General features: G+C 44.9%; 2 protein-coding genes and 1 long non-coding RNA gene across 5 annotated transcripts; 1 reads left to right on the top strand and 2 right to left on the bottom strand.

Moving 5' to 3' along the window:
- Positions 1 to 17,491: 17,491 nt before the first annotated feature.
- LOC124009083 (chromodomain-helicase-DNA-binding protein 7-like) lies at positions 17,492 to 97,058 on the bottom strand. Its single transcript, XM_046320584.1, is given in 41 exon segments — positions 17,492 to 19,920; positions 19,922 to 19,971; positions 20,138 to 20,242; positions 20,352 to 20,495; positions 20,795 to 21,010; positions 23,489 to 23,722; positions 24,877 to 25,044; positions 28,059 to 28,292; positions 31,012 to 31,163; positions 31,595 to 32,491; positions 32,630 to 32,838; positions 33,170 to 33,518; positions 33,780 to 33,898; positions 34,231 to 34,360; positions 35,956 to 36,059; positions 36,728 to 36,817; positions 39,240 to 39,402; positions 40,044 to 40,243; positions 41,735 to 41,943; positions 43,938 to 44,048; positions 44,378 to 44,557; positions 44,776 to 44,943; positions 45,296 to 45,491; positions 45,766 to 45,976; positions 46,162 to 46,348; positions 46,513 to 46,755; positions 47,069 to 47,245; positions 48,150 to 48,393; positions 52,610 to 52,731; positions 52,890 to 53,027; positions 53,245 to 53,328; positions 53,564 to 53,678; positions 53,993 to 54,048; positions 55,125 to 55,190; positions 55,369 to 55,497; positions 56,375 to 56,513; positions 62,594 to 62,886; positions 62,962 to 63,105; positions 76,178 to 76,379; positions 76,466 to 78,172; positions 96,797 to 97,058. Coding segments are annotated over 40 exon segments (9,486 nt in total). The 5' UTR covers positions 78,001 to 78,172; positions 96,797 to 97,058; the 3' UTR covers positions 17,492 to 18,947.
- Positions 97,059 to 99,233: 2,175 nt separating this feature from the next.
- Positions 99,234 to 116,989, bottom strand: LOC124009354 (ras-related protein Rab-2A-like). 3 transcript variants are annotated; one of them, XM_046321071.1, is made up of 8 exons: positions 116,769 to 116,989; positions 109,801 to 109,872; positions 109,185 to 109,252; positions 105,715 to 105,797; positions 105,104 to 105,196; positions 104,538 to 104,649; positions 102,041 to 102,109; positions 99,234 to 100,856 (listed from the first exon to the last, which is right to left on the bottom strand). In XM_046321071.1, the coding sequence occupies exons 1-8, from the start codon at positions 116,812 to 116,814 to the stop codon at positions 100,761 to 100,763; spliced, it is 639 nt and encodes a 212-aa protein (XP_046177027.1). In that variant the 5' UTR covers positions 116,815 to 116,989; the 3' UTR covers positions 99,234 to 100,760. The 3 variants fall into 3 exon arrangements, with proteins under 3 accessions (XP_046177027.1, XP_046177028.1, XP_046177030.1); XM_046321072.1 differs by lacking the exon at positions 116,769 to 116,989 and adding an exon at positions 116,612 to 116,663; XM_046321074.1 differs by lacking the exon at positions 116,769 to 116,989 and adding an exon at positions 116,544 to 116,601.
- Positions 116,990 to 120,131: 3,142 nt separating this feature from the next.
- On the top strand, positions 120,132 to 126,402 carry LOC124010028. Its single transcript, XR_006834349.1, has 3 exons — positions 120,132 to 120,304; positions 122,062 to 122,130; positions 123,656 to 126,402. It is a non-coding gene; the product is annotated as an uncharacterized LOC124010028 (long non-coding RNA).
- Positions 126,403 to 127,599: the final 1,197 nt, after the last annotated feature.

Consider the following 127,599-nt stretch of genomic DNA (forward strand, 5'->3'; position numbering starts at 1 on the left):
GAGGGCTGAATGACATAACGGTTAAGAATCGTTATCCGCTTCCCCTTATGTCATCAGCCTTCGAGATTCTGCAGGGAGCCAGGTGCTTTACTAAGTTGGACCTTCGTAACGCTTACCATCTCGTGCGCATCAGAGAGGGGGACGAGTGGAAAACGGCGTTTAACACTCCGTTAGGGCATTTTGAGTACCGGGTTCTGCCGTTTGGTCTCGCCAATGCGCCAGCTGTTTTTCAGGCATTAGTTAATGATGTTCTGAGAGACATGCTGAACATCTTTGTTTTTGTCTATCTTGACGATATCCTGATTTTTTCTCCGTCACTCGAGATTCATGTTCAGCACGTTCGACGTGTTCTACAGCGCCTTTTAGAGAATTGTCTCTACGTAAAGTCTGAGAAGTGCTCTTTTCATGTCTCCTCCGTTACTTTTCTCGGTTCCGTTATTTCCGCTGAAGGCATTCAGATGGATTCCGCTAAGGTCCAAGCTGTCAGTGATTGGCCCGTTCCAAGGTCACGTGTCGAGTTGCAGCGCTTTTTAGGTTTCGCTCATTTCTATCGGCGTTTCATTCGTAATTTCGGTCAAGTTGCTGCCCCTCTCACAGCTCTTACTTCTGTCAAGACGTGTTTTAAGTGGTCCGGTTCCGCCCAGGGAGCTTTTGATCTTCTAAAAGAACGTTTTACGTCCGCTCCTATCCTCGTTACTCCTGACGTCACTAGACAATTCATTGTCGAGGTTGACGCTTCAGAGGTAGGCGTGGGAGCCATTCTATCCCAGCGCTTCCAGTCTGACGATAAGGTTCATCCTTGCGCTTATTTTTCTCATCGCCTGTCGCCATCTGAGCGCAACTATGATGTGGGTAACCGTGAACTGCTCGCCATCCGCTTAGCCCTAGGCGAATGGCGACAGTGGTTGGAGGGGGCGACCGTTCCTTTTGTCGTTTGGACAGACCATAAGAACCTTGAGTACATCCGTTCTGCCAAACGACTTAATGCCCGTCAAGCTCGTTGGGCGTTGTTTTTCGCTCGTTTCGAGTTTGTGATTTCTTACCGTCCGGGTAGCAAGAACACCAAGCCTGATGCCTTATCCCGTCTGTTTAGTTCTTCTGTGGCTTCTACTGATCCCGAGGGATTCTTCCTTATGGGCGTGTTGTCGGGTTAACAGTCTGGGGAATTGAAAGACAGGTTAAGCAAGCACTCACGCACACTGCGTCGCCGCGCGCTTGTCCTAGTAACCTCCTTTTCGTTCCTGTTTCCACTCGTCTGGCTGTTCTTCAGTGGGCTCACTCTGCCAAGTTAGCTGGTCATCCCGGTGTTCGAGGCACTCTTGCGTCTATTCGCCAGCGCTTTTGGTGGCCGACTCAGGAGCGTGACACGCGCCGTTTCGTGGCTGCTTGTTCGGACTGCGCGCAGACTAAGTCGGGTAACTCTCCTCCTGCCGGTCGTCTCAGACCGCTCCCCATTCCTTCTCGACCATGGTCTCACATCGCCCTAGACTTCATTACCGGTCTGCCTTTGTCTGCGGGGAAGACTGTGATTCTTACGGTTGTCGATAGGTTCTCTAAGGCGGCACATTTCATTCCCCTCGCTAAACTTCCTTCCGCTAAGGAGACGGCACAAATCATTATCGAGAATGTATTCAGAATTCATGGCCTCCCGTTAGACGCCGTTTCAGACAGAGGCCCGCAATTCACGTCACAGTTTTGGAGGGAGTTCTGTCGTTTGATTGGTGCGTCCGTCAGTCTCTCTTCCGGGTTTCATCCCCAATCTAACGGTCAAGCAGAGAGGGCCAATCAGACGATTGGTCGCATACTACGCAGCCTTTCTTTCAGAAACCCTGCGTCTTGGGCAGAACAGCTCCCCTGGGCAGAATACGCTCACAATTCGCTTCCTTCGTCTGCTACCGGGTTATCTCCGTTTCAGAGTAGTCTGGGTTACCAGCCTCCTCTGTTCTCATCCCAGCTTGCCGAGTCCAGCGTTCCCTCCGCTCAAGCGTTTGTCCAACGTTGTGAGCGCACCTGGAGGAGGGTGAGGTCTGCACTTTGCCGTTACAGGGCACAGACTGTGAGAGCCGCCAATAAACGCAGGATTAAGAGTCCAAGGTATTGTTGCGGCCAGAGAGTGTGGCTTTCCACTCGCAACCTTCCTCTTACGACAGCTTCTCGTAAGTTGACTCCGCGGTTCATTGGTCCGTTCCGTGTCTCCCAGGTCGTCAATCCTGTCGCTGTGCGACTGCTTCTTCCGCGACATCTTCGTCGCGTCCATCCTGTCTTCCATGTCTCCTGTGTCAAGCCCTTTCTTCGCACCCCCGTTCGTCTTCCCTCCCCCCTCCCGTCCTTGTCGAGAGCGCACCTATTTACAAGGTACATAAGATCATGGACATGCGTTCTCGGGGACGGGGTCACCAATACTTAGTGGATTGGGAGGGTTACGGTCCTGAGGAGAGGAGTTGGGTTCCGTCTCGGGACGTGCTGGACCGTTCACTCATTGATGATTTCCTCCGTTGCCGCCAGGATTCCTCCTCGAGTGCGCCAGGAGGCGCTCGGTGAGTGGGGGGTACTGTCATGTTTTGTCATGTATTATCTTGTCTTGTCCCTGTGCTTCCCATTCTATTCGTTTCCCTCTGCTGGTCTTATTAGGTTCTTTCCCTCTTTCTATCCCTCTCTCTCCCCCTCCCTCTCTCACTCTCTCGCTCTCTCTTCTCTCTATCGTTCCGTTCCTGCTCCCAGCTGTTCCTATTCCCCTAATCAATCATTTAGTCTTCCCACACCTGTTCCCGATCCTTTCCCCTGATTAGAGTCCCTATTTCTTCCTTTGTGTTCCGTTCCTGTCCTGTCGGTTCCTTGTCTAGAATTCACCGTGCTGTGTTTGTGTATCGCCCTGTCGTGTCGTGTTTTCCTCAGATGCTGCGTGGTGAGCAGGTGTCTGAGTCTGTCTGGTTCAAGTGCCTTCCCGAGGCAACCTGCTGTTCACCTGCTGTTCAAGATCGAGTCTCCAGTTTGTCCTCGTCATTTCGAGTGAAAGTTGTGTTTTTTTGTTTGTAATTACTTTACTGGATTAAAGACTCTGTTTTCGCCAAGTCGCTTTTGGGTCCTCTTTCACCTGCATGACAGATAAAGCCAGTGACTGATGTGGTGTACTCCTCAATGCCATCGGAAGAATCCCGGAACATATTCCAGTCTGTTTTAGCAAAGCAATCCTGTAGTTTAGCATTTGCTTCACCTGACCACTTTTTTTATAGGCTGTCACTGGTGCTTCCTGCTTTAATTTTTGCTTGTAAGCAGGAATCAATCAAATTCTGTTGCCAGGTTTCATGGGTGAATCAAAAGCATCTAAACGTTGTTATGCTGAGAGAATCATTCTTAAGAATGTGTGCAACTAAATTTAACTCAGTACATGTATTCAAACACTTTCTCACCTCATGGGAAGAATGTAATTTATTGACTTTCTCTATAAATACAGTTTACAGTTTTGATTGATTTGGACCCTGAGTCTCTATTGGGCCTTCAAGCTATAGGGAAGCCCTACCTTTAAATACAGTTTATTTCTCAGATTTCACAGCCGTATATCTCCCAGGGCCCCAAGGCTAATAGGGGTTCATTTCTATGAAAAATACTGTTTCTCATTCTGGCCCTCACATTATAGAGATGTTTTAACTGAGAAATACATGATCTCTTGGGCCTTGGAGCTACAGGGAAGCTTTGCTGTGAAATACGGTTTCTTTCTGATTTCACAGCTACAGGAGAGAGGGACACTTTCTCTAAAACATCACATCAATCTAGGGAACCAAGACATTAAGAGGGGTTCATTTCCCTGAGAAAGGCTGTTTTCTCACTCTGGCCCTAAAACTACAGGCATGCTGAATTTCACTGCTATAAATTCCCTCAGTGACTGTGTAGTGAAAGGCTGGTTGGTTTTTCTCTGGGTTTTCACAGTTACAGGGGCTACTAAACTTCACAGTAAAATCTGGTGTCACTGTGAAGACTTGAAGCGACAGTACTGGAGAACTACTTACTGCATGTCTCTCTCTTTCAATTCAATTCAATTTAAAGGGCTTTATTGGCATGGGAAACATAGGTATACATTGCCAAAGCAAGTAAAATAGATAATAAACAAAAGTGAAATGAACAATAAAAAGTGAACAGTAAACATTACACTCACTAAAGTTCCAAAGGAATAGAGAAATTTCAAATGTCATATCATGGCTATATACAGTGCCGTGCAAAAGTATTCATCCCCCTTGGCGTTTTTCCTGTTGTCGCATTACAACCTGTAATTTACATTTACATTTAAGTCATTTAGCAGACGCTCTTATCCAGAGCGACTTACACATTGGTGCATTCACCTTATGACATCCAGTGGAACAGCCACTTTACAATAGTGCATCTAAATCTTTTAAGGGGGGGGGGGTGAGAAGGATTACTTTATCCTATCCTAGGTATTCCTTAAAGAGGTGGGGTTTCAGGTGTCTCCGGAAGGTGGTGAATGGATTTGGATTTTATGTAATGGACTTCCCCAAAATTTTCCAAGTTGGTGAAGTGAAATATAAAAATAACTTGTTTCAAAAAATGTAAAAATGAAATAAAATGGAAAAGTGGTGCGTGCATATGTTTTCACCCCCTTTGCTATGAACCCCTTAATAAGATCTGGTGCCTTCACAAGTCACATAATTAGTTAGATTTCACACAGGTGTACTTCATTTAAGTGTCACATGATATCAGTATACAGTTGAAGTCGGAAGTTTACATACACCTTAGCCAAATACATTTAAACTCAGTTTTTCACAATTCCTGACATTTAATCCACGTAACAATTTCCTGTTATAGATCAGTTAGGTTCACCACTTTATTTTAAGAATGTAAAATGTCAGAATATTAGAAGAGAGAATGATTTATTTCAGCTTTTATCTCTTTCATCACATTCCCAGTGGGTCAGAAGTTTACGTACACTCAATTAGTATTTGGTAGCATTGCCTTTAAATTGTTTAACTTGAGTCAAATGTTTCGGGTAACCTTCCACAAGCTTCCCACAATAAATTGGGTGAATTTTGGCCCATTCCTCCTAACAGAGCTGATGTGACTGAGTCTGGTTTGTAAGGCCTCCTTGCTCACACACACTTTTTCAGTTCTGCCCACAAATCTTCTATAGGATTGAGGTCAGGACTTTGTGATGGCTACTCCAATACCTTGCCTTTGTTGTCCTTAAGCCATTTTGCCAAAACTTTGGAAGTATGCTTTGGGTCCTTGTCCATTTGAACAATGTCTTGAGATTCTTCAATATATCCACATAATTTCCTCCTTATGATGCCATCTATTTTGTGAAGTGCACCAGTCCCTCCTGCAGCAAAGCACGGTTGGGATGGTGTTCTTCGGCTTGCAAGCCTCCCCCTTTTTCCTCAAAACATAACGATGGTTATTATGGCCAAACAGTTCTATTTTTGTTTCATCAGACCAGAGGACATTTCTCCAAAGTACAATCTTTGTCCCCATGGGCAGTTTCAAACCATAGTCTGGCTTTTTTATGGCGGTTTTGGAGCAGTGGCTTCTTCCTTGCTGAGTGGCCTTTCAGGTTATGTCGATATAGGACATGTTTTACTGTGGATATAGATACTTTTGTACCTGTTTCCTCCAGCATCTTCACAAGGTTCTTTGCTGTTGTTCTGGGATTGATTTGCACTTTTCACACCAAAGTACGTTCATCTCTAGGAGACAGAATGTTATTTTACAGCCTCATTCATAACGACAAAGAGTTATTTACATAACTATTCAGACCCTTTGCAATGAGACTCGAAACTGTGCTTAGGTGCATCCTGTTTGCATTGATCATCCTTGAGATGTTTCTACAACTTGATTGGAGTCCACCTGTGGTATATTCAATTGTTTGGACATGATTTGGAAAGGCATACACCTGTCTATATAAGGTCCCACAGTTCACAGTGCATGTCAGAGCAAAAACCAAGCCATGAGGTCGAAGAAATTGTCTGTAGAGCTCTGAGACAGGATTGTTCTGGGGAAGGGTTCTGGGGAAGGGTACCAAAAACATGTCTGCAGGAATGAAGGTCCCCAAGAACACAGTGGCCTCCATCATTCTACCTGGAAGAAGTCTAGAACCACCAAGACACTTCCTAGAGCTGGTCTCCCGGCCAAACTGAGCAATCGGGGGAGAAGGGCCTTGGTCAGGGAGGTGACCAAGAACCCGATGGTCACTCTGACAGAGCTCCAGAGTTCCTCTGTGGAAATGGGAGAAACTTTCAGAAGGACAACCATCTCTGTAGCACTCCACCAATCAGGCCTTTATGGTAGAGTGGTCAGACAGAAGCCACTCCTCAGTAAAAGGCACATGACAGCATGCTTGAAGTTTGCCAAAAGGCACCGAAAGGAATGAGAAACAAGATTCTCTGGTCTGATGAAACCAAGATTGAACTCTTTGGCCGGAATTGGCCTGAATGCCAAGTGTCACATCTGGGGGAAAACTGGCACTATCCCTACAGTGAAGCATGGGGGTGGCAGCATCATGCTGTGGGAAGGACTGGGAAACTAGTCAAGATCGAGGGAAACATGAACGGAGCAAAGTACAGAGAGATCCTTGATGAAAACCTGCTCCAGAGTGCTCAGGACCTCAGACTGGCACAAGGTTCACCTTCCAACAGGACAACGACCCTAAGCACACAACCAAGACAACGCAGGAACGGCTTCGGGACAAGTCTCTGAATGTCCTTGAGTGGCCCAGCCAGAGCCCAGACTTGAACCCGTTCTAACATCTCTGGAGACCTAAAAATAGCTGTACAGCAACACTCCCCATCCAACCTGAAAAACTCCCCAGATACAGGTTTTCCAAGCTTGTAGCATACCCAAGAAGACTCAAGGTTGTAATCGCTGCCAAAAGTGCTTCAACCAAGTACTGAGTAAAGGGTCTGAATACTTAAGTAAATGTGCTATTTCAACTGTTTATTTTTTTTACATTTGCAAAAGTTTCAAAAAAACGTGTTTTTGCTTTGTGATTAAGGGTGTTGTTTGTAAATTGATGAGGGGGAAAAAACAATGTAATCCATTTTAGAATAAGGCTGTAAAATAACAAAATGTGGGAAAAGTCAAGAGGTCTGAATACTTTCTGAATGCACTGTAATGGTGGCTGTTGTGCTGTTGCTCTCTCTGCAGGACCCATATAGAGCAGCCAGGTTCTGATGGTTGGTTCTCTGAGTGAGAGAGTGTCTGTATTATTGTTAATGTGTAAGTGTAGGGGTGGTCTTATGTGTGTGAGTGTTTAACTGCACACAAGTGGTGTGTGTGTTTGCACATCAGTGGGTTTATGAATGTATGTGTGTGGTGTGAGTTTAAATTAGTCTATGTGTGTGTGTATCACTGCGTCTGAGTGTTAGTCCCAGAGTGTGTGTGTGCGAGTGTGTGTATTAGTGTGTCGCTGTGTGTGTGTGTGTGTGCAGTGACAGGAGCAGGGCTCTCTCTGTGACACTCATCATGCAGCCCGCGATTGATGCTCTGCCTCTCGCCCTCAATGTCACGCGCCACACATCCGTCTCCCGGGGAACCGGGTGGTGTGAGAGCATGTGACACTTTTAAATCCCCTCAGGTGGAGAGAAGGACATCTGCCCCCCCCCATTCCCCTCCTCTTTTCTCTCCTTCCCCCCTACCAACCGGTGTCTCCAGCACAGGTTACCGCGATCAATCACGCTGCCGTGACGGTCAGGCTCTGGGTCGTCACGGCGACCGCAGATGGCTCTTTATCTGCAAGGAGCAGAGCCCCCGCCACCATGGAGACCAAAGCAGGAAGTGACACATCCAGTGGGCTGAATGAGGGTTCATCCGGCAGGTCTGCACTGTCAACAAACAGCCGTCTGGACTGATTGGGACTGCAGCCTGCAGCAGTGTCTGGTGAGAGGTGGGCCTCTGGGCAGCTCTAGGCCTCGAATAGCTATTTAGCCTGCCAAAAGACTGGACTGAACAGATCAGTGTTGGGTAGTAGTGAACTACATGTATTTTAACTAGTGCTTTAACTACATTTTGAAGTAGCTTGGTGCTAGTTGAACTCAATTAAAATATTGGTAGTGTTTTCAGTAGTTAATTACTTGTTTGCCAAGTAGCGATGTTGCTAACTACTGGAATTAATGGAACACACTACTATTTTGCTAAAATTAAGTATGGGTGAAGTAGGCAATAATTTATTTTTCACCATCCGACCTGCCTAATTCTCACTGCCTTTTTCTTACCCATTCTGACTCCAGAGTGATCTGTACTTGCAATTTTCCACAAAGTAGTTTTGATGTAGTGAATTACTTTTTCAAAGTAACTTTAGTTTAGTAAACTATATATTTTTAAAGTGTAGCTTAACTTCTTCCAGTGTGAAGTAATTGGTAGCTTGGTAAACTCTATATTCAGAGTAGCTTCCCCAACAGTGGCAGATCTAGTCCTGGGGTATCTGTTTTATTTTGTCTAGATGGGCTGGCTGGATCTAGTCCTGGAATGTCTACAGGTCTATCAGGCAGAAAGGTATATACAGTGTCTTCATGAAGTACATGTTGTTGTGTTACAGGTTGAATTTAAATGGGATAAAATTACATTGTGTGCCACTGATCTACATACAATTCCATACAATGTAAAAGTGGAATAATTGTTTTAGAAATGTTTACAAATTAATATAAACCAAAAAGTTGACATTTCTTGAGTCTAAGTATTCAACCCTTTTGTTATGACCTAAATACGTTCAGGAGTAAAAATGTGCCACATGTCACATAAGTTGTATGGACTCACTCTGTGTGCAATAATAGTGTTTAAAATGATTTTTAAATGACTACCTCATCTCTGTACCCCACAATTAACTGTAAGGTTCCTCAGTCGAGCAGTGCATTTCAAGCACAGATTCAACCACAAAGACCAGGGAGGTTTTCCAATGGTTCGCAATGGGAGGCAGCTGGGTAAAAATTAAAGAAGCAGACATTGAATATCCCTTTGAGCGTGGTGCAGTTATTAATAACATTTTGGATGGTGTATCAATTCACCTAGTCACTAGAAAAATACAGGTGCCCTTCCTAACTCAGTTGTGGGAGAGGAAGGAAACCACTCAGGGATTTCACCATGAGGTCAATGGTGATTTTAAAGCAGTTACAGAGTTTCATGGCTGTGATAGGAGATACACTGTGTACAAAACATTAAGCACACCTTCCTAATATTGAGTTGCACCCTCCCCTTTTCCCTCAGAACAGCCTCAATTCATCGGGGGATGTACTCTACACGGTGTCAAAAGTGTTCCACAGGGATGCTGGCCCATGTTGACTCCAATGCTTCCCACAGTTGTGTCAAGCTGGCTGGAGGTCCTTTGGGTGGTGGACCATTCTTGATACACACGGGAAATTGTTGAGCATGAAGAAGTTCTTGACACAAACCGGTGTGCCTACTACCATACCCTGTTCAAAGGCATTTACATCTTTTCTCTTGCCCATTCACCCTCTGACTGGCGCACACACACAATCCATGTCTCCATTGTTTCAATGCTTGAAAATCCTACTTTATTTAATTTTTACCTCGTTTTCTCCACAATTTCGTGATATCCAATTGATAGTTACAGTCTTGTCCCATCACTGCAATGATGGGACAACTACAAAACACAACCCTGCTAAGCCGCACTTCTTCTTGACACACTGCTCACTAAACCTGGAAGCCAGCCGCACAATTGTGTCGGAGGAAACACCATACAGCTTGCAACCAAAGCCAGCTTGCAGGTGCCTGGCCCGCCACAAGGAGTCGCTAGAGGGTGATGGGACAAGGAAATCCCGGCTGACCAAACCCTCTCCTAACATGGGCGATGCTGGGCTAATTGTGCACCGCCTTATGGGTCTCCCTGTCCGGCTGCGGTGCAGTGCCTTAGACCACTGCACCACTCGGGAGGCTAAACAGCCTACTACCTGTCTTCTCCCCTTCATCTACACTGATTGAAGTGAATTTAACAAGAGACATCAATAAGGGATCATAGCTTTCACCTGGAGTCACCTGGTCAGTCTATAGACATGGAAAGAGCAAGTATCCTTTGTATACTGAGTATAGTTACTCCACAATACTAACATAAAGGACAGAGTGAAAAGAAGGAATTCTGCACAGAATAAAAAATATTCCAAAACATGCATCCTGTTTGCAATAAGGCAATAAGTAATACTGCATAAAATGTGACAAAAAAAACAACTTTTTGTCCTGCATAAAAAGCGTTATGTTTGGGGTAAATCCAACACATCACTGAGTACCACTCTTCATACACTGCTCAAAAAAATAAGGGAACACTAAGATAACACATCCTACATCTGAATGAATGAAATATTCTTATTAAATACTTCATTCTTTACATAGTTGAATGTGCTGACAACAAAATCACACAAAAATTATCAATGGAAATCAAATTTATCAACCCGTGGAGGTCTGGATTTGGAGTCACACTCAAAATCAAAGTGGAAAACCACACTACAGGCTGATCCAACTTTGATGTAATGTCCTTAAAACAAGTCAAAATTAGGCTCAGTAGTGTGTGTGGCCTACATGTGCCTTTATGACCTCCCTACAACACCTGGGCATGCTCCTGATGAGGTGGCGGATGGTCTCCTGAGGGATCTCCTCCCAGACCTGGACTAAAGCATCCGCCAACTCCTGGACAGTCTGTGGTGCAACGTGGCGTTGGTGGATGGAGCGAGACATGATGTCCCAGATGTGCTCAATTGGATTCAGGTCTGGGGAACGGGCTGGCCAGTCCATAGCATCAATGCCTTCCTCTTGCAGGAACTGCTGACACACTCCAGCCACATGAGGTCTTGCATTGTCTTGCAGTAGGAGGAACCCAGGGCCAACCACACCAGCATATGGTCTCACAAGGGGTCTGAGGATCTCATCTCGGTACCTAATGGCAGTCAGGCTACCTCTGGCAAGCACATGGAGGGCTGTGCGGCCCCCCAAAGAAATGCCACCCCACACCATGACTGACCCACCGCCAAACCGGTCATGCTGGAGGATGTTGCAGGCAGCAGAACGTTCTCCACGGCGTTTCCAGACTGTCACATCTGTCACGTGCTCAGTGTGAACCTGATTTCATCTGTGAAGAGCACAGGGCGCCAGTGGCGAATTTGCCAATCTTGGTGTTCTCTGGCAAATGCCAAACGTCCTGCACGGTGTTGGACTGTAAGCACAACCCCCACCTGTGGATGTCGGACCCTCATACCACCCTCATGTAGTCTGTTTCTGACCGTTTGAGCAGACACATGCACATTTGTGGCCTGCTGGAGGTCATTTTGCAGGGCTCTGGCAGTGCTCCTCCTTGCACAAAGGCGGAGGTAGCAGTCCTGCTGCTGGGTTGATGCCCTCCTACGGCCAACTCCACGTCTCCTGATGTACTGGCCTGTCTCCTGGTAGCGCCTCCATGCTCTGGACACTACGCTGACAGACACCGCAAACCTTCTTGCCACAGCTCGCATTGATGTGCCATCCTGGATGAGCTGCACTACCTGAACCACTTGCGTGGGTTGTAGACTCCATCTCATGCTACCACTAGAGTGAAAGCACCACCAGCATTCAAAAGTGACCAAAACATCAGCCAGGAAGCATAGGAGCTGAGAAGTGGCCTTTGGTCCCCACCTGCAGAACCACTCCTTTATTGGGGGTGTCTTGCTAAATGCCTGTAATTTCCACCTGTTGTCTATTCCATTTGCACAACAGCATGTGAAATGTATCGTCAATCAGTGTTGCTTCCTAAGTGGACAGTTTGATTTCACTGAAGTGTGATTGACTTGGAGTTACATTGTGTTGTTTAAGTGTTGCCTTAATTTTTTTGAGCAGTGTATTTTCAAGCATAGTGGTGGCTGCATCATGTTATGGGTATGCTTGTCATCAGCAACAACTAGGGAGTTTATTTCTAAATTAAAATACTTTGAGCTAAGCACAGGCAAAATCCTAGAGGAAAAACTTGGTTCGGTGTGCTTTCCAACAGACACTAGGAGACAAATTCACCTCTTAGCAGGGCAATTACCTAAAACACAAGGCCAAATATACGCTGGAGTTGCTTACCAAGAAGACTTTAAATGTTCCTGAGTTGCTTAGTTACAGTTTTACTTAAATTGTCTTGAAAATCTATGGTAAGTCTTAAAAATGGCTGTCTAGCAATGATCAACCGACTTGACAGAGCTAGACATTTTTTGTTGTTGAATAATGGGCACATATTGTATAATCCAGTGTGCAAAGCTCTTAGAGACTTACCCAGAAATGCACTACCAAATGTGATTCTAACATGTTGATTCAGGGGTTTGAATACTTATCTAATCAAGACATATTAGTGCTTTGTTTTCCATTACAATTTTAACAAATTGTTCTTCCACTTTGACATTACAGAGTATTTTGTGTAAATTGTTTACAAAACAATGACCATTAAAATCAAGTTGAATCCCACCTTGCAGCAAAACAAAATGTGGAAAAAGTCATGGGGTGTAAATACTCTGTGAAGGCACTGTTATACTGGTATCTTACCTAGGCTAGGGACAAGGCTAATGCCCTAGTACATTCTCCAGTCATTTGAAATAGTCTGAAAAACATGCAAACCAATGGAAAGGCGCAGATGTAGGCCCTCATGGTATCCAGACGTGTAGCAGTCAGACCTGTTGAGGCGACTGACGATATCGCCTCTTTAAGGATGCAAGCATACCCAAATGAACTCACTAGGGCCTCACAATTAGGATAAGTCTCAGACCAGCAAGCCAGCCTTCAAATCAAATCAAAGTTGATTTGTCGCATACAGCGATTGGCAATGTTAAACTGACCCTGTATTTAGCTTACTTACTTCTTTGTGTTCTTATTTTTATTTCTCGTGTTTTTGTTCTACCTTGTTATTGTTATTACTACATTGATATTGATGACTGCATTGTTGTGTTTAGATTTTGCAAGAAAAGCACTGCACTTGTACACGTGACATTAAAACTTAAAATACCTGAAATAAGGCACGTGCTCTGGGCAGCCGAGCGGAAATGGAGGAAAACTCGCCTCCCTGCGGACCTGGCATCCTTTCACTCCCTCCTCTCTACATTTTCCTCCTCTGTCTCTGCTGCTAAAGCCACTTTCTACCACTCTAAATTCCAAGCATCTGCCTCTAACCCTAGGAAGCTCTTTGCCACCTTCTCCTCCCTCCTGAATCCCCCCTCCCTCTCTGCAGATGACTTCGTCAACCATTTTGAAAAGAAGGTCGGTGACATCCGATCCTCGTTTGCTAAGTCAAACGACACCGCTGGTTCTGCTCACACTGCCCTACCCTGTGCTCTGACCTCTTTCTCCCCTCTCTCTCCAGATGAAATCTCGCGTCTTGTGACGGCTGGCCGCCCAACAACCTGCCCGCTTGACCCTATGCCCTCCTCTCTTCTCCAGACCATTTCCGGAGACCTTCTCCCTTACCTCACCTCGCTCATCAACTCATCCCTGACCGCTGGCTACGTCCCTTCCGTCTTCAAGAGAGCGAGAGTTGCACCCCTTCTGAAAAAACCTACACTCGATCCCTCCGATGTCAACAACTACAGACCAGTATCCCTTCTTTCTTTTCTCTCCAAAACTCTTGAACGTGCCGTCCTTGGCCAGCTCTCCCGCTATCTCTCTCAGAATGACCTTCTTGATCCAAATCAGTCAGGTTTCAAGACTAGTCATTCAACTGAGACTGCTCTTTCTCTTATCACGGAGGCGCTCCGCACCGCTAAAGCTAACTCTCTCTCCTCTGCTCTCATCCTTCTAGACCTATCGGCTGCCTTCGATACTGTGAACCATCAGATCCTCCTCTCCACCCTCTCCGAGTTGGGCATCTCCGGCGCGGCCCACGCTTGGATTGCGTCCTACCTGACAGGTCGCTCCTACCAGGTGGCGTGGCGAGAATCTGTCTCCTCACCACGCGCTCTCACCACTGGTGTCCCCCAGGGCTCTGTTCTAGGCCCTCTCCTATTCTCGCTATACACCAAGTCACTTGGCTCTGTCATACATAACCTCACATGGTCTCTCCTATCATTGCTATGCAGACGACACACAATTAATCTTCTCCTTTCCCCCTTCTGATGACCAGGTGGCGAATCGCATTTCTGCATGTCTGGCAGACATATCAGTGTGGATGACGGATCACCACCTCAAGCTGAACCTCGGCAAGACGGAGCTGCTCTTCCTCCCGGGGAAGGACTGCCCGTTCCATGATCTCGCCATCACGGTTGACAACTCCATTGTGTCCTCCTCCCAGAGCGCTAAGAACCTTGGCGTGATCCTGGACAACACCCTGTCGTTCTCAACTAACATCAAGGCGGTGGCCCGTTCCTGTAGGTTCATGCTCAACAACATCCGCAGAGTACGACCCTGCCTCACACAGGAAGCGGCGCAGGTCCTAATCCAGGCACTTGTCATCTCCCGTCTGGATTACTGCAACTCGCTGTTGGCTGGGCTCCCTGCCTGTGCCATTAAACCCCTACAACTCATCCAGAACGCCGCAGCCCGTCTGGTGTTCAACCTTCCCAAGTACTCTCACGTCACCCCGCTCCTCCGCTCTCTCCACTGGCTTCCAGTTGAAGCTCGCATCCGCTACAAGACCATGGTGCTTGCCTACGGAGCTGTGAGGGGAACGGCACCTCAGTACCTCCAGGCTCTGATCAGGCCCTACACCCAAACAAGGGCACTGCGTTCATCCACCTCTGGCCTGCTCGCCTCCCTACCACTGAGGAAGTACAGTTCCCGCTCAGCCCAGTCAAAACTGTTCGCTGCTCTGGCCCCCCAATGGTGGAACAAACTCCCTCACGACACCAGGACAGCGGAGTCAATCACCACCTTCCGGAGACACCTGAAACCCCACCTCTTTAAGGAATACCTAGGATAGGATAAAGTAATCCTTCTCACCCCCCTAAAAGATTTAGATGCACTATTGTAAAGTGGCTGTTCCACTGGATGTCATAAGGTGAATGCACCAATTTGTAAGTCGCTCTGGATAAGAGCGTCTGCTAAATGACTTAAATGTAAATGTAATGTAAACGTGCAGCGAATTGCTTGAATCGCACTCCAGCATTGCAGTAAACGTCTAACAGTATAGACATTTCAGAACAAGCAATATTGGAAAGTTTGGGGTCACTTAGAACCGTCCTTATTTTTGAAAGAAATGCACCTTTTTTGTCCATTAAAATAACATCAAATTGATCAGAAATACAGTGTAGACATTGTTAATGTTGCAAATGACTATTGTAGCTGGAAACGGCTGATTTTTAATTAAATATCTACATAGGTGTACAGAGGCCCATTATCAGCAACCATCACTCCTGTGTCCCAATGGCATGTTGTGTTAGCTAATCCAAGTTTAACATTTTAAACGGCTAATTGAGCATTAGAAAGCCCTTTTGCAACTGTTGTTCTGATTAAAGAAGCAATAAATTTGTCCGCCTTTGGACTAGTTGAGTATCTGGAGCATCAGCATTTGTGGGTTTGATTACAGGCTCAAAATGGCCAGAAAACAAATAACTTTCTTCTGAAACTCAGTCTATTCTTGTTCTGAGAAATGAAGGCTATTCCATGCGAGAAATTGTCAAGAAACTGAAGATCTCGTACAACGCTGTGTACTACACAGAACAGCAAAAACTGGCTCTAACCAGAATAGAAAGAGTGGGAAGCCCCGATGCACAACTGAGCAAGAGGACAAGTCCATTAGTGTCTAGTTTGAGAAACAGACACCTCACAAATCCTCAACTGGCAGCTTCATTAAATAGTACCTGCAAAACACCAGTCTCAACGTCAACAGTGAAGAGGTGACTCCGGGATACTGGCCTTCTAAGCAGTGTTCCTCTGTCCAGTGTCTGTGTTTTTTGCCCATCTTAATCTTTTATTTTTATTGGCCAGTCTGAGATTTGGATTTGTTCTTAACTGATTTGCTCTGGATAAGAGCGTCTGCTAAATGACTTAAATGTAAATGTAAATGTAAAAAAATGGAGGGTAATATTGAATAATATGATAAGTACTGTATATACAGCTGTTATGATTGTTTTTATCTCAATATCAAATAATTTCCAGGTAACAATTAGGTACCTTACTGTAATAGTTTTCCATAAAAAAGGGCAAAAGTAACAAAAATTTATCTCTGGGAGTGGTCTGAGTGGGATGGTAAGGGCACCAAAGCGATGGAGGGGCTAATGGGAAGGATATGTATTCTTACAACTAGCTGTTATTATTATTGGAACTCTTCTTTATTGGTCTATTAACATATCGCTTGGTGATGTCACCAGGCAAGCCAAAACTCCATACATCCGAAACCTGTTGAGGTCCTGTGTAGTTTGTATTTTCAACCAGCAACTATCAGGAAATAACCCTGATCACATTTTTTCACCCTTCTACAGTGTTAGTTTCATCAGCTGTAGTACAATATATTAAATACAGAGGAAACTTAATTTTGACTGCACTGGGCCTTAAAATGAAATAACAGATTTGATTTTACAACACTACCTGCACTAATTAATCTGTCATTATTTCTCAATATCTTTATATGAAAACATCTAAGTACTGAATAATTACAAATTTTTCCTGGTCAAGTGTCCCTGTAACACAGAATGCTTCCCCGACACAATACATGCTGGGAAATCACGGGAGACCTATGGATTTCACGACCCACTTCATCGAGAGCGCACGATTATGAGAGACGTCTATCAGGGGAAAACCAGTCACCCATCCATCCGCTTGAGTAAACACACAGGGTCTCCAACTCCCCACCATACAGGCTGCTCTCCGCCACACACACACACATCTAGTTTTCCACAGCCACACACATAGTCTGCCCCTCCTGTCAGTTTGGGTCACATCAGCAGGTCCATTGGGAGAGCTGCCATTTATGACTGCCCGAGTTAGCAGACCGACAGACCCCAGTCTCTGGAAGCGCTGTAGTGTCTCCCACTAGCCCTACCCCTCTCCTGTGCCTCCACCCCACCAGCCCTAGACCCCACCAGCCAACATATGCTTCCAATGGCCCAGTTGGTTGGGGGTAGTGTTTTGTGCACAAATCATAGATTTTATTCCTGCATGAACCACACATACGGAATAAATAGGTTGAAAGCATCATCGGAACGACCATTTTATATAAGGCATGAGTTTGAACACTCCAGTAGGAATCCAAGTTGGTTACCCTTAGGACTCTCAATGACTGGTCAAATTCTCAAATGGCCTAACCACATTCGTTGGCTTCTTCACGGCCATAAAGATACGCCTAATTAGGGTTGTAATCAGATTGCTTTCACCTATAAATACCTTTCTGATCACAGTCAGAGGTGAGCTGGCATGCAAGCCAAGGTAGACATCTCAGCAGGGGCCCCTCTTCTTCCCTCCTGTAGGGTAGGTTGATGGTGTGATTGCTCTAGTGTTCAGCCAAATTATTATGTTTATTGCGCAATGAAATATTTCTAAAATGTGATTAATTGTAGTGGATTTTATTGAATTGTTAGTAGATATCACATTTGGCAAAAATATGTCCATCTGCACTTAAAAAGCCTTTATTTTCCTATTCTGGGGGTAATAACTTCACCACCATGAATCAACCAAGGTCATTTAACACTCAAAATAGACATGTACATTTAACATCCAATTAAAAAAAAAAAAAAAAACTGGTCAACAAGCACTCCGGGTTTGGTTTCCTAGGCGAATATCATGATTCACTTTTATTAAAAGCATCATAACTACAGTTCATCATACATGATGTAAAAAAAAAAAAAAAAAAAAGGAAAAAAAAATGACAAAAAAGAAAACATTTACAACTTATGTCTGTAAACTTCAAGGCTAGTTAGAATTGAGGTAATGCATTTCAGCTTGGTGGCTAAAAGTAACAAAAAGCCCATTCAATAGTTCTAATAAAGGTACCTGATTATTTTACTCTTACACCAGTGCATCAACAGGGATAGTGTGAGACAAATTGATTGCAGTACTTTTTCATGTCATCGTTTATATGCGATTTCGTTTCTCTTTTTCACCGACACTTGTGGTTGTGTTTTAATGGGAGAGCGATGTTTGAGACATTCAAAAGCTGCCTTAGGTTATTGCTGTCTCCGTCCGCGTTGTGGAAGAGAGGTCTCTCCCCTGCTTGGCTTTGTCAGTGTGTCAGACTAAAAACAGTCAGGAGAGTCAGGGCCATCAGTGTGTGAGACTGGAAAACAGTTTCTATAACGAGTGTGACTTGGAAGAGTCAGACAATATGGGTGTTAGTAGTAGTAGTAGTACTAGGCGGCAGAAAACTGGAACTGGAAAGAATTTGACTGAGAAGGGTAACGGGGTGGGTGAGGGTAAGACCGTCCGATTGAGACGGGGAAGAGTCAGATTGGATTGTTAGTGTGTAAGATTACAGGAAGAAACAGTCAGGTGTGTGTAGACTTGTGTGGGAGATCATCAGTGTGAGAGACTGGGAACAGTCAGATTATTAGGCCATCTGATATGTGAGGACTTCATCCTGCTCTTCAAGGCAGAACAGTAAAACAGCAAAAAAAACAAGATCCTTTTCATCAGCAGCATATAGACGCTTAATGCCGTTTAATTGTACGCCAATGGAGAGTTACGAGATGCTACTTAATTTCACAATATCAAGAGTAAAAAAAATACAGAAACAGAAAAGCAGCATAGCACTATTGGAACGATTCATTCCTATAATAATATTTCGGAGGAAATGTTCCATCTCATCTAGTATGCACTGTTCAGAGAGCACAAAGACCAAAAATAACACCCTTTTGACATCTGCAAAACTCTAGTTCAGTTTGCTTTTTCCCTGACTACGCTATTAACGCTACAGTGAGAGCCTTTTAGTTACGTATACTCTCCCTGATTTTCATTTTTACCTGTAAAAGAAACAAAGACAAATAAAACAAAAACTAATTTGGATATCAAGTTGGTGTGTAAACGTGTCATGAGAGCACTGGGGGGGGGGGTCGTCAAAGGCCAGTTTAGTTTCAGTCACTCTTCTCAGGGGCATCCTCTCCTTCCTCCTCATCCTCAGCCACTAGGTCTTGCGGCGAGTCAGCTTCCTCAGCCAATGCGGAGGCCTCGTCTTCTAGGGCAGACGACTCGGCCGTCTTCTCCAGGCTCTCTGCTGAGTCACTGTCGTCGGCTGTCTCTGGGTCTGCGGTAGATGCGGCAGGGCGGTCCGGGGCGGGGCCAGCCTGGCTGGGCTCCTTCTCCTGGCCCTGAGCTCCAGAAGCAGCCCCCATGGCACCAGCCATGGCACTCTGCAGGTCAGCCAGGGTGGTGGGAGGAAAGCCAGGCATAGTGAGACCTCCCAGGCCAGGGGGCAGGAACATGTAGGGGGAAAAGAGCCCAGGGGCCATGGTGGACAGCAGGAAGGGGTTGAAGGCAAGGGAGCTGGCCGACATGCCGGAGGCTGCCATTGCGGCAGCGGCTGCGTTCAGAGCAGTGGCGTCCCTGTTAGCCTCACTCGACTCTGCCTCCAATCCAGTGTCCTTCTCCTTGTCCTCATCCCCCTCTTCTCCGCCCTCCCCGTCATCTCTCTTTGATGTCTCGTCCGAATCACCCTCGTCATTGTTGCCGTTGGAGGCTGTAGCGGGCGTGGCAGCAGCCGAGGCAGCTGCGGCGGCCAGGTTATTTCCGAACAGGCCTCCCAAGCCAAACATGTTTGGCAGGCCGCCCATACCAGCCATACCAGGCAGCATGAGAGGCAGCATGGCTGAGGCGTGTTTAGAGTCAGCCCCCCCCATGCCGGGGAAGCCCATGAGCTGCAGCTGAAGACTCTGGAAGCTCTGTAGGCCCTGCAGGCTGGTGAGGTCCATGCCTCCAAACAGGCCATTCATCAGCAGAGGGTTTAGGCCCCCGGATGATGCAGCCTGGGCCTGAGCTGCCGCAGCAGCCGCCGTCGCTTTGGCGATCTCAGATTTGGGGCGTCTCCCCCGACGACGGACGCCCTCCTCGCACCACGGGCCCAGTCAGGAGACGGTCGAACATGGCCTCAGGGAGGAAGCCCTGTGGAATAGGGGAAGAGACCGTGGTTAGTTAGTCAAACAACAATTTTGCAATTCGGCATTCATTTCTCCCCAAACATCAGTTTCCAACCGATAAGGTTTAAATCTAAAACAAGTGACGATTGGAATCATTTGAGGGCTAACCGGGAGAATGACAAGAGACTCACCGATTGCTTGACAATGTCGGTCCAGTCAGGAGCGATGGCAAACTCTGGGTTCTCCAGGAGCCATCGGGGCAGTTCCTTCATGGGTGGCGCCATGGCTCCACCCATCTGGAAAAAAAAGAGGAACAAATTGTTTGGCAATTGAAACTGTTGCCAAATGGCAACCAATGAATTTGTGACAAAGCTAATTTGTACTGTACTGAAAAGAACCCATTACCTTTCTGCCGTTTCTCCGGTTGACCACGGGAACCCTCTCTTCTCCGGTGAGAGTGTTGATGTCGATCTTGTTGGGGTTTCGGCAGCGGTGCCGCTTCTGCTTGGGTTTGGGGAACTGGGAGGAGAGGAGCAATTCCTCACTCTTCTACAGAGAGACAGACAGTAGTGTGGACAGGGATTAGGAATCACGACAGGACCAGACATGAAATTCTTGAATGCGTCATGATAGACACTATAACCGTTACGAATTAGAATAGCTAAATGTTATATTTTGTAACCATATTTTAAATCACTGAAAGGGATGGTGTAAGATCTGATTTAGGAAAGGGAACAGGGGGTTGAAGGTAGGGGATATGCTCATATTCCACACTGATGGGATAGTTCTACTGTATAGGGACATCTGGTAAACAACTAGACTGTATTCCAGTTTATTGAAGTACATACTGGTGTGTATGCAGTAGGCATGTCCATTGTGTACGTGGGGTGCTGTCTGAGCCAGTCCCTCAGGTCCTTGTCAGAGGGGGTACCAGGGTCCCCGTCCTCCATAGCGCTGACAGAGGGGACGCGGGCGGAGGCGCTGGGACTGGGAATGTTGTGGCGGTAGGAACGCGGGGGCATCGGCACCCCCTCCGCTGACGCTTTGGTCCCCTCGGAATCCTCCTATAGAGGGGGACGGGGGGGGGATGAAGACCGGGAAAGGTTAACTCTTCATTCATTACCATGTAATGTTGAGCTACTCAAATTGTATCTAAAATGTTTGATTTTGTATGAAATTTGATCAAAGTCCTGTCAAACTTGTATTTAAATGTACATTAGTCTAATTGAGATATCCCAGGCATACCCGTGTTCATTTGACAATTTCTAAAACCGAATTTAGACTTTTTCCTGTTGAACCTGTTTTCTATCAGGTTCTTTATAACCATTTATTAAAAGGTCCAATGCGGTCCGAAACATGATTTCCTGTGTTTTATATACATTTTCGCACTAAGGTTGGAATAATACTGAAATTGTTGAAAATTATAATAATGCCCTTTAAGTATAAGACAACATTTTCCAAACGTGGTCCTGGGGACCACAAAGGGTGCACATTTTTGTTTTTGCTCTACCACTACACAACAGATGCAAAAGAATCAAAGTTTGATGATTAGTCGAGTCAGCTGTGTAGTTCTAGAAAAAAGGGGGGGATCCCTAGAAGAGTTTGGGAAGCTCGGGAAGAGCTGCTTGAGTGGAACTGAAAGGAGGGACTAAAAATAAAATCACTAACGTAAAATATACTGTGTATGTAAAATGTATATAGGTTCAGAACGTTTGTGAAACACAACAGTTGAAAAATATATGGCAAATAGAAATCAAAACTTGGTCTTCAGATGGGAGGGGTTGAGGGTAACTGAAGGTGGTACTAAAAACAAACAAAAAGATGACCATTGTAAAATGTATATAAGCTGGAAGTAGAAGCCTAAGTGTTGCTGTCCATTAGTTTACTGCAATTAACACATATGGAATCATGCATTAACCAAAAACATGTTAAACAAATCAAACATTATGTTTGAGATTCTAAGTAAACCACCCTTTGACTTGATGACAGCTTTGCACACACTTGGCCTTCTCTCAGCCAGCTTCATGAGGTCGTCACCTGGAACACATTTCAATTAACAGGTGTGCCTTGTTAAAAGTTCATGTGGAATTTTTCCTTCTTAATGCCTTGAGACAATCAGTTGTGTCGTGACAAGGTACACATGGTATACAGAAAATAACCCTATTTGGTAAAAGACCAATTCCATATTATGGCAAGAACAGCTCAAACAAGGAAAGAGAAACAGTCCATTACTTTAAGACATGGTCAGCCAATCAGGAATATTTCAAGAACGATGAAAGTTTCTTCAAGTGCAGTCTCAAAAACCATCAAGTGCTATGATGAAACTGGCTCGCATGAGTACCGCCACAGGAAAGGAAGCCCCAGAGTAAACTGAGGAAATCAGCAATTAACTGCACTTCAGATAACTGCTTCACAGAGTTCAAGTAACAGACATTTCAACATCAAATTGGTCAAATTGCTGCAAAGAAACCACTAAAGGACACCAATAAGAAGACTTGCTTGGGCCAAGAAACACAAGCATTGGACATTAGACCGGTGGACATCTGTAATTTGGTCCAAATGTGAGATTATTGGTTCCAAACTCTGTCTTTGAGACAGTAGTTGTACAGATGATCGCCACATGTGGTTCCGACCGTTAAGCATGGAGGTGGTGTGATGGTGCTTTGCTGGTGACACTTATTTAGAATTCAAGGCACACTTAACCAGCAAGGCTACCACAGCATTCTGCAGCAATATGCCATCTTATCTGGTTTTCACTATCATTTGTTTTTCAACAGGACAATGAACCAACACAACGCCAGGCTGGGTAAGAGCTATTTGACCAAGAAGGAGAGTGATGGAGTGCTGCATCAGATGACCTGGCCTCCACAATCACCCAACCTCAAGCCAATTGAGATGGTTTGGGATTATTTGGACTGCAAAGTGAAGGAAAAGCAGCCAAGAAGTGCTCAGCATACGTGGGAACTCCAAGACTGTTGGAAAAGCATTCCAGATGAAGTTGGTTGAGAGAATGCCAAGAGTGTGAAAAGCTGTCAAGGCAAAGGGTGACTACTTTAAAGAATCTCAAATATAATATACATTTGGATTTGTTTAACACTTTCTTGGTTACTACATGATTCTATGTGTTATTTCATAGTTTTGTCATCTTCACTATTATTCCACAATGTAGAAAATAGTCAAAATAAAGAAAAACCCGTGAATGAGTACTGCATATATACATACACATCCCATATATACATACACAGCTGTTTTGATGGATGGAGTTTTGGCGGGTAAATTAGTAAGACCAATAACAGTTCAAAACCGCTCTGCCAATAAGAGCTAGTTTTCAGTTCCCCCTTCCAACTCAGAACTCTCTCAGACAGGTCTAGCAAAATTGCTCTTTGCTAAGAAGCGGTTTGTTTCTTTTTGACCATTTTAATTTAACACAATCACAGTAACTTAATTGTTACCCAGAACCCATTTGATATTGCAATTTTTAAATGCTGCATGGACCTTTAATAAATTAATAAAATGTGACTGTTAGTGACCATGCTGTGTACCGTGGCTCCTCTTTTGTTGTTGATAAACAGCAGCTCTAGCCCCTCCACATTTTTCCTGCGGCCTCGTCTCCTCCGGGTGGGCAGGTCAGCATCGGCCAATGAGCCATTGGCCCTATGTCTGGAAGGCGTGGCCGCCTGTAGCAGCTCCATCTGAGCCTTGAGGGTAGCAGAAGGCACCATGCTGCTGCTGGAGTAGCCCGCCAGGGACGACGCTGCCTTGTGGTGATGCATGCCCTGGAGCAGAATAAGTCCCAATGATAAGCAATATGGAAACTTAAAGTCAATGTATAGACTAAAATGCGATGCCTGTAACAAAGAGGTTAATTTACATGGCAACTAATATGACCATAGTGCTTTACATACTTGATTCCTTTATATAAATAGATGTGATAAATATTAAAATGCTTTATTTCAGTGGGATCAATTTTACTCATACATATCAGGGAGACCAGAGGGGTATTCTGCAAGCTAGATCTACGCAGGGTTTTCTAAAGAGAACCAGCTTCAGTTCCCTTCACATTCCAGCTCAGGCTTCATCCGTACTACAATGGTGGGTATTGCTGCCGATAATTCGAGCAGTCTCGTAACTGACGCATTTAGATTTGTCGAAATCATAATCAAGGAAAAGTTTACAAATTCAGCAGGGTTAATGCATTTTAAAATGACTCCTTTATTTTATTACGTATCATTAACACCCCTAACACCCTAACCCTAATTATCATTAATGCGCTTATCAATGAATGAGCAACCCCCACCACCCACTGCTATCAATAAAATAAGTTTACCGAAAGAACACTTGTCATATAAAAGTTACTGTCCCTGTAAAATACCAAATTCCTTTTGTCATTACTAAATAATGTGATAAATACATTTTGATTTTTTTTTAAAATTACATTTAATACCAACTAAACATTTGATAATAAATTTTAAAAAATCAGTCTTCCTCAAATGAAGAGGATGGCACAATCTTTGTGAGGGGGGGAATCCGTATTTAATTGGTCCTCAACTCACTGCTCAGACACTTCATTCAGGATAAATGAGTTAGTCATGAGTTACCCAGCCCTGGAATAGGTTAGTTCTGTAGGATTCATTGCCATAGAAATATACCTGACTGAAAGGTGAGCCACATACATTGGTACGACTGGTTATCCTATAATATAATAATATATGCCATTTAGCAGACGCTTTTATTCAAAGCGACTTACAGTCATGTGTGCATCCTGAGTTGACCTCGAGAGTTGACCAGTGTTACCTCGCTAACTCGTCAAACCTGATTCGTAGGACACCACTCTGACCAAAAAGTATAATTAAAAAAAATACAATGCAGTTGTAAAAAGTGATATTCATTCTAAATTTAGAATGAATTCATAAAATTCTAAAGACCCTACCTTGGTGAGGTCCATGGCCTGGCTCTGGGACTCAGGTTGGTGAGACTCTCTGAGCTGAGCCACCATATCCATCAGGTTCCTTCGTTTGGCGGCACGCTCCGCCTCAATCTCCACCTTCCTCCGCCTGCGGCGACGCTGCTTTGGCAACGACATGCTCAGAGCATCCTCCTTTACAGAGCGAGAGGGAAATACAGGGTTGAGAATTCAAGGTTTTACTGCTATCCTACAAAACATCACATGGGTTTGCACCTTCCCACCTCTCCGATTTGGTCTTGCCGTACATACCTACACGTACGGTCTCAAAACGCAGGCCTTCTAATTGTCCCTAGTTTCTAAGCAAACAGCAGGAGGCAGGGCTTTCTCCTATAGCGCTCCATTTTTATGGAATGTTCTGCCTATCCATGTGAGAGACGCAGACTCGGTCTCAACCTTTAAGTCTTTACTGAAGACTCATCTCTTCAGTAGGTCCTATGATTGAGTGTAGTCTGGCCCAGGGGTGACAAGGTGAAAGACAAGGCATTGGAGCGACGAACCGCCCTTGATGTCTCTACCTGACCGGCTTCCCCTCCACTGGGATTCTCTGCTTCAGACCCTATTACAGGGGCTGAGTCACTGGCTTACTAGTGCTCTTCCATGCCGTCCCTAGGAGGGGAGCGACACTTGAGTGGGTTGAGTCACAGATGTGCTCTTCCTGTCCGGTTTTGCGCCCCCTCGGGCTTATGTGGAGGAGATCTTTGTGGTTTATACTCAGCCTTGTCTCAGTGTAGTAAATGGGTAGTCTTGTTGATATCCCTCTAGTGGTGTGGGGGCTGTGCTTTGGCAAAGTGGGTGGGGTTATATCTTGCCTGGTTGGCCCCATCTCAGTCACCAGTAGCTATGCTGCATTAGTCTATGTGCCCGGCGGGGGGGCTAGGGTCAGTTTTATATCCGATGTAATTCTCCTGTCTTATCTGGTGTCCTGTGTTAATTTAAGTAGGGTCCCTCTAATTCTCTCTACCCCCTCCCGGAGAACCCGAGTCCCAAGATCATGCCTCCAGACCACCTTGTCTGATGACTCTGCTGTCCCCAGTCCACTTGGTCGTGCTGCTGCAACAGTTTCAACTGTTCTGCCTGCGGCTAGGACCCCTGACCTGTTCACCAGCTATGAAAAGCCTGACAAGACTGACATTTACTCCTGAGGTACTGACCTGTTTGTTGCACCCTCTACACCCACTGATTATTATTTGACCCCGCAGGTCATCTATGAACATCTTGAAGAACAACCTGGCCTTAATGGCCATGTACTCTTATAAATATCCACCTGGCACAGCCAGAAGAGGACTGGCCACCCCTTGGAACCTGGTTCCTCTAGGTTCCTTCCTAGGGAGTTATTCCTAGCCACTGTGCTTCTACATCTGCATTGCTTGCTGTTTGGGGTTTTAGGCTGAGTTTCTGTTTAGCACTTTACATCTTCTGAAGTGAAAAGGGCTTTATAAATACACTGCTCAAAAAAATAAAGGGAACACTTAAACACCACAATGTAACTCCAAGTCAATCACACTTCTATGAAATCAAACTGTCCACTTAGGAAGCAACACTGATTGACAATACATTTCACAGGTGGTGACCACAGACCACTTCTCAGTTCCTATGCTTCCTGGCTGATGTTTTGGTCACTTTTGAATGCCGGCGGTGCTTTCACTCTAGTGGTAGCATGAGACGGAGTCTACAACCCACACAAGTGGCTCAGGTAGTGCAGCTCATCCAGGATGGCACATCAATGCGAGCTGTGGCAAGAAGGTTTGCGGTGTCTGTCAGCATAGTGTCCAGAGCATGGAGGCGCTACCAGGAGACAGGCCAGTACATCAGGAGACGTGGAGGAGGCCGTAGGAGGGCAACAACCCAGCAGCAGGACCGCTACCTCCGCCTTTGTGCAAAATGACCTCCCTGCAAAATGACCTCCAGCAGGCCACAAATGTGCATGTGTCTGCTCAAACGGTCAGAAACAGACTCCATGAGGGTGGTATGAGGGCCCGACGTCCACAGGTGTGGGTTGTGCTTACAGCCCAGGACGTTTAGCATTTGCCAGAGAACACCAAGATTAGCAAATTCGCCACTGGCGCCCTGTGCTCTTCACAGATGAAAGCAGGTTCACACTGAGCACATGTGACAGACGTGACAGAGTCTGGAGACGCCGTGGAGAACGTTCTGCTGCCTACAACATCCTCAAGCATGACCGGTTTGGCTGTGGGTCAGTCATGGTGTGGGGTTGCATTTCTTTGGGGGGGCTGCACAGCCCTCCATGTGCTCGCCAGAGGTAGCCTGACTGCCATTAGGTACCGAGATGAGATCCTCAGAACCCTTGTGAGACCATAGGCTGGTGTGGTTGGCCCTGGGTTCCTCCTACTGCAAGACAATGCTAGACCTCATGTGGCTGGAGTGTGTCAGCAGTTCCTGCAAGAGGAAGGCATTGATGCTATGGACTGGCCCGCCCGTTCCCCAGACCTGAATACAATTGAGCACATCTGGGACATGTCTCGCGCCATCCACCAACGCCACGTTGCACCACAGACTGTCCAGGAGTTGGCAAATGCTTTAGTCCAGGTCTGGGAGGAGATCCCTCAGGAGACCATCCGCCACCTCATCAGGAGCATGCCCAGGCGTTGTAGGGAGGTCATATAGGCACGTGGAGGCCACACACTACTGAGCCTCATTTTGACTTGTTTTAAGGACATTACATCAAAGTTGGATCAGCCTGTAGTGTGGTTTTCCACTTTAATTTTGAGTGTGACTCCAAATCCAGACATCCATGGGTTGATAAATTTGATTTCCATTGATAATTTGTGTGATTTTGTTGTCAGCACATTCAACTATATAAAGAAAAAAGCATTTAATAAGAATATTTCATTCATTCAGATCTAGGATGTGTTATTTTAGTTCCCCTTATTTTTTTGAGCAGTGTACATTAGATTGAAAATCAATGTAGAAAATTGGGACACCGGTTTGAAAGTAAAATTAAGTTATTGAAGTAAATTATGTAGTAATAAGGGAATATTCATTTTCAGACCTCACCCTATATATATCTGTATGAATACATTTCATTTTCCAAGACCAATCATCTGAGATGCATGTTATGTTAACCGGTATGTACAAACTAAATCTGTTGAGGGCGATTTTTTAAATATATTTTTTTTACTACTTACGTTAACCTGTGGCGAGAGGGTGAGGTCTTCGCTGCCGCTGAAGCTCGTCTGAGCAGCCGCCACCATTGACAGCTCGGCCAGGCCCCGCCTCTGCAGGGGGCTTTCTGACACCACGGGTCCAGGGTATCCAGGCAACAGGCCTGGGATGTCGAAGAACTGACGACGGTTGGCCGGCCACTTGCCCTTGATGACCGCCTCGCAGATGTTGTCCATGCGGTTGATCATTACGCGATCCTGGAAAGTAAAAATGGCGCACAGAGGAATGGATTAATACAACTAGAGAAGTACTTTGATGATCGAGTGGGGTCCAACTTTAACTGGGCTTATCGCTCATGTTCTCGATTTTATTTCTTTACGTAAACTGATGTGTTATTTCTTTAATACTGAACTGTTCAAGTACCTTTTGTTTATAGTATGTGCCTAGCAAAAGTATTCACCCCCCTCTGCATTTTTCATATTTTGTTGCAACCTGTAATTTAAATGTATTTTCATGTAATGGACACACAAAATAGTCCAATTTGGTGAAGTGGAAAAAATTACTTGTTTAAAAATATAAAATAAAAAACTGAAAAGTGGTGCATGCATATGTATTCACCCCCTTTGCTATGAAGCCCCTAAATAAGATCTGGTGCAACCAATTACCTTCAGAAGTCACATCATTTGTTAAATATAGTCCACGTGTTCACATGATCTGAGTATGTATGTATGCATGTGTGTATGTATGTATGTATGTATATATACACACACACGTTCTGAAAGGCCCCAGAGTCTGCAACACCACTAAGCGAGGGGCACCACCAAGCAAGTGGCACCATGAAGACCAAGGAGCTCTCCAAACAGGTCAGGGACAGTTGTGGAGAAGTACAGATCAGAGTTGGGTCATAGAAAAATATCTGAAACTGAACATCCCACAGAGCACTATTAAATCCATTATTAAAAAATGGAAGGAATATGGCACCACAACAAACCTGCCAAAGGAGGGCCACCCACCAAACCTCACAGATCAGGCAAGGAGGGCATTAATCAGAGAGGCACCAAAGATAACACTGAAAGAGCTGCAAAACTCCACAGAGGAGATCGGAGTATCTGTCCATAGGACCACTAAGCCGTACACTCCACAGAGCTGGGCTTTATGGAAGAGTGGTCAGAAAAAAGCTGTCTGGCACACAGCCAACACCTCACTCCAAGAGCACCATCCACACAGTGAAGCATGGTGGTGGCAGCATCATGCTGTGGGGATAATTTTCATCAGCAGGGACTGGGAAACTGCAGGAATGATGGATAGTGCTAAATACTTTGAAATTCTTAAAGGGTTAAACTATTTTAGTCTTCCAGAGATTTGAGACTGGGACAGAGGTTCACCTTTCAGCAAGGCAATGACCATAAGCTAAAGCAACACTTGAGTGGTTTAAGGTGAAACGTTTAAATGTCTTGGAATGGCCTAGTCAAAGCCCAGACCTCAATCCAATTGAGAATATGTGGTATGACTTAGAGATTATTGTACACCAGCAGAACCTATCCAACTTGAAGGAGCTGGAGCAGTTTTGCCCTGAAGAATGGGCAAAAATACCAGTGGCAAGATGTGCCAAGCTTATAGCGACAAGAGACAAGAGACTTACAGCTGTAAGTTCTTCATTTCTTATTTGTTTCACAGTAAAAATATTTTGCATCTTCAAAATAAATCAAATGATAGAACCCCCACCCCCCCCCAAAAAATCAATTTTAATTCCAGGGAGTTAGGCAATAAAATAGGCCAAGGGGGTGAATACTCACACAAACCACTGTATAGTGTGTGCCTATTATGGGGTATTGTGTGTTGATTGCGGAGAAAAAAATATTTATTTAATCCATTTTAGAATAAGGCTGTAACTTAACAAAATGTGGAAAAAGGGGTCAGAATGAATACTTTCCAAATGCACTGTACCGTTCATAATATTTCCCTTAAAGTTATTTGCCTACCTAATCTATTCACAGAAGTGGGACATTTTCCACCTCTAGGAATTGTGTACAGATCCTTGTGTCATACATTACCATGCTGAAACATGAGGTGATGTGGCGGATGAATGGCACGACAACGGGCCTCAAGATCTCATTAAGGCAAATCCGTGATTTCAAATTGCCATGGATAATATATTGCGTTCATTGTACGTAGCTTATGCCTGCCCATACCATAACCCCACCACCACCATTTGTTATTTACCCCTGATTTTTATTTTTTCATTTAACTAGGCAAGTCAGTTAACACATTCTTATTTACAATGACATTCTAACCTGGCCAAACCCAAACGGCGCTGGGCCAATTATGCGCCGCCCTATGGGACTCCCAATCACGGCTGGTTGTGAAACAGCCTGGAATTGAACCAGGGTCTGTAGTGATGCCTCTAGATTTTTTATATATTTTTTATTTTACCTTTATTTAACTAGGCAAGTCAGTAAAGAACAAATTGCAAAATTCACTAAAATGACATTGGAGGCAGCTTATGGTAGAGAAATTAACATTAATTTCTCTGGCAACAGTGCTGGTTGAGATTCCTGCAGCCAGCAGGCCAATTACACACTCCCTCAAAACCTCCGACATCTGTGACAGTGTGTTTTGTTACAAAACTGCACATTTTATAGTGGCCGTTTGTCCCCAGCACAAGGTGCACCTGTGTATTGATCATGCTGTTTAATCAGCTTTTTGATATGCTACACCTGTCAGGTGGATGGATTATTTTAGCAAAGGAGAAAATGATCACCAACAGGAATGTAAACAAATTTGTGCACAACATTTTAGAGGAATAAGCTTTTTGTGAGTATAGAACATCTCTGGGATATTTTATTTCAGCTCTTGAAACATGGGACCAACACTTTACATGTTGCGTTTATATAATTATTTGTTCAGTATATATTTAACCACTAAATTAATATGAGCATGTATCTGTGAATTAATGTACATTTTTGTTCGACAAACCTTCGGCCAGAAAGAGAAGGAGAAGTTTCTCTGGATGGCTGAGGGTTCTCCATCCTCGGGGCAGAACCCATCGCGGGTCTCGTCTCTGGCCGTGGTGCTCAGTGAGGCATTGCTCTCCTCGTCAAAGTTCTTCTGCTCAGAGGTGGCACCAACTGAAAAATGACGACAACGCTTGGTCAATTGCAGCCACAAGAGAATCTAGAAATGGCTTCATGTAAGTGCTTTCTCAAAATTAGCAATAGCAGTATACGAGAAGGGTCATACAGTAAATCTTCAATTCAACATTAAGCAGCAAGCTTAAATAGACTACATACAGACATATGGTAGTTTCTAAATTCCAGCTAAATCAGACCAACTACACACAGCCACTTCAGAGTAGTTGAGTCATGCACTTGCATGGCCCAACGGTCTATAGTATAGACCTCTACACAGTTGATAGTTTGCATGAATTCACACCCTAAAATTCAATTTGTAAGTCGCTCTGGATAAGAGCGTCTGCTAAATGACTTAAATGTAAAATGTAAATGAATTTATCCTTGAGAAAAGCTATATTTTTAGCAATGGAGTTGGGAGTAAGACATACCTTCAGCTTGAGACGACTTCTCAGACTTGTCATCTTCCTCCATCTTCTCCTCATCCTCCTCTTCGAGGCCTTTCTCAGCCACTCTATTGGGAGATTTGGGAGACTTGGCTGGACTCCCTTCTTTCTCCTTCTTGATTTCCTGGTCTTCCGATGCTTTGGAAGACTCCGTTTTTTCCTGGAATTCTGGACTCTTGTCCTGGTCCCCGACGTCCTCATTGGGAGTGTCTTCTTTCTCAGGTCCGGCCTCCTTGGAAGACTCTCCGTCAGAATCACCGTTGACCTCCATTTTCTCTTCCGTCAGTTCTTGGTCTTCCTCGTCTTTTAGGTCATCTCCCTCCTCCTTAGCTTTCTCGTCCTTCAACTCCTTCTTGGGAGACGCAGCCTTCTCTTCCTTCTCTCCCTCCATCTCGTCTTCCTTGCCTTCCTGCTCGTCTGGTTTCTCAGCTTTAGTACATGGAAGGTCGTTGTCACCTTCCTCTTTCACCTCCTTGCCTTCCACATCCTCCTCTTTGACATGAGAGGGTTTCTCAGCAACAGCCTGCTCAGAGGCAGTAGAGGGAGCTCCTTCGCGGGGCGGCTGAGGCGCCCCAGCCGATCCCCCCTTGGTGAACTTCCTGTGGGCCTCAAGGAAGCCCAAGGCGGGGTCGTTGAGGATGTGGTAGTCGGTGCGGCTCACGCCATGCTTGGAGGCACCCAGGAGGAGGTCGCGGTCATGCCTGCCGCAGTCCCACCACTCCGGCAGGTCAGAGCTGGGCTGGCAGAGGCGCAAGCGCTCGCCCAGCAGGGGGTGGGGCAACACCTGCTCGCGGATGCGGCGCAGCAGCTCGATGCGGTAAAGGGTGCGTGATGCCCGCTCCTCCGTGATGGGGTCAATGATCAGGGTGGGGTCTGGGAGCTCTGCCAGAGAGAGGAAAATAGTTGTTAATCTAGTCAGTCTTTCTAGGGAATGATCCTTTGCTTTAGCTTAAGTAAATGTAGGTATGGCTGAAGTTGTGTTCAAGAGCTCTCTGTAATTAAATGTGTGAGGGCATTTACCTGTGTCGGTCTTGACCTGCATGCGACACACCCGTTTGCACATAGCCACGAAGGAGAAGTAGTATTTCTCTAGGCTCTCGTCAGTCTTCTTGTCCAGACGGGCGAAGGCCCTGAACTGGGTCCAGTCAAAGCGCTGACGGGCCGTGTCATAGATCACGCCAAACGTGGACACCACGCGGTAAAAGTCAGCTTCCTCACGCCTGGTCCACCTGACAACGAGACACGGAAGGGTTAATCCAACAATCAATGGGACAGAATGCAATGTATGAGTAGTGTATTGATTAGGAGACTGGAGCATTATGGGTACTGTATTACATGCATCATGTTACAAGTAGCACTTCTCAAACAAGCACCAAAGAATAATACAGGAAGTTAACGAACTTCAAGAAACTCTTGACTGTACTGCCTTCCATACAGCCGGGTAACAAATTGAAATGTTTATTATATACATATTGTTTATGGTGTATAACATATCCTAAGAAATCTGAACGGAAGTGTGCCTCAAAGATCTAATCAATAAAACTATTCATGTTTCTATACCTTTGACGCCTCTCTTTGAAGAAGGCCCCTCCTTCCGCCAGGAGAGCCGTAGCCTCGGGAATGAACGCTCCGCCCTTGGCCATATAAGGACTGCCCTCTGCCATGAAGGCTCCGCCCTCATGCACGTAGGCCCCTCCACCATCTGTGACCATGGAGAGTAGCTGTTCTCGGGGACGCCGGCGGCGGCGGCCGTCGGGCCGGGCCATGGCCTCCTGGCGGAGCTGCTCACGTTTGTGCGTCCGCTGGTAGGCAGTGATGAGGCGGCGGAGTCTAGCGGTGAGGGCCGAAGCTGCCGGCCAGTACAGACGACCCGCCCCTCTGCTGCCTGCTCCATTCTCACCTGGTTTAGCTGTGAGGGGGAGGAGAAAAGGGTGGAATATTAGGACAAATACATTTGACTGCATACTGTTGAGATGGTTCTGAAAAGCAACTTTGGGTTCTTTGGGTGCGTACATTGGTGGTTTGATATAAAAATAAATATATACATATTTTGAACTAAGGATTGATGGATGGTGAATCATCGTCAGACAGACTGCTAGTAAATAATACACTGTCAAGCTTTTTATTGAATTTATCCTAAAATTGTGGTCAACATGGCCGCTCCACTTACATTCACCACTCTCAACATCCATAGCTTCCTCTTTGTCATCAAGGGGAGAGTTAGTGAAGTCATCCATCTCATCTTTAAAGGGCATGCGGAGAGGCTTGTACTCTGGGTCCTCATCCTCTCTGTACACACAAAGAACCAGAGATGGAGGGATGGAGAGAGAAGAGAAATTAGTTTTAAACTTAAACAGAATCAAACAAAGGAGCAAGGGAAAAAGTGGGAGAGCCAGGAAGAGAATATTGAGGGAAATTGGAGATGGGAGGTGGGAGGTCAGGGAGGGAAAGGAAGATCGAGTGGAGAGAGGGAGACCAAGACAGGTCAAAAAACAAACAAATAGGATGGAGAGACAGGAAGGAAGATGAGTTGGAGGGTGACTGGGACAGGAGGTTGATAAGAAAAAGAGGAGGAGGAAGAGGGGAAAGAGGTGGTGGTGAATTTTGGCTGAGTGTCTTACCCCTCCGGACCATCTGCCATCATGTCCGCCCCCCTCTGCTCTGCAGCGATGGCCTTGGCGTCAGGCATGCCCACCCGCTCCAAGAAACACAGTGCAGGGTCGGCGCGCACCGAGTTATACTTCTCATAGCCTGGGATGGAGAGGGAGCGAGAGAGCACGATTGAGAAAGAAGGAGAGAGAGGTTGAATTACAGAGTTCTACTTTCCACATCCGGTGAAGAGAGAGGGAGTGGGTGAGAGATGATTGCATTGTGACTGGGAAACGACACGCACCAGGCCAAGAACATAGCAGACGTTGACTGACAATTTACAGTGGAAATGCATATACACCTAGGCATTAATCATGATACAAAGTAGCATCAATCCTGAAAGACTGAACAAAAAGCAAGAGAAGCCAAATTGAGTTTAAAACAAAACCCATCATGAAGTTCAGAATCACATCCTAAAAATGAACTGCCATCCATATATAGAGATGCGAAAAACAAAAACAGAAGGACAGACCCCAGGGTCCAGATGCAGACAGGGGGCAGTGCCTGTTGGAGCGTGTGTGAGCGCGCATCTGACTGTGTGTGTGTGTGTGTTAATGTGTATAAGAAAATCTGTGTGTCTAAGTGTGTGTGCGCCTATGTCAGTATGTGTGTGTATTTGCCCAAGTGTGTGTAGCAGAGAGAGAAAAGTGCCCGTTGGAGCTTTCCAAGCAGAACAGATTAGAGCCTGCAGATCCCACTGAGCACGGCGGGTGGGAGGAGGGGGAGACAGAGGGGGCGGGGGGGAGAGGCACAGGCTGGAGCCCCTCAACCGTGCCAGTTTGCAGACCAGACTATCCCCTTCTCCCCCACCCCTCAGCCTGCCCCCCCCCCCCCCCCCCACTCCCCAAAGCCCCCACCAGAACATCACATTTCAATTAGGATTTATGCGGTGACACATTGTTCCTAACCGCTGTTGCGCCCCGAGCCAAGCGCTAATCATGAGGGGGTTTATAGGCCATCACTCTTCCTTCTCACAGCCCTGGAGAGTGTGTGTGCCTGTACAGTGTGTACAGTGTGTGTACCAGACATGTGTGAAGGTTTGGTGTGTGTGTGTGTGCGCATGCGGGTGTGTGTGTGACAGAGGCAGAGAGTAGCTTCCTCCCCCGGCCTCCCAAGTGAATGAGGATTATGATAAACTATAGGCTAGCTCTATTGTTTCCATGTGTGTTTGAGAGAGCACCCGTGTGTGAGAGTGTGCGCGCGCGTCAGGGCTGAGGCACAGCACGGATCCATAATTGAATCAGAGAGGGTGGCAATTATGGAGAATAATGACAATTATCCCAAATTAATATGAATATTTATCACCATCAATACAATTGACACTTAAAATCGTTACAATTCTGGCTTGTTATCTTGTTTTGCACTGTAACACAATAAAAAAAGGTGGTTAAATCTAAACCAGCTAGCCCATAGCTAAAAGAGAACTAACCTCATGATAAAGTGCATCAACCAACTGTGGTTGATAGAACACTGGATAACCAGGGACTAGATGGAGGCTGCAACAAGTCTGTGCTCACACACACGTACCTACACAGCCCATCTTCTCGGGCTGCTGGACATAGCCATCAATCAATCTCCTGATGTCTCACTGAGCCAGCTGTGCTCCGCGGTCGCTATGGGAACACCAATCAAGCCGAAGCAGCCATGAACTCGGGCGGTGTGCGTGTGTGTGCGAGTACCGAACGGGTGGGGCTTACCGTGTTTGAAGACTCCGATGAGGAGCGATTTGTCCGACTCGCTGTCCCACCAATCGGCAGGGACCTCGGCGTGGAAAGGCTGAGGGATCCAGATATCCATTTCACTGTGGGCCCAGACCAAGGGGAAAGGAAGAGAGAACGAGGGGAAAATGAATTAACAGGGTCTAGAAATCGGCGCGTGTCCGTATTAGGCCCCATCTCCAGGCATCTGGGAGGAAATATGGTCATTAGCCACACTGCTGGAACATCTCCACTGTGGCCCAAATGGAACCGTATTTCCTACATCCTGCCTCGACCAGAGCCAAAAGTAGTGCACTATATAGGAAATAGGGTGCCATTTAGAAAGCAGCCCTCATCACTAAGGAGACCTAGGCAGAGCAGGCCTAACCTTATCACCACTAGCAGCCTGCCCTGATGCCTGCAACGCTATCACCACTAGCAGCCTGCCTGGCCTAATCCAATACAGACACACACAGGCAAGCTGGCACTTATACACAGGCACACACACACAATAACTGGCACATATATGCACACACACACACACACACACACACACACACAATAACAGCATTGTAGCTATTCAGCGAAGAGCCTCAGACGCCATTGACATGGTGTGCACGTTTTCGGCATTATATATGCATGCACATCTGGGTGATGGGGTGAAACGAGGGGAGAGGGAGGGAGTGTGAAGATAAAGCAGGCAGGGGCTTGGGAGTGTTGGAGTGAGAGATAAAGGGATGGAGGGAGGAGACGGAAGGGAGTGGATGCCAACCTTGAGTCTGTTCCCTCTAGGATCCGGTCGGCTTGGTCACCGACGACTTCCTGTCGCAGATAGTAGAGCATACGGACCCTCAGGAGAACTCTGTGTGTGTGTGGGGGGGGGGGAGAGACAGAAATAGGAAAGAAAGAAAAGGGAAGAGAGGGGGAGGGTAATAAAAGTGAAACTCTGGTCCCGTGCGCCAGCAGCAGTAGCTGGCTAGAGCGGCTAGCTGCGGCAGCGGATCTTTGGCACTGGCCGTTACCCATCCATCACGCTGCCAGGCCTGATTAGCCACGCCGCGCGCCAGCCCCTGCGCCTGACAGATGGCACCACATAATCGCCCCTGTGTGTGCCGCCTTTCACCCGCTTCCAACAGGTCTGCCTGGCACCTGGCCTGGCGCGGTGCCAGCCTCAACCCCAAAAAACCTGGCCGCCACAAAATCTCCCCGACAACAACAGAGTAGAAAGAAGAGTTGCGGCCAAGGAAGGAGGAGGGAAAGTAAATAGGACACTGGCTAGAACTAAACAAAAGGAGTGTGTGTGTTGTGTGTGGGGCTAGTTGGAGTGGAGCTATGGAACTCATGTGAAATAGGATTACCGGGGACTAATGGGTGTTCGATTTTTGGGAATGATAAAGAAACCACCAACTATCAACGGTGTGTTATGACAATATGGTGGTGTGTGAGTAGGGGTTGTGTTTCCGTTAGGGGTTAAATGTCAGAGGTTAGGGTAGACCAGTGTGTTTGAGACCACGTAAAGTGAGACCGGTTCAAGACCGGAGCAAATCGAGTTCAAGTCAAGACTAAGACCGGAGGGGGGCAAGAGAGTCAAAACCAGTCAAATATGAGTCCAATTTAGGACAGTGACAAATTTTTTTTTCTAAAAATTCAAGAATTTCTGTGCTCATATTAGAGAAGAACTAGGCAAGTCAGTTAAGAACATTTTTTTTATTTACAATGACTGCCTACCCCGGCCAAACCGGACGACGCTGGGCCAATTGTGTGCCGCCCTATGGAACTCCCAATCATAGCCAGATGTGATACAGCCTGGAATCGAACCAGGGACTGTCGCGACGCCTCTTGCACTGAGATGCAGCGTCTTAGACCACAGCGCCACTCAGGAGCCTTCAGAAATTGAGACTGGTGAAAAATGCATGCCGAGGGAAAATATAGTCACTTTACAAGTTGTTACTAACCCAAACACAGTAGGGAACAATGACAGCCTTCAGAGAATTTGTAAAATAATAAATGTTCTGATTTTATCTCTTCAGTTGTTGTTGGAAAGGAAAGCGTTAAGACTGAAGATGAGAAAAAGATCCAATAAGGATTTTTCTTTGGTGGTTTTTGGGGAGATAAATCTAGCTGGCTAAACTCTATTAGGGAATCATTTTGGAGTGACAGTGGACATTTCACATGTTGATTTTTAATGGGTTGGACGTTTAACCAAAACTTACGGAAACGACTTCCTTCAAAGTTCGCAGCCATTTCATTGAAAATAACTTCAGCGTGAAACGTTGTTGCATCTAAACTTAAGTTCACCGGTCACTTTGTGTGCTGTTTGTGAAAAAGACATTTGCAACGGGAAGTAATAGTTAACGCTTAATGGTTGCTTTTTGTATTCTTATGATTGGGACCTACTGGCGTATTATGTCAGTGAATGTGCGCCATGTCTTTTAACATCATGCTGTGTGTGACTGCTGTCTATCGGCCCTATGTGTTTAACATAAACTGCACTCTCCTACATAGTGCGCTCTGGTATTACAGTCGCTGTCCATCCGGCATCACGAGCTTGTCTCGCACATCCTTTGACGTGTCACTGTTCTTGCTTTTGGTGATGTGTGATCGTGATGGCGTAAGGCTAGGTTGTAAGTGTGGTTGTGGGTAGCATTATCCGTGTGGGTGCTATCTGTGTGAGTGGCAGCCAGAAGCTCGACTCAGTTCTGTTTTATTCAGTTGGGTGCATTAAGTGATGGTATGATTTTTGAGTTCAGTACATGTTGGAAGTTGCCACATTTCACCACTGAGCAAACATGTCTATAATAGATATTAAGACTGTTACAACTCCCCCCCCCCAACCCCCATCACTAATAGTGAGCGCACAACTTGCAAATAATTCCCCTAACACTTCCCTACTAGTGAATCAAGGAAATTCTGACGAGCGCAACAAGGTTTGAGGATATTTGTCAATGAAAGTAAAGAACAGTAATGTTACGAGTCAAGTAGGAGGCCCAGGTTTTAATAGGTGATAAGATCATTTTATGAAACGTGGGTATGTATATTTCACCTGGCGAAGCAGTTTAACGCGCTGACTAAAAGGAAGCTGATAACTACTGAGTTTCTTACGCCACTAGTCTCGGGAAGAAATGACGAGTCCTCACTGTCCGACAGTCAAAATGTATCAGACAAACATGGGGTCTCGAGACCGGACTCGAGCACAACGACACTGAGCTTTGATCAATGGCTAATTTGTTCTTTTGGTGTTTGAAAAACGACAGCGTTGAGGTTAGGATTTAGGGGTGACTTACTTATTACAGTGGTGTTTAAGGTGTCTTTTGTAGCTGTCCTCCTGCAGTAGCAGGTCAGGGTTACAGCTGGCCAGCCACTCTGCCCTGGGGAGCTGGGGAGGGGCAGGCGGGGCTGGTTTCCCTTTCTTGCCCTTACGACCCCGTGGTACTGGAGTAGACAGACCTGCAGGAGAGGGGGGGGGATCACAACAACAGTCAGAGACATTACAATTTAGGGTAATAGATTCATTAGTTCTCAATGAGATCCCTTTATAAAGAGAGACCTGGGTTTGACAAGTCTAGTAGCAGCAAGGATTTTTATCAATTATGACAATTATTTATTTGAAATGGCCATCTGCAAACTAATTGATAACATTGAAAACATTGAAATAGCAAGGAATTGGGCTAACTATGGTTTGTGTAACCAAATCAGATTCCAGTTTGCTTAGGCGGGAAACCAATGAGGATCAAGGTCAGATAAGTTATGTAAGGTCAGACAACCAGTTTGAGCCGATTCTAGTCCAGCGCTAAACCAGACAGAGCATAAGGTTAAAGCAAGGTCATGTCAGGAGTTGTTGTGGAAGGAATAAGTGGGGGAGGGGTTGAGTGAGCGAGGGAGGGACGTTGGTGGTGGTACTGTGAAAAATCCTGTGGAATTCGACGCATGTTTATTCACTACTCCTACTGGGGGCTATTGGGCAGGTCTTAAAGAGCAGCTGGTGAGGTTGCCATTGTGAGACAGTGGAAAGGTGGTGGTGTGTTCGTTACGTTTTTGGTTAATTAAGCTACGGTAATGCTGCAGTAAGGGTGCGTAGGGATACGTACCGGAATGGTTAGTGAGCGTGCGGCTCTGTCCATCCTCGGTGGGCGTGATGAGGTCCCAGATGAAGCTCTTGATGTTCTCGTCGCCACGGTAGTGCAGCAGGCAGTAGGCCAGCAGGGCGCGGCAGATGGTCTCCACATCTTGCTCCCGCAGGGGCCGCTTGAAACGCCCGTGGGACAGGATGTCTCCCCAGCGACCCCACCTAGCAGGGAGGGGGAGATCATCACAGAGAGGGGAAGAAAAAGGGAGGGGAGAGACGGAGGGATAGAAAGTGATAACGGAGAGGGGGGGAAGAAAGGAGAGCGGGAAAGAGAAAACAAGATGAAGGAAATGATAAGAAAAGAAGACGAACGAAGCAAGGAGAGAGAGAGGAGAAAGAGATGAGAATTATTTAGTCAGTGTCCCAAGTATTATCATTTATCCCGATGACTCACATTTACAATCTGGAGCTGGAAGGTTTTTTATTTCCTAATTCCTCCCCCCACCCAAACTACTACAGTAAGGTTGAGGGGTGGGTATGAATGGGGCGGTGTTATGTCTGGCTCTCTGCCTTTCAACCATGTTCCAATGTCACACCACGATCTGATTCCGTGACCCCGTTCGCTCATGACCGCACATGCAACCGACAGCACATCTCATTACCGCGGGTGACCCAGAGTAGATTTCTACTTGTGACAACCGAGCGAAGACTCTCGTCTCGCCCTAAAACGTTTCTACATGGCAGTGAGATAACCCCACTGACACCCAGACGATAGGAGTGCGTTTGTGGGTCGAGGGAGGCTGGGGCTGGTCTATGGAGGGAGATGGAGTCAATGGCAGCAGCGTCAGTTGAATTGAGTCCTCTCAGACGTGATGGCTCTAATTTGCCCTACAGCCCTGGGGTCTAGACAGTACAGTTGACTCGGTCGCATGTGAAAAACAAACCCCACTGCTGGTCAGACGTGGTGAGTGCATGCAGCCAGCCGTGATCTCTCCCAGCGGAGGGCAGCCGAGCACGGCGACTAATGAGTGCGTGTGTTTATACGTAAGTGCTGAGCCATTGTGTGTGATGTAGGCGCTGGTTGGTTGGTTCACTGTGTGGTTGCGTGTTGGGTCATTATAGGAGTGCACGCAAGATCGATCTGGGCTCGTGTGTGTGTAAGTATACAGGCATGTTTAATGGCCCCTTGCGTGTGGGAGCCTCAGATGGCTAAGTGTTAAATTACTCTACATGGGAGTGTGCAAGCAATAGCGCTCCTTGGGCGTCATTTCCCCCCAGACCACCGCAGCATGACCAGACCAGTCGCTTGTGACTGGTGTTTAGGCAAGCACACATCCTCAACCTCCTGAGCCTACAAAGGAGGGAAAGGAAAGATGAGATCGGTACCCTGGAAGCCAGACAAGATATGACATCTCTCAGGAATCAGGTGGACTTCCTGACCGAGAACATGTAGAGGTGAAAGGACTGGATGAGTGATAAGGGCTGTGGTAATATCACTCTGGTGTGTTTGATTAATTTCTTACATCCATCTAACAGTCTGTAGTGTCTAGCTGTAGATATGGACCACTATGGTGAAAATCTTTCACCGAATTCCCCCCAGGGAAAAAAACTAAAACAGATTACATTCTTTCAGATCTATCAGGGTTAGCCTTCCAAAGGGACATGGAGAACAAATTTCTAACAAATTTCTATGTCTTTCAGATGTCCACTCACCCATAAACCAGTAGGTTCTTCTCCACCCTAAAGCACTCGCTGCGGGGGTACCCTTGGGCTCGGTCCTGTGGCCGCCTGGGTTTAGTCAAGGGCTTCTCGTTCTCGCCGTCACTCTCCAGCTCGGAGAACTCCGCCAACTCGTCCTCCTTCATTGAGCTGTAGTGGCGTGTCTGCTTCCGTACTCTCGGCGTGTCAATCACCAGGGTGTTCTAAGAAAATTGTTATTTAAAATCACACAAAATTAAACTGTGTCAAACCCCCTAACCACATTTCCCTCCCTGTTAAAATGCTCAAAACAGGTAGCATGTTATTATTGACCTTATTACCAGTTTCCCTGCGGATAGAGATCGATATATTAGGTACAGTACACGTCAAAGGTTTGGACACCTACTCATTCAATGGGTTTCCCTTATTCTTACTATAATAACAGAATACATCAAAACTATGAAACACACATGGAATCATGCATTATCCCCCATTTTTTATTTTTTAAATCAAAATAGATTTGAGGTTCTTCAAAGTAGCCACTCTTTGCCTTGACAGCTTTGAACACTCTTGGCATTCTCTCAACCAGCTTCACCTGGAATGCTTTTCCAACAGTCTTGAAGGAGTTTCCACATATGCTGAGCACTTGTTAGCTAAACTCCAAGCGGGCTGTCGTGCCTTTTACTGAGGAGTGGCTTCCGTCTGGACACACTACCATAAAGGCCTGATTGGTGGAGTGCTGCAGAGATGGTTGTCCTACTGAAAGTTTCTCCCATCTCCACAGAGGAACTCTGTCAGCGATCATCGGGTTCTTGGTCACCTCCCTGACCAAGGCCCATATCTCCCCCGATTCCCCAGTTTGGCCGGGGGGGCCAGCTCTAGAAAGAGTCTTGGTGGTTCCAAATTTCTTTATTTGAGAATAATGGAGGCCACTGTGTCTTGGGGACATTTTTTTGTTTCCCTGCCGCAGATTTGTGCCTCGACACAATCCTGTCTCGGAGCTCTACAGACAATTCCTTCGACCTCATGGCTTGGATTTTGCTCTGACATGCCTGGTCAACTGTGGGACATTATAGACAGGTGTGCGCCTTTCCAAATCATGTCCAATTAATTGAATTTACCACAGGTGGACTCTAATCATTCATCTCACGGATGATACATGGAAATGGGATGCACCTGAGCTCCATTTTGAGTCTCATAGCAACGCATCTGAATACTTAAGTAAATAAGGTATGTTTGACATATTTTTATAAATTTGCAACAATTTCGAAGAACCTGTTTTCGCTTTGTCATTATGGGGTATTGCGTGTAGATTGATGAGGATTTTTATTTATTTAATCCATTCAAGATCAAGGCTGTAATGTAACAACATTTGGAGTCAAGGGGTCTGAAGTTTCTGAAAGCATTGCACACACACACACACACACACACACACACACACACACACACACACACACACACACACACACACACACACACACACACACACACACACACACACACACACACACACACACACACACACACACACACACACACACACATATATATATATATAAAAACTCATCCAGGGTGACTTGCAGAGATTATGCGGCTGGATTAAGTGCTATACTCTAGGGCCCTTGAGAGGGAGGAGAGAGCAAGAGCGGTGTGGGGTAGAGACGAAGAGGAGAGGAAAAGGACTTGCTCTCTAGACTGACTAAGTGATGTCTCTGTTCCCCTCCGGCAGCAGCATAAGCTGCTTACTGCCTCTGGGTCCACCGAAGAGGGGAATGCGGGGTAATTAAGGAATAGAAAGAGATTCCCACAGCCACCGTTTTAAATGAGCTAGACTTAGCCCAGTTATGACTGGGGTGCCACGCATGGCTAGCCTGGGGGTAATAAGCCATATTAATTAACGCTTTAGATTAGTGTATGTATGAGGGAGATAATACTATTGAGCGCCGATACTTTAGCATGGTGTCTAAAGGGAGGGGAAACGCTGGTGTGACCACCCCGGGCTGGGTTTCTCCCATTCCCATAGTAAATGCTGCAACAGAGAATTCAGCCCCAGCAGCCAAACTGTCAACACAAAATCGGTAGCCTCACTGTCCTCAAGTAGCCAGTAACTGTACAGTCCTTGAGACTGAAATACTGACCAAGCCAAGTCTCTGCCCTCCCAGTCTCTGCCCACCCCTGTCACACTACATTTCCCACAATTCAATGTCCTGAGGCTCACCCGTCCATTGATAGCATCCATGTCAAGCTCTGCCTTCTTGGCCCACTTCTGCCAGAAGTCTGGGTCCTCCAGGGAAATGTCCGTCCTGTTCCCAGCGGCCACGAAGCTCGCCTGGGGAGAAACGGAGGAGAAACGGTACCAACGGCGAATCTCCTGAATGCGTTTTCTCCACCTTCTTTTAATCAAATGACACTTTTGATCTCAAAGAAGTGCTGCTGGGTTAGCTCCCACTGACACTGCACAGCTTGGTTCTGAACGAGCCTGGCTCTCTAGTGTTAATGACCATAGAAATAGAATTCCTAATAGAATGGGGCGACGGTCCACCCAGGCCCATAGACTTGAAAGGGTAAATCTGTTCTAGTAATTAAATTCCTATGGTAATGGCTACTGGATTGAATGAGGGAGCTAAGAATACATAGGAAACAGCGTATTGAAGCTACCTTGGCGAAGGTGGACCCCTTGCCCTCGGACTCAATGGTGATGGTCTGGGTTCGTCTCTGGAGGATCTGGTCAATGTCTTCCTCGCAAAACTTCGAGCCCTCGTCCTCCTCGTCCATCAGAGCTCCGTAAGCTCCTTTGCGGAGGAGGTCCTCCACTTCCTTCTTAGACAGCTGCTGCACCTGAGGTGGTAGAGTACATTTAAGCGTTTAGATCACGGAGCTCGGCACATGAACAGAAGTTTACCTTTATTAAGGTAATGAAGTACGGTTGAGAAGACCATATTTCCAAAAAGACAGGTGACCAACCTTCTATTGCTGCATATATAACTTAGACTATAACAAGATGTCCTCAAGCCTGGTCTTGCTATTTGACTGTGTGAGAACTGTGTGTGTCGTACCCCGTTGGCTGCGTTCTCTCGCCCACTCATGGATTGCAGCACAGCCTTGTCAAGGCCCAGCTTGAGACTGGCCTTGTCAAACATCTCCCTCTCATAGGAGTTCCTAGTGATGAGTCTGTAGATCTTCACCGCCTTGCTCTGGCCAATCCTGTGGCATCTGGCTTGGGCCTGAGAGTGAGGAAAAGAGAAAGAGGTATGGAGAGAAAAAAATAACACGCTTAGATTCCAAAAAGCATAGATCAACTGATAATAAACGAAGTCATGGAGCTGTGTACCAGTGTGATAACATCTTGTCTGCCCTGTTTTGGAATGTTCACTCGTCTGCACTGTGTTTTGTTTAATTTGCAAACCTGTGCACTGCATTTTCACTAGCGTCTGTCTACTGTATTTAACAGCACTGTATTGACCTGTGCAGTTATTTGAGTTGTGACCACAGTATTCTCAAAGATTTAAAAAATGGCATCTTCAACTATCAAATTTAGTAGTGAGACTATTTCAAAGTCCAGCCCAGTCTTCATACCTGTAAGTCATTCTGGGGGTTCCAATCCGAGTCAAAGATGATGCAGGTGTCTGCAGCAGTCAGGTTGATGCCCAGGCCCCCGGCCCGGGTACACAGCAGGAAGACAAAGCGGTCGGAGTCCGGTCGAGAGAAGCGGTCGATCGCAGCCTGCCGGAGGTTACCCCTCACGCGGCCATCGATACGCTCGTACGGGTACCTAGTCGGATGGAGACTGTCATGGTCAGCGTCAACAACACAGTCATACTAAAACAACCCTCGTTTCTGACTGTCATCGATGTGCTCCTACAGACTACTAGTAATGCGTGTGTACACAGCATGAATTATGATGTTCAAATGCATCAACTATTCAAAGATAAAACACGGCCAACATTTTTTTAAATAAAAGCGGGCTGCATCTGGCACATGGGCAACCAGTTTCAGACCCCTGGGTTAGGGGCCTGAAGAGAACATCAAAACGGTCAGATTCGCACCGTTTCTGGATGAGGTAGTCCTCCAAGATGTCCAGGCAGCGCACCATCTGGGAGAAGACGAGGACCCTGTGTCCTCCGGCCTTCAGCTTGGGCAGCAGCTTGTCGATCAGCACCAGCTTGCCCGCCGCCTGGATCATGGCCTGCAGGTGGAACTGGGCCATCTCGGCGTGGTGGTTCTCGCGGAAGTCCTCCAGGATCTTCTCCTCTGCACCTAGAACATAAGAGGCATCAGAATCATTCAAAGCAGCATGACTAAACCCCGTCAGTTCACAAACAAACCCAAGCCAAGTAGGTGGGGCACAGGACACCAAATCAACATCCAGAGGGTCCAAAATAAACACATTCTAAGCCAAACAATTTTAGAATGAGTGTGATCTGCGTTAGTGTGTTCAGTACCATTGATGAGGTAGGGGTGGTTGCAGCACTTCCTCAGCTCCATCATGGTGTTGAGCAGGTTGGGGACCTGAGCCCCTCCGCCTCCCCATGCACCACCACCACCTCCCGGTCCTCCTTTAGACAGAAAGGAGAAGTTCTTCTCCAGGATGGCCCGGTAGTACTTCTTCTGGATGTTGGTCAGCTCCACCTGAGGATAGGAACGAAATCAGTCAGCAAGACCTCATAATACGGCAGTAGTAATCTAACAGAGAAGGTAAGATGGCACGTTGAAAGAATTGACGTTAAGATAATTACATTCAAGTACAAGGAAATCTCACTATTTGACCATGAGAAAAACACTCAAACACACACCTCGATGATGGTCTCCTCCTTGGGGGCCAGGTTCTTCTCCACATCCTCCTTGAGACGTCGCAGCATCATGGGCTTCAGGATGGCCTGCAGCTTCTGGACCTGCTCCTCAGTCTTGAGGTCGCCAAACTCCTGCATGAAGGTGTTCTCTGAGGGGAAGCGTTCAGGCTCCAGGAAGTTGAGCAGACTGAAGAGCTCTTCCACAGTGTTCTGCAAGGGTGTTCCGGTCAGCAGCACCTTGTGCTCCTTCCCAGGGGGAGAGAGGGGGGGGGGGGGGGGGTATTTAGTCATGACTGTACTTCGTTCCTTCCAGTAGGTCTTTATATATGTTTTTTTTTATTACTCCGGTGATAGGAGAGGAGTAAAGCGGAAACATAGTCCCGTTACTGTCCATGAAATATTAGCATTTCATCAATAAGTTGCTTATTTTCCAACAGGTCCAATGGCAAGTAGTCTTTCTATCCACATGTGGTTGTATTGTGCATTTTTTATTACATTTTTTAAATTGTCAAATAAAAGCATACATCTCAACTAGACATTTCTCTCCGTTACAACTCACCATGTCCATCATCTTTAGTCCCTCGAGCAGTTTGCAGTTCCTGTTTTTGAGGCGGTGAGCTTCGTCGATGACCACACAGCGCCACGGGACGCTGCGCAGCTCCGGGCAGTCAGTCAGGATCATCTCAAACGTGGTGATGACTGCATGAAATTTGTACGCTCCCTTTATCACACGACCCTGAGGACGGAGGGAGAAGAGAGCGGAGAGAGAGGAAGGAGTGTTATGGTGAACATTAGATTTTCCTACCCACGCGACTCAATCAGGGAAAACTCAGGACCCTGGTTATAGGATTACATGGTCTGCCGAGGTACTGGTGGTCTGGAGGTACTGCAGATGGTCGGCAAATTTTGTTAGGATTCTTTTTTGTTGTTGCCAAAAATGAAAGTTGGGACTATTAAAGGTATTGTAATTCATATTACATTACTTTTCACAATGCTAATAATAATAATAATAATAATATATTATTATTATAATTATAAATAGGCCTTTAAACTGTTACATTTACAGATAAAATTGACTCAATTTGGCCGGCAAGATATTTTGGTACAAATTCCATAACTCTGCAAACTTTCGACAGTAATGTGGTGTTCACCGGATCTGAAAAGACTGAACCGCTGGGTTAACACATTTAAAATAGTTATTGGAGTAGGTTGCGGTCACATTTCGGTCACTGTAGTCTTTATTCGGTCTGGTAAGGTCAGTTTGGCTCTCTGGTTAATGAGGTTAAGTACCTGACAGTCTATCTAAAAGTGCTTACTGTGGGATTATTCTTAGATTAGGGTGAAGAACCGAGTGTACCGTACTATAGTCTCACTTAGGGCTAAGCGTGTTGTGAGGTCATGTTTGTTATGCAATGCTAAAGTTGTGATAGAATAAGGTCATGGTGTGCTTGGGATTATCGTTACATTAAGTTCTCGTTACCTGTGCGTCTGGCCTTGATGGTCATGTTACGGTCAGGTTAAATTAAGGTATGGTCACGCATATGCGCCGCAGGAGTTCATCTCGTAGGCCTGGATGGTTTTATAGTTGTTCTGTGGTTAGGTCATGGTTAAAGTACGGCCACGTTACGGTCAAAATGTACCTGCGCGTCACGGTAGTTCATCTCGTAGGCCTGGATGGTCTTGCGGCTGGCCTGGCTGCCATGGTAGACGATCACATTTAGTTCGGTCCAGGTGCGGAACTCCCTCTCCCAATTTGGAATGGTGGAGAGGGGGGCGATGACCAGGAAGGGCCCGTGGATCCCCTTCAGGTAGATCTCATAGAGGAATGTGATTGACTGGATGGTCTTGCCCAGGCCCATTTCATCTGCTAGGATGCAGTTCCGTCTGAGAGGGGGAGAAACATTATGAACATGATGAAAGGGAGTCCTCAGCGACTATTACAGCGGCAGTGAGTCCTCAGCGACTATTACAGCGGCAGTGAGTCCTCAGCGACTATTACAGCGGCAGTGAGTCCTCAGCGACTATTACAGCGGCAGTGAGTCCTCAGCGACTATTACAGCGGCAGTGAGTCCTCAGCGACTATTACAGCGGCAGTGAGTCCTCAGCGACTATTACAGCGGCAGTGAGTCCTCAGCGACTATTACAGCAGTGAGGCAGTGAGTCCTCAGCGACTATTACAGCGGCAGTGAGTCCTCAGCGACTATTACAGCGGCAGTGAGTCCTCAGCGACTATTACAGCGGCAGTGAGTCCTCAGCGACTATTACAGCGGCAGTGAGTCCTCAGCGACTATTACAGCGGCAGTGAGTCCTCAGCGACTATTACAGCGGCAGTGAGTCCTCAGCGACTATTACAGCGGCAGTGAGTCCTCAGCGACTATTACAGCGGCAGTGAGTCCTCAGCGACTATTACAGCGGCAGTGAGTCCTCAGCGACTATTACAGCGGCAGTGAGTCCTCAGCGACTATTACAGCGGCAGTGAGTCCTCAGCGACTATTACAGCGGCAGTGAGTCCTCAGCGACTATTACAGCGGCAGTGAGTCCTCAGCGACTATTACAGCGGCAGTGAGTCCTCAGCGACTATTACAGCGGCAGTGAGTCCTCAGCGACTATTACAGCGGCAGTGAGTCCTCAGCGACTATTACAGCGGCAGTGAGTCCTCAGCGACTATTACAGCGGCAGTGAGTCCTCAGCGACTATTACAGCGGCAGTGAGTCCTCAGCGACTATTACAGCGGCAGTGAGTCCTCAGCGACTATTACAGCAGTGAGTCCTCAGTGAGTCCTCAGCGACTATTACAGCGGCAGTGAGTCCTCAGCGACTATTACAGCGGCAGTGAGTCCTCAGCGACTATTACAGCGGCAGTGAGTCCTCAGCGACTATTACAGCGGCAGTGAGTCCTCAGCGACTATTACAGCGGCAGTGAGTCCTCAGCGACTATTACAGCGGCAGTGAGTCCTCAGCGACTATTACAGCGGCAGTGAGTCCTCAGCGACTATTACAGCGGCAGTGAGTCCTCAGCGACTATTACAGCGGCAGTGAGTCCTCAGCGACTATTACAGCGGCAGTGAGTCCTCAGCGACTATTACAGCGGCAGTGAGTCCTCAGCGACTATTACAGCGGCAGTGAGTCCTCAGCGACTATTACAGCGGCAGTGAGTCCTCAGCGACTATTACAGCGGCAGTGAGTCCTCAGCAGTGAGACTATTACAGCGGCAGTGAGTCCTCAGCGACTATTACAGCGGCAGTGAGTCCTCAGCGACTATTACAGCGGCAGTGAGTCCTCAGCGACTATTACAGCGGCAGTGAGTCCTCAGCGACTATTACAGCGGCAGTGAGTCCTCAGCGACTATTACAGCGGCAGTGAGTCCTCAGCGACTATTACAGCGGCAGTGAGTCCTCAGCGACTATTACAGCGGCAGTGAGTCCTCAGCGACTATTACAGCGGCAGTGAGTCCTCAGCGACTATTACAGCGGCAGTGAGTCCTCAGCGACTATTACAGCGGCAGTGAGTCCTCAGCGACTATTACAGCGGCAGTGAGTCCTCAGCGACTATTACAGCGGCAGTGAGTCCTCAGCGACTATTACAGCGGCAGTGAGTCCTCAGCGACTATTACAGCGGCAGTGAGTCCTCAGCGACTATTACAGCGGCAGTGAGTCCTCAGCGACTATTACAGCGGCAGTGAGTCCTCAGCGACTATTACAGCGGCAGTGAGTCCTCAGCGACTATTACAGCGGCAGTGAGTCCTCAGCGACTATTACAGCGGCAGTGAGTCCTCAGCGACTATTACAGCGGCAGTGAGTCCTCAGCGACTATTACAGCGGCAGTGAGTCCTCAGCGACTATTACAGCGGCAGTGAGTCCTCAGCGACTATTACAGCGGCAGTGAGTCCTCAGCGACTATTACAGCGGCAGTGAGTCCTCAGCGACTATTACAGCGGCAGTGAGTCCTCAGCGACTATTACAGCGGCAGTGAGTCCTCAGCGACTATTACAGCGGCAGTGAGTCCTCAGCGACTATTACAGCGGCAGTGAGTCCTCAGCGACTATTACAGCGGCAGTGAGTCCTCAGCGACTATTACAGCGGCAGTGAGTCCTCAGCGACTATTACAGCGGCAGTGAGTCCTCAGCGACTATTACAGCGGCAGTGAGTCCTCAGCGACTATTACAGCGGCAGTGAGTCCTCAGCGACTATTACAGCGGCAGTGAGTCCTCAGCGACTATTACAGCGGCAGTGAGTTATCCAAATGTGCAGTTAGGAAAGAAAGGAGAGAAAACAATGCAATGAATGAGATGTAACCGGGATAGCATCTCAAATGACACGTTATTGACTACATAGTGCCCTGCCTTCGGCCAAGTAGTCCACTATATGGGCAATAGTGTGTCCTTCACTCTGTTCACTCCATTAGTGAGTAATCTAATGAACAGTTAAGCTAACCCGGTTATGGCAGATCAATGACATTCAAATTAAGAAGTGAGTGTGTGGAAGCTTTTCTATAGTGTTATACTGATATATTGGGGTAGGCAGGCTACACTGGTGACGGGTTTGTGTGTGTATGTGTGGTGAAGGGGTGTCAGTGTGTGCGTGCAGTAGTGTGTCGTGTGCAGCAGCGGTAGATCACACATTAATGATTAGTGTGATAAAAGCACAGCTTGGGTACACACATGTCCCTATAACACATGGGTTGGAGGACACCCTATGGGGAATGGATGTGTTGATTGTATTCACGCATGTTCGGTGACATGTTTAAGTATTTTCCATGTGAATGTGTTGGATAAACATAGCATCTACACTACATGACCAAAAGTATGTGGACACTGTTCATCGAAAATCTCATTCCAATATGGAGTTGGTCCCCCCTTTGCTGCTATAACAGCCTTCACTCTTCTGGGAAGGCTTTCCACTAGATGTTGGAACATTGCTGTGGGGACTTGCTTCCATTCAGCCACAAGAGCATTCGTGAGGTCGGGCACTGATGTTGAGCACTGATGTTGAGCGATAAGACCCTTGCACGCAGTCAGCATTTTAATTCATCCCAAAGGCATTTGATGGGGTTGAGGTCAGGGGTCTGTGCAGGCCAGTCAAGTTCTTCCACACCGATTTTGACAAACTATTCCTGTATGGACCTTGCTTTGTGCACGGGGGCATTGTCATGCTGAAACAGGAAAGGGCCTTCCCCAAACTGTTGCCACAAAGTTGGAAGCATAGAATTGTCTAGAAACTCATTAAATGCTGTAGTGTAGAACTGCAACTAAGGGGCCTAGCCTGAATCATGAAAAACAGCCCCAGACCATTATACCTCCTCCACCAAACTTCCCAGCTGGCACTATGCATTGCGGCAGGTAGTGTTCACCTGGCATCCACCAAACCCAGATTAATCCGTCGAATTGCCAAGATGGGGAAGCGTGATTCATCATTCCAGAGAATGCGTGTCTGGTGCTCCAGAATCCAATGGCAGCGAGCTTTACACCACTCCAGCTGACGTTTGGCATTTCGCATGGTGATCTTAGGCTTGTGTGAGGCTGCTGAGCCATGGAAACACTGTAGCGAGTTTTGCAACCAAGGACAGACAATTTTTACGTTCCACGCGCTTCAGCACTCGGCAGTTCCATTCTGTGAGCTTATGTGGCCTACCACTTCACGGCTGAGCCGATGTTGCTCCTAGATGTTTCCACTTCACAATAACAGCACTTACAGTTGACTGGGGTAGCTCTAGCAGGGCAGAAATTTGACGAACTGCATTGTTGTAAAAGTGGCATCCTATGACGATGCTACATTGAAAGTCACTGAGCTCTTCAGTAAGGTAATTCTATTGCCAATGTTTATCTATGGAGATTGCATGGCTGTGTCCTCGATTTTATACACCTGTGAGCAACGGGTGTGGGTGGAATAGCAAAATCCACTCATTTGAAGGGATGTCCACATACTCAATTACATACAAAGTATTTGTTATTGAGTACCTGGGGGTTTTTAAAAATCCAATTTTAGACTCGATATCATGTATATTATACTACTGTTAAATAATAAACGTTGTATAATAGGCAGTCATACAGATACATCATACAGCTTAGCACACACAGAGAGCGTTATAGTACTTCTCCTTACGTATTGTACCAGTTGAAGAGCAGCCAGTTCACTCCCTCCAGCTGGTATTCCCTGAGTGCGTTGTCGTTTTTATAATCCCTGGAACTCTCGGATTTCTGCCAGCCGTCAGTGGGAGGTCGCTCCTGTTTCAAATAAAAGCCTGCCGTTAGTGGTTTCCGTGCGACTGCAGGAGCGTGGCCTTGCTGGCTCCATGTTAAAGGGCCGGGACCATAAAAAAATGTAAGAAAAAGGTAGCAAGAGAGTCTGTAGAGTGGAAGTGTGTGTGGAGGTTAATACTCACCACGCGCTTTGTCTCGGGCTGGCGGGCAGAGACGGCCTCGTACTCCTCGATCTTGGCCAGGTCGATGTCGGCCTTCAGCTCCCACGTGCTGTCCTCATAGGGCAGGGAGCACCACTTCACCAGGTACAGGTTGACAGGCTGGGGAAAGAGGAGAGTTAGAGAGAGGGTTAGTGTATCTTTCTGTGACTCCAACATGAAAGGAAAGGGCAACTAACGTTTGGTCTGAACTTAAAAGGAATGTTGAGCCAATGAACTTCAAAACAAGGATAAGTCAAGGACATAACCAAACCGGTCCACCTTTGGAGGCCATTTAAAGGCCATATAGACAGGTAGAAAAGAAAGAGAAGGAACAAACCTCGCCGTTCTCATCTGTGCTCTCCGACTCGTCCAGGACCCGGTCCACCTCAACATAGTCCGGGTTGAAAGGCTCGTCATCCATCTGCAGGAGGGAGGGAATGAGAGAAGGTTAGCTTCTGACCATTATGATGGCAGATGAAGATGGCAGGAAGAGTGAAGAGCAGAGAAAGTCTTAACATTCACCCAACCAAATAACCGTATGTTATTGAATCCTCTGAAGTTGAAAGTAGGAGGAAAGAAACCGATTGTACAACGCGTGTTAAAACAGACACAAAATGGCAGCCAAACAGTGGGGAAGATAAAGGTGCAGGACTGACCTCTGTTACGAAGGTGGCGAGGGCCTGCTTGGCCCTGAACCGCTTGACCTTCTGGTGGATCCTTTTGTCCTTCTCCAGCTCCTCCAGATCTGCCCAGCGACAGTGCAGGTAGGAGCTACACAGAGAGGGAGAAATACACAGTTACACACACACCATAAACCATGACACAAACACCATAACAGACATGCCATGATACACACACCATATACCAGACACACACTACCAAAAATGAGCTAATCTAGAGAATTAGAGCATTATATTATAATCTTAATCCAAACAGTAGTCCTGTGGTTTACAGAGCGTGTATTAGATAAGTTTTATTACGATGCCATTTATCCTCCATTTCCTCCCCCAAAAGCTTGAGGTAATCAAATGACACGGTGAACTAAGGCCCCTGTATCGTAGTGTGTCGGTACTTTGGTCACTCACAAACTCTTGAACTTCACATAGAATTCTTCCACTTCCATTTCCTCTCCTGATTCCACCTGTGAAAAAGAAAAAGACGTAAATATCTGTGTAAACTGTTGTGGATTACAGTTGGGAGATAAGAGTGTGAGTTTTGGGTTAAGATGCAATGTTTGTCCTTGAGCGTGATTCGCCGATTTAAAAATAAAAAATAAATCCAGGACCCCGTTTTCTCTAACATATAAGTCTAACAATTGTTTCTCTGTACTGTAGTGGAGAAGAGAACTGACAATAGCCCACCACCCCCATTAAAGACAAACCATCTCTACTGTGTGGTGCTGAAGATGACTCATGAATCACTTCTATGCACACACAGCCACACTACACGCACACGGTTCCATTCACAGAGAGCTGACCCGAGGCCTGGCTTCCTGCCAAAACCACAGCGCTACGACAGACGCCAAACTAGCATTTCCTCAGGCAGAGTGTGTGCGTGCTTGCAAGGTGGGGGGGTAACCCATTCGCAGCTGCCTTACTTCGAGTCCCAGCCGCCAGCCAGCCTGCACGAGTGTTCGTATTGTTTTTGGCAGAGGTGAACTAAGCTTTGTTTTGGAGCAGCTTTTGAAATGGAATGAAGAAACACACACCCCGAAGACAGACAGACACACACAACTCCCTCACACACACACCCTGTCTGGAGTGTAATGTACCACATAAAACCAGCCGGTCTTGGGGGAACACAAAGCGCTAAACAGCCTTATACTTCAATTCCCTACACTGCCAATACTGCAGGAGTACAGCATAGTCCCGTCACTGCCAACAAGGGATACAGTCACAATGGAAGTATCTAGACTTTAATGCAAAAGAGACTCAAGGCTCATGTCAACTCTAGGGTTGCGAACGTCTGGTCTAATCAAATTACTAGCCCAACCCACAAGTCCAGAGACCCAAGTCCACACAACTAACCGGCTTCATTCCACACCCCCGCTAGACTGGTCTATGAAGCGGCTGTCTAGGAGGGAGGATGAGCGCGAGTATAATCTGTTTAGAGCTGGTCGAGCAGCGGTTGTTAAGATGATGCCAGGGCAGGGGTGCCGGTACCCATTTTCTCTCCAGAGACGCAGCTGTGAGTGTTGTGTGCGCGCACGATCCTCACCTCTTTCTTCCCCATGCGCATGGCCATGATCTTCTCCACCACAGGCCCCTCTGTCTCCACCACCTCCTACAGTCACACAGATGGAACAACATTAGCAGGCCTAAGTAATGGAGGGCGGGGAGCACAAATCTATCCGCAGACAAAACAGAGAGATGATCTGACACACTTTGGCTCTCAGTCTGACAAGCTCCTCCTGACACACACACGCCAGAGCACCTCGCTCTGCCTCTCCTTTGGTGCTGACCTGTTGCTCAGAGTTGTTGGAGGGGGACTTGGGAGCCGGGGAGTCTCCATCATGGTCCTCATCCGAGATCCTGAATTCCAGTTCCTCGGTGTAGCGCTTTCTCTTCACCTGACGACTGGAGCGCCGCTTCTGTAGAGAAGGGAGAAGACAGAGAGAAGGACGAGGGAGAGAGGAAGGTGATAAGTGAACAATTGTACTTTACAGTACCGCGCTAGCCCGTCAATCCCAAAAACAGAAACGAGATTGACAAAATAAAACCAGGGTGGATATTGAGGTGAATGAGTGTTTTTAAAAAACATTTGCATTCTATTGCGGATATGATCAATCAAGTAAAAAAAATATATTTAAAAAAAATTCTAGCTTCCACAATCCGCAAGCCCAGTCGAACCGAGGTACCCAGCCACACTCTAGCGAAGGGGCAGACCCTCTCTTCTGCGCTCCTAACGGGCTAAATCGTGCCTGCTGCAATCATGGTATTACATCTGTCAGGCCGTGCCTACTGTTTAAGAGTGGTGGAAATTGGACAATGCCTCAGTGTCAGACGGCTGGGTCACCTGGATGTTTGGGTTGGTGAAGTCCTTTGCAGCTAACAGCTCCCATTTGCCTGGCTCAGAGCAGGGTAGTGTGTTTGTATGTTTGAGTGAGCATCTCGCATTAAGATATTTTTGATTGTATTCGCTCCTGAAAAACACCGGGACCAGATGAAGTTAATAATTTAACACCAGGGCCTGTGGCTGAACACCCGGTAGATCAGGGCCCATCCAGGAAATAGGGTCCCGCTTGGGATGCATACATTAGACTTCATCTGGCCCCTTTAGTTCAGCCATCATCCATACGGCTGTATTATTAAATCCATATTAAGACCAGAATGAAGTCAATAAATTAGCATGTTATTTGGTAGCTTCTAGCAGGGTTGACATTGTTGTAAAGTGTGCGTTTGTCTGTCTGTACTATACCACTGATGTTACTCTGTATGAACAACTGACGTTACTGTGTGTGTGTGTACCTGGACACCGTCGTCATCCTCCTCATCAGAGGGAGGTGACTTCTCCACATCTGAGTTGACCGACACTGAGGGTTCTCTCTTCCTCTTGGTCTCCTTCACACTGCTGCCACTGCCCTCTGCTGCCTCCACCTTCTTAGTGCTGGAGGAAGAAGGGATGAAGAGGGATGAGGAGAAGGGTTAAAGAGGGCGACAGGAGAGGAAGGGGGGATAATGATGAGTGATGATAAATGATGTGTGAGAGGAGATGGATAATAAAGAGAAAGATGAGTGAGTCTGAACACCATCTCCTATCACCACCACCGTGTAATGCACATAAAAAGACATTGCCGCCAGCTTTCGGTCATCTGGGTCTCTGATAGTCTAAAGTCAACAATGGCAAAAGTATAATTACCTTCACAACACGAGGGACAACCTCTTATCATAATCTGCTCCCAATATCAAGGCTGTTACCATAGCATAAGAACATTAGGAGACCATTTTCATGACCGTTGGAACAATCAACAAATCACCCTGTACACAACGAGAACTCAGCAGATGAACCGGTGGTTTCAAAGTTGTACGATACACAAGAAGATGGATGTCATTTGGGATTTCTAGTAAGTAACCATCTTGGAGAGGCCATGTTTTGAATTAACAGTTTGAGGTCCTTTCCTCGAGGCTGGAGGACAGAGGGTTAAAACATGAAAGAGAAGAGGGGGAGAGAAGGGAGGGAGAGAAGGGGTGTTGTCCTCTTTCCACTGTGTGTACTACACACACATACACACAGCTCCGCGGCTGCCACAGATTACACAAAGCCCAGGGGGTGGGCAGTCAACCCCCCTCTTGCCTTACTCTCTCCCCCTTACTCCCTCCCCTCTAGGGCCCCCCTCTCCTTTCATTTGCACGCCAAGAGCAATCACATCGCCCTGGTAACCGGCGGTCACATGACCCGCACCTGTTCCTTTGGCTGGACGCCACCGGCTGGAGCCATCTGCTCTACTCAGTCAGTATCCCTCTCTCTTCTCCTTTTCTTCTTTCCCTCGATCACGCCTCTCCTCTAAAGCTTCTCCTTGCTTTCTCTTCCCCTCCCCGGCCTCTCCATCTCCTACCTTGGCCTCCCCGGCCTCTCCTCCTCCGTGGCCTCCCCTCCCTTGCTTCTCCCCCTTTCGCTCATCTTGTTTAGAAGGGTAATTGTTTAGAAGGGTAATTATACTGAGACTCCAATTTTTCTATTTAAAATGTATGCCAAACAAAACCATTTGATTTCAAAGTTGAACAAACCATCCAACTCTATGACGAAATACAACTTAAGAATTTACACTGAAAATGTAGCCAGAACACGTTTACTTGACTGGCACAGATGAAAAATTTCTTAACAGAATGCCGTCATTCTGTTACCAAATTTAGCATCTGCACTGTTCAAGTAAATGTGTTCCTGTGTAAATTGTTTAAGTAGTCCTTGTGCATAGAGTTGTATGCTTCGTTAAACTACATTTTAAAAGTGAAAAATCTGAGTGTCATACGTCCATAACTGTTGAATTGCCCATAAGCTTCCCCATCTCTTTCCCCCTCGTCCACAGATTTACTCTGTTTTCCCCCTGTCCATTCTCCACTCATTCTTCTGGGCCAGCTCCTCCAATGTCCATCATTTACCCTCAGACGCCATCTTCCTTTCTCATTCTACCGGGCCATCTTAGTGACCAGTTTCATCATCCCTTCTTTCAATCTCTTTTCCCCTTCTCTTCTCCCTTTGGTCCACCTTTCAATCTCTTCTCCTGCCTCAGTTTTCTACCCCTCTATCAAGTCTCCATTCCTTCCCTCACCACTCATCGTCTCATTCACTCAATTTTCACGACCATCTCCCCATCTTCTTCACCCCCTCAGTCTCCTACTCCATCTCATCCTCCAGTCACAAGGTATTGTGGGCAGGGTTCAAGGAAGGGCTCTGGGGTTGTGTGTGTATGCACCCAGAGGAGGAGGGAGGTAAGTGAGGCAGAAACACAGAGGGCTAACACCCCTAACCAACGCTGTTATAGATACAGCACAAGGGCAACAGAACATGACGTTTCATAAGATGGCGTGTGTAGTACCAAAATGCCAGTCGGCCATGATGGTGTTGTAACTGCATTAACAAGCAGGATTTGTTCCAACTGCACCACTGAAATGAATCTGGTCTCTGGGGTGTACTGAATGGCATTTAGGCATGTGGTCCTCCAGCAGTGGTGTGTGTGTGACTTTGCTCAGTGTGTGTGCGTGTGATGGTCCATGCTGACAGCGAGGAGACGGGAGGAGGAGAGGGAATAGAGTGAGGAGAAGGTCGGAGGAGGGAGGGAGAGTTATAGGACACCTGCCGTCCGCTGGTGAGATGAGTCATACACAGCTGGACCCCCTGACACTTTCTCCCGGGCCCCACACACACACACACACACACACAGCTTTAGCATACTTGCAAAGGCCAATGAATGCACACAGGAGTACCCACACACAAACACACACGGCTTCAGCAGAGTGCCGGCAATAACTCTATGGAGACATTAATAAGGGAAGGTTCTCAGTCATGTGACTGGCTTGGAAGGGGAGGTGCCTCGATGCAGAGCGAGTAGGCAGCAGATTAAGATAAATGGTCCGGTGTGTTGAGAGTGAGGAAGGCCCTTCTGTCCTTTCAGTATGAAGGAGACGTTGTGGTATCACACGTTTCGAGGGTTAACACAGTCTGTTTGTATTAAGGGAGAGCCACAAACACGCTCAATGCGATGTGCTGCACGTGTGCTTCCCTCTTCCTGACGGCTGTGTGTACAGCAAACAAATCTGCCAGCACACACCCCATGTTGCACACACACGGGTGTGGCAGCGAGAGGAGCAACGACGCAGGAGAGGGTGTAGCTATTAATAGCGCCACACTCTCCCAGGATGACCGAGCACAGAAACACAAGGTCAAAAGACAGACTTCTGCCTGCCAGCCAATGGCTCACTCTCTCCTGAAGCCCCTCACTCCATCCATGTCAGTGATGCTGGCTAGGGAAGCAGGGGACAGAAAATGAGCACATGGACTCGAGCCAAACTGAGTATCTCTACACAGTGCAAAAGGAGAGGTCTGCTCCGTTTCAGCTGTACTCATGACTTATTCAGATTTTGCTTCTACCATATTGCTTTCGCCTATCCTATCATGAAAGGTACTTTAACCTAACCAGTGTATCAAAACACATAGGATTTTTAGGGTGTTTATCTAAAATTAAAAAGTGTAAGGAGTATAAGGAGACCGTGTAAGGAGACCGGGTTGAGAAAGCCACTTTAGACCAGAGAAATTCAGACACGGAGGTTCCCTCTGTGTGCTCAGAGAGCAACCCTCTGTGGACAGATGAAATTGCCATTGGCCAAGACCAAGTTAGACAGTGTAGGTCTGGGCAGGCAGATCTAGGATCAGTTCTATTGCTCCCACCTCATGGTTGAGGCCAGGGTTGGGGTGGAGGACGTCTAATCTCTGATCTGGACAGAGTAGAAAACTTCTGCCTTAAGACTGGGAGAATGTTTAGTCCACCATTACAGGGTGGAAGTTGAGTGAATGAGCTGCCACCATTATCATGCTAAATTAACCCATTGGCCTAGCCATCACAAAATGGAGGAAGGTTATGAAGAATGGTGCTCTCACAATACCAGACTGACTGATACAAGGTTTAGTATCAAGATAGTCAACAATAAATTGATAACACCAAAACCATACCACAGCAAAAACAACTAATGTTACTGAATAACCACTAGGCTTTATTTTATTTATTTTTTAACAATGTTGATAACTAGTATAACAAAAATAACAAAGAACATTTCTATTCTATTTTCAATTTATTGGAAAAGAATTAAACACCATATTAAATAAGAAGAAACTTAACATACCATATGAGAATAATAATGTACAATTACATCTAAAGTGTTTTAAAATGTAATTTGATACATCGCGGGGTTAATTTGCTCATATATGACCATAATATTAGGTCAAATGACATTCATTACACTTAAGATAACATTATTTGTGACAGCTAAATCATTTAATGTATTAAATGAACAGTTTAATTCCAAAACGACAAACACTTAAGTTAATTTCTGAAGCATCTCTATTGTTGTAGTCTAGACATCACACAAATACAATGGACTTTACATGGCACACTACAATTCCCAGGGTGTATTTCAACTCCCAGGGTGCAATGCCCCACCCAGTGCAGTTGGCTGTCTAATGGTAGAAAGCCCAGACAAACGAAGTCGGACTAACGTTAACTATGACAGCAATATATTTAAGGTGTGAGTGCATTTCGCATGGCTTTTGGGATATAACCATATTGTATTTTTTTTTTGTTTTGCAACTAAACCTCCCTTTGCACTGCACTGCTTTTAACACCTTTCGCAGTTGTTTCGGGAGGCTTGCCCTCATCGGTTGTGTAAGCAAAGGATTCCCGTAGTTCACTTTTGGAGCCAGTTTTGTCAACAAGCTGCGGGTGGAGGTATGTTCGTTAGAAGCCAATGCGGTCGGCATTTGCCCTCTCCTCTCGTTTGCTTCTCAAAAGTGGCTTGCACTGTGTCGGCTGCATGCGCAAGTAGCCTGGCTAGCTTGTTACTAGCCCCGTGAGAAGTTCAACAAATTACTAGACATATGGCTTGAGTCTATGACGTGAGACATTTGAAAATACCACCTTTGAAAGAACAAATTCTAGTACCAACCTGTTTTTCATGTTCTAGTATCGAAAACATCTGTACATTTAGGTATACCGTGCAACACTAGTGGATAAGGGAGTTGGCAGCAATTGATTGGAGCTAATTTAGCTCCTAGAGACAAGAGCCTTTTTGCAGGGCTTCCTTCCGGTGCTGGAGTCAGGCTTGGTGGCTAAATGAGGCCGCATGGCCTTGATTACCATTAGCGGCCATTTTACGCCACAAGATTACCTCCTCCCCCTCTAGGCGCACACACAAACAGAAACACACTCACTTCCCTCTACCACACAGCCAGACATGAATCTTTTTTCCTTCCCCCCACCGCTCGCTTCCTCTCACACACACACACACACACACACACACACACACACACACACACACACACACACACACACACACACACACACACACACACACACACACACACACCCCCTCTGCTGACCCCTGCTCCGGTGCTGGGCCGCAGATGCGGGGGCTGACTGGCGTCTCTAGCCCCTCCCTCTTCCTCTGGATGAAAGGGGCCAAGCGGCAGGAGGAGTGACAGTACTGCGGAGTAGGGGAAGAGAGGGGGATGAGGGCAGCGGGATAGAGGAAGGAGGGGTGGGGGGGCTCTGCTGACACATTCCTCAGGCAGCTCATGTTACTACCTCCACAATGAAAAGGCCAGATCGCTCACTGGCTCTGCCCACCTGCTTTGCATTTCCACCCAAGGAGGCAGAGAGCGAGAGGAGAGAGAGAGGAGGTAGACCGAGACGTGGGGTCTTTAGCATGCTACGGGCTCCTGAAGCCGTGTGATAGACAGAGAAAAGAGAGAGGGAGAGAGAAGCCAACAGCGTCTGAGACATGGTGTTTGAGATGGACAGACCAGGTAACATGAAGGAACTCCATCCATCTCCAGCCCTAGATTAATCACTCAGGTTCACGCAATTTCTACCTCATAGGTTAGGTTGACTGGAGATTTTGTTAGATTATGACTGAATGCTAAAGGCCAACCAACATGTTCCCACTAAAGCATGAGGATGGAAGGTTCCCATCGCTGTGTAAGCCAACGCTCCAAAGCTCTCAGCTTGGTTTGGCAGCAACTTGGTGTGCTACTACTGTTGCCGCTAACTTCAATAGATGGCTGCTACACAAACCCATGGACACTCCACCACACCAGCGGCATAGCTAGTTCACCGAGTTGAATGATCACCTAACCAACCAGTGCCCCTGCCGACATGTGCCAAGACACCGGACGTCACTCCTTGTCCACCTGGGTGTTCACAAACTCAGGGTTGTGACCTGTGTTTCCCACTGACTGGTCACGTGATTGAAGAGCAAGGTTTATCCAACTAAGTACTAAAAGCATAAATACTGACCTGAACACAGACTGAAATCAGCAAGGTATTCAATAACAGTAGTTAGAGAGCAGCTTATGTAGAGGTATGTGCCTTGCCTAGATGTAGCCTATCATCTAAATGTAGTGCTGCTATTAATAGTTAAGCCTCTACTAGAGTGATGTAGCCTACATTCAGGTCAAGTAATGCAGATGTAACCTACCTGTGCTTCTTGGGCATCTTGGCTTTAGGAGTGGTGCTCCTGGCCTTCTTCTCCTTGGGCTCTTTGGGGGTCTTGGGCATTTTCAGTGTCTTGGGTGGTTTGGGTTCTTTAGGCTCCTTGTCCTTTGGTTTCTTCTTGGTCTTCTTATTCGCCGCCGGCGATTCCTCCAGGGCACCTGTCAGAGGGTCAACCTCAGCCCCGCAGCTGTCCCCGACGTCTGGCTTCCTCTCCTCGTCACCTTCCTCCATAATGCCTTTCTTCTTCTTCTTCTTCTTCTTCTGCTTCTTCTCCCCCTCTCCACCCTTCTCCCCCTCTCCACCCTTCTCCCCCTCTCCACCCTTCTCCCCCTCTCCACCCTTCTCAATCACGTTGGGTTTCTTCTTCTTCTTCTTTTTTGGCTTCTGCTCTGTGTCCGTGGGCTGCTGGTCACGGTAGGCTGGCTGGAGGTTCGCCCCCGAGGCGGATGTCCTGTCGGAAGCCGTCGTCACGGATGATGGATCTGAAGGGGAATGCTGCCAGGAGAAGAGACGGAATAAGATCAGTAAATATTTTCAGCAGCAGCGGAAAACAAAAATGCTGATCACATAACGACTCTAGGGTTAAAACAGTTTTTGTTAAAGATGTGAACAAAAAGATGTCTTCCACAAGTTGCCCCAACCATTACACCTGCGGTTCCCCACCGTAGTCATTATCTCTATCCCAGTACGGCTATTGCTAGCTTAATACTTTTCTTAAAGCTTCTACCCCCAAGCCACAAGACTGCTAAATAGTTAGCCCAACAGCTAGCTACCTCTTTGTATACTAACATATGCTGCTGCTACTATTTATTATTGTTTAGTCACTTGATCCCCACTAGTGCTGAGCGATTAGCTTTTTGAGGTTGGTTCAGTTAGATTATTTGGGTTGAATGCATCAACAGAATAAAACATTAATAAAAGTCTCATGATGCTAGTGACTGCTTACCAATTATTCATTCATGACTAATAAAATATTCCAGTTGTGTATATTACATTCGTTTTATTTGATGACTATTATTTAATTCCAAGACAACTCATCGAGCTGCTGCCTATGTGGCCTGACAACATCACTACATTCCAGTTCTTCAAAGGCAGGCAGGCATACTTTGACAGCTTAATACAAATCGATCGCAGTACCCTCATGATCATGCATTCTCTCTTCGGTAGGAGGCGTAAAATAAAAACAGACCGGACAAGTAGATGCGCAATGGATTATGGTCATTGTAGTTAATTACCACATTCAATGCACTAAACTAGGTAGAAAATTGGCTTGTTGGAAACTACGTCGCACAGTTCAGGCGGGATGCATCTCAAAAGAAATTGTGCAATGTGCACATTAAAATCATAGAAAATAAAAAATATATACTGAACAAAAATATAAATGCAAATATTTCAAGGATTTGACTGAGTTAGTTAATTTAAGGAAGCAGTCATTTGAAATAAGTTCATTAGGCCCTAATCAATGGATTTCATGATTGGGTATACAGATATAAATTGTTGGTCACCGATACTTAAAAAGGTAGTGCGCCATCTGCATATAAGGCGGTTGGTTGTGGACTGTTGAATGCTATCCCACCCATCTTCAATGGCAGTGCGAAGTTGTTGGATATTGGCCAGAACTGGAACACGCTGTCGTGCATGTTGATCCAGAGCATACCAAACATGCACAATAGGCGACATTTCTGGTGAGTATGAAGGCTATGAAAACAATTGGGACAATTTCAGCTTCCTGGAACTGTACAGATCCATGCGACATGCGGCTGTGCATTATGCTGAAACATGGGGCGATGGCGACGGATGAAAGGCATGACAATGGGCCTCAGGATCCCGTCACGGTATCTAAGTGCATTCAAATTGCCATTGATAAAACGCAATTGCGTTTGTTCATAGTTTATGCCTGCCCATACCATAAAACGCACCATGGGGCCCTCTTCACAACATTGACATCAGCAAATCGCTCGTCCACACGACACCATACAAGTGGTCTGCGGGTGTGAGGCCGGTTGGACATACAGCCAAATTCCCTAAAATGACTTGAGGCAGCTTATGGAACATTCAATTCTCTGGCAACAGCTCTGGTGGACATTCCTGTAGTCAGAATGCCAATTGCACGCTCCCTCAAAACTTGAGACATCTGTGGCATTGTGTTGTATGACAAAACTACACATGTTAGAGTGGCCTTTTATTGTCCACAGCACAAGGTGCACAACAAGGTGTATAATGATCATGCTGTTTAATCAGCTTCTTGATATAGGTGGATGGATTATCTTGGCAAAGGAGAAATGCTCATTAATTAACAGGGATGTGAACAAATTTGTCCACAACATTTGAAAGAAACAAGCTATTTGTGCTTATGGAACATTTCTGGGAACTTTTTTCCAGCAACACTTTACATGTTACGTTTATGCCTTTGTTCAGTGTAATTGAACAGACGTTGACCAATTAGTTTAATTTCGGCTAAATCGCTCAGCACTAACCGACACTATATGTACACATCTATTTCAATTACCTCAAACCCCAGCACATCAACTCCGTACTGGTACCCCGTGTATGTATATAGCCTAGTTATCGTTACTCATTGTGTAATTATTCCTTGTCTTATTTTCCCATTTTTACCCCTCTGCATTTTGGGAAGGGCCCGTAATAAAGAGTCGCACTGTTAGTTTACACCGGTTGCTTACGAACCATGTGACAAATACAAATTGTATTTATTCTTTAGTTCAGCATGGAGACAATCAGGGCTGCAGCATAGCCTAGTGGTTAGAGCGTTGGACTAGTAACCGGGAGGTTGCGAGTTCAAACCCCCGAGCTGACAAGGCACAAATCTGTCGTTCTGCCCCTGAACAGGCAGTTCCCAGGCCGTCATTGAAAATAAGAATGTGTTCTTAACTGACTTGCCTGGTTAAATAAAAGGTAAAATGTAATATTTTTTTTGACTAAACCTAAACCTATAGGTCTATAGAGAAAGAGCACATCTACAACTTAGACAATATATGCAATTTATCCAGGCTGGTGGCTCTAATCTGAATTCTATTGCTAAAGAGTCTGGGGCTAGATCTAATCTAGCCTCTATTCCTAAAGAGAGAGGGACTTGGTAATTCTAGTCTAGCCTCTATTCCTGTAGAGACAGAAGTAGCTCTCCTCTCCCCTGCTCTCTATCCCCAGTAGAGCTGGGCTGACAGGAAACACGTTGGCAGCTGTTTGGGGCTTCCAGCTGCCCGCAGTCCCAGTAGCAGATGGGGCGAAGGCATTATGACACGAATAAATTATATCCATACTTCTAAAAAATGGGGGGGGGGTGCATTTATGGACATAAGCAAATTTACTGCAATATGCCACAGCTCTTGCCGAAGGAGTCTTCGAAAACATCCCCCTTGTCTGAGCTGGTTGGAGTGTGTGCAAGTATGTTCACTAAAGAGAGTAGAGAAAGAAAGGAAGGAAATTCAGACGAATGAAAAGATGAGATCCCGTTTGTACCGTGCTCGTTTTATCTGGGAGGCCTGCAGATCGCTCAGAGACCAAAAAAAAAAAAAAAAAAAACTTTCGGAAACCACAACTGCGGCAGTCAAATGCAAATTTCCTGTAAACAAGCGAAGAGACAGATTGGGTGCATGGTGCATGCCAAACATCACCAAGGTCACAGAGAATGCGTTTATGCCCATCCTCAAACAGAGGTGTGCAGAAGACAGGCTGGCCATAGAAATAGAGAGAGGCGAGAGAGGGCTTGGACTGCTGCTTTAATGGATAAACGTCTCCTCTTGCCCAGCTTCCCCGATAATCAATCACATGAATGACAATGGGCCTGGTGCACGCACACACTCACTGCATTGCTAATGTGACAGGAGCAGTGCAGAATACGATACGGACGGTATTGGGTTTCATCTCTCGGAGGGGAAGAGTGATGTGCCGGTTATTCTGGCAGCCAAAGTGCTCGCTCTCTGAGCTAAATACTCCCTGAAGGAGCAGAGCAGAGGGCGGCCACTGCTGCCGAGTGGCTGTGGTCCTTCACCACAACACCTCCAGGGTGAACGACGCCATCGCGATGCTACAAATATGGTCCTTCATTTTTCATATTCAGTATTCCTTGAAGGAAGCATAAAATATGGACAACGATGGCATTAGAAACAGTCAACTGTATCGTCACAGGTGATGGAGAGCCACTGGCTTGACCATCTGGGGTTTGTCAATTCCTTGCAACTAGCAGACCACTGCTCATAGGCTACGGTTAGACACCCCTGGGACCACCTGTCTTTCAGCTCTGTGCAAATCAGTGTTAGGGTCAGTTTAATTTCAATCCAGAATATTTCTTTACCATGTCGGTTTTTCAATTCATTTTGCGGAATTTTAATTGTTCCCGACTGATGCCAATTCGACACTTAAAACAAAAATGGCAGACATGTGGCCTAAGGGTGTAAAAGACCCTAGATGCCAATCAACCAATGTTTTGTGGTTTCGAGAGAGGGTGGGGTGGGGGTAGCTTGAGTCTTGGAGTTCAAGCACTTGAGGGACTGGATGGCTGGATATCCTAAAATGGGCCTTACCATCACTGGAGGATAAGTTGGTGATCCAACAGCCCCAAAGAATAAGGCCTTTGACTAAGTTATCATTATTATTATTTTTTACTGTTTGTTGATGCCAACCAAAAATAACACACTGTGTTAGCGAGGAGGTAACCAGGTGCAGAATTCCTACAACAGCTGAAATTGAAACGGCAGAATGACTCCAAGGACACCTTTTCTTATTCAAAAGTACTTTTGAATTCGTCTTTCAGTCTATCCCCTTGAAAACAAAAACAGACAGAGGGAGCTGAAGTGAAGTGATAAACGTGCCAGCTCCAGCAGTCATGGGAGAAGCCCACATTTGTAAACATTAACTCTGTCAAACGGGTCCAGTTAGCTAGCATCTGCTGATTAAATCTATGGGCTTTTTAAATTCGTCCATTCTCCGAATGGGATCATAATGGACGAAATGCTACTGAAGAATGGAATCCATACTTGTAGCCTTCAACACGTGCAGGTGCAGCTTATGGCCTTTCTAATGCACTTTTATAACAAAATAAACATATCTGGCACCGCCAAAGTGCAAAGCAATATTTTCCAACTCTGTAGGCACAAGGCAGGCAGATACATTCATAATATTCCAGGTAGCTTGGTATTCCAATGTTTCCCACATCATTGCTTTGGCAGATGGGGAAATGATGAATCAGAGTAGTCTCCACAGACTTGCTCTGCTGCCTCCTTGACTGATGAAAAAAAAAGAGGCATTGTGTCGTTCGGTTGGAAAAGTTGATGCCGCCTGCTCTGGATGTCGCTAGGAGCGGGAGACACAGAACACCGATACCATCAGACCAAGCAGCAATAGTTTTTGCTCAGGCCTACAGTGATATTTACGTGGGTGAGCATGATTGGTTTTGCTTGCTATATAGAAGAAAGTTAATGTAGAAGAAATATATAGAAGAATATAGAAGAAAGTTCATGGAGCCAGTATCCATCAGCTCAGCAACCGTAGTCGACTTAAAGAATTGGTAGCCCGCGTGGACTAGACATGGATTGGGCCGATATACGATTAAATCAAATAGTGATATTTGACAGTGACAATATATTGTGCATGACTATCAATTTGAACTTTACAAATCCAAACTGCAGTTTTAGCAGTTAGGCTGTATCAATATGTTGAAAATGACTTTAAATTAATCAACTAATACCCCGACTACACCGCTCGCAACGCAAAATTAATGTAGGAATACATGTTATTCAATTATTGTACCCACACTGCTGGCGCGCCCCAACGAGCATCTGAGATCGCGCTGGAAGTCCTGCCTCTCCCATCTCCTCATTTGTTTACAGAAGCAGGTACCATCTCCTCGTTGGTTTACAGAAGCAGGTACCATCTCCTCATTGGTTATACCGAAATGGGTGATTGAAAGCCTAACTTTTGCCGGTTGTTGTGGCAATACTATGAAAGTGTAGATGCCAATCACCATATAAGTTCAAAGATGAAAAAGCCTGGGAGGAGAGATGACTAGAAACGAGTTGGTTGACATTTTTATGTGTGGATTAATTGTCGGAGTAGAGGACCTTGTGCATTCAGGTCAAATAACTCAATGTTTATATCCCAGGACAAATAAGCTAGCAACAGCAAGCTAAATAGCTAAATTGCCATACGGGTTTAATGCTTTGACCTGTCCCCAAATTAATGTCATTGGTTCAGTTTGATATTTTAAACCTGCGTATCATGATTGCGTTTGATGTAGGGGGACAAAATAAACTTATGCACGATAGCGCAGCAGTTTTGGGTTCCGTATAAGCCTTATTTTTTCAACATACTAAGATTATTTCATGAGAAGGCAACTATTTGAAATTAGGACAGCAATTTTACAGTTTGGAATTACCTAGTTATTAACAGTACAAAATAATTATCAGATTGAGGTCTCCCCAAATATCTCCCACCCCTACTAGTGACCCATAAAAGGGTTCTACACTAACTTTTTCCCACTGGTGTTTTGAGTTGAACAGGAAGAAAACAGCACAACAATCCCAACCCATTATTACTCCACCCACCAAGGCATCATACAAAGATATCACAGAAAACTAAAGACAAAAAAATGTAAAATGGAGAAAAAAACCTGTATCACAATATGGCCACTAGATCAGACATGACTTTTGTAGGGCGCCCAAGCAAAGTGCACCAAACCATTTCTAGAGGCAGAGATGACATCACCTCCTTAACCCACTGCATAAAGAAAGTTGGCATTTCAGACTACCAGAAAAAGACGACAAGGCAGAGAGCTAGCAGTGAGGCAACTGCTGTTGCATTTGCCCGATGCGTGGTAACATTCTGATCTAGGGGAAGTACTCCAAAATTAGTTGAACAGGTTGGGGTTAATAGTTACACATACAGTAGCAGTCAAACGTTTGGACACCTACACAAGGGTTTCTCCTTATTTTTACTATGTTGTAGAATAGTGAAGACATCAAAACCATTAAATAACCCATGGAATAACCAAAAAAGGGTTCAACAAATCAAAATATATTTTATATTTGAGATTTGAAGTAGCCACCCTTGGCCTTGATGGAAGCTTTGCACATTCTTGGCATTCTCTCAACCAGCTTTATGAGGAATACTTTTCCAACAGTCTTGAAGTTCACACATATGCTGAGCACTGGTTGCCTGCTTTTCCCCACATATGCTGAGCACTGGTTGCCTGCTTTTCCTTCACTCTGCGGTCCAAATCATCCCAAACCATCTTAACTCACTCTCCTTGGTCAAATAGCCCTTACACAGCATGAAGGTGTATTTTGGTTCATTGTCTTGGACAATCATTTTGTTTTTCAACAACTAAGCCCAAACCAGATGGGGTGGCGTATCACTGCAGAATGCCGTGGTAACTATGCTGGTTAAGTGTGGCTTGAATTCTAAATCAATCAATCACAGACAGAGTCACCAGCAAAGCACCCCCACACTACCCCACCTCCTCCATGCTTCATGAGATCATCCGTTCACATACTCTGCATCTCACAAAAGACACGTTGGAACCAAAAATCGCAAATGTGGACTTCGACCAAAAGGACAGATTTCTACCAGTCTCATGTCCATTGCTCATGTTTCTTGGACCAAGCAAGTGTCTTCTTAGTGTCCTTTAGTAGTGGTTTCTTTGCAGCAATTCGACCTGATTCACACAGTGTCCTTTGACCAGTTGACGTTGAGATGTGTCTGTTACTTGAACTCTTTTTTTGGGCTGTAATTTCTGAGGCAGGTAACGCTAATGAACATATCCTCTGCAGCAGAGGTAACTCTGGGTCTTCCATTCCTGTGGCGGTCCTCATGAGAGCCAGTTTCATCATAGCACTTGATGTTTTTTGCGACTGTACTTGCAGTTCTTGAAATTTTCCGTATTGACTGACCTTCATGTCTTAAAGTGATGGACTGTCGTTTCTCTTTGCTTATTTGAGCGGTTCTTGCCATAATAAGGACTTGTGGTTTAACAAATAGGGCTACCTTCGGTATACCACCACTACCTTTTCACAACTGAATGCCTCAAACACTAAGGAAAGAAATTCCACAAATGAACAAGGCACACCTGTTAATTGAAATGCATTCCAGGTGACTACCTCATTAAGCTGGTTGAGAGAATGCCAAGAGTGTGCAAACCTGTCAAGGCAAAGGGTGGCTATTTGAAGAAAATATAAAATATATATTTAATTGTTTAACCTTTTTGGGATAGCAGCATTTTCACTTTTGGATGAATAGCGTGCCCAGAGTGAACTGCCTCCTACTCTGTCCCAGATGCTAATATATGCATATTATTATTAGTATTGGATAGAAAACAATGAAGTTTCTAAAACTGTTTGAATGATGTCTGTGCGTACAACAAAACTCATATGGCAGGCGAAAACCTGAGAAAAATCCAACCAGGAAGTGGGAAATCTGAGGTTTGCAGTTTTTCCAATTCAGCCCCCATTGAAGAAACAGGGTGATATTAGTTATGTTTCACTTCAAGGCTTCCACTAGATGTCAACAGCATTTAGAACTAGTTTTGAGGATTCTACTCTATAGGAGGGGCTCATAAGAGCTCTTTGAGTGAGTGGTCTGGCACGCTCACGTGAAAGTTTGCTACTTTCCACTTCATTTGTACAGACAAAGGAATTGTCTGGTTGGAACATTAATGAAGTTATGTTAAATACTTCCTAAAGATTGATTCCATACTTAGGTTGGCATGTTTCTACCGGCTGTAACGGAACTTTTTGAACGTTTTGTCTGGCGTTCGGCACGACCTGGGATTTGTTTACCAAATGCCCTAACAAAAGAAGATATTTGGACATAACTGATGGACATTATTGAACATTTATGGTGGAACTGGGATTCCTGGGAGTGCATTCTGATGAAGATCAAAGGTAAGTGAATATTTAAAATGCTATTTCGGAGTAATGTTGACTACCCAATATGGCGGGTATCTTTTGGGCTGCTTTGTTGTCTAAAGGCCGTACTCAGATTATCGCACGGTTTGATTTGTTCGATTTCGCAGCAATGTTTTTGAAATCTGACAGCGGTTGCATTAACTTCTTATTATATTATTATATATTATATTATTATGGCTGGGGGGCAGTATTGAGTAGCTTGGATGAATAAGGTGCCTAAAGTAAACGGCCTGCTCCTCAGTCTCAGTTGCTAATATATGCATTTTATTATTAGTATTGGATAGAAAACACTAAAGTTTCTAAAACTATTTGAATGATTTGAGTACAACAGAACTCATATGGCAGGCAAAATCCTGAGTTGAAATCAAAACAGGAAGTCAGAAATCTGAGCTTTGTGTGTATTCACCAGAGTCCCCAATGAAATCCCTTTGAGGTATTAATGATGTTGCACAATATAAATTATAATGAGACTTCTATGGTGTTGTGGGAGTGAATGATGGCAGAATCAGTCAGGTGTCTGACAGTCAGCCATTTTCTGATCATGCTTATTCCTCATGGTAGTCACTTACGTTCCATTGCTCACGAAGACGAGTACTCCGGTTGGAACTTTATTGAAGCTACATGTTAAAAACATCCTAATGATTGATTCTAATCAGTTTGAAATATTTCTTCGACCAGTAATATAACTTTTTGTCCGATGTAACACTGACCAGAGAATGAGAGTTTGGATATGTATAACAAACGCGCTAACATAAATAACAGACATTTTCAAACAAAAAGCTCGCCACCCATGTCTTGCTCCCATGGATATTTTGTATTTGCCCAGGAAGGCAGATAAATGTTCTGTATTATGTCCTATAATCTGGAAATTGTGCCCTTCAGATACATGTTAAGATCGGAGCACCTCTCAACTGGACAATTAGAGGGCTCGAGTGGAAATGAAGGGAAATTATTTTTAGCAAAGTAGAAAGTAGTGGGAACATTATAGTCAACCCTCAGATTATCAAATGAGACAAATGTGTTATCAACAAATAGGTCACTAATAAACACCAGACCACTCCTATGCCAGAACTGGAAAACGCAGTGTAAATCTGCGATGATGAACAGACAATTAGAACATTAAATGGGGAGAAGCAAATTGTATGTTTTCGGCTAAAGTGATTTCGGAATTGGGACGAGATTTTAAGGGAGTTCTTGACAAAAGGATTTAAAATATGGGGTGCCGAGGTTCATTGGCATTGGGGAGCACAGCAATAAGACAGGAGAAGTTGGAAGGCTTGACTATCTCCATGGTAGCCCAAGTTGGACCATCCTTGTTTTCAAATGTAGAAACCCAACAAACATTTAGACAGTGCATTCAGAAAATATTCAGACCCCTGGACTGTTTCCATATTTTGTAATGTTACAGCCTCATTCTAAAATGTATTAATTAGCTTTTCCACACATCACATACAATTCCACATAATGACAAAGCAAAAAGAGGTTTAGAAATTTGCTAATATACACATAAAACTGAAATCTCACACTTACATGAGTATTTCAGACCCTTTACTCAATGCTTTGTTGAAGCAACTTTGGCAGCGATTACATCCTTGAGTCTTCTTTGAGTCTTATGACGCTACAAGCTTGAAATACCTATTTTATACCTAATACCTATTTTCATGTCTCTCCAGAGATGTTTGATCGGGTTCAAGTCCAGGCTCTGGCTTGGCTACACAAGGACATTCAGACATCCCGAAGCAACTCCTACGTTGTCTTTGCTGTGTGCTTAGGGTCGTTGTCCTGTTCTACCTGCGGCTATGGAACCCTGACCTGTTCACCGGACATTCTTCTGTCCCAGACCTGCTGTTTTCAACTCTCAAGAGACAGCAGGAGCGGTAGAGATACTCTTAATGATCGGCTATGAAAAGCCAACTGACATTTACTCCTGAGGTGCAGACTTGCTGCACCCTCAAGAACTACTGTGATTATTATTATTTGACCATGCTGGTCATTTATGAACATTTGAACATCTTGGCCATGTTCTGTTATAATCTCCACCCGGCACAGCCAGAAGAGGACAGGCCATCCCTCATAGCCTGGTTCCTCTCTAGGTTTCTTCCTAGGTTTTGGCCTTTGTAGGGAGTTTTTCCTAGCCACCGTGCTTCTACACCTGCATTGCTTGCTGTTTGGGGTTTTGGGCTGTGTTTCTGTACAGCACTTTGAGATATCAGCTGATGTAAGAAGGGCTATATAAATACATTTGATTTGGTGGAAGGTGAACCTTCACCACATCCTGAGGTCCTGAGCACTCTGGAGTAGGTTTTTAATCTAGGATCTCTGTACTTTGCAACATTCATCTTTCCCTTGATTCTGACGAGTCCCCCAGTCCCTGCCACTGAAAAACATTCTGACAGCATGATGATGCCACCACGCTTCACCTTAGGGATGGTGCCAGGTTCCCTCCAGACATGACGCTTGGCATTCAGGCCAAAGTGTTCAAACTTGGTTTCATCAGACCAGAGAATCTTGATTATCGCCACTACCATAAAGGCCTGATTGGTGGAGTGCTGCAGAGAAGGTTGTCCTTCTAGAAGTTTCTCCAATTTCGACAGAGGAACTCTGGAGCTCTGTTAGAGTAACCATCGGGTTCTTGATCACCTCCCTGACCACAGCCCTTCTCCCCCGATTGCTCAGTTTGGCCAGGTCTAGGAAGAGTCTTGGTGGTTCCAAATCATGTCCAATCAATTCAATTTACCACAGGTGGAGTCCAATCAAGTTGTAGAAACATCTCAAGGATGATCAATGGAAAGAGAATGCACCCGAGCTCAATTTCAAGTCTCACAGAAAAGGGTCTGAATACTTAAGTATTTTTTTATTAGCCAAAATGATCAAAAAACAATTAGCGTTGTGTCATGATGGTGTAGTGTGTAGTGTGAAGATACATTTAATAATAAGACTAACGTAAGACAGAGGCGGAAAGGGTCTGAATACTTTCTGAATTAACTGTATACGAGTAGGCTAATTAGGCTATATCATTTTGACAATTGAATTACATTTACTTTAGGGGAACCTTAGCTTATGACGCACCGCCTTTGTCTGTAGCGCACTTGTGATTGAGTTTAAAACAAAATGGTCACTGGATTGCTACTTTAAAAAAAGTTTGTTTTAAATTGCATTTCCATCCACACAAAGACTGTCAGCAATGCTAACGAATGCCTAACGGCTACACAAAGTGGTAGACCTACAGGACCATATGCGCACTTCAGAAAGTTGGTTTATGTTTGGTCAATTGCACATTACTGTTTGAATAAATCATAATAAAAAAATCATGAAGGTACAAAAATATATTTAAAAAACACCCTTTATGACCAATTAAAAATGTGTGTCGCACTGCCAAGTCAAACGGCCGCAAACACGACTGTTCTGGTCGCGATATCGGACCCTGCATAACCATATTACAGCAGCCAGGGCAGACACGGCTGGGAGCTAAAGGAGCTGCTGACTGTCAGGAACCCTATTACCATATTAGAGAGTAGTGATGCAGAGTTGAGAGCTGAAGCGCCAGACACTGCTACCGCGACCGGGGGGGGGGGGGAATCAGATCCACTACAGGAACAATAACGCCATCATGGTCTTGACGTCCTCGGGCGCATTTCCCTCAGCCAGCCTAACGTAACGGGGTTACGTCCTTGTAGCCAGGGACTGAAGCAATGCTATGAGGCTTAACTGTGTGCCTAACATCTAGGTCATTCGCGTTGGGCAAATTAACTCTGACATCTTAAATGTCAACCACAAAACTCCCTAATAGGAGTCCCTGGTACCAGGGGGATGGGGCGAGGGGGCCACTGCTGGTAAAGGGGAAGAGGAGGAGTGGAGAGTGGTGATGGTGTGAATGAGGAAGAGGACTAATAGAGATGCTAAGTGTTGGATGTGTGTGCTGCCACAGGGCGGGCCATTGTATGTGAATGGGTTAGCAGGGAAAGAGGCTTTGAGCACAAAACAAGCTAATGGAAGCCAGGACACACACATAGCAAACTATTGAGCGCTGGTAACCTCCACTCCCCACTGACTCCCCCCTATCCTCCCCTGCCCCCCTCTTCTCTCTCTCCCGACAGGGCACATCCTGCTGTACACCATTAACTCACGCATGAGTCCTTCGAGACAGACAAGGCAAACACACAGAGAGCAGAGAGAGAAAAGAGCGAGACATGGAAAACAGGATAGGGTGCAGGGATAGAGGGGGAAAGAGTAAAAGATAGAGGGGCAGACAACGAGAGAGAGAATTAAACAAACAAGAGAGGGAAGTGAGGATGGAATAGAGAGCAGAGCGGGCGGAAAGAGAGCAGACGGGGAGGAGAGAGATGCTTAGAGAGCAGGAAGGGAGTATTCCCCCTCAGAGAGAGGGGGTGGGGATGGGAGGGGGTTAGGAGATTAGTACTGTGGCGCCTGGGTCTTGGGGAGGGCCAGGATATGCAGTGGAGAGGAAACAAACAGCTGTAAAAATCCATTTCCCACACACACACCTCAAAACTCCCATTCAACCTCCACCCAGAGCACCACTGAGTTTTTAAATGTCACAGACCCCCCCCCCCACACACACACACACACAAATACCCCACGCACATGAAAACAAACCCACAAAAAAAACCACATCAAAGGGAACTCACCTGAATGTGAGGCACTTTCTGGGGGGTTGGAGGCGACTGGTGTGGCGGTGGCGCCCAGGGTGGCTGGTTGGGTGGAGAGTTCTGGTGGTGGGGGCCGGCCAGGTGCGTCTGGGCCTGCGACGGGGGCAAAGCAGCCTGGGCGGGGTGCACCTGCTGCAGCTGTTGGAAGGCCATGGGAGGAGGCTGCAGCTGCTGCCCAGGTCTGGGAGCCTGTTGCTGGATAGGGAGCAGCCGCTGATCCTGGGGTCCGGTCGGCTCAACGTGGGCCATGGGACCTGGAGGTCTCACCTGGCCGAGTGGGAGTCGCTGGTTAGGGGGCATGCCGGGGTAGAGTTGCTGGCCCAGGGGCATGTGGGGGTGCTGCTGCGGGTGGGAAGGGTGCTGAGTGTGGTGTTGCAGGTGGGGGTGTGGCTGCTGAGCACCCATGGGAGTGGGGTTTCTCTGAGGGGGGCCATGGGGTTAGGGGGCTGGAGTGGGACTCCTGGGTAGCCCCCTACCTCTGGAGCCAGGCCGGCACTCGGGGGGCGGCCCTGTTGAGGCGGAGGTGTGCCCCCAGGGGTTCCCATTCCCCTCATTGGGGACATGGAGGGGGGAGAGCCGTAGGATCCCTGAGGCGGTGTGGGGAGGTGGGGCTGCTGTTGGGGGGTGGCCTGGGCCTGAGAGGGGTGCATGGGCTGGGAAGGGTGCATGGGCTGTCCGGTGATTTGGTTGGGGTGGACAGGCTGCTGGTGTACCTGGGGGCCCGTGTAGCGCTGTGGGGGTCCACCTACATTGGGGTAGCGCTGGACCTGGGCTGGCCCCATGGCGTTACTGTTGTTGCTGGTGCTGCTGAGGCTCATGACGGGACTCATCCCTGCACTGCCGGCTAATCCCTGATTAAGGTTGCCGTACTGGGAGTAGGGGGGGTATTGCCCTGAGCTGGTTACAGCACCAGGGGGGGCTGCCTGGCCGTGCATGTTGAACCCCATGTTCTGGTGGGGCCTCCCGGCCAGGACCTGCTGCTGGCGAGAGGGGCTGTGGGGGAAGCGAGGGGTGTGGGAGGCCATGGGTTCCTGGCTGGGCCGGTGGAGGAACTGCTGGGTAGGCGGTTGCGGGTGCTGCTGTGGAGGCTGCTGTTGCTGGGCTGGGTGGCGCATGGGGGGACCTGTCATGCTAGGGTTCTGCTGGAGCCCCACGTGGCCCATGTAGTGGCTGGGCTCCTGACCCATACCTTGGGGAAAGTGGTTGATCCTAGGGGGCGTCTGGGTCTGACCAGAGTGGCCCTGCATGGTCGCATAGTCGGCTCGGCCCATGTAGGGGCCCATCTGGTGGCCGTGGGGCCCTGAGGGGCCGTGTTGTTGGTGGGAGGGGGCCTGGGTGGCGGCCTGTTGCTGCTGGAATGGAGGCAGTCCCTGCCCGGGGCCAGCCTGGGGGCCCCACACAGCTCCTCCGTCAGGGAATGGCTGGCCGCGCCCGTCACCCTGCGCCCCGGAATAGACGTGGTGCCCCCCTCCAGGTTGTTGGGGATTGTTGTGGTAGCGCGAATGTGGGGACGCCATGCCATTGACGGCGGGCCCGTTGCCCAACATCCGGCCCTGCTGCTGCTCGTAGCCCGCGAAGGGGTCGTATGGGTGGCCCATCTTGGGCTGTCCGGGAACGGCCTGCGAGGGGTGGTGGAGGGAGTTGGAGGAGAGCGAACCATAGCCCTGGTGCTCGTGGGGCATCTGCTGCCCCATGGGGTTGGGCTGGCCCTGGGGGAACCCACAGTCCCCCAGGCCCTCCAGCCCGTCCGAGAACAGGTTGGCATCGTCCCCGAACAGGCTCAACATCCCTGGGTCGGCCATGGCTGCTGGGGACCTGGCAGCTGGGGGGAGCTCCAGGGAATCTGCGCTCACACAGAGGTGGATGTCCTCAAAGCCGCTAATCCGCTAACTAATCTGCAGCATGTCACTCCATATTTCCCTAATTCTCTCAGAGAATGAGAACGCAGTGTCAGGCAAAGCCAGGTTATGGGACCTGGAGGGAGGGAGAGAGGAGAGCGGTAGGAAGAGGACAGAAGGGGAAGAGAGAGATAGGAACATTAGAATCAGCTATATCAGGTCAATTGTGCAACGCCACTCCTGTTCTTAAACCTCCTAACTGAAATAGATTTCTTAAGTGGCACATGTTTAGCAGTTTAATCAGTTGTAAACGCCCCCCCCCCCCCCACCCTTTCATCCCCACCCCCACCCCACCTCTGCTTCCATTTACTTTCAAACAAAAGATTTTCTTCCAACACACACACACCAAGCCTAAACTCATTCATTCTTTAGAATGGGTTGTTGGTTGGAAAAGAACAAAGGCCTGGGCAGAAGCAGGGGTGTTTAAACAGCAGCAGCTGCCAGATCAGCCCAGCAGATGTGAGAATACAAGGAGGGGAGCCACCTGCTCAAGCGTGTGTGTGTTTTGTTGGGCAGAGGAGAGAGAGAGGCAGAGCTCAAGTGTGAGTGTGTAAGAGTGAGTGCATACATGTATATTTTGTGTGTGTTTCTGGGTGCATCGCGAGTGAGTGGGGCTGCACAAAAAAAAAAAGTTTCATACAAATCGCAATACTGACATGTGCATCCGCCAGAAGCAGCGACATTTTAAAATTCCACAGCCGTCTCACGCCTTTTCTAAACTTTAGATTTATTGCTCAAGTTGACGGAGTTCTCGCTCAAAACTGCCCAATCTCATACACACAAGACCCGCCCCCGTCACTCCAGCAGGCAGTTCCTGGTGCTCGAGCTGCACTCTGCATGCACTGACTAAACAGTGAGCAGTCAACTGATTTTTAAACAATAACTCAGTTTTCCACTTTGCTTCTTTATATAAATCCACGTTTCTATTTTATACTATTTGTTTGTAACTTTCTCTACAAAACTCTAGTTGGTTGGTCTTAGCAAGCTGCAAATGTGCCTAGAAAACATGTTAGACCCTTAAGGTAATCACTAGCTAGCTGGCTAGCTAAATCCACTTATCTTGCTGGCAAACCTTTGCTCTTATACAGGCTGGTACCAGTGGTGAAATGCATCAGCACTGCTTGTGCAGCTTGTTCTTAAATGAGGGGGAAAGGCATAACATTTTTTTTTTTTTACATCTTTGAATGTACCCATCTATTTAATCCAAATTAGGGTCCCCTGGGAAACACTGAAAAACAATTTGGTTCCCTACTCAGTCACAACCATCTCCCTTACTTCCATTGTCATGCCAAACAAAACTGTATTCTAACCATAAAACTAGAATGATCATTCTAATTTTATGGTTCCAAAAGTGTAGCCATGTATAAAATAGCAATATTTTGTCATTATTATTATTATTATTATTATTATTATTATGATTTTTAAACGCAATTAGATTTTACACCTATACCGTGTATCCCCTAATCATGCGTATCCTCGACCTGCGCGTCCGCTGCGCTCTGTAAATCAGATGAGCTGGCGGTATTATGGAGGTGTGAGATAAACCAGGCTGAAAGGAGAGCTAGCAAAGGGATTGGGTGTCCAACTCAACACGTGACGTGTGTTTATGTGTGGGTTAGGCTTGAGGCGGAGTAGGGCCCTATGAAAGAAGCGTTACCGAGTCCAGACGTTAAAACGGAATTCAACAATTACATTTATTGATTTTAGTAGGAAATAAACAGAATCTATTGGACTTATTAGAAAAAACATTTACCCAAGTAAATCACAAAAAAATGAGTCAGTGATTCGTATTTTCATGCAACTTTCTGAAACGTTTGTGATGATGCTAATGATAACCGTCTTCTGGTAGAGATGGAAAAGGCTTTCCCGAAAACCTCACTTAAATGTTAACGCCAAAGTAGCCTATGCCTACCTGGCAGAATGCCATCATGATTTGCGTCAATCCAGTGGCCATTTGTTTTGCAAACTCTGCAATCACATGAGCGTTACAGCAACACCGCTTAACCAAACAATGGCTCTTCCTGGTGTGCACTTGCATTAAATTTCCCAGACCTCTGAAATAGTCTCCTGATGTGGTTTTAAAAATGTTGTGGACTTAACCTTGAATGGACTTAAAACATTAACCTTGAATGTTCTATTTATTTATTTATTTAATGTGATTTTGAGCCCTAAGAATTAAAGTGGGAAACGGACGCCTGGAAAAATTAAACAGAACTAAAATCAGGCAAAAAAATTGGGTCCTAGTGTAAGCTTGAGTATGTGAAGAGGATAGTGTAGGCTTGTGTATGTATGTGTGTATGTGTCACAGTACTTATTATGTAGCTTGGGTGCACGAGTGGGGAGGAGGAATGTGTCCCCGAAACTTCAACACTTCACTTCCCCCACTAGAGAATCCCCTCCTCCCTCTGCCCCACCCCCAACTTTCCTCTTTCTTTCAAGCCTCTCCACATGGTTGCTTGCATCAGCCCCACGCACTACTACCACTGACCTTTCTAGTCAATGAGCAGAGGGGAAGCAATTTCCAGCTAAACAGCAACTCTTCAAAAAGGCTACATTAGCATACTGGTAAGCCTTCGCAAAACAATTCAGCAACTGAATTTCACCTTCTCAAACTCAAAAGGGAAAGACATCGCAAAGGGAAGGAAGAGAATGATGCTCGCAAGTTACAACACAACAAACTTGCTTTAGCAACAACCGCAAAGGGAATTCAAATAAAAACTTGCTGGGCGACTCACTAGATGAAGAAAGAACAAACTGTAACAGATCTCTAAAGACAAACCACAACACAGCGGGGAGTGTTGACACAGAGAGCGCGTGCACACGCGAGAGAGAGAAAAAGAGTGAGTGACGAAACATGATTGAGTAGGAAGTGTGCGTAATGTCACATCCGTAGTTAGCCACCAATGTGGCGGAGAGTGGAGTGGCGTGACATGCCTGGAGCTGTCAGACTTCCTGTTTATTGTGGTGAATAGACTCCCACTCCACGGCCGCCATGTAGGCCTGTGCAGTAACAAAGATATAGTAACAGATATTAGGGCTGTGACGGTCATGGAATTTTGGATAACGATAATTGAGCAGACAAAATTAAGGCAGGCACCATAATAACCGTCAGAATAGCAAAACTTTATTTTTTATTACGCATCCTTTCTCATCTCCTGACTGATTCATTCTACTACTGTGGTAGCACGTGCAAACAGGAGTCCCATTTCAAGTCAATGATGGCATATTGCGAGTGTACCATAGGAGCAAAGCAGGAAGTAACATTTTCTAAAACGTGCTGTGATATACTGATTCAACTCAACTGACGTTACAAAAAACACATTACAGTGAATGAGCTATATCAGTTAACATAACCTGAATGACAAGTCTACGGGTGTCCTAAGCATGTGACAAATGGACAATGTTTCTTTATAACGCCATTTTGTTATTGGTTCTGTTAAAACGATAAAATGCACAAAATTCCACGTGAATTCACAATTCAGCTGCCAGCAACTGTTAGGTTGTCACATTGCATCCCTTTCAGATGGTCAAGCATTGCACCTATACTACCATTACGGTACTTCAATTCCACCTCGCAAAGTTTGCATTTCTTTCTCATTTAACTTCTCATAGTAATGCCATAAAGGACTTCGCTGCTGTTGCTCGTCTTGCTCTGCCATTTTTCCAACTGGTGGAGAGAAGACTCCAAAATAATTGATTACTCGACTCACATTCCTGAGTCTCTAGAAATCAACTCCTAAGATTCAGTATTTTTGGGAAGGGACGAGACTGATCAGTTGCCATACTTCCGAGAACACAAACACTTGCATCTTTCATAGACGAGGGACGAGAGAAAGAGGGGAGAAGCACAGTATAGGCAGGACGGCTACAAGGCAGACAGAGTCGGAACCATGAACAAGGCCCATTTAACCTGTTTGGGGTAGGGGGCAGTATTTTCATGTCCGGATGAAAAGTGTGCCCAAAGTAAACTGCCTGCTACTCAGGCCCAGAAGATAGGATATGCATATAATTTGGATCGAAAACTCTAAAGTTTCTAAAACTGTTAAATTGTATGTCTGAGTATAACAGAAATTACTTGGCAGGCGAAACACAGAGGACAAACCATCCAGGACGTATTTTTTTGGGGTGACCATGTTTTTTGGTTTTCCATGGGAATCTAGATTTCTGAGGCATCTGGTTGCAGTTCCTAGGGCTTCCACTAGAAATCAACATTGGTTGATGTTTTTCTTTTGAGTAATGAAGAAGTATGCCTATTCAGAACTAGGGTCGAGTGTAGTGTACTGTTGTGTTTGGGGCGCGCGAACTAGCGCTTGCGCCACTTTCATTTTAACCGCTATTGAACACAGTTAATTCCGTCTGAAATTTTATCGATAATTTACGGTATAAAATACCTAAAGTTGTATTAGGAAAGTTGTTTGAAATGTTTGGACCAAGATTGCAGGTAACTTATTAGATCATGTTTAGTCATGTTGGGCAAGTTGGAACAGTTGTTTTTCTGAATCAAATGATCCAAATAAATGGACATTCTGGAGATTTAACATCAGAAATAATCGAACAAAAGGAGCATTTGTGATGTTTATGGGACATATGAGTGCCAACAGAAGATCTTCAAAGGCATGAATTATATCGTTATTTCTGAGTTGTGTCGCGCCTGGCGGGTTGAAATATGATTGTCATGTGTTTGATGGGGCGTTGCCCTCAGATAATAGCATGGTTTGCTTTCGCAGTAAAGCCTTTTTGAAATCTGACACTGTGGCTGGATTAACAAGATGTTAAGCTTTAATTTTGGTGTATCGCACTTGTGATTGTATGAAAGTTTTTAAAAAAGAAAAAAAAGAATTGTGCTCTGCAATTTCACTGGATGTTCTCGAAACGTTCCGCTAGCGGAACCCCCAGCCGTAACAGGCTAACAGCAATCAAGAGATGTATATCACAATGAAATGCTGTATCTTGCAATGGTTCACAACATCAGTAAAGCAGGGCCTATCATCAATGAATTGGCTACGATATTCTACACACAACAGACTTAACACACACCCGCATCATTAACCAAAAGAAAGAGCAGGCGAGGCAGTGTGAGGGACAGCAAGGAGGGGGCAAGTAGTAAAAATGTGCACAAAGGTCTGGGTATTCTGTATCTCGCAAGGTCTTGTATGCCTCGCAGACTCACCAAAGTAGCCTAAAGTTAAGACATTTTTATTTAAATAAGAGAGGAATAGGCTATGTAGTTAGATTATTTTCTGTGTTGTAACATGTTTTGTGATAACTGCACTGTGATCTAAGCTGATATATATTTACGGTTATTTTCCAGTCTTCATGCATAACCGTCAGTTATAAGGTACTTGAGCCAGCCCTATGAGCAAAAATACAACATAGACTAGTAATCTTACAACATTTGAATTATAGACTACCCATAGTTTTTTCTTAAATCTACGCAAGTGATTGAACATTGCTTCTAAACCGTCATATAGGCCACAGCAGACTACGACATATTACACTAGTCATCTACAGAGTCAACTACAATTATACTCCCACCATCATGCTCTTTAACTTGCCCTGTGTTGTTTATTTCAGCCACACAGTAGAAGCACAGCGAAAATGAAGCAGTAGGTAAATGGCCATAGCAATAAACTACACTCACAAATTCATTTAAAAAGTCACTTGGGCCCGCGAGGGAAACACTCAAAAACGAGAGAAAGAGAGAAAGAGGACGTTCTTCAAAATAAAATGATTGGGAAACTATTCCGTGCTTTGGCCTACATTTCACCAGACTTAAATCATAACAAGGCTCAACGTCCCAGAATGAGAGCTGAGGGTTCCAGTGTGGCGGGCCTGTGGACCCTGTGTCGCCGTGACAGCACTAGCCACTTTTATCACCTCACAGCTACGGCTAAGAGCAGGAAGAGGAGTTGCCCTGCTTCCTCTCCTCCTGGCCCATAAATCACCTCTCCTCCTCCAGCACAGAGAGAGCTCCCACAGCCTCCCTATGACATTGCACCATGGGGGAGGAGATGACAGTGTGTGTGCATGGGGAGGAGTGTGTGCGTCCATGTGCGTGTGTGCAGGATGGTGAGAAGGGTTTGTGTGCGAGTGTGTAGGGAAGTAGGATAGTGGGGGGAGCGAGATGCGCAGCGGGGCCATGCCAAAAGCTGCAAATTTGAATCCTTGTGATCAGATTTGGCGTCTAAGCCGGAGGGCTGACCGTTCACCTAATTCCCTCTAGAGTGACAGATGTGGCTCGGTGCCAGGGCCTTCTCTACGTCTCTCCCTCTCGCTCTCTCTGGTAGGAGGGCTACGCCCGGGTGTGTGCGTGTCAGAGGGAGGGGCTTAGGTGTGTTAGTGAGCGGGAGAGAGAACAAGCTATTGGAAGAGTAGAAGACAGAGCAAGCGAAAGGGGTGGAGTGGGAGAGAGTTCAATCCGCAGGCTGGGTGCCGACCAATGTGTGTTTGGTGACGTGCGAGTGCGCGGTCAGGCATGCCCTGATGCAGGAGAGACGACGAGTTACCTGCCCGTACAAACACAGAGCCAGACCACCACAGCCATCCTTCAATATCAGACCTGCACATTCCCACCACCACTTGCTCTCTCATGGGGTTAGACTACGTGGTGTCGACTCATCAATAGGGATGTGTTTTTTGCGGTTTTCTGTTAAACGATAAAGAAAAATGCATAGAATTCCACGTGAATTCACAATGCAGCTGCGCTAATGCCAGTGACAATTTGGGCCTCAGTGTCCCTTTCAGATGGTTAACATGCAGACTAGACAGGGCACGCGCCTGCATGTTGATTTTGTCCAACCATACCAGACACGATCAGCACACATTGGTTGAAATATCAAAACAAACTATTACATTTGGGGACAGATATATATATATATATAAATAAAATTTAAAAAATCATTTTCATAGACATTAAGCTAGCCTGCTTTTGCTAGCTAATTTGTCCTGGGATATAAACATTGGGTCGTTTTACCTGAAATGCTAAATGTCCTTTTATCTGAATCTTTGTTGAATTTCGACCCATTTTGAGTCACAAAACCAGGTGTAATCTAATCCAACATTTAATACACAGATAAAACTGGGAAAACTAGTTAGTTTCAAGTAATCTCTCCTCCATAGAAAAATAGTAAAAAATAAAGAAAAGCCCTGGAATGAGTAAGTGTCCAAACTTTTGATTGGTACTCTCATTTTTGGTTTGGACATCCACAAGCGAATCTGAACGAGACATTGTGCAAATGTACAAAGTTAAAACGCATGCTTGTCTGAAGGCAGAACAGTACAGGCTTTGGAGCAGCATGTGTACACGCTGTGTCTGTGTGGAGTCGAGTCAGTAGGGCAACGGTCTGCATGCACTGCGCGGAGAAGGAGCAGACGGGTCAAGAACTGAGAGTAGAAAAAACACAAGGAAATCACAAGATCGCAATGGCAGCTGTACAGAAAACTCATCCAAAGGGGCTATGACTTTTCAAACAAAGCAGGAAAAATAAAAAACCTCAACGAAGACCTAAAATGCTTCTTATTGTAATTTCTGCTCAGCTTCAGACGAATTCTGTGCTTCAGTTGCACTTCACTTGGAGGACAATTGACAAACGGGCATTCTATCAGCAGTCACTCGGACTGGTGTGTACCTACTTTTGTTCCCCGGTACTTCCCCTCGGAGTAGCCAGTCCACTTTTCTCCAGCATGATGCAAGATTAAACTTCAAGCAAAACATAAGGAAATGTAGCCAGTTACATTCTTTCAATGAAAAACATTACAAATGATGTCCATCCATCGTTATGCAAAAATACCTTGCCTTTTCATTGTAAGCTCTTTTACTTGTGTGGCTGCCAGACAAATAGTGTTGCACTTCTGTCGTCACCTGATGAAAATGAATCAATTTTCTGCACTAATGTATTGTCTGTGAATGGAAACTATTGTTGCACGTCCCTGATTACTACTGAAAAAAATACTTGACTTTCAATAAACTGCACACCCCTTCTCAATACACATCTGGAATCACCTGCTCCCGCTTTGTCCTATTGTTCTAATTACAAACACAACTGGTTCAACTTTTTGGAGAATCTACAGTAAGCTTCATAATGTAAAATAATGTGACAGGTGAAATGAAGAGTGCAATCCGCTTTATCTTCTAACGTATTTCACAAGTTGACTGCTGGTATTTACTTAAGTAGCTACAAATACATTTTTAACTAGTTACCGGTATTGAAAAAACAACCTGTGGCTATTTCCAAATACCCCCGTATACGGTATACCACGCAAGCCTTCAACAAAACACTTGCATCTTTCATAGCGAGCTAGTGAGAAACGAAAGGGATGGGCACAGTATAGGCGGTTGACCACAAAGACATAAGCCTAGTGCACGGTTCTATCGGCAACCAAAAGCATTCTCTCGCAATGGAATGATGTATCTTGCAATTTTTTTGGGCTTGCGAGGTCTCGCAAATTCAGTAATCATCAACGAATAGGCTAAGATAGAGATGAGCTAGATTTAACACTTTGCTCTGACCACAGTGCAAGTGCACAAGTTCACTTCACGCTGTCCACAGTGTGGTGGTAGCCAGGGCACCAAAACAGTGGAGAATTTTTGCCTCGAGCTTCACACTTAGGGTCTTTACAGTTAAACGTTTTTGTGGTCCTTCTGTAGCTCAGTTGGTAGAGCATGGCGCTTGTAACGCCAGGGTAGTGGGTTCGATCCCCGGGACCACCCATACGTAGAATGTATGCACACATGACTGTAAGTCGCTTTGGATAAAAGCGTCTGCTAAATGGCATATATTATTATTATATTATTTTTTAAAAAAGCCTCGGCTCCACATATACTTTAATGTAAACTTGTCGCATTTCGACCGCACACACTTGCCCGACAGTTGCTAGCCTCTAAGCAGGGCAGTGTAAACAGAATGGTCTCATTTAACCACAAAGAAAAGTTTATGAAAAAGACAGAATTGAGAACCTTGAAATAGTAACCTCCTGTTACATTCTGAAAATGTTGGCATACTTTTAAATCTCAAGTCAGGTTTTTTGCTTGACTGCACTGAGCACCAATTTTCTTTTACCTCATAATGACTGTTGATATAGATCAAACTAAGCCTGTTTTTTTCGAAGGTAACTTTAATGCGGTAACCTTAGGGCGCTTATCTAGCTATGGTTCAACTAAAAATTAGAATTTGGCTATAGCCACAGCACATATTTGATGCAGAAATTAAATTTTGTTTAGCTAGCTAGTTAGCTTGCTAACGTTAAATAGCTGTGTAGCCTATATTTTAATAATAACACTGATAACATTACTGTACTTTTACATTTGTATATCATTATTGATATGCCTACGTTACTTGATCATGAAGCATGTTCGTTAGCTAGCTGGAGTTAGCTGTGTATTGACAGCTCATTTAATTTGTACAGACGAAAAAATAAACTAATTGACTGCACATGGTTGTGGATTGTTGCATTATTGAAGAGTGTAATATGGTTTGGTTGCATTACTCCATATTGTAAGGAAGAAAGGTTGCTCAGATTGTTAAATAATTTGTACTTACTTGCTAGTGTCTACTGTGATATTTAAGGTCAATTTGAGCGGTGGACAAAGAATTTAGTGTTACCCGTCGCAACAAAAGGTAAGGCAATGACGTAATGTGAATTCAAAAGTAGAAACCTCTTTGGCCATTCTGCTCCTCAGACGCTATCTCTCGTAGTGGGAATAGGGAGGAAATTGACCCACTATGCCGTTTACTTTGCACCTACTTCCTATGGCTGAGTCAATATTTAAATTACACTATTTTCCCAGGCCTTTATATCCTATCTTTTAGTAATGCTATAAAACAGAAAATGTTTTGTGATAACTGCACGGTGATTCATTTTGTGGAAAAAAATCATATAATTGACTTTTCGTTTAAATGCTTACATCCACACTCAGGCCAACTTTGTTTTTTTTTGTTTTGTTTTTTTAAACACTAGAACATCCAAACCATAACTGCTAGTCAACAGCTCTGTGTCAGTAACTACCATTACACGCGAAACTAGTTACAAAATGGACTGTAGGCAGCTTAAAATGCAACAGAATAGAGGGACTGGTTATTTCTCCCTCTACTCTCTTGATGGTTGGAAATGACACTTTTTTTCCAGGAAATCCCCAAAACGTAAACAGGACGCATTTCCTGTGGGCCACATACTAGGCCTGGTTGGGAGGCCATGTCACATACAAAAACAATACCATTTTTACTTTATCACCAACAGTCAATGCATCATAATAATTGCCTTTCTTTAGAAATACTATCAGAACATGGCCTGGCACGTGGATGGTAGGCAGACCGTGTGGGGGAGGGAAGTTGTAAAGTTGATTGTGTGACCATAGGTCTTTCATAAGAGGTACTCTACTGTTCTGGTTTGAAGGCTAGCTCTCCCAACTGCTCTGCTGCTATTGACAAGAGCACCAGAGTGAAACACACAGACAAGCTTATAGGGGGAGGACTTCAATTCAAATCAGAAAAAACAAACACCACAAGTATCAATCTGCACCGTGTCATGGTTGGAAACTTCCTGAATTTGTTTGTTTCATATGCAAAAGGTCTGATTAAAGTCGTCACAGATTAGTGAAGACAGAAGTTTCCAAAAATGGTCTTGTCCACGCCTTTCAACCAAGCCAAAATAAACTATCGGAGCACTCTCGAGAAATTATCTTTCGACACGGGAGCAAATTTCTGCCACTTAATTTCACAAGACTACAGAAGCACAGGAATACTTCAAACATCCTAAGTTAATAACGACTTATGTTCTTTATCTTTAATGATAACACAAATTAGGTCAAATGTGAGAGTAGTTAGCAAGCTTAACTAAGAGAATAGTTTCACTTCAGGGTGTCTGAACTAGTTGTTAGAGGGGCTGTGTCCTCAAGAAATCACCATGCTACAAGAAGAACGCCTGGTGCAAGTTTGTTGGCTACTGGCTGGACCTCTGCTTGGCTAGACGTATGCATATCGAATATGACACTAAGTCATTTTCACTTGACGCTTGGCATGTTGAAAAGATAACCTGCAAAAACAATTTGAAGACAAGTGTAACCTCACGGATCAGTTAGAAGACACATTACTTCTGAAGTGTCCTAACCAAACTGTAAACATTTCTACATGAATTGTCGTAATCAACCGTCTGCTCTTTTCTTTGTAGATTCAAAGCAGAGAAGTTCAATTGAATAAACACTGCCAGTCAAACCACACTTACTCCAAAACCAAAAGCTATGGTCACAGACGTCTTATAATATGAATAAAAGGCCCTACAGAGCTCTTAAATTCTGGGTCCCACTAATCCAAGGCTATGTGATTCAGCAGAGGAAATAAGAGCCTTGTGGACTGCCATGGTATGGTAGAACCACCTGTGGTGTCTCCCTCCCTGAAACCTAGCCCCAGAGTACAGGCAGTGCATCAGGTCCCAGCAAGGGGCTAGCTCTCCAGAGGCACACCATCAGCATTCCTTTTATCTACCCCACCCCCTCCCAGGGCCACCTCCTTAACTAGCCCACTGCAAACTCCCACCACCTACCCCACAAGAGGCATGCGCCTGAGCATAATTTATACTTCTACTCCACTGGGAGAGAGGGGGGGGGTGAGCATGCCGATGTGCAGATGGGGAAGAGGGTATGGGATGTGTCTGTTGTGGGTAGCTAACTGCACAAAGAGTGTTTGAATGTGACTGGATGTGAGCAGTGGGGCGATCGAGTAGGGAGGCAGGGGGGGCCTGAGGGGCGAGCAATATGCTTGGGCTGGGATTTGAGTGAGGGGACAGGAGGGGCTACGGGAATCTGGTTGTTTTACGCACGGCTGCCTTGTTAATGGACTTTATTTTTTCTTTACAGTAGGGAGGGGGAAACAGGAAGTTCTGTTTATGCAATCTGCTCTCTGCTTTAAATACGTGGGTTTAATATCTCCCCCCCAAAAAATATCACTGTCCAAATCAGGGGCCTTTTGTGGTCAAACATGGGGCAAAGGAGGAGTAAGAGCGGTTGTATGTGTGTACACTTGAAAGGTAGAAACAGTCGGCATGGGGAATAGAAGAGGCTGTCAGTGATATATTCAGCAGAACTTTGACCTTGACTCCAAGGAAACAGCACCACAACGCCTTCCTCTTTGGCACTCGTCTGACTGGCTACCCAACAGCTGAGGTACCTGCTGCAGGGTCAGCCGGGGTAAAAGCCACTTTGTGTCAGCCCGTTGCAGGCCTAGGGCAGGAGGGGGAGAAAGGAGTTTTAACTTCCTGTCAAGGATGTCTGGCCCAGGAGAAGAAAAACATAGAAAGATGGGGAAGAAGAGAAAAGTAGGGTTGGGCGGAATGCGGGTTCATATACAGTCATACCATTTCTGTCCCTTATAAAAATGAATTTGTTGCAGCCATCTCCCTGCAAATTTGCTTCCAACTAAATAGTGTGCCACAAAATGTTGCCAGAAGTGTGCCACTAGTGGTGAATCTGTGGCAACAATATTTATTGCCACTAGAGGCAAACTGTTTACCAGAAGTTGTTTCTGGTGAACACATGACTTCCAAGACCAATCGGGGGAATTAGAAAAATCTGTTGGGAAATGGAAACCAAGCCATCTAGTTGGCTACCTACCAAAGTTGTTGGGTGAGTGTAACTTATTAAATCTTCCTAATAAAAACTGTATAAATGTGTTTGCTAACTAGGCATCAATTAACTCTCATGTTATAGAGTGAACAATTTTGTTGATATCAGTTTCAATCTGTCAGCTCCAAAATGTAACTTCTGCAGATGATATCCTTCTCCTACCCATGGTGTTGGAAGAGGCTGTACTGGGGGGAGGAAGCATCAACACCCTGGAAAGATGGTGGTGCACTCCCTCATAACACTGAGTGATAAATAGCTGTACTTTAGCAGAGTTGTGTTTGCAAACCTAGGACCATGTGCAATTACAGGTTATTCGTATCTAACAAAATAGGCCAGATCATACTAAGTTTGTTCCAATAAAAATGTTATAGTTATGTTGAGATGAGATTTGAGCAATTAACTGGTGCCACAATAATATGGTACATTTGACAAACAGTTAAAAAACACAGAACCTCCATTTATCCCTCCGTTTTCCAAGAATCAATTGCACGAATCCCGGGGCCTCCCATTGGAGCTAAATCATTTCCCATGCTGAAAAGTATTCAGACAGTCAGCGGCTGGGTGGGAGGTGGTGGGCTAGACTTACCCATGCGCAGGAGAAGGCTGGAAGGCCGGAGCCTCCAGCCAGGGTTACTGGCTGGAGACATTCCCTCGGGGCAGATGATTTCTGTCAGTGTCTGTCCTGATGCATTTCTGACTGAACGAAGACCTACACATTGTTCCCAACACCCTGATCAACAGTCAGGTATTTTCATAATGTAAAATGGTTACAGTTGGGATCAGGGTTCAAGGTAAACTGACCCCAGATCTTCTGGTTAAGGGCGTGAGGGACAGGAAGAGGATTACCCTGCGTCAGGATGGGAGGGGGGCGGGGGACTGTGCCTCACTTCCTCTTCCACTGCTACTCTGTGTACACTGTAGAGGCTGCATTCACTTCCCACTCCAGTGGTGGGACTCAATTGTCATGAACTGTGCATCCTTTTCTGCTGCTGCACTGATATCACTGGACAGGTGAAAGCGATCCCTTGTTGGTCTTCTGCCGTATTGCTTTCACCCATCATTTCAAATTGATGAAGGAAGGACCTACTTAGACTAAGTCTATAAAAGGTCTGTAAATCTCCTCTAGGCTATATTGAGATTCATTATCTCTCAGATCTTAACACTTAACCACTATACTGAATCTCGGCTGTGACTGTGCCGTTGTTTGAATGAGGGGATAGTATTGTTGCCTGGCTACCCAAGCGCCTTGGTCCGGCCAAATGCTATGCTACGTCACACACACACACACACACGTTACTTTTCTCCACAATTGGTCTGGATCAGAGTCCCTTCGAGAATTTCTAGAACACAAGTGCATTCTAACCATTCTGATTGGTCCCAGAGCCAGAACACAGGTGGGTAAAGCTGCGTTTGGAAAATGGGTCACTGGCTTTGATACACTGGTTAGAGATGATCCAATCACGTATGACTTTGTTTTGTACAACACCCCTAATTTTAACATCACCATACAGATGACAACTATGGCAGTCTCTGACTGAAGTATGTTGTGAACAGAGCAGCGGAAGATTAGTCAGGCAAATAGCACTGAGGGAAATGGCAATTCAATGAATGAATGAATGGGATAGACAGAGGGGAAAAAGACTACTTCAGCCATAATAACTAGATGGAGCGACTGCTGTATGAAAATGAGCCATCTAGAAATACATGGTCGACAAAGCTTCCTCGCATGAGCCATACAATGATGATTAGAGTGAATAACAATGCATCTTATCAGCTGTGGCCAATCTATAATATGTTCTGTTTAGAAGAAAGGAACTGTGACACACAAACAAGGCTTAGGGGCTGGCTAGTCTACACTTCAGATAGAAGCAGGATCTCAAATATTCCCTTCAAGAAGAGTGGTCCATAGGGCCCGGACTATGGGAGGTAGAAAGGTAGTGCAAGAGAGAGAGAGAGGGGGGGGGCTGCGGGGGCTGCTTTTACAGGCACAACAGGCTACCACAACACTTCTGCAAACTCCGGACCTGGAAAGGAGTGGCAGAGAGGAGCAGAGCGGCGGGGCATGACAGAACTATGCTCAACTTCTTCCACTGAGAGGAGCAACTGCCGCCACATAATTTAACAAAATGGCAGCCATAACAATAAGTGGTCAGATCAGATCCACACAGACAGTGCCCATTGTATTCATACAAGGGCTCAGTTGGGATTGAGAGTACCTCTGACACTGGGGATCAGATGAGAATGCCGAGACATGATTAGGACTGCAGTTCCAGGTCAAGGTGTTAGCCAATAGGAGCAAGGCAGGAAAGAAAGATGTTTCTGACACACATTACTGTAACTCAATAAATCCTGGTTTGAATTTGAATTAAACTACATTAGGTCTACATTTAGAGATGTGTGTGCCACTCAAACTGCTGTGGCAACAATCAGACTGATTTAGTGGATATGGAGGAGAATGAAGTACCTTTCCCTTTACACATGGGCTTATATATGAAATGATAACCATTTATTTCCCCACAAATCTGCAAACATTACTGACTCCTTTCAAGTGAGAACTTTTCTAAGGATAGCGTTCCAGCTAACTGCCTCTTCAAACGGTGCCTCTGAGCAACTTAAATTGTCATAACAGTACTTTACCAATTAAGTCCCGGTAGTAGTTTGAATAATATATAATAACATATGCCAGGGATCATCAACTAGATTTAGCAGTGGGTCCTTTTTTTCTTGAGCGGATGGTCGGAACATAATTACAAATCATTTGTTGACAGCAAACTAACCGCAAGAAGCTCAAACAGATATATTTGACCAAAACCATTTCTAACCTTTATTACATATGTATAAGATCACATGTGAATATATTATGCACTGGAAAACTTGGGAACAGATTTCCAAAATTAAAATACTTGGATCTGATTTTATGGTGTTTACAGTCCAACAATTAAATTTAAAAACAAACGTGTTGTTGGGGGCTCAGAAAACTTTGGCCCACGTGCCACCAGTTGAGGAACCCTGATCTATGCCATCTAACAAACTTTTATACAAAGTGAGTTACAGTGCATACATCGATTCCCAGGTGGTTCTGGGAATGGAACCTACTAAAGTGGCTTTACCAGCACCATGCTCTACCAACTGAGCAACAAAGTGACCACTGTGCAACTGAAACCAGAAGTTAATGTAACAGTATTGCTTCCATCACTCTCCTTGTCCCCACCTGGACTCGAACCAGTTACTCTCTGAACACAACTGCCTCCCATTAAGCATTGTTACCCATACCTCCACAACTGCCACGGCCCTAGATTGAAAACACAACCAGTGCGCAACGCTAATTAGTTAGCCTTTTCACACCGGTCACATAAAGACGCCTTGGACGGGCCACAGCTTCCCAGCATGCATTGCCCTACTCATCAAAGAGGGTTGACAGAAACTAAGCTAATTTTTACAGCAGAAAAAAATAGGTCACTGTACATAAGGCCACCCCAGTGTACATTGTCAATGGGGCAACTGTCTTAAATGGTCCAAATGGCTACATCAAATTTGTCTTTTTCTCAACTATCTCCCACCTTACATTTTAACTTTAGTTTCTCGGGGCTTGTCTTTAGGGATCCACAGTGTATGCTGGTTAGGGTCCTGTAGTTACATATGCGGCTAAGATCGGTGACTGGGTTTTGCATCTTAAAATAACAAAAACATGATTGGGATTTAAGAGCATTGTTTATATAATATAATAATAATAATATATGCCATTTAGCAGACGCTTTTATCCAAAGCGACTTACAGTCATGTGTGCACACATTCTACGTATGGGTGATCCCGGGAGTCGAACCCACTACCCTGGCGTTACAAGCCCCATGCTCTACCAACAGCTACAGAAGGACCACAATATGCAATGCACGACACTTCTAGGCGTCAAATCTGATCTTGAATACTTTTGGTCAAACCACAGGTTCCAGACAAAAGATAGAGATGAACCTGCATAATATAATTCAAATGTTCTCACGGGGAGAAGAGATACCTTTCGAAGTACACTTGTTGCAGGATGGAGCAGAAATTCCAAGATCATCATCCTATGAATGAGCTTGAACTAATACATAGCCCTGAAAGAAAATGAACCATCTTGTTTTCGGTATACAGTTAAAATAAATGTTTAGAGCTAATAAACTGCTTTATGATAAAGATTAGTCAAAAACAGTTAACTAGTAGTGGGGTATAAAGAACTCCATAGCACTGGTGCCACTGCAAAAAACTTTTGTTCAACAGAACCCCACCGCACTTACACCCGGCCCCTTCATAAAGTCAACGCAGCTATATAAGTCCGTCGGAAAGCAGTACCTCAACAACCACAAGAAAATGCAGACTATGGGAGAAGCCACAATACTGAATAACATCTGTCCCGCCCGCCATACCCGGGGCCTCTTATCTGTTGGCGGAGTGGGCCGACATACATTAGAAGCTGCCATCTTAGGTTAGAGACTCCGCAAAAGGTGGGGGTAGTACTTCGGTGATATTTCATGGGATTCTCGATTATCAATTAACGTAGCTTGTTCGTTCAACAAAACATCGTTATTTACTATGCGAATAGTTATCGTTAAATATCTATTCGTCCTTGTTCTATTATAAAGGGTTGAAAGTAGACACTGGCAACACGCATTATGCGAACTCTCCATTATGTTGTAATCAGTCAGAGGGAGAGCAACAAGGTCGGGAAAATTTTGGAAAATAATGCCAGCTTGTATTTAGAAATTCAGCCACCCACAATACAGCAGCAGGTGTTTTAAAATCGAAAAACGCTGGATGAACAGAGGGTAAGAAAGTTATCCATAATACTGTAGCTACACATCTCTTGATAAACAAGCCCTCTTATCAAACTTTAAAACGCGGAAACGAATGAAACAAACTGCAACCGGTTTACTTGCTGTTGAACAAAGTGGCATTCGCCATCAAAGTAGCCCATTAGCACATGATTAGCCTCTGGGCTAGCAGCAAGACAATGAGGGCTATGATACAGTGGTCAAATGTTGGCTACAAGCACAACTTCACTATAAGCAATGGGCAACCTCCAACTAGCTAGCAGCAGGCTAATTAAGCTACATTATTAAGCACGTTTTGGACGGAAACGCACCGCTAACCTCGGGTTATTCCCTTCAAAATACGAAATTCTCTAACCATCGAAGCCGAAACTCGGTGTTTTGATTAAAGCCCATGTACTTTAACAATTATATGGATATATCAGGGCGAAAATTAAGAATGCTAACTAAACAGGGATGACCGTCTGGCCTCAAGCAACCCCCTGTCCATCGTCCTATAAAACACTGCGGACAGGCTCCTTTTCACCCCGTCGTTATCAAGTTAAATCCCATGTGAATACTCAATGTATGAAGTACAAGTTTAACTATAGTCCAAATCCGATTGTGTGGTTTGCAGTAACAAATTGCCTTTTTGTCACAGTGCATCCAGGGAATCTCCCCCGCGCTAGCAATCTATACTAAGGTTACTCACTCATTCATCTCGGCCACTGACTCACCTCTACGTTCGAGCCACCTCGTGTCTCACTAGCTAGCGCAACACACAATTAGCTAACCCAAGCTAACGAACACTCACTCTTGTCTATTGTATTACAAAGGAAAAAGTCACATTTCAACATTTCTAAACTCAAGTTGTTCACACTTGTCTGTGCTTTCTGAGAGAGCTCACCGTGTTGGCTAATATTCTTCACTTGGTGAAAAAACTCAGGACTCACTCCGCTCAGTGCAGCGGGTTACGAGCTAAACTTGCTAACTGTAGTTAGCATTTTAACATGGTAATTTACGGACGTTCAATGACTTGTTCTAAATGAGAGGGGGAACACAATTCCCTTATCAGAATAAGTTTTTCACAAAGTTGTTTACTAAATAGACGTCCCAACTACCAAACCAACTTCCATGGTAGATTAAAAGTCGATTGTAAGTGGGATCTAGTTTTCAAACATTACTATAAAATGGTTATTTACAGGTAAGTGTAACACACAACTAGCTCATTTACCATGTGAACAAACTGAAATGAGGGAGTACGGAATCCAACCATTTAAAAAGAGCATTGCTCGCTTACCCAACTAGCTTGGTCAGTTCAGGGTTTCGCAAATTAACTCCCGTAGTAGCTATCTCCAGTAAATTCCTTTCTGGTCCGTTTATAAATAAATTCAAGTTATTTTATAAATGTTCGGCGTGTCGTTATCCCTTCCTCACCAACTCTGCCTCTCTCCTTTGTGTTAATTTCCCTCAAATCGAGTTTAATCCGATCGATCCCGGCGGTCGCGTTCTCGAGTCCTCTCCTCCAGACATTCGCTCACCTTCTACGGGTAGGGGGCGCGTTCATGGCTCCAATGGATAAACATGCGTGCGCGTGATGACCCTACTGGGCTGTGACGAATGTGCACTTTATTATTCATTTATTGTAGACGCTATTAAATATATACCTTTTCATTTCTTATTTCGGCGTAGGGTTGTAGGAGTTATTCATACATTTAGTGGTAATTTTGTAAATCATTTCCCGTGTACAGATGCTAATAAAAGTGTGGCAAAGCAGAGTTGTGTAACGGAGTAAGAAAACATGTGTCGTGGATTCAAGTTGCTTCTCAAATGATAAACCCTATCACTTTTCAGGGGATAATAAAATCTATATCTATATATATATATATATATATTGTAAATCTGTTTCAAACTGAAATGATGGACCTGTAAAAGCTCAACACGAGTTTAAGACAAGTGTTCTCAGATGAAATGGATCTGTACCACCTGCAATGTCTGGATGTTTTTGTTGTTGTTGTGTGCATGGTGCATCAGTTCGACCCCCGAGAATTGAGTTTCCTTATTCCATGTCAACTGCAGATTAATAATTATGATAATTAGAGATGGACATCATACACATTTACGATTCATATTTACATATTTGCTCTTCTACCGAGGGAGCATATTATTCTACTTGGTCCCTTGGGCACGCGCAAGGCCAACCCGAGGCCCTGTGGTTTTCAGAGTAGTTTCAGACCTTTTACCACAGTAAAAAGCTAAACATGTGCAACCAATTGCGATAGAAATATATCAAGGTGAAGAAATACGCCTTTCACACAATCACACTTTTGTGAAGGCCTCTTCGTTGATGCATTGCACACTACCTTACATACGCATCATCAGGCAAGTAACCCGGATGTCCCTTGCGCGGCCATTCATTTGCTTATCATAACAATCTGCTCCACAAGACTTGTGTATTTGAAGGCGCACGCACTCCCTTTCTGTATGCCCAATGTCCTCTCAAAACCACTGTTTATTTGACTTACGCTTGTAAATATGCCAATGGATTAGTTAAACATTAAGTTTTTTGGACAGCATTTAATAGTTTGTCTTTATAAATACATGTAGTTTGTGGGTATAATTTGCCTGTGAGAAGGCCATCTTGATTTCACATCTACTGTGAAGGTCACTACTCTAATTGCATTCACTAAAATCAAACTTTCATTTTCGAAATGGTTCAGAAGATTAAATGCAGGCATACTACCTCTACCATTTCAGACAGTTCACTAATCTGTTCAACACACGCTTTTCACATTTCATTCCTTTACCGCTTTGAAAAGTAGGTCATGTGTTCACCTTTAACAAACTGTCGCTGTGCATGACCTCCAACAAAAGCCTATTTCAAGTTACATCCAAATGTTGGGCGATATAATGGGGATGAGTAAAACAAATCTTATGAACTGTCTCTATTACTGACTGCAATCCATTTCCACCTGAAACTAATTTGCTGTACTGTAAGCCTATTTGAGAAACGGCAGGGTAGCCTTGTGGTTAGAGCATTGGACTAGTAACTGGAAGGTTGCAAGTTCAAATCCCTGAGCTGACAAGGTACAAATCTGTTGTTCTGCCCCAGGCAGTTAACCCACTGTTCCTAGGCAGTCATGGAAAATAAGAATTTGTTCTTAACGGACTTGCCTAGTTAAATTAAGGTAAAAAAAAAAAAAAAAAAAACAGAGCAGTGTTACTTTCAGATTGGTGTTGAAATAATTTGTATTTTCAGTAAATGTTTAAATATTCAGTAATAACCACATAGGAGGGAAATAAATTAAATCACACATTTGATGTGAAAATATTTGAATTGCACCCAATTGGTTGCCTATACCTGAGAAGCATGCAATGCAGAGAAGTGTGTTGTAAAACCAGTTGAATTGGTACTGGCTGCATGTGGCCCCCCCTTTAGTTCATATTGATATTAGGAAGAGGGCGCAGTGATCATTTGGGAACGAAGCCTGCAATTCCAAAACTCCACACAGCTCTGAGGACATGCATTCATTGTGTTTCACTTTATATATTGAGAAATCAAAGCTACAATACAGTATGGATCCATATATAGTTGTTTCATTCATATACCAACACAGAAAATAACTATAGGGGATCAGAGGCAAAATATCAATTCTAAAAAAGGAAATTACAAAATGTACACTTTAAACATAGCAATTTTTTCCCCCACATGACAATCAAATGATATTTAAGCTTAGAATTTTTTATTATAGTTTATTGTGATAGCATTTTTTCATTTTTAAGAAGAACCAACACAGCAAATAAATGTCGAGGGGGTCACATAGATACTCCAGGTTTGGCTTTTTCCCGCGCCCCTCTGACGACAGACGAGATGTTCACCATAATATCTACTAACAGAACGCACAGCCAAAGAAAGCAAGGCTGTATACAACCACTCACACACACCTACAGGAAAACGCTGCTCTGCACCGACGCTCCACAGCGGACTGCATGAAAAACATATTCCCGAAGAGAAAAAATATATATATGCAGGCTTGTATGCATAGACATACGCAGGTTGTTTGTGTGTAAGGACACATGTATGCATTTAAGCATGTACTGCATGTACTGTCTAAATCTGTGTATGTATACATTTAGAGTATGCAATGTGTGTTTTAATGTAAGAATGTGTCTATGAGCATGTATAAGAATACGCAAAATGAAGTTACTGGAATGATTCCGCCGCAACCTGGTTATGTTTCTTATTTTCTTCTGCTTTCCAATCTTTCCGTTAAGGCAAACAGCTGAGATCTCTTATCCGAGCAGAGGTGATCAAATTCTGGTATTTGTGATTATTTAACACAGGTAAACACAAAATGTTGGCATTAAAATAGATGCAGATATTTGAGCCAAAGTTTCTATACACAGTCATAGCAGATCTAGGGCACAGAGATAGAGGGGAGGGGCAAGGCAGGTGGCAGGACAAAAAGTAAATTAAGTAAAATATGATCTTAAAATGGTGTCAAAGCAGGTTTTTTTTTTTTTTTTTTTTGCAATACTGTTGCAATTTCAAGCTCTATTCGTACAGTATAGATGTTCCCAGCAAATTCAAATAATTCTAGCTTGGTCAACATACACTAAAGCAAGAAAGGATAACTAACTATATATACACACACAGAATGTGACTGATAAATAGAGATTTAAAAAGAGTCCTGCTTTTTTTTCCTTTTCTTCTTTTAACTTCACTTTAGACATGGCCGCTACTTCCGACACAGCTGTTTCTTTTATTTCAAACTTCGAGTTCACCCCACTTCCCCAAAGCTTTCTTTCTCCCACATGAAACCGATTAAAATACTATCGATGACCAACATTGTAGTGTTAAACACAATTAAGCTTTTAAGTCAAAAGGGCACAAAAAAATCCTTACTTGGGAGTGAAAAAAAGAGACATTATCCACAACTGTCTGACAGATATACAGATAGATATGATGAGTCCCAATCCTAAAGCACCCTACCTGTTTTAACACAACAGTAACAACCTATCAATCTACAACCAACACAGGCTCCAATGCTCTTATACAGGGGCATGTTTTGCACCAGGACCAGGGTACTTTAATTTGTTTTGCTTGGTATTTTTGACTGACAGACACCTAGTACACGATTAAACTCTCCATTGGCAAGGCTGTGGGGAGGGGTTAAGAAAATGTTAGTGAGCCCGACCAGTCCAGTAGAAACACAAGGGGCGGAGCAAGGTGGGGTGGTATGGGACAGAGGGGCGAGGGGTGTTCAGCAGCATCCCCCTCCGGCCTGTTGACCCCCCTGGCTACCGGAGAGAGTGGAGTTGGTGGTAGCGTGCTGGGGCCCGATCTTAATACCGTTAGCCTGCCGAGACAAAACCACAACACAATGCAACCGGTTAGTGGATTCAGGCAGTCAGGAAAATGGATCGTGATGGTCAGGTGTGATTTGATGATTCAAGTTTGAGTGTTTGTGTTTTTATGGGGTGGATGAATTGGACATCATAACAAGCAATATCAATGGTGACAAATTCTCTTTGGCTCACAGTCACAGTCCTTTGTGTGGGAGAGGTGTACGCGCACACTCAGCAGCAGCCAGCGGCACTTTCATCCATCGCACTGCTTTCATCTCCCCAGCCCTTCAGTGGCTGAAGAGAGCGCAGAGCAGCGGAAAGGCAGCACTCCACTGTGAGCCTGGGCTGCTGTGGTTTTCAGCAGTAGTAGCTCTTAAGGAAACTCTGCATCGCTCTAAATCAGATTTATAGTGTTAAGGGAGGAGGAGGTGGAGGGGGTTTCTCACTACGTTTGCCAGTGAGCGTCAGGGATTCTAGCCAGGGCTTCCCCCTTCGTCAGTCAGCTGATGCGGTTTGGACCGTGTGCCTGGCCTCGTTTTTTCTCTCTCCCCCTCTTTCTTTTTTTACTCTTTCCTACTACTCTAATAAAAAGCATACCCAATGGCTGCTCAGGGGCTCGCCTCCTTCAGGCTGGCTGTAACCTTGTGGGATGTGAGGAATTTATGCGCTGGCCAGTAGCCAGGGCTAGCGGAGTGAGGCAAGGAGGGAGAGAGGGAGGGGAGAAGGGAGAAACGGAAGAACACACGGTGGAAGTTTTGCTTGGCAGACTGGAACCTGCTCTGCTTCATCTTTCTCTGAAGGAGGGAGAGAAGGAGTGTGGACTGCTGCAAATAAGCCTCTGCCTCGAAAATATGAAGTGCAGAGAAGGACGCATCGTCTCGCAGAACTATGTGGCTACGTAATAGGTTTAGCTAGCTAACACAATGGCTTTCTGGCCTTCAAAATGACCTTTGTTAGATAGGACAATATCCAACGGCTGTTCTGTAAAGGTGTTCTCCTTATTTACGGCCTCTTCACTTGGTTTACGACGTGGACTTAGGGCACTACAAAAGGAGCAAGGGTATTTGACCACTTGCCCATACCTCAGTTGATGACTTATAATGGAAAAGATAAGCTATGTCAAGAAGATGGTATTTGTCAAAGTAGCAGTGTACAAAATGGACACTAAACACATTTCTCTATCATGTCAAATTACCTCATTGTTGATGTCGAAGACGCCCTCCTGAATCTTCTCGTATATCTCCTTCGCTGTGTTGATGAATGCCTGAAAAGGTGACATAGCCAAATTAGTACAGGTTCAGAGCTTACATCCACACAACAAACTAGACGTGACACTTAGATTAAAGAGACCAAGCCTCGCCCCAATCAAACCATATAAACTCAGCAAAAAAAGAAACTGCCCTTTCTCAGGACAGTCTTTGAAAGATTAATAAAAATCCAAATAACTACACAGATCTTCATTGTAAAGGGTTTACAGTTTCCCATGCTTGTTCATGAACATGCACCTGTGGAACGGTCATTAAGACACTAACAGCTTACAGACGGTAGGCAATTATGGTCAGAGTTATGGAAACTTAGGATACTAAAGAGGCCTTTCTACTGACCCTGAAAAACACCAAAAGAAAGATGCCCAGGGTCCCTTGCTCATTTGCATGTGCCTTAGGCATGCTGCAAGGAGGCATGAGGACTACATGTGTGGCCAGGGCAATAAATTGCAATGTCCGTACTGTGAGACGCCAAAAGACAGCGCTACAGGGAAACAGGACGGACAGCTTGTAGGCCTGTTGCAAGGAAAATCCTCACCAGACATCACCGGCAACAGCGTCACCTACGGGCACAAACCCACCGTTGCTGGACCAGATAGGACTGGCAAAAGGTTCTCTTCACTGACAAGTTGCGGTTTTGTCTCACCAGGGGTGATGGTCGAATGCACATTTATCGTCGAAGGAATGAGCGTTAAACAGAGGCCTGTACTCTGGAGCGGGATCAATTTGGAGGTGGAGGGTCAGTCATGGTCTGGGGTGGTGTGTCACAGCATCATCGGACTGAGCTTGTTGTCATTGCAGGCAATCAACGCTGTGCGTTACAGGGAAGACATCCTCCTCCCTCATGTGGTACCCTTCCTGCAGGTTCACGCTGACAGGAACCTCCAGCATGACAATGCCACCAGCCATACTGCTCGTTCTGTGCATGATTTCCTGCAAGACAGGAATGTCAGTGTTCTGCCATGGCCAGAGAAGAGCCTGGATCTCAATCCCATTGAGCATGTCTGGGACCTGTTGGATCGGAGGGTGAGGGCTAGGGCCATTCCCCCCAGAAATGTCTGGGAACTTGCAGGTGCCTTGGTGGAAGAGCGGGGTTACATCTCTGGCAAATCTGGTGAAGTCCATGAGGAGGAGATGCACTGCAGCACTTAATGCAACTGGTGGCCACACCAGATTGACTGTTACCTTTGTTCAGGGACACATTACTCCATTTATGTTAGTCACATGTCTGTGGAACTTGTTCAGTTTATGTCTCAGTTGTTGAATCTTATGTTCATATAAAACGCAGTTGACAGTGAGAGAACCTTTTTTTGCTGAGATATGAGTCTCGTTGACTGAATAAGCTCTAAAGAGTGGGATATACAGGAGTTTAGGATGAGGCATAAGCACGAGGCTCTGGCTTGTTGCCACAGAAAATCAATCTACAGCACTCTACTGTAAGAACAACGCGAGCAGACATATAAACAGAGAAAAATCATCAACTGTAATGACGGATTGGGCCTGTATGATCAGTTTCTTTCAGTTGTACAGTACTAACATTCAAAGACCATTGAATTGGGAGTTCTAGCCTAAATTTACACCCTAGTTTAGGCCGTATAATCATAACCTTACGTACACCTCAAAAACGAGCCTAGGGCAGGGCCCCCCTCTACAGTAAATACTGACTGAAATTCATATTTTTAGCACGGAGTGAGTGAGGCCCGTTGCGGAATCTGAAAAAAAAAAAATGTCCACCTCAGCTCAGGAGGCCCGGCCTGGTCCTGTCTCTACCCTCCCTGCCTCTTCATGCATTAACATATTAAACAGCAACAGATGTTTCCCTCCGCCTGAGGCAGAGCGCCCCCACCTGGCCATAGAGACCCAGGGCATAACCCAGGGACCCAGCATTAGCCTCAGCACAGGCAGAGAGCACATCTCTCTTCACATAGTGCTTACTGTAGGGTCAATGGAATATAAAAGAACATCCACCCACCCACCATGCCTTCTAAAAGATGAGGCATGATTGGCTTTCAGCTGTCGCGGCGGACAGGGGAGCGGAGGAGGGGGGAGGGGAGGTTATGAATATGGATGAGCTATAAGTGGGCGATGTACACGTCACGGAGAGGGAGATGGAGGAGGAGAGGTATCGGGAGGATTCAGGGGACACTAATGAGACAAATTAATCATACCAGGGGTTTCTGCAGCAGGGAAGGGGGAAAGGCGGCAGAGGGGGAGGGGTTCTATAAACCAGTCTCTCCATTCCTTAACTCTTCAGAAAGAGAGTCTGGCTACCCAGCACACTGGAGAACAGACGTGCATGTGTGCGTTGGTGTGTGTGTGTATTTGTCTGAGCAAGAAAGGGGGGGTATATTAATGGGCAAATGTTTGAGTGTGAGAAAATGTTGACAACACACACACAATAAATAGCACAGTGTGAGCAGGAGGTACCTCTTCTACGTTGGATGCAGTCTTGGCGGAGGTCTCCATGAAGATGAGGCCGTGCTCTCTGGCGAAGGCCTCTCCCTCCTCCTTCTTCACCTCTCTCCTGGACTCCAGGTCACTATGGGGACAACAAAAACACTTGATATATACAGTACCATAGACCTGCTTTACGCTAGTATGGTCTTGTGTTTTGCACCAAATGATCTGCTAATTCATTCTGTCACTTTTGCCAGTTAGGAGATATGTCATCTAACTAGAGGAGACAAGAGCACACACAGGGAGCAGGGGCTGTGAAACTGGGTGGGCGCATTTCAATTGTCAAAAACGACTACTTCTCCTTTTTCCTTTCCTTCATCAGCAATTGGATCATAAAATTGACCCGGTGAAAGCAAATTACACAGTCAAGCATCCACCATTTTGATTCGACATCATCAATAGATCTGAAAGTATAGGTTAAGAAGAGGAAATTAGGAAAGGGTGATATTTCAGACTTTTGAGGCGCACCCAGTTTAGCCATGACAACCATGACAGGGTTGTTCGGTAACCATGAGTGACAGGGAGATGAATCTGACCTCTTGTTCCCAATGAGCATGATGACCATGTTGGAGTTGGAATGTTGGCGAGCATCCTCTAACCAGGTTGTTAAGTGGTTGAAGGTGTCCCTTCTGTAATAAAAGGAACATTGGAGCAACACTGAGCATAAGAACACAATACATGGTCCTTTCCTAATTTGTAAGTCGCTCTGGATAAGAGCGTCTGCTAAATGACTTAAATGTAAAATGTAAATGTTTCCTAGTAAACTAATACATACAAATGCAATTCATTAGGTGAATGTAGGTCCCTTTTGGAATGACAAAAGTGGATCTACATGAGCAAAATAAAAGGACATTGGCGGGAGAAAATGCATTCAATTAAACTCCCAATGTATTATACAAACATCAATCTCAGTCGCTCTAACTACGGTTAAACTGAATTCGCTGGATAAGATATTACTTTTCCTTTCCTCCTAAACAAATGCATTAAAAATACATAATTCTCGTTTTTTTTTTATCGGTCAAGAGCAAGTCTTGACCTGAATCCTAAGGGAGGACCTTGGGTGAGAAAAGTTGACTTAGTTACCACAGTGGTCCTAGTGTTTATATAGAATGATAAGGCCTGGGGAGAAAATGGCCGCAAGACTGACCTTGTGATGTCGTACACGAGCAGGGCGCCGGCTGCCCCTCTGTAGTAGGACCGAGTGATTGAGCGGAAGGATTCTTGGCCGGCCTGAGAAAAACATTTATTTATTTTAATTTTATTCTTAAACATGCACACAAACAGATATAGTACACACACAGAGACGCTCATTTAAAGTAAAGACAGAACTCAGCACTGAAGCATAGTAACCTATAGTTAAAAGGGTACAAAGAAGAGCCAGCAGTAGCACCAAACAGTGGAAGCAGTAGTAGCAGGGTTAGGCTATTTTACGTTGTCTAGCGACGATTGTTTGACAGCCATTGTCGATGGTGATAACATCGTGATGTCACAAACGATGGTTTAGCATATTTGAATTTAACTGCATCTCTGGAGTCCGCCAGCGCACAACAGCGCAGCGAACACACAGCAGGGCAAAACGGCAGTAGTAAGTATAAATATGAATATAGTATCAACTCTTAAAAGGAGTCTTACTCCAAGTGCTCAAGGCTGTGTTAGGACAGACAAAATGCTAGTGTCTGGTACCCTGTATTACTAGGGTCAGGGGCTCTTCTGAGCCAATGTTTTGAAAAACTCCTAGCTCCAGGCTGCCTAGTCCCCACCCCACTCCAGGCTGCCTAGTCCCCACCCCACTCCAGGCTGCCTAGTCCCCACCCCACTCCTCTAGTCCAGGCTTCCTAGTCCCTACCCCACTCCTCCAGTCCAGGCTTGCTAGTCCCTACCAAACTCTTCCGGTTCAGGCTTCCCAGTGTCTTTCCCTAATCCATACACATTCCTAACACAATAGAAATTCTCAACTAGAGCGCCATTATTCCAAAACCAAGCTTCCTGGTTTTCCCTCTGCAGCTAGGCAGAGCACAGGCAAGCCCCTGTCACAGTGTACAAAAGGCTCCTGTCTTTCTCTACGTCCCATCCCTGACTGACTGACTCCTCACAAACAAGGGGCCCACTGTGTTCCACACAGCCCATAACATAACATGCTACCACCTCGGCCAATCACAACTCCCCGTTCTCCACAGTCTGTGGTTGGTTTGTACAGCAGGCAGGCAGACAAGACCTGTCTGTAGATACCATTGTCAGTGTTTGATAAGGTGGCTTCCCTCTACCCTGGATAGCTGCTGATGACTATTGAGTCTAGATCTCCTCTACCTCTTCTGTTCTGTTTTCCTCTGGCCTGGCAGCAGGTGAGTGCGAGCCAGGCAGCCAATGCCCCAGCACATTTGAATTCAATAAGGCCCAGTCAGTCCCTCCGTTAGTCCGTGGCAACAGTCCCCCGAGGCAGCTGCTAACATTGGAGCTAATGGAGGCCATTGTGAATAAATGATGAATGACACTTTTATGCCTGCCATCTGCCAGAGCTCAAAGGTTACAGGAAGGCCAGAAATGCAGATTTTTTCTATTACATCACCCCCAGGGCAGGCAGTGCCTCCCGGCTCCTCCTCCTGTGCGCACACACACAGGGACACCCACACACTGATAAGGCTACACGGACTGTCTTGGCAGGGTGGACTTGTGGTGGTCTGGGATGTAGGCTAAACCACAGAGAATTCTAATGGAAGGGATAGTCATAGTGGTGTGTTGAAAATACCCATAAGCCTTTGTTATGTTCGAACCCGGGTCTCCAGATATTATATTTACGTTATTTAGCAGACGCTCTTATCCTGTGCAACTTACAAGAGCAATTAGGGTTTGCTCCGCCTTGCTCAAGGGCACAGCGGCAGATTTTTCACCTGGTCGGCTCGGGGATTCGAACCAGCGACCTTTTGGTTAGTGACTGGTCCAACGCTCTTGAATTTCTGCTGAATTACAGCCTTACCCTTTTCATCAACCAAAAATGTACCATGTGGCCTAGAAAGTACACAGCAGCAGCAGGCACTACATCGGTGGCCCAGAAGTCCTCTAGGGCCTAGGACTCTACTACCACCACCCCCACCATCCATCAGCATTACTGCTGTGGGATTCTATTATTAGTAGGGCTGTGTCTCCCCCTACAGGCCAACATACATACTACACCAGATCATCTCCTGCAGCGTTCATATTTTCTCAGCACTGCACAGGGACTCAACAGAAGGGCACAATGAGAAACCTTAATTATCACTTCACACGTCAACCTTCACATCTAAAACACCATTCAAAAACTCTAAATAGTAAACGTCACAAGGACATAGCTGAGAGAGTCTATTTGAAAAGAGGGTGAAACGTGTCAACAGCCAACTGACATAACGCTGTTGTGTAGGCGCATCATTCTTTCCTTTGCAACATGTCCATGCTGACATGCATATCAGAGGGGGCAGGGGGAAGAGCTAGTCCTTCTGTACAAGTGTCCATTAGGGAGATACCCCATACTGGATCTAATATTTAAGACTATTTTAATGCTGTATGTGTTGAAGAGTACAGAGAAAAAAACAACATATTAGACTTGTCTTGTTAGACTTGGTGGGTTATATTAGGTGAATTACACACTGAGTGGGTGCCACTCATCATACGACATGAACGTGATCGTCACTAGGTGGAAAACCTTCACTTTGATAAGATACATTAATTCGCACAAAAACAGTATTCATACAGTTTACTCCATAAGTTAAAGTTCAAATTCCATTTAATTTAAACGGGACAGTATAATACTGGCTACATTTAGAGAGTCAAATATATAATAATAAAACACTAATCAATTTGTAAAATACTAATAATCCTTAACATTTTTTTTCAACAGGGTGACAACAGGAAAATAGCGTTGCGTCATCTAGGCTGAACGCGGTGCGAGAATTAAGGCTAACTGACAGGCTCACCGCTGAACTCACCATCGTTCTTCTCGAACACGGAGGACATAAAACAATAGAGTTAAGACTGATATCGATTGAGACATTACATATTTTACTTTACGCTTTTCATTAATGCGAAATTCCTGTTATTTTTCGAAAATGTCTCACAAAAACAAGAATATGTCTGAAATGTCAACGGAACACTGAGCGTAGCAAGTTTTTCTATTTTCAAAGCCTTTTACAATTAATTCCACTCATGTCATGCTATTTTTGCAACCCGCGGAAACAACTTTGCAGACGACCACCACATGTAAAAATCCTCAAAAGTTGCTGCGAGAAAGCGGCACTGCTCTGTCAACAGACCTTGTACTTATTATCGGACGCATTAGGTTACAAAATCCGACTTCTTGGATATCATGTTAATGAATCATATTTGTCTTGGTAAATGTGTTTATAACATACGTGAAATGACCAAAGTGTTTGTTAAGCCACTCTGGGCAGACATCAATACATTCTTCATCGTTCCTGACAACTGGATGCTATCACAGACAGTCCCAAGGCGTTACATGACGTCAATTTCAGTTGCACAACGTTTTGAAATATAGTGCTACACTGTGCCCTAATGAATACCGCTAAGGAGTCAACTGTATTCAGGTAAAATCACATCTGTTAATGTGGTACGGGGCAGGTATCTTACCGTGTCCCAGATCTGCAGCTTGATCTGTTTACCGTCTATAGTGATCATCCGCGCCCCAAACTCCACACCTGGGAAAGACAACAACCAGGTTACACAGTCAGTCTACAACTCTGTTGGTCCAGGAGTTTTTCCACGGCCACGTGATCAGAGCAGAAAAAAATTAATGAACAGGCCCCTAGTTCTAGGCTAGTATTTCATGGTCAGAAAAAAAGTCCTGGTCTTAACCATAAGCTAGATATCAGCTTCCACCACAAATACACCCTGGCTAAAAGCCTATGGTATATTGAGGTTACAGCAGAGATTGTCTGATCTACTATACTAGCAGACACTGGTCAAACTAGTACACATTAAATCATATTAAAATACTTATACATCTCGCTCTCTCCTAATGCCAACACATCTCCCTCATCTTTACAGGTTAGACCAGAGGCGAGGGATGAAAATCCTTAAGAAATTAATTAATACGCTGAGGGGATCTGAGCGGAATGCTGAGATTATTTAATTGAGGTCCCTCCAGCGCATCTAGGCAGTGCAGAAGCAGGATACATTTTAAAATCGCAGTCGGTCATTAAACGTTATAATGAATAATGACATGTGTGATAGTAAGGAGTCTTACCAATAGTGAGGTCATGCACCGGCTGAAACCGCTTGTCTGTGAACTGTAATAATAGGCATGATTTCCCAACACCTGCAAAACAAACATGCACGGTTAAACAGAGGCACACATACATGAACAAATGTCTGTCTGCATAGGGGAAATTCTACAGTAAGGAAATTACGCAGACACTCATGTTTTTCACTTAAAAATGTCAAAGTTTAACAAAAACCATACAACTCTAAGCACAATTATATATTTTTTGCACTTAATCCCTATTTCTCCTTAATATCCAACTGGTAGTTACCACCTTGTCCCATCGCTGCAACTCCCCCACCGACTCAGGAGAGGCGAAGGTCGAGAGCCTTGCATCCTCAGAAACACAACCCAGCAATGCCCCACTGCTTCCTGACACACTGCTTGCTCAATCCGGGAGCCAGCCTCACCAATGTGTCGGAGGAAACACCATAGAACTGGAGACCGGATGCGCGTGCATGCGCCCGGGCCGCTACAAGGAGTCGCTAGAGCGCGATGGGACAAGGACATCCTGGCCAGCCAACCCCCCCCCCTAAAGACGTTTGGCCAATTGTGCCTTATGGGTCTCCCGGTTGCGGCCGGCTGCAACAGCCCGGGATCGAACCCGGGTCTGTAGTGATGCAGTGCTTTAAACCGCTACGCCACTCGGGAGGCTGCACAAGGACGACTTAACAATTAAGACAGAAAATGACAAAAACATTCCCTGGAATAACAGTGAAGGTGCAAAGTTTGGTAACAAAATTAGTTGTTTCTGTTACCAAACTCTGTGACTGCACTGTTCTTCCAAGTAAATGTGTGTCAATTGTTAAAAGTAGTCCTTGTACATAGAGTTATGGTTTGTTAACCTTAGAAATCAATAGATTTTGTTTGGCATATTTTAAAGTGAAAAATCGGAGTCGCATGGTAATTCCTTTACTGTTGGCTTTGGGGATGACCAGTGAAATATACCTGCTGGAGCACGTGCTACTGTTGGGTGTTGCTATGGTGACCGGTGAGATGAGATAAGGTGGAGTTTTACCTAACAAAGACTTAGATGACCTGAAGCCAGTGGGTTTGGTGACAAATATGTAGCGAGGACCAGCCAACGAGAGCATACAGGTCGCAGTGGTGGGTAGTATATGGGGCTTTAGTGACAAAACGGATAGCACTGATTGACTGCATCCAATTTGCTGAGTAGAGTTGGAGGCTAATTTGTAAATGCCATCGCCGAAGTCAAGGATCGGTAGGATAGTCAGTTTTACGAGGGTATGTTTGGCAGCATGAGTGAAGGAGGCTTTGTTGCGAAATAGAAAGACGATTCTAGATTTAATGTTGGATTGGAGATGCTTAATGAGAGTCTGGAAGGAGAGTTTAGTCTAGCCAGACACCTAGGTATTTATAGTTATCTACATATTCTAAGTCAGAACTGTCCAGAGTAGTGAGGGTGGTCGGGTGCGAGCAGCGATCGTTTGAAGAGCACGCATTTGTTTTTACTAGCATTTAAGAGCAGTAGGTCACAGGAGTGTTGTATGGTGTTTATGTTATTTTGGAGGTTTGTTAGCACAGTGTTCAAAGAAGGGCCAGATGTATACAGAATGGTGTCGTCTGCGTAGGCAGGGTAGGATGGATATAGGTCTAAAAGTTTGGTCGAGTGTCAACCCCTTTGAAGAGGGGGATGACCGCGGACGCTTTCCAATCAATTGCAGTACATATTGTATCGGGCACCTAAGTATCGTGATTTCATATTGTGAAGTCCCTGAATCTCTTTAATTTGACGTTAGACATCAGAGCAATAGAAAGAGAGTAAATGCCCTACAGCCCTCTGACTACACCCACACAACAGTAGAGTAGCTCAGTCAGTCCGGCTGGAGCCTCGCTCTAGTTAGCATATCAAGAGGCTTCTAGCACGTGGCTGGTCAAACAAGTAGAATTCTGTCATGCGTTTCTGGAGTTGATAGTGGATGCTTTAAACCACTGATTCAGGGTCAGATATTATTTCATGCCCTCAATAGTTCAGTTTGGGAGTGGGATAGTGTTATCTGATCTTAGATCTGGGGTTAAAAAGAACGATCTATTCCAAGATTTCTTCAGAAGGATCTATATCAGAGGCCATGTCAACATGATGAGGACGCTCTTGATATGGATAATATGGCCGGCCCTAATGTCAACCCAGAAAATGTCAAATGCCACGACTCGTGAGGTTGTTTGGTGTGACGAAACCAAGACATTCCTAGGTAGCAATGACCATAATGAATTTTAAAAAATGTGGCTAAAATCAACTTTCCACAAATTAGACTCAAGGCCTAAATATAACGTGTGACGTGCTCCTGTGAGAGAAAATAATCAAACGTGACCGTGAAACACAGTGCCACACAGTGGAGGGGGGACCTGTGAAAACCTGTGTGCTGCACCACATGGTTACAACGCAAACATGATACTCGTTAGTATTGTGGATTTAACTTCTTTAGGAAAACATACCTAATGTTGGAAACAAACGTCATTATGTTGTCATCCAGAGTCACATTAATTTATTTTCCAAGCTATAGCACATAATATTTTACATACAGCAGGTTTTTGAGACCAAAGTGTTGTCTGGTACATATTTTCATTTTTTGCAATGGAAAACATATTACGATGATACTGGACACCAGAGAAGGCTTTCATTAGTGTTTCTATGGGTTACCACTGCCATTGCTAAGCCAGGGAGATGAAGACACCATGAGAATGATGTACAGAAACAACAAATCAAAGTCACCACAACATTACCATGCACCTGCTAGCCAATCAGCCTCTAGCTCTGAATAGATGTGTGCATGTGGTTCTTTTGAGGTCATTAAAAACAAAGTGGTACTGCAAGTTCAATTAGACCGGCGTGCCAAATCAAAGATTAGCCTAAGCAAGCTGTAGGCTAATTGCTATGTTGGAAATAATGAGATGAGCGTATCATACTTTGAGGTGTGATTCTATCTAGTGTTATGTGGTGCATATGGTTCTTTGAAAACAGCTGTTGCTTTTTCATGATAGGCCTATATTTTATTTAACCTTTAACTAGTCATTGTAAAATAATGATTATTTACAATGACGGCCTACCCTGGCCAAACCCTAATGACGCTGGACCAATTGTGCACCGCCCTATGGGACTCCCAATCACGGCTGGTTGTGATACAGCCTGGAATCGAACCAGGGTGTATAGTGACACCTCTAGCACTGAGATGCAGTGCCTTATACCGCTGCGCCACTTGGGAGCTACCCTATATGCTAAGAAGCATTTAATTGTACTGTGTACCATGTGTATTCTGTACAAATGACAAATAAAAATGGTCACTCATTGAAATACAGCAATTGATTTGGCACTGATGTGAAAATAAACAGTTTCCATTTCATCCAGGAGAAAATACTAGGTTATGCAGGCTGAGAAAAACATTCATCTTTTTGGACAGAAGGGGATTCTCCACCGTCACCTCATCTAGCCTGGTAAACAACAGTATATATCCAACAGCTGGGATAGCCATCCCTAAACTGCAGTCATGTAGAATGGGAATGAGCAATATGATAGCTTGGGTTGCAGGTGCTCACATGATGGCCCACAGTGAAGCTAGCGGATGACAGGTCTGTGGTGTTGCAACTGGACTGTTTACTGCTAGGCTTAGTATCAGAGGCAGAGGACAACAGGAGCGATATCTGCTCCCAGCATGCTCGGTCTTTCAGAGAGTGAAAACTCCCATTTATAGATGCTTAATGATTGAGCGGTGTAAGTTTGACTGGGAAAAAAGTTACGTCTAAGGTCTAGGCGTAAAATGACTTTTGCACAGAAAGGGACATGGGCCTAGGCTACTTAAAACGTGGACAGAACATAAAGCTGGGAGAAAAAAAAATTGGCACCATCCATACCCATCACTTATCGCAGACATTTTAGACATTTTCATACTAAAGAAATATGAAGTTTGAAATTAAATAAGTTCGCTAATATGGACAATTGACAGCTACAACCATCAAACCAACAGTAATAGTTTAAAGGATGTGGTGCACATTGTTATAAAAGTATCGTTCTATTTATCGTTATCATATTAATCCAGGCAATTTAGACATGACCAAAAGTAAGTGGACATCTCATTCCAAAATCATGGGCATTAACATGGAGTTGGTCCCCCCTTTGCTGGTATAACAGCCTCCACTCTTCTGGAAAGGCTTTCCACTAGATGTTGGAACATTGCTGCGCGCGACTTGTTTCCATTCAGCCACAAGCATTAGTGAGGTCAGGCACTGATGTTGGGTGATTAGGCCTGGCTTGCAGTCGACGTTCCAATTAATCTCAAAGGTGTTTGATGGGGTTTATAGTCAGGGGTCTGTGCAGGCAAGTTCTTCCACACCGACTGTATGGACCTCGCTTTGTTCACAGGGGCATTGTTGGAAGCACAGAATAATCTAGAATGTCATTGTAGGCTGTGGCATTAAGATTTCCCTTTACTGGAATTAAGCGGCCAAGCCCGAACCATTAAAAACAGCCCCAGACAATTATTCCTCCTCCACCAAACTTTACAGCTGCACTATGCAATCGGGCAGGTAGCATTCTCCTGGCATCCAGCAAACCCAGATTCATCCGTTGTACTGCCAGATGGTGACGCATGATTCATCACTCCAGAAAACACATTTCCACGGCTCCAGAGAGCAATGGCGCCGAGCTTTACACCACTCCAGCTGATGGCATTACGCATGGCAATCTTAAGCTTGAGTGCGACTGCTCGGCCATGGAAATCCATTTCACTAAGCTCCCGGCGAACAGTTACTGTCCTGCTGTTGCTTCCAGGGGTAGTTTGGAATCCTGTAGTAAGTGTTGCAACCGAGGACATACAATTTTTACATCCTACGGGCTTCAGTACTCGGCGGGCCAATTCTGTGAGCTTGTGAGGCCTACCACTTTGCAGCTGAACTGTTGTTGCTCGTAGATATTTCCACTTCACAATAACACTTACAGTTGACTGGGCAGCTCTAGCAGGGTAGACATTTGACAACGCGATTTGTTGGAAAGGTGGCATCCTATGACATTACCACGTTGAAAGTCACTGTGCTCTTCAGTAAGGCCATTCTACTGCCAATGTTTGTCTATGGAAATTGCATGGCTGTGTGCTATATTTATACACCTGTCAGCATAAGGTGTGGCTGAAATAGAAGAATCCACAAATTTGAAGGTGTGTCCACATACTTTTGTATATATAGCATATCGCAATATGGATTTTTGTCCATATCGCCCAGCTCTTACAGAACATTCTTATATAGTCTTCCCCAATAGTAACACATGTGCCTAAATGATAACTATACCACCCAACTAATCTCACGTTACATGACAGGCATTACTGATTCTGATCAACTTCATTACACAAATGGGGAATGTGAATTCTTAGTCCATGACCGCAATAGTATTTCAAAGCTGGGCTTGGAGTTTTTTCTGTGAACTAAAAACTCATGGCCCTAGTTTCTGGTCAGGAAACTCTAGTAATGAGTATTTACACTAATAAACGTAAGGAGTTGGCCTAACTCTCCTAGATGTAGTCAAGTCTGGAAAATAATAAACGGAAAGATTTGTACTATGCCTAAATGCTAACCACCGAGTTGTGTGTTGGTAATGGCATCTCATGTTTTGAAACAACCATCATATGATATGCTGTCAGCAAATACTTCCAAGTCAAATTCTGCCCTTTCATCTTAGAGAAATGCAGGGGCTCAAGCTGGTAAAACTGTTATTGGCTTCCCTGGGTGCAGGATATAGGTCCCTGATACTTTTAAACAGAGCAAAAAAGTAGGATGTTACTTTTAAAGACCTCATACACCCTTGAATGTACAGGCCTTAGTGATCAATCAGTAAAGAGATGGAAGTCATAGCATCACTCCCCGTGGACTTGAGACACCAAAATGGTTACAGGTACTTACACTTAACGTGGACCAGCTACATGTGTATATTTCTCAGCATCATCATAGACATTCTCTCTAGCCAGGAGGTTACCAGGTTACCTTCTGCCCTGTGCAAAATGCTGAGGTATTAGGCTAATTCAGCAAGGATCGGGGTTGAGCTGTTAAGCAACATATTCAAAATAACACTGATCTAACCAAATAAGACGAAGAAGCACATAGCGAAAGTTAGTAGCACTGTTATTGATAAACAAGTACCTACGTTGCCTGCTAAGTCAACCTACGGGAAGATTATATATGCTTTCTTTGGCAGCTCCACGATATTCCTTCGGTTACCTTTCTAGACCTCGTCTAGCAACAACAAATGACAACAAACTGCGTAACATTATTGACACAATACCCGTGTAGGAGTACATTATGTCAGTTAAACACGACCATGTAAAACCCTAGCCATGGAGGCAAACCGTACCAAAACTCTGTAAAACGCCATTTCGATGGAGAGAAGACTTGTGGCCTTGTTTTGTGGCTCAGATTTATACGTTAGAAGCTCGCAAAAAAAAACAACAACCAGAAAGCCCAAACCATTGATGTGAATGAGTCCAAAGGGGCTGACATGGTCTGTGCAAGCACCCATGTCGTTTAAGTGCTGTCAAATTAGATAACTTTTGTTGATGTCACTGTAAACAGCTAACGTTAGATACAGCTAGCTAACCAACGACATTAGCCTAGGCTAGTTAGCATTGCTAGCTTAGCACCCCACTCTCACAATGCACAGCGGAAAAACAAGAGGCCGTCAGCTTGTTGGTGTTTTCAACAGTTGCTAAATTAGCACACTAACTGACCTCAAATTGTCCGATGTGGTGGAAAATAATGTTTTCTATTTCACGTTAAAGACAAGTTAATGACATACTATTAACGCTGTTAGCAAGCCGAGAAATAGATATGTCATCCCACCCCTTGCGTCTCCGCTTTTACCACGTCACTGGACTCTCCACCACTGCGGAAATAAAAGATAGCGGTTAACGTTAGCTGTCGTTAGCAATCTTTGCTACCAGTGAATTACTTACCCGTGTCTCCGATAATGATGTATTTGAAGAGGTACGCATATGCCATGGCCACTGGGTCCTGTGTCAACCTGCCTCGGTTGTTTACTGTGGCTTCGCTACTTGAAACTATGAAAATTGTCTATGTAACCGTCTCGGTAATCGTTATTGCTTTGCCTTGCTAGCCTTCTTTCTCTCTTCAAAGGGAAGGAACAATAAACACTTCCAAGCTTCTACTGACGACGTCATATGTTCCGCCCTCGCCACGCACGCAAGAAAATAAAAAAAATATTATTTTGCCCCCGGAAGTCCGTCATCTTGCCCTCACCACCCAGTTCTTCGTTTTCTTATTCTTCTTTGGTATAATGGCGTTACCACCACCATTTGCCACTAACAGTTTTTTATTAAATATTATGTCACTTAGAAGACTCTTATTTTTTATCACATTTTAAAATGTGTATCTTCAAAGTGGTGGGCATGTTGTGTAAATCAAATGATACAAACCCCCCCAAAAATATATTTTAATTCCAGGTTGTAAGGCAATAAAATAGTAAAAATGCCAAGTGGGGTGAATACTTTCGCAAGCCACTGTATTACCTCAATTACCTAGATTAACGCACATTGACTCTGTACCGGTACCCCCTGTATAAAGCCTTGTAACTTAATTTTATTGTTGCTCTTTAGTTGTTTGCTATTTTATTTTTTTAAATGTTTATTTATTGTTTACTTCAGTTTATTTAGTAAATACTTTCTGAACACTTATTTTGATGATGATGAAGTCCAGGTGTGCGTAATGATGGGCAGCAAGTGTGCGTAATGATGGGCAGCAGGTGTGCATAATGATGGGGAGCTGGTGTGTGTTATGAAGATTGCCAGAGCTGGTGGTTAGTAGACTGGTGACCTCGAGCGCCGCAGCGGGAGTAGGCGTGACAATGGGAAGTTGATGGAATATTCTCCTAACCCACAGAAAACTGGACAAATTAATGTTCTTGCAACATTCTCATTTAACGTGACTTGAACATGGCAACCATGTTCTGTATATTTTTGGTGGATGTTGATGGAATCTTCTTCTAACCCACAGAAAACTGGACAGAGTCAGAACGTCACCTGATGGTCCCAAAGAAACGTTCTCCCCCAAAAAACTATTGTTTCATCATTACACATCACCCCTTGTTACTCTGGCTGAGCCAATCAAGGCTCTAATTGGTGAACCATGGATCCATTCACAGTTCTTTATTTGTTGGCAAGGTTGTGGACACTCGTACACACAAACAATGCTTTAACATACAATGTTTTCAACTTACATATTTGACACACATGATTACCTTGTGCATGTTCATTTTTACAGTAATTATTATTCAACATGTCCTCTTCTGGGACTTTAACTCACAACCTCTTGGCATTCCAATCTTCCTGCTATGCCACATAGTACATCAAGGACAGTTTAAATCACAGAGTAAAATATTTTTGGGGCTAAATTGACTACTGAGAGTTGTCTTATCCCTAAAGAGAGTGATACGCTACCTGGAGTTAGCGTTGATAACTGGAGTTCATTGGGACTGTAAAAGGCATTTCTGCTCCCCTCCTCTCTACACTTTCAAAATCCTAAAATTGCTGAGCCTTTCACATTAAACAACCATCATTCCTGTAGTTTTTTTGTTGTCTTGCCAAACGTAGTGTTGCTCACACTGAACGATGTGGCACAGACAGTGGTCACACTGCAAGATTCTTCACTTGGTCGTGAGGATTGTCAATACCACAGTCTCGCAAAAAAGAGGATGTGATGATGTGATTACATTTAATGTAGCTAGAACAAGCTGTTGCTCAATGTAGCCTCGTAAAAGTTTTCAGTCAGACATGCGCATTTGCCATACAGAGTTGAAATCTAGACAACATTTTGAATTGAATAACATTGCTTGTGAATGTCAGAGCTGTAATGATTTCACGCTTAGGCAGGTAGAAACACAAAGTAGTAGTTGTCATCCCTCCTGTTGGAGTCTACACATTCTGGGTGATGCAAAATCACTTAATCATCTCTCTGGCTTCTGTTCTGGTGATCTAACTCTCATTGGCTATTGCTGATCACAGTTCTCAAAACGTGTCGTTGCACATCTCACACCTCAAGACCATTGCAGATTTTGTGCCGATAAAATCAAAAATGTGAAATTATCGGGACGCCAGGGACTGCTCAAAGAAGGGTAGGCAACGACATTGGGATATTTTCTCCGATCTCAAAAAACGTGTCGGGGACAGCTAAATCGGGGCAAAATCGTGTAGTGTACAACTGGCTTTGCTGAGAGAACTTTTCTCATACAGGAGAATTAAAGGCGCAGTGTACACATTTTGTGTAATACATTTTTTTAAATAATAATAAAGACCTGTTATATCAGGTGGTGCTGCAACACCGTCAGCACCCCTACTTCCCATGTCTATACTAAGTGCCATTATTGTATTGGTTGCACAAGTGCTTATGCAGAAGTTGTTATTTGCTCGTATTTATAAACAGTCTGTTGTATGAGCACGCTAGAGTGTCTTTTTGCGCTTGTATAGTATAATGCTTGTATGGATGTCAACCCCAATACGTTTACAGTGCATCCGGAAAGTATTCAGACCCCTTGACTTTTTCCACATTTTGTTACTTTACAGCCTTATTCTACAATGGATTAAAAATCATCAATCTACACAAAATACCCCATAATGACAAAGGGAAAAATAGTTTTTTAGAAATGTGGGTAAATTTATTTAAAAAATAAACAGAAATACCTTATTTACATAACTATTCAGACCCTTTGCTGTGAGACTCGAAATTGAGCTCAGGTGCATCCTGTTTCCATTGATCATCCTTGAGATGTTTCTACAACTTGAATGGAGTCCACCTGTGGTAAATTCAATTGATTGGACATGATTTGGAAAGGCACACACCTGTCTATATAAGGTCCCACAGTTGACAGTATATTCAGAAAAAAAAAAAGACATGACGTCGAAGGAATTGTCTGTAGAGCTCTGAGACAGGATTGTGTCGAGGCACAGATCTGGGGAAGGGTACCAAAACATTTCCGCAGCAATGAATGGTCCCCAAGAACACAGTGGCCTCCAACATTCTTAAATGGAAGACGTTTGGAACCACTAGGACGATTCCTAGAGCTGGCCGCCTGGCCAAACTGAGCAATAGGGGAAGAAGGGCCTTGGTCAGGGAGGTGACCAAGAACCTGATGTTCACTCTGACAGAGCTTCAGAGTTTCTCTGTGGAGATGGGAAAACCTTCCAGAAGGACAACCATCTCTGGAGCACTTCACCTATCAGGCCTTTATCGTAAAGTGGCCAGACAGAAGCCACTCCTCAGTAAAAGGCACATGACAGGTTCAGCTTTCAAAAGGATAACGACCCTAAGCCAATACAACGCAGGAGTATTCTTCGCAGGATTGGCTTCGGGACAAGTGGCCCAGCCAAAGCCCGGACTTGAACCCGATCAAACATCTATTGATGCGCCGCTCTCCATCCAACTTGACAGAGCTTGAGAGGATCTGCAGAGAAGAATAGGAGAAACTCCCCAAATACAGGTATGTCAAGTTGTAGTGTCATACCCAAGAAGACTCGAGGCTGTAATTGCTGCCAAAGGTGCTTCAACAAAGTACTGACTAAAGGGTCTGAGTACTTATGTAAATATGATATTTAAGTTTAGTTTTAATACATTTGCAAAATAATTTAAAAACCAGTGTTTGCTTTGCCATTATGTGGTATTGTGTGTTGATTGATGAGAATTTTAAAAAACAATACATTTTAGAACAAGGCTGTAATGTAACAAAATGTGGAAAAAGTCAAGGGGTTTGTATACTTTCCCGAATGTATTGTATGTCATCATTACCAATCAACTGAATTACAGCAAAAAATCACTTTGGCTACCACTACCGATTTCTGTGTGCTAGCTATGCTTGCCAGCTTATAATAAAATAGTTTTTCATGTGTACTTTTAACAGACCTTAGATTTATTTAAAAGTGCATTCACCCTATCGCTGAGACCTATCCAGTTGTTTTAGGAGTTGCTTCTCGACAGAGCCTATATAGTATGATAACATTCTGTAACGTTTTGGTGTTCGGCTGTTCGACATTGCACCTTGCATCATAAATAACTTCTCATGATTATTTGTAAGTCAGTCAGCCACCCATAAGTCAATCAGTTACCCAGTTACCCATAATACATCATGGATTTGATGCTCTGGAACACCGCCTTTTTCTTGAGGCAAGCCAAAGGTCAGTAGCCGAAGTCCATGTCACTTCATTGGTGATTGGTCAACAGTAGGGATTCTACAACAAAGTGTTTGTCATTCAACGATAGACGACTAATCTTCACTGAAATACTGCTCCAAACATTTTAGCGAGATGCAAAATTGTGCAACTAAGACCTCGGCAAAAACATTCAAATTAATAACACATTTCTTCAGTTATCTTAGATGAATTCTCACTATTCTGAGGAAGTGTACTGGCTACGGCATCTCAAGAGGAACAAACAGTAATATTGTCAATTTGTTCTTGTTTTTCAATCAAAGGTATTTGTATATTTTAAGGGAGTATGCAAGCACAGACTTTCACTTTGCCTAGCCGAGTTCTGGTAGGAGCAAACCAAGCCCATGTATGTGTACAGCTTTAATGGGCAGGGTGGATTGGCCATCTGGCAATTCAGGCAAATGCGAGATTGGCTGTACCATTTTATTTGTTGGGTGGGGTGGTTGAAAATGTACATAAAAAAAAAAATTAACATAAAAAAATAAAACAATGAAAAATATGACATAGCCGGCATCCCATGAGCCTGTTAATATAGTGGCCCAGTTTTCTGATTGGCTGAGCTAAGGTCATGCAAACTCACATTCATCCTCTGTTATCAGTTAGACAGCCAAGATCATTGATTGTAAAAATAAATAAATAAAGTCCCTATAAACTTAGAAAGAGCACATTCTATGTTGTCACCTCACTCAACTTCCTATGATTCGGTCAAACAGTAAAGTGCATTATCCTCATAATTCCTGTAAATAAAGTGTCTTCCCTGCCATTGTGCATGTGCCCTCGCTGAGGCCTGTTACTGTGATGAATTAATTTTATGAATGAATTTTAATAAAGCCCTATGAAATACTTTCCAAAATGATAACTCATGATTTGGGTCTGACCAAATCACAGGCTGCTGCCACCACGGGAAACTGTTAGCCTGCAGCCCTGTTAAAAGTAATTAACACTTAGGCTAAGTGTTGATTCAGGGGAACACATATGACAGGCATTCATTTGCAATATAGCCTAAGTAGTTATCTTGTTGTTTATAACGCAGACAGACAGAACAAGAAGACACACCGAGTGACCGCAGAGAAGATGCGGAGACAGATAGAAAGCACAACAGGTTGGTAAACAAAATGACTAGAGCAGAAGCACCATTATAGTGGTGAGTTTTATCTCCAGTGGTGTTTTTACATATTGTATTTGTTTTAAACAGCTGGTTAAAAGGAGGACCATGTTTTGCCAGTCACTAGTATAGAACTGGTTGAGAAACGCTGTACCGACAATATTGTGTCAGCATTATTGTATGTGTATAAGTATGGTGTGTAGGGTCAGGGTGTGTGTTTGGGAATGGGGTGTGTGTGTGTATGACTGGGGGTGAGTTGGTGGGGGTGCAGTGATGTGGGATGGTGTGGATAAAATGCTAGGGCCGAATTATTGTCCCAGTCCACCCCTGTTAATGGGACAGTGGTTAGGGCATTTGTAATCGGTGCTGGTGGCCTACGTTCGAGACCCACTATGGGAGTGTGATGAAGAGGCTTTGCGCCGACATCGCACTGTGACTAGTTCCCTGTTTTGTTAAAGTTTATAGCCAAATTATTTCCGTATAACAAACACCTGCGCTTACACTTCTGGGTAGCCTCCACTGCGAATAGTTTCTGCGCTCAAAACAACTGGGAACTCTGAAAAATACGAGCTCAGACTTGGATAATCGATTTGAACTGTCATCCAACTCAGAATTTCAACTCAGGAACTCTGACCTCTTTCTAGAGCTCCGACCTGAAAATCACTGACGTCATGATTTGACCTTGTGTTTTTCAGAGCTCTCAGTTGTTTTGAACGCGGCAAGTAAACAGACGGCTGCCGGTCAAATGCAGTGGTTATAGGAAAGGTGAAGTCAGCACGTTCTGTGTAAACGTCATCACGTTTACACGTCTTACTCTGATATTTAAGAAGTCTGTTGCAGACCTTGAGGAGGAAGGGGCAGTCCCAACAATGGCTGTTTTGAGCTAGAGTTGTACATACTGAGTGACCTTTGAAATAATTATATTTTTGGGGTGGAGATTTTCACTGTAAATAGTTGTTATTGGAGATGGACTCCTTCGCTGGGTGCAAAAAAATGTAAATATAAAACTAATGTGATGGAAAATGTTATGTTGTATCTTTTCTTCTTACCAATTTCTGTGTTCTATGTTTGTGCTTTTCTGATAACCATTTTCTGTGTTCATGCAAGTGACTGATTGAACGAACCCTCACTATCAGTATCTGCAATTTGGCCAGACCCTTGTTTTGAGAATGAAAGATATCTCAGTTTCAAGGTCTCAGCTTAGAGAGAAGATGCCTCATGAGGTGTTGGTCTGGCACATGCATGACCCAGTATTGGGTGAAGCAAACGTTAATGATGAATTAATTATGAATGCATAAGCTAAATAATGCAAACATAAGTTGTCTGTATATAAGGGATCTAACGGGACTGCCCCGGGGGGAGCTCATGACAGTTCACTATGGTGCATCAGGTTTGTTGGAACCTCTCCAGTTTACTATTAATAAATTATGATTAATTTCAGATTGACTTTGAGTGTCCCATGCGTGGAATTTCCATGACACTAAGAACTCTGTTGTCTTGCGCTTCCCTGACATCTCCCCAGGCCCTCAACATTCTACTTTTCTACATTTGGTGGCAGCAGTGGTCCCAGGCCAGCAGGGGGCCACCTAGAATGAGAAGAAGGTTAGCACCAGGAGCACGCTGACGAAGTTGGCTGAATCAGGAGAACAGCCGGAGCAGGAGTTCCGTGAGGATGAAGAAGAGTTTGGGAATCCAGAGGGAGAAAATGAGAATGATGGTGGCGCCAGGAACGGGGCAGTGCCAGGCACAGAGCCTATGCCACCAGAAATTGCTGATCTGGGTCAGTCTCTACGGGCCTTCATGTGGAACCAGCATGAGAGGAAGCACCAAGTGAAGGAGTCCATTTCTAAAAACAACTATTTACAGTTGTTTGTAACTTTTTTTGTACATATTGTTTCTGCCACCATGTCTTATGACCGAAAATAGCTTTTTGACAGCAGAACAGCGAATGCTCACTTCCGACTGGACAAAGATTTTTTTTCTTTAATGATTCGGAGGTGAAAGATTTACACCTCCTACTGGACCAGGCCCAAATCCCCATCATTCGCATGAAGAGGAGATGCTGATACAGAGGGTGCAGCTTTGGGTGCTTGGTGAGAATTTGTTGGTGAGTGGATAATCCACCGTTACCATCCGTCCGACTAGTGAACGTGCGATCATTGGAGAATAAACTGGATGAGCTCCATTCGAGACTATCCTGCCAATGGCACATTAAAACTGTAATATCTTATGTTTCACCGAGTTGTGGCTGAACGAGGACTTGGAAAATATAGAGTTGGCTGAGTTTCCGTGCATCAGCAAGACAGAACAGCAACCACCGGTAAGATGGGGGTGGTGGTCTGTCTATTTGTCAATAACAGCTGGTGCGCTAAGGAAGTCTTGAGGTTTTGCTCGCCTGAGGTAGAGTACCTCATGATAAGCTGTAGACCACACTATTTACCAAGAGAGTTTTCATCTATATTTCTCGTATCTGTCTATTTACCATCACAAACCGATGCAGGCACTAAGACTGCACTCAACGAGCTGTAAGGCCATAAGAAAACAAGCGAAAGCTCACCCTGAAGCGGATTCATCTGATGGCATTGAGGAGAATGTGACTTAATATGGCTTAATCAATAATCGCATTGACGACATCGTCCCCACAGTGACACTACACACGTACGTACACATCCTAACCAGAAGCCATGGATTACAGGCAACATCTGCACTGAGCTAAAGGCTAGAGCTGCTGCTTTCCAGGAGCGGGACACTAATCCAGACGCTCTATAAGAAATCCCGCTATACCCTCTAACAAACCATCAGGCAAGCGTCCAAACAGGACTAAACTGGGACTAAACACCTCCCTCTAGAACTGGATCCTGGATTTCTGGACGGGCTGCCCCCAGATGGTAAAGATTCGCAACAACACATCTGCCACACTGATCGTCAACACGGGGTCCCTCAGGGTTTAGTCCCAATATTTTTATTTTACCATTATTTTATTAGGCAAGTCAGTTAAGAACAAATTCTTATTTTCAATGACGGCCTAGGAACAGTGGGTTAACTGCCTGTTCAGGAGCAGAACGACAGATTTTGGTTACTAGTCCAATGCTCTAACCACTAGGCTACCCTGGCATGGGTCCTCAGATCCTCAAAAGGTTCTGCAGTTGGAATCAAGAGCATCCTTACTGGTTGCATCACCGCTTCGTATGGCAACTTCTCGGCATCCGACCACAAGGCACTATAGAGGGTAGTGCGCACGGCCCTATACATCACTGGGGCCAAGCTTCCTGCCATCCAGGACCTCTATACAAGGCGGTGTCAGAGGAAGACCTCACAAATTGTCCTTGACTCTAGCCACCCTAGTCAAAGACTGTTCACTCAGCTAACGCACGGCAAGCGGTACCTTCAGCAGCCTCCTCTGCTACTCCAGATATTTCACTCTTATTCTACACCTGTTGTCTACAAAACATGTGACAAATAAAATTGGATTTGATATGATTTGATGTCACTGTACAGAACAATCCCTAGCTGATGGTAGGAGCATCTCGCTCTGATACTCTAACAACCCAAACTACCCCAAAAGGTATAATAGCCTTACACTCACATTCAAGCTTTCACAACTCATTCTATCAACATAGTAATGTTTATTTTGACATCATGTATTGTTACCACTACCATTTAGCATAAGGTTGAAATGTTATTTTAATTTTATACTCATTCTCCTAAAACAGGCTGTCTGAAATACATTTCCCAGAATGCACTGCATCAAACACTACAGTATGGAAGAGAACAATATAACAATTTAACAATCTTATGACAAAGAAAAATAATGTTTGAGTTATCTTTGAGTTATAATCAAACACATTTTTTTAAACGGTCTGTGTATTCTATGCATAAATGGTCTGTGTATTCCTTTCATATTTCACTTCTCAGTTGAAAAGATTTGAAATGGTTTAATTAAATTACACTTCCTTTCATTCAAATTCAATTCAAATGATGCTTCCTTTGAGATGTGGCCAATTCAAATTCATTTTTTGGGGTCAATTCGGAATGAATAAAATTCAAACAAACAATTTTAATTGAATTTGAGTTGGCCTCACCCCATAGGTGTGTCAATTGGCCCCCGATGATATCAAAGCAGGACAGAACTTATAGTGTGCATTGTCCCATGAAACGTCATAACCATATACAATCAGTGAACAGAGGCATAGAAAACATTGACCTAATGAAACACTGAGTGTGTGTATATTATAATATTTACTGTAACAAACTAAAATGACCAATTGAAAATGATTGAACTAATTTCATACAACATTACAAATAAAAGATACAAAATAGTTAAATATTTTTTCTAAAGAATGTAACTCAGGTTTTCCCAAACTTGGACCTGGGGACCCCAAGGTGAATCAGCTGAATCAAGCGTCAAGCTTCGATAATTTGAATCAGCTGTGTAGTGTTTGGTCAAAAACCTAACCGCTGGTGAAACTCATCATTTATAGTCAATCATACTCAGCAAGATAAGTGTTCTGCAAGATCCTTTAGTGTCCACTAGAGGGCAGTGTCGTTATTAATTTGCTATCCAAATTGAAAAAGGAGCCTTAGACAGGAGTTGGACCTGGCATATTCCACCGGCTGGAGAATAATAAAAAATACCTGCAGCAATAATGGAATTCTAACAGAATTCTTAGCTATAATAATACTATACTATAATACTAATAGACATAGTGAGTATATATGAATGACCAATAATGACTTAAGAAATTGTAGACAAATTAGGCCTGAATGGAAAAATGGTTCTTATATATCAACAAAGAATATGAGAAAAATATGCAATAATATAAAACTTTATGAAAAAGTCCAGATTAGAAAAGAAAGAAAAGTAGACCAGTGTCAACTATGTTCATGATTTATTTGCTGCTGAACAGGGTTATTATGCTAAAAGTCATGCTATTTAAAACCCAATTTTTATAGCATCATATCTGGTCCTCTGGGATCAAAATGACCTCATTAGGAATATTCTGACAGAGTGCGTTATGCAATGTATTCAATTTAGGAAATGAGAAATGAGGGTCAAGGTGGTTTCCTTTTGCAAAATATAAAGCAATTAATCAGCCTTAAACCCTTTGGACAAATTCTACACTTTGGGACAGGAATAAGACACAGCGGGATATATTATATCGTGCCAGAACAGTACTGGTCAGTTCTACTCTGTAAGCTCTATTGAGAATGACAATATACTTTGTATCTATTGAGAAATACATTATTGGTTTACTATTTGCCGATAGAAAAAAAAGAAAAAAAAAACCTAGCCAGTAAAGGACTTTCAAATTCCAAAGGGAGGTTCACATGAAATATTGGACACCAATATTACATAAACCTTATATTTTCCGAGGATATTGTCAATCTGTTGTCTTTGAAAAAAGAAATGCAAAAAATGAACCCGTAATCTCTGAGGTAAAACAAATCTGGAAAACTAGATCACAG

This window comes from Oncorhynchus gorbuscha, linkage group LG22, assembly GCF_021184085.1.
Source record: "Oncorhynchus gorbuscha isolate QuinsamMale2020 ecotype Even-year linkage group LG22, OgorEven_v1.0, whole genome shotgun sequence".
In the NCBI taxonomy this organism is placed as follows: Eukaryota; Metazoa; Chordata; class Actinopteri; order Salmoniformes; family Salmonidae; genus Oncorhynchus; species Oncorhynchus gorbuscha.

Excerpts from the sequence above, each read along its gene's own strand:
- LOC124009354 (XM_046321071.1), bottom strand. The coding sequence starts at position 116,814 with ATGGCATATGCGTACCTCTTCAAATACATCATTATCGGAGACACGG. Across the intron at positions 105,798-109,184 it reads AGCTGCAGATCTGGGACACG|GCCGGCCAAGAATCCTTCCG; the intron begins GTAAGATACCTG and ends TGTTTTTCTCAG. Across the intron at positions 105,197-105,714 it reads CTCGTGTACGACATCACAAG|AAGGGACACCTTCAACCACT; the intron begins GTCAGTCTTGCG and ends CTTTTATTACAG.